At 42.9% G+C, this 144,179-nt stretch overlaps 1 protein-coding gene across 2 annotated transcripts; it reads left to right on the top strand.

Moving 5' to 3' along the window:
- Nucleotides 1-32,443: 32,443 nt before the first annotated feature.
- BARX2 (BARX homeobox 2) lies at nucleotides 32,444-117,101 on the top strand. Of its 2 annotated transcripts, none has more exons than XM_030917266.1 (4): nucleotides 32,444-32,996; nucleotides 95,119-95,419; nucleotides 101,185-101,269; nucleotides 115,971-117,101. In XM_030917266.1, the coding sequence occupies exons 1-4, from the start codon at nucleotides 32,816-32,818 to the stop codon at nucleotides 116,235-116,237; spliced, it is 834 nt and encodes a 277-aa protein (XP_030773126.1). In that variant the 5' UTR covers nucleotides 32,444-32,815; the 3' UTR covers nucleotides 116,238-117,101. The 2 variants fall into 2 exon arrangements, with proteins under 2 accessions (XP_030773126.1, XP_010354647.1); XM_010356345.2 differs by having other exon boundaries at nucleotides 32,444-33,002.
- Nucleotides 117,102-144,179: the final 27,078 nt, after the last annotated feature.

The following is a 144,179-nucleotide window of genomic DNA, read 5'->3' as shown; positions in this document are numbered from 1 at the left end:
CTCTTACATGAAATGATGTAGTATTTGCAAATAACCTATGCACATCCTCCCATATACATTAAGTCATCTCTAAATTACTTGTAATACCCGCCGGGTGTGGTGGCTCACGCATGTAATCTTAGCACTTTGGGAGGCTGAGGCGAGTGGATTACTTGAGGTCGGGAGTTCGAGACCAGCCTGCCCAAAGTGGAGAAACTCTGTCTCTACTAAAAATACAAAAATTAGCCAGGTGTGGTGGCGCGTGCCTGTAGTTCCAGCTACTCTGGAGACTGAGTCAGGAGAATCACTTGAAGCTGGGAGGCAGAGGTTGCAGTGAGCCAAGAACATGCCACTGCACTCCAGCCTGGGTGAAAGAGCGAGACTGTCCCAAATAAATAAATAAATAAATAACTTATAATACCTGATACAATGAAATGCTGCGTAAATAGCTGCTATACTGTATTTTTATTTGTGTTTTAAAAATTGTTGTAGTGTTATTTTTATTGTTGTTTCTGTTTTCTTTTCTTTCTTTCTTTTTTTTTTTTCTTTTTGCAAACTTAAGGGCTAAGACTGATTTTTTTAAACCTTGAATGGTTAACTTTGGTTGATTGTTTCCAGGATGCAAAACCAGAGGATACGAAGGACTGACTGTATTTCTGATCAACCGGCTATAAATCAGGAGTTTCCACAGTCCCCTCCTCAGGTATGTTAATTTGCTAGAATGGCTCGTAGAACTCAGGAAAACATTTACTTACTATAACTGGCTTATTATAAAGGATATTTTAAAGGATACAATGAACAGCCAGATAAAGAGGTACATACAGCGAGGTCCAGAAAGGTCCTGAGCACAGGGGCTCCTGTCCCCATGGAGTTGGAGTGTGCCACCCTCCCGGCTGCACATGGATGCATTCACTAATCCAGAATGCAGAGATTTGTTTTGTCTTGAGATGGAGTTTTGCTCTTGTTGCCCAGGCTAGAGTGCAATGGCGCAATCTTGGCTCACTGCAACCTCCACCTCCTGGGTTCCAGTGATTCTCCTGCCTCAGCCTCCTGAGTAGCTGGGTTTACAGGCATGTGCCAGCACGCCCAGGTAATTTTTGTATTTTTAGTAGAGATGAGGTTTCACCATATTGGACAGGCTGGTCTCGAACTCCTGACCTCAGGTGATCTTCCTGCCTCAGCCTCTCAAAGTGCTGAGATTACAGGCATGAGCCACCGCACCAGGCCAATTCAGGGTTTTTATGGAGGCTTCAGTAAGTGGACATGATTGACTGTGTCATTGGCCATTGGTAGTTAACTCAATCCTCAGTCCCTCACTTCTCGCCAGAGGTCAGGGAGTGGAACTAAAAGTTTCAACACTGGAGTCACGTGGTTGTTTCCTCTGGCAACTAGCTCCACCCTGAAGCTATCAGGTGCTTTAGCCACCAGTCATCATTCTCATCACGCAAAAGATTACAAGAGCCTTGAAGCTTAATATCCAATCCCTTACTATTTTCTAGATATCTGTGTTGTATGCATTGAAAAAATCATGTGGTTCTATTGAGTATAGCACACCTCCTCACGTGTTACACTTTCTACATCTGTCAGGGTCTGCTGGAAGTTGAATCTAGTTATAGATCTAGAGGCAAAGATGGGTGGTGAGGGCAGGAGAATCAGCAGTGTCCCATGGTGGCCATTACAGGTTCTTCAGACAAAGTAGGGTTAACTTTTTTATAGAGAGGTGGGAGGACTGCTTCTATTTGCTAAAAAACAAAAACAAAAGCAAAAACAAAACTCAACAGAATTTAGGAGTTTGATGGCCCCAGCTTCACCAGGATCTGCCCATATGTCCACATTCCAATTTTCGGGATCTCAATTTTTTTTTTTTTTTCTGATCAATGCCTTTGCTTTAACACAGATATCCTGTGAAGTTGAGAATTCAATTCATGTTGTAATTCAGCCACTCACAGGATGAGGCTGATTTTGCTTTTCAGCAATTTCAGCTCTGCAGCTATGGGAGATGATGGTTTCTTCAGGGCAGATATAGAATCTTTCACATCAGTTTTGTGAAGCATGAGGTAGAAATTAGAATCCCTGAGCTCATCATTTTCTTTCCTCATGTTCTCCAGTGCAGTTTTGCATAACTAGTTAGGCAATTATATTATATTCATTAGTTTGACAAAAATATTCTAAGATATCAAATACATGGTCTCCCAGAACTTTGCTTCTTATAAGTACTTTATCAGGAGCATCCAATAGTAATATTTTTTGTATCTCTATTGCCACATCATGCCATGAGCTCAGTGGGAATGAAATCACTAGTGCCTTTAAATCAAATTGTATTAGGAAACCAATTCAGGGAGAGTTTTTAAGGCTCTGTTTTTCTAGAATCATACTCAGTTCCCAAAATCTGTATTTATCAGAGTTCTCCAAAGAAATGGGACTAATAAGAGAGAGATCTACAGATCTCTTTATCATATTTTTTTTTTTTTTTTTTTTTTTTTGAGACGGAGTCTCGCTCTGCCACCCAGTCTGGAGTGCAGTGGCCGGATCTCAGCTCACTGCAAGCTCTGCCTCCCGGGTTTACGCCATTCTCCTGCCTCAGCCTCCCGAGTAGCTGGGACTACAGGCGCCCGCCACGTCGCCCGGCTAGTTTTTTTTTTTTTGTATTTTTTAGTAGAGACGGGGTTTCACCATGTTAGCCAGGATGGTCTCGATCTCCTGACCTCGTGATCCGCCCGTCTCGGCCTCCCAAAGTGCTGGGATTACAGGCTTGAGCCACCGCGCCCGGCCTCTTTATCATTTTTAAAAAAGGAATTGGTTCACACAATTGTGAGTGGTGAGGGACAACTGGCAAATTCAACATTTATGGAGAAGGCCAGTAGGCTGGAAAATCGGAGCAGGAATTGATGCTGTATTCTTGAGGCAGAATTTTGTCTTCTCCTGGAAACCTCAGTGTTTGCTTTTAATGCCTGCAACTGTCCATTTCCCCAGGCCAATAATGTTTAATTATTGCATAGCTTTTGGTCATATGAATGTACCATAATTTACACATTTCACTGCCAGATTATATCACTAATGGTGATGACATGGCTCCGATGACTGGAGGAATACCAGGGTTCTTAGTCTTACACCAATTTTGATAAAACGACACCGACACATGTGAAGTGGTTTTAGAAGCAGAGAGTTTAATAGACAAGAAAGAGGGAAGAAGGGCCCCCATACAGAGACAGAGGGAGGGGGGCTCCAAAGCCAAGAGAGGAAACCCTGAGTGCAGTGGAAATCAACCAGTTATATGAGGAGGCTGGAGGAGGTGGTGTCTGATTTGCACAGGGCTCAGTGGATTGGTTTTTTTTTTTTTTTTTTTTTTGAGACGGAGTCTCACTCTGTGGCCCAGGCTGGAGTGCAGTGGCTGGATCTCGGCTCACTGCAAGCTCGGCCTCCCGGGTTCACGCCATTCTCCTGCCTCAGCCTCCCGAGTAGCTGGGACTACAGGTGCCTGCCACCTCGCCTGGCTAATTTTTTTTGTATTTTTAGTAGAGACACGGTTCCATCGTGTTAGTTAGTTTGAGCTGGTCTCGATCTCCTGACCTCGTGATCTGCCCGTCTCGGCCTCCCAAAGTGCTGGGATTACAGGCGCGAGCCACCGCGCCCAGCCAATATTGTCTCTGAACTGATGCTAATACCGAGGTTTGAAATGCTACTATGATCCACTGGTCTGAAGGGGAACTTATTCAGGACAGATAAATGACAGTGTCTTGCCCTAGTCTGTCTCACTGTGAGTCCAATGGGATTGCAGTCGCATTCTGTGCTTATTTTCTCAGTCCAAGTGCAGTCATTTCTGCATAATGATGTTGATCAACAGTAGACCATATATACGACTATAGTCCAATAAGATTATAGTGAAGCTGCCCTATACAGATGTACCATTAAAAATATTTTATACCCCCCCTTTTTTTATTTACCATACCTTTTCTATGTTTAGGCAAGTTTAGATACACGAGTAGTTACCACTGTGTTACAATTGCCTACAGTGTTCAGTACAGTAATATTCAGTATAGGTTTGTAGCCTGTATTGCTCTACCACATAGCACAGATGTGTAGTAGGCTACTTCATCTAACTGGTGTAAGTACACACAGTGATGATCACACAACAGTGAAATTACGTGATGACACATTTCTCAGAACATATCGCCCTAGTTAAGCCATGCATGACTATGTATAGCATAAGGAACAGGCATACTTAGTAACTGGTAGAATCTCCACACGGGTTCCCTGACCCATAGATTCCTATAGAGTTTCTCTCAATCCAAATTTTGTTGGCTGAATACTCAGGCATAGTTCAAAATATTCCCCTGTTTTCCTAAACATTTACAGCTGGGTACAGAGCTTGATCTCATTCAGGTTTTATCCCTTTGGCAAGAGTACAGGAAGTGTTGTGGTCTTCATGATGAAGTCCATACGGTCTGGTAGTGTCCCGTTTTATAATGTTAGCAGTTGTTGATGTTCAAAGGTCAGGTCTATTAATTCATTGAGTGTGGCTAAATGATGATATTCTTTTTTTAAGTCTTATTTTATTTTTTGAGATGGGGTCTCACTCTATTGCTCGGGCCAGAGTGAAGTGGTGGGATCTTGGCTCACTGCAGCTTCCAGCCTCATGGGCTCAAGCAATCCTCCCGCCTTAGCCTCCCCAGTAGCTGGGGCTACAGATGCACACCACCTTGCCTGGCTAATTTTTGTATTTTTTGTAGAAATGGGGTTTCACCATGTTGCTCAGGCTGGTTTTGAGCTCCTCAGCTCAAGCAATCCTCCCACCTCGGCCTCCCAAAGTGCTGGGATTACAGGTGTGAGGCACTGTGCCCACCCAATAGTGATATTCTATCATTTATTTTTTTGCTTATTAGACTTCTTTTATAAAAAGGTAGTTCCCCTTGTCTACTATCTGTTATCCAGTGACACAGTTGATATATGAAAGGCAGAGCACATTTTTGATTCTTTTCTTTTATTGACCCGTTTTCAGGATAATGGATTTGTTCTTTAACATGCTCCAGAGGTAACCCTTTAGTTTTCTAAAATATCACTTTGACCTTGTAGGGTTGAACATAGTTGAGGAGTTCCAGACACTTGCAATTATGTGTTTTCCTTTCTGAAGCTCTGAATGGACCTTCTTTGGCCAATAAAAGCTTCTTCACTTTGACTCCTGATTCCTTCTTGGCAGGGCCCTAGCAGTACTTGATAGCTTCCTTGCTTTGTAGAAAGACAAGCTGTTTTAGGCCCCTCTTGTGCATTTCCTTCCCTAGATCTGAAATTCAGCGATTTCTCCAAGAAGCCCTAGTTTCTCTTAGTGGGAAATGATGTTTTAAATTGAGGTCTAACGCTCATTGCTACTGGTTTGGTGACTGTTTCTAGGCTTCTTTAATAGGGCTAAGTAAGTTTTATTCCACATTATATACTTTACAGTCATGGAATAACAACACTAAAGTGATCACCACATATATAATGACTGAAAACAAGTTGAAAATGTCTTCATATAGCTGTACTATATTTTCATCCATATGTGATGGTTAGTGTTAGGTGCCAACTTGACCGGATTATGGAGTATCCAGATAGCTGGTAAAACATCGTTTCTGGGTGTGTCTGTGAGGATGCTCTGGAAGAGACTCTCATTTGAATTAGCACACGTAGTGAAGAAGATCTGCCCTCAACAATGTGGGTGACCATCGTCCAATCCGCTTGAGGTCTGGGATGGAAAAAAAGGCAGAGGAAGGACAAATTTGCTCTCTTTTCTGGAGCTGGGCCATTCACTTCTATCTTCCTCTGCCCTTGGACATTACAGCTCTAGGTCCTCAGGCCTTTGGCCTTGGACTGAGAGTCAGACCACTGGCTCCTGTGGTTCTCCTGTCTTCAAACTTAGTTTATTATTATTATTATTATTATTTTTTTTTTTTTTTTTTTTTTGAGACGGAGTCTCTCTCTGTCGCCCAGGCTGGAGTGCAGTGGCCCGATCTCAGCTCACTGTGAGCTCCGCCTCCCGGGTTTACACCATTCTCCCGCCTCAGCCTCCCGAGTAGCTGGGACTACAGGCGCCCGCCACCTCGCCCGGCTAGTTTTTTGTATTTTTTAGTAGAGACAGGGTTTCACCGTGTTGGCCAGGATGGTCTCAATCTCCTGACCTCGTGATCCGCCCGTCTCAGCCTCCCAAAGTGCTGGGATTACAGGCTTGAGCCACCACGCCCGGCCTTTGCACCACTGGCTTTCCTGGTTCTCTAGCTTGTGGAAAAAATATCATGGGAGTTTTCACCTTCCATCATCAAGTGGGTCAATTCTCATGATAAAAACCTCTCTTATCTAGATCTAGATGTAGATTTAGATCTGTCTATTTCTCTCTCTGTATATATCTTATGGGTTCTTTTTCTCTGAAAAACTCTGACTAATATAGCATATAACCATTACATACTATCCTCTTCCACTGAATCTTCATTTAGCCTTCACTCTGCAAGTAAGCATATGTTTAATGTTCACCACCAGTGCTTCTATCAATGCCTCTAGTCATCATGGTTGCCTGAAATTGGTTTTGTTGCAGGGCCTTCAAGCAGGGCTCATGAGAGCGATCCTCCCTGTGTTCTTGGAAGTAAGTGTTAGGAACATCACAGCAGTGATGCTGCGCTCTTCTCTCTGCGTTCCATCAGGTAGTACATGGTATTGACTTGCTCCACCTCTGGTGGTGTTACTTTGACCCCTTGATTGAAGTGATATCTATCAAGTTTCTCCACTGCAAAGTTATACATTTCCCCTCTGTACTTAGTCATTATTTTGTGATGAGATATTTTGAACCTATGTAAATGTCCCCTTCCTCGTTCAATATTAATCCACTAGCTTAGGATGTATTGGTGCTTCTTATCTGAATTAATTGTTACCATGATGATTCCCAAATAGTGATTTTCTTATTCCATCATTCCTTCTCCAGTTACTACTTAGTACTTACCACAGGAAGGGCTTTCTCTTCTCCTCATTTATTTATTAATGTATATGTTTATATCAGTGTTGGCTCAGGTATCTCTGTAATATGCAGTGGGATGTATTATTTGTTACTCTCATTACTTATTTTGATTCTGGATTTGCCTCAAATTTGGCCAGTGGAAGCCCCTTTGTGCTGGTTTCTGTGCCCTTCTGATATGTCCCATCATTCTTTTAATTCTCTTACCTTTTATCACAGTAGGATGCTCCAGGCTCATCCTGTGCTTTCTCTGCCACTGTCCTAGACTTAGCCCCTTCTCCTTTGAGTGGAGAATGGCATTTGTAACCCAATGTCTGGGTATGCTACTGTGCGCTCATTGCAAATTTGTGTGTTGCTGCTCTCACGCAGTCCTAGTGGACAGAGATAGGAATTATATTGACACACACACACACACACACACACACACACACACACACACACACACAGACCTGTGTTTGCCTATTCTCTATATATGGAAAACCAAAAGTTCACACCAATACCTCCAATTCCAGTTCAACAACAGAGTATTCCTTCTAGCTTTCCCTCATTGCACATTTATAACTCCTTTCTCTAATCATCTGAAGCCTGGTTCTCACTGAGGTTACTTGCTCAATTGCCCTATGTTACCAATCTTTGGACCTCACTGGTATGACTTGGCCACCTTCCTCACTCTTCCCAATCCCTGCCAAATAACCTGTCTGCTTAGTCTCCTTTGCTTGGGCCTGATGAATGGTTCTCAGACTCAATTATTTAAGAAGGAGGGAAGTTTGTATTATCTTAAAAACATCTTTTAATGTCTTCTGAAATAGAAGTTTGCAAGTTTTGACCTCTTTTATGGATAAGATGTAGGCATGTTTTATCATCTGTGGGAGGTTTTCTGCTGCTCTTTATTCTTTTTTTTTTCTTCGTAAGAATTTCCAAGGATTCAACTCAATGCTTTCTCTGTTGCTAATTTTTATGTGAAATTAGTTTTCCTGAAATTTTGGAAGGAGGCATAGTTCAGAGTGGCTCTTCTAACTTCATAATAGTGTGAAATACATACATACGTGTGTGTGTGTGTATGTATATATATATATATGCATATATATATATATGGTGGCTTGCTTTGAAAAATTTCCTTTCTCTCTTTCTTTCCCTCCACTTTGTCTGGGATTTTTCTCCCTTTGTCTGTATTATCCCTTCCTGTGGAATGTTGATTTTACTCTTAGGACTTTTTCCTCAGTGTGGGCCCGGTTCTGGGAGGGGGTCTTGGAGAGCCAGTTTTGACAGTGACAGATGTTAGGCTGCTGCAGATTGGCCTTTACCTTGAGCTTCTTGCTCACCTACCACTGGGTTAGGCAGAACCGCTCAGTTTCAGCTGCTGTGCTCAAGTTAGCTCACCACGCTTTCTGGGGGAATACCAGTTGCTATTTTGGGGTTCACCTGTTCTCGGCTTGTCAAATACCATATTGCTTCCATCTGCATTCTCTCACACATGTGCCCATACCATGCGCCCTTGTGCTGTTGGGTTGCCCTCGTCAATTGCATTTTGTAGTTCATGGGGATACCTTGTCAGTTTCCCTGCAAGTGCTGCCCATGAGTTTTTGGCTTTTCTATTAGTTCTCTTTATGTGGTTTTTTGTTTGTTTTTGTTTTTTGAGACAGAGTGTCACTGTTGCCCAGGCTGGAGTGCAGAGGCACAATCATGGCTCACTGCAACCTCTGCCTCCCAGGTTCAAGTGATTCTCCTGCCTCAGCCTCCTGAGTAGCTGGGATTACAGGCGTTAGCCACCACGCCCGGCTAATTTTTGTATTTCTAGTAAAGACTGGGTTTCACCATGTTAGCTAGGATGGTCTCCATCTCTTGACCTCACGATCTGCCCACCTCGGCCTCCCAAAGTGCTGGGATTACAGACGTGAGCCACCGCACCTGGCCTCTTTTCATTTTTATGTAGAGACTCAGACAGAATAAAAACCAGTGGTGTCACTACTTGTAATCTTTTCCAGATTTCCATATCCTTTTCAGGCTTTCCTGTTTGGTTCATGTGAGAGTCAGAGGAGTAGTTGAGAATGATTATGGGTTAGGGCAAACTTAATCAGGTAGTGATGTCAATCACAGCTGTGTTTCTGGATCAGGCATCTTTGCTGGAGCAAGTCAACATAGTCTTTGGCTCCTGGCAGGCAACTATTGACTGCACACATTTCCCCTTTCCACTATTTTCAGAAAAGATAATTAAAAGCAATTTGCCTTCTCATGGAGGTAATAACAGCATTACTTTTACCATCTTAGAACTATGTCTAGTCTTCTGCTTTGTGGCATAAAATAATCTGGAAAAACTTGATCTTCATATTATCCCACGGAACATCATGCTGGCCCTTGACACTGATGACATTTTTTTGAGTTGCATCTGGAAAAAGGAATTAGCAAGCATGCTGAGTGCCTTAGTAAGACACATGCATGTCAGAGAGTGACAGCTCAAAAGTGCTCACTGCCTCAATGAAATTACTAGGAGTCTAATGGTCTGGGGCACATTGGGATATCTTTTTAGGTGAGACATATGTTGCTGCACCTTGCACTACTCACCACAAGAAAAAGGCGCACAGTCTGTGGGCCTCTTTGGATTCTGGAGTGTCCCATATGACATTGGGCTATGCTGCTCCGACTGGAGCCCTGGGTTATCCATACGGTTGCCAATCTTGAATGGCACCCAGCACAAGAAATGTCTTGGCAGAGGTCCAGGCACTGTTTCAAACTGCCCCACCAATTTCCTTATAAAATCCAGCAGATCTAAAATTATGTTAAGCATCTGTGGGAGACAGAGATGCTATATGCATCATCTGGTGAGTTCTAATAGGAGTCCACAGGAAAAGACTGTGCCCTCTCCTTGGGGCAATATTTCCTCTATTTGAAAACAGCACTTGACTTGCTACTGGGCCCTGGCAGAGACTGAATGTCTGACTATGAGACGTGAAGTGATTATACAACCTGAACAACCCACCTTGAACTAACTCTTAACTGCTTGACTAAATTATAACACTGGACCTGCAGAATAGCATGCCACTGTAGGATGGAAATAGTATCTGTAAGGCCAAACCTGAACAGGTCCAGAAGGCACAAGTGTTTTCGTTTTCCATTGCTGTGTGACAAACCACCCCAGAAATTAGTGGTTTAAAATAGTAATGACTTCTTTTCCCTCAGGATTCTGTGGGTCTGGAATTCAGGCAGGCTCAGCTGGGAGGTTCATCTGCGCCTTGTTGTGCCTCTATATCGTGAGGTTACTACCTTGGATAGTCTGGATAGTCCAAAAGGGTTCCATTCACACGCCTGGTGCTCCACCACATGGCCCCTCTCTTGCCACATCTCTGGTCTGGGTCTCCTCCCAACATAGTGGTCTTTGAAGGCAGCTGGACTTCTACATGGTGGCTGGCTTCCAAGAGAAAAAAAGTGGACCTGCCAGTTATCTTAAGTGCTCAGCCCAGAGCTGTGACAGTGTCATTTCTACAGCATTCTACTGGTCAAAGTGAGTTAAGAGGTCAACTCAGACTCATGAGAAAAAGGAAATAAATTCCACTTCTTGACAGAAGAAACAGCAAAGAATTTGTGGCCACCACAGTTAAATTATATGAGCAGGTGGCTCGGATTTCCACAATTCTTTTAGCATCAGCTATTTCCACACTTAGCTTCCCAAAACTTAGTAGCTTAAAACAAGAACCATGTATGCATACAGGCTGGCAGGTTGGCTGAGGGTTGACCAATTTTGGCTGCACTTGGTGGAGTGACTTGGTTCTTCTCTGTGTGCCCCTTCTCCTCCTTCTGGGAACAGTGGCTTAGCCATATTTTTCTCATGGCTATATCAGAGGTGAAAGGTACCAGTAGAAACGGGACAGGTCTCTTGAGTCCAGACAGACATAGAATAGTCACGGCATGACTTCTGCTTCATTTTATTGGCCAAACAAGTTACGTTGCTGAATGGAATAGTACTGAAAAATTACATGACAAATGGCAGGAATACAAGAAGTGGTGAATAATGGAGGCTAATAATGCAACCTACAACAGCACCTGAAAAATACAGTGGAAGAATGTGAGGTGGGAGATGAAAGCACAAACCAGATCGTGTAGTGCCTACGGAGTCTGGATATTATTCTACAGGAAGGATTGAAGCAGGGATGATCTGGACCCTGAAAACCTGACTATATTTATCTCCTACTTTCTGTTCCTTAGCAACACTTTTCATTCCATGCTCTGTGCATATGGGACTTCTCCTTCTCTGAGTCTTAGTGCCAAAGCAGGCTGAGGTAACTGACAAACCTTCACTTGTTCATCCATCTCCACACCAACTCGACTTTCTCAGGGGAACTTTTCATGAATTCCCCGGAAGGACATAGGATTCCCTTCACTTAATGCATTTTGTAGAAACATTGTTATCTCCTTGTCTTGTAACTGTCAGTTTACATGTTGGGAATAGCTACCACTCCTTGAGCACCTTTATTATACTTGGTGTTTTACCTACATAATCTCTAAACCTGTGACCATCTTGCTGCATTCATTTTGTTTTGATGTGTAGCAAATTGCCACAAACTAAACTGCCCCAAGCAGCATCCATGTATTAGTTTACAGTTCTGTAGGTCAGAAGTCAGTACTCTTATGGAACTATAAACTAATATGCAGATACTGTTTTAGGCAGTTAAGTTTGTATCAATTTTCTACACATCAAAAGAAAACTAATGCGGCAAGATGGTCATAGGTTTAAAGATTATATATGTAAAACACCAAATACAATAAAGGTGCTGAACAGGTGGTAGCTATTACCCGCCCCCACCCGCCCCCCCCACCCCCGCAAGTAAATGGACAGATACAAGACAACGAGGTAATAATATTTCTACAAAATGCATTTTGTAGGTATCACAGGGCTGAAGTCAAGGTGGCAACTAAGTTATTGTCTGGAGGGTCTAGTGAAGAACTTGCTTGCAAGCTCAATTCCTGTTGCCAGAACTCAGTTCCTTGCAGCTGTAGGACTGAGGTCTCAGTTTGCTTGCTGATTGTCAGACAGGGGCTACTCTCAGCCTATAGAGGCTGCCTGCATTTCTTGCCACATGGCCCTCTCAATCTTGAAGCTAGCAAAATGCATCAATTTCTTCTCATGCTTCAAATCTCTCTCTCTGACCCCAGGCCCCAAGTTAAAATCTCATGTGATTTGGCCAGGACTACCCAGGCTATCTCCTTATTTTAAGGTCAACAGATTAGGAATTTAATTATACCTGCAGAATTGCATTTGCCATATAATCACAGGAGTAATAGCCCATCATAAGTGCGGTGCCAGGTATACTACAGAGTGTGTATACCAGGGGTCAGGAACCTTGGGGGACATCTTAGAAGTCTGTCTACCACACCTGCCAAGGAATATTTTACTTTTTTTGTGTCATGTAGTAAGTATTCTTGAATTTATATAATATGAGTCAGTTGGTTCTTTTATTTTTGCCCATGCTGTTTTTAGACTTCTCTAAATTGAGAACCTAACACAGAGATCATCAGCAAGGTCAGCAGCAGACAAAATTGAAATTGGCTCTCCTTTTTAGGATATTTTGCTCATTCTATAATTTGCTTAAATAAGCCAATCATTAACTTATAAGGACATTTAAAAACATTAAAAAAAAAAAACTAAATTATAAGACACACAAAGTACACAAATCTCAGGCATATAGCTCCTTGAATTTTTATAAAAGTATAAATTCATTTAATTTCCATCCAAGTCAGGGTATTGAACATTTCCAGCATCTTAGAAGGCTCCTTTATGCACTGCCTGGCAATACCATCTGCCAAAGATAAACATTATTCTACCTTATTGCACTGTAGATTAGTTTAGCCTCTTCTTTCTTTTCTTTTTTTTTTTTTTTTTTTTTTTTGAGACAGAGTTTCACTCTTGTTGCCAGACTGGAATGCAAAGGCATGATCTTGGCTCAATGCAACCTCCACCTCCCAGGTTTAAGCGATTCTCCTGCCTCAGCCTCCTGAGTAGCTGGGATTACAGGCATCTGCCACCACACCCAGCTAACATTTTGTACTTTTAGTAGAGACGGGGTTTCACCATGTTGGCTAGGCTGGTCTCGGACTCCTGACCTTAGGTAATCCACCTGCCTCAGCCTCCCAAAGTGCTGGGATTACAGGCATGAGCCACTGCCCCCAGCCGCCTCTTCTTAAACATAATAGAAATGGAATTATACTTTGTCAATCAGTTGTGTTCAGCTTCTAGCACTCAGAATTCTGTCTGTGGAATTCATACGTGTTGTTTTACCCAACCGTTGTGAATTATCTCTCTTTGTTGTGTAGTGCTCCATTGTATGGATGTTATGCAGTTTACATATCCATTCTCTGGTTGACAAACATTTGGGGTATTTCAATTTTTTTCTATTAAGAATGATGCTGGCCGGGCCTGGTGGCTCACGCCTGTAATCTCAGTACATTGGGAGGCCGAGGCGGGAGGATCACGAGGTCAAGAGATTGAGACCATCCTTGCGAACATGGCGAAACTCCGTCTCTACTAAAAATACAAAAATTATCTAGGTGTTGTGGCACGCACCCAGCTACTTGGGAGGCTGAGGCAGGAGAATCACTTGAACCTGGGAGACAGAGGTTGCAGTGAGCCGAGATCACACCACTGCACTCCCAGCCTGGGCAACAGAGCGAGACTCTGTCTCAAAATAAAAAAAAAACAAAAAATAATAAAAAAAAGAATGATGCTGCTATAGATAAGGCTTGTATCCCCATGGATTTTTAATTTCGAGGGGGTATATACATAACAGTGGAACTGCTGGGTCATACAGTAACTCTGGTAACTCTTACGTTTAACTTTTTGAGGAATTGCTACGCTGTTCTCCACAGTGGCTATGCCGTGTTACATTCCCACTAGCAATGTATGGAGTTCCAATTTCTTCACATCCTCTTGACACTTGTTATTTTCTGTGATTTGTTTTCTTTTAATATTATAGCCATCATAGTGGGTATGAAGTGGTACCTCATTGCTATTTCAACTTACATTTCCCTAATGACTAACAATGTTGAGCATGTTTCTATGTACTTATTAGCCATTTGCATATTTTCTTGGAAAAAAGGTTTACGCAAATCTGTCCATTTAGAAAATAGGGTTATTCATCTTTCTATTATTGAGTTTTATAATTAGATTTAAATATTTTGATTTACTTCTCTTAGTGGTAGAATAAGAAGAAAAAGTGGTAATGATATAGAAGATTCGAAAACACAATTGAAATCTAAGTATCTTGACCTAATTTATCATAGAGAATAGGGATTGACTAAAGTTTTCTCTAAAAGACCACATAGTAATTATTTTATGCCTGACAGGGCACAGATAGTTTCTGTTACATATTTTTCTCAATCATTACTAGAATCTTATGATTTTTAATTCCATTTTCCCCTTTCTTCCTTATGTGCTCTTATCGTCCTATGTTTTTACTTCTGCATGTATTCTTAACCAACGGCAACACATTATTATTGCTATAAGCAGTCTATATTTATTTATATTGATCATTTCTTTTGCTGTTCCATCCTTCTTGAACTTTTGTGTCTCTTCTTTGATCATTTACCTTCCCCTGAGGAACTCACTTTAATATTTATTTTAATATAAGTGGGTCGGGTGCAGTGGCTCACGCCTGTAATCCCAGCACTTTGGGAGGCTGAGGTGGGCAGATCATGAGGTCAGCATATTGAGACCATCCTGGCTAACATGGTGAAACCCCGTCTCTACTAAAAATACAAAAAAATTAGCCAGGCATGGTGGTGGGCGCCTGTAGTCCCAGCTACTCAGTAGGCTGAGGCAGGAGAATGGCGTGAACCCAGGAGATAGAGCTTGCAGTGAGCCGAGATCCCTCCACTGCACTCCAGCCTGGGTGACAGAGTGAGACTCCATCTCAAAAAAAAAAAAGTATACACACACACACACACACACACACACACACACACACACACACACAATGAAGCCTGTTGGCTTTGTTTTATAGACAATGTCTTTCATATTGCTCTCATTTCAAATGTTCTTTTAAAAAGAACATTTTAAAATTATTATTATTATTTTTTGAGATGGAGTCTCACTCTGTCACCCAGGCTGGAGTGCAGTGGCACAATCTCGGCTCACTGCAACCTCTGCCTCTGGGGTTCAAGTGAGTCTCCTGCCTCAGCCTCCAGAGTAGCTGGGACTACAGGTGTGCACTACCACTCCCAGCTAATTTTTTGTATTTTTTAGTAGAGATGGGGTTTCACCATGTTGGCCAGGATGGTCTCGATTTCCTGACCTCGTGATTCACCCCGCTTGGCCTCCCAAAGTGCTGAGATAACAGGCATGAGCCACTGCTCCCAGCCCAAAATTAATTTTTAAGTTTTTATTTTGTTTTTAGTTGACAATAATAATTGTGTATATTTATGGGGGTACAATGTGACATTTTGATGTATGTGTACATTATGGAATGACTAAACTGACTAATTCACATATCCATCACCTCACATATTTTTTGTGTGTGGCACAAACTTTTAAGATCTACTCTTTTAGCAAAATATAGAAATATACATTACATTATTATAGTCACTATGGTGTGCAATAGGTCTAAAAAATGTATTCCTCCTGTCTAACGAAAAATTTTTACCCTTTAACCAACATCTCTACCACACACTCCCCACCCGCCCCAGGTAACCATCATTCTACTTTCTACTTTTATGAGTTCAACTTTTTTTCAGTTCCACATGTAAGTGAGATCATTTGTCTTTCTGTGCCTGGTTTATTTCCCTTAGCATAATGTCCTCCAGAGTCATCCATATTGCTGGAAATGGCCCAAAGCAGATCCTGAAATGTCTCAAGAATATTTTTTGTAGGATAGATCTTTGGTTGATATTTATCTTTTCCCAACATTTTAAAGATGTCATTCCATTGTCTTTTGCCTTTCAGGGTTTCTATTGAAAAGTTAGGCTTGTCTCTTATTATTTGCAAGTTAGCCTTCTCTTTTATAATGGTTCCTTTGAAAGTAATGTGTCTTTTTTATTTGACTGGTTTTGTTTTTTTTTTTTTTTTTTTGAGACGGAGTCTTGCTCTGTCGCCCAGGCTGGAGTGCAGTGGCCGGATCTCAGCTCACTGCAAGCTCCGCCTCCAGGGTTTACGCCATTCTTCTGCCTCAGCCTCCGGAGTAGCTGGGACTACAGGCGGCCGCCACCTCGCACGGCTAGTTTTTTGTATTTTTAGTAGAGACGGGGTTTCACCGTGTTAGCCAGGATGGTCTCGATCTCCTGACCTCGTGATCCGCCCATCTTGGCCTCCCAAAGTGCTGGGATTACAGGCTTGAGCCACCGCACCCAGCCTACTTGACTGTTTTTAAACATTTCTCTTTATCTTTAGCATTTAGGGTGTTATAATGACATGCTTAGTTGTGGTTCTTCGTATTTATATTCCTTTGAGTTAGTTCACTGAACTTCTCGAATCTGTGGTGTCATGTCTTTCATCCATTCTTGGTCAGCATTTCTTCATGTAATATGTCTCCTGATTTGAGTATTTGGTTGTAAGACCTTATTTCTAACTTTAAAATACTTTACCCTCTGTTCTAGGAGTTTCAAACATCAAGGAGCAGAAAAGGAAGATATTTTTAGATTAAAGAACATTTTTTTCTTCTTTTTCTTTAAGTTGCAACTAATAGTGAGATGCCTGCTTTTTTCTCCCGCTGATTCTCTGTCTGTCTCTCTCTGAATAAGCAAACTGATTAGGTTTGTTTGGTACACATTACAAAGTGTTTCTGAAGGTTTATAATCCAAACTTTCTAATTTGAAACAACTTGGACTTTAGGTACAAGGACAAAAAGAGGTAAGAAAGATTTTTCTTCTTATTTAAACCTTTTGTGCAGTTAGTTTTCTTTCATTAAATATAAAGGAAATTATTATTTACAGTAGTAAAAGATATAGAAAAAATGTCCCTTTTCCCCATAGTGTGTTTTTTCTTTAAATGGCTTTTCTTCCTATATTACCCCTCAGACTTCTTTATGGATGTCTCTGCCAGCCCACCCCTTAAATATTAATAAAACTTGAGATTCTCTTCTTGGTTCTTGTATCTTCTCATTTTCATACTCCCCAAATAATTCCATTTACTCTCAGGGCTTTGATTACTGTATACTATATACATACTGATGGCCTCTAAACTGTACCTCTAATTTAGATTTCTCTTCCAAATTTCAGACACACATACTCAACTGTACACTGTGCATCCCCATTTGTATGTCTGATGGACATCTCAAATTTAACATACCCAAAATGACCTTACTGCTTCCTCCTCAAACTGCTTACTTTCTCCCCTTATATTAGTGAATAGTAGCCCCATCAACTTATTTGCCAAGTCAGAAATCTGACTTCTATTCCTTTTTGTTGTTGCTATTTGTTTGTTTTCTAATGACTTCGTTAATCATTGATAATTTAATGACTTTATTGATAATTTATATACAATACTATTCACAGATTGAAGGTGTACAATTCAATGTGAGCTTTTTTTGGTCTATTACATTATTGATTCTTAAAAATTGTGGTAAAATATACACAGTATAAAATTTGCCATTTATGCAATTTTAAAGGGTGTAATTTAATGCCATTAACTACATTCACAATGTTGTACAACCATCACTGCTATCTACTTCCAAAACTTTTGATCACCTCAAACAAAAATTCTATAATCATTAAACAATAACTTGCCACTTTTCCCTCTCTCTGGCTCCTGGTAAGTACAACTCTGCTTTCTGTGTCTATGAATTTACCTATTCCAGGCATTATGTATAAGTTTAATCACATAACACCTGTCGTTCTGTGTCTTTCTTATTTCAGTCAGCATCGTGTTTACCAGATTCATTAATGTTGTAGCATGTGTCAGAGCTTTATTCCTTTTATGGCTAAACATTATTCCATTGTATGTATATACCACCTCTTATTTATCCAATTTTCTCTTGGTAAACACTTGGATTGTTTCTACGTTTAGCTGTTGTAAGTAATGGTGCAATAAGCATTTGCCTGAAAATATGTTTGTTTCTGTTTTTGAATTATTTGGGGCATATACCTAGGAGTCGAATTGCTGGGTACTATGCTAAGTCTATGCTTAGCTTTTTAAGGAAGTGCCCAACTGTTTCCCACAGCACCTGTACCATTTTGCTTTTCTGCTAGCAATATAGAAGGGTTCCAATTTCTCCACATCCATGCCAACGCTTGCTATTTTTTGTCTCCTTTAATTGCAGCTATCCTAGTAGGGGTGAAGTGATGTCTCATCCTGGCTTTGATTTGCGTTCCCCTAATGACTAATAATGTTGAGCATCTCTTCATGTGCTTATAGCCATTTACAAATATATATTTACATATATATATATTTTGGGGAAATTTCTATTCAAGTCCTTTGCCCATTTTTTTAATTGAGTCATTTTTTGTTTTTATTAAGTTGTAGGAGCTTTTATGTTCTGGATATTAAATAGGGTTATTCTTGACTTTGACTTCTTTATTTTCTTACATCGAAATAATTATTGGGTTTCATGGATTCTATTTCCTTAAAACTATTTCAGTCTCTCCTTTTTCTTCATCCTATGGCTTTGGAAGTCAATTACCTCTCCCTTGGATTAACACTGAAATACAATAATTTTTTTTTTTTGAGATGGAGTTTCGCTCTTGTTGCCCAGGCTGGAGTGCAATGGCATGGTCTCAGCTCACTGCAACCTCTGCCTCCCAGGTTCAAGTGATTCTCCTGCCTCAGCCTCCCAAATAGCTGGGATTATAGGCACCTGCCACCAAGCCCAGCTAATGTTTGTATTTTTAGTAGACATGGAGTCTCACCATGTTGGCCAGTCTGGTCACGAACTCCTGGTCTCAGGTGATCCACCCACCTGGGCCTCCCAAAGTGCTGGGATTACAGGTGTGAGCCACTGCGCCTGGCCTACAGTAACTTCTTAACCGGTTTCCTTCCTCTCTATTTTGCTCTCCTTGAATCCACACTCTATAACACTGTGGCCAGGACTTTCAGAAGCACATCTGATTATGTCACTCTCCTGCCACAAATCATTTAGTGCTTCTTGTTGTTTTCAGAATAAAATCTAAATCAGTAACATAGCATGAAAGATGCTTTGTGATCTGGCCCTTCTTTCTCATTTTCTTGGGACACTTTCCTCTTGAAACCCACACTTCAGTCACACTCAAATATTGCAGTTCCTAGGACGCGAGACACTTTCACTTGCCTCTAGGCTTTGGATGTTTTTCTCATCTGCCTTGAATTCCTTTACCCCTTCCTAATTCATATTCTTCCTTCAAATCTCACCTTATATGACAATTCTTTCTGAAATCCTTCCCTTATTTCTTTTCAGACTGGGCTAAGTGCCCCTTCTTTGTGCTCTTAAACCTCCCAGTTCATAACCATGGGTGTAGGCACCTGTTGACTCATCTATCTCCACTACAGGTCTGTTACTGTGAGGAAAGGGAGTGTGTACTGTTCATCACCACATTTCTTTGGACCAATACAGTTCCTGGGACAAAGTAGATGCTCAATAAATATATGTTAGATGAATTATCTCTATATCCAATTTGTATACACTTATCTCCACTACAGATTTACAACACGCTGCTACAAGGAAAACAATTCAATCTAATATAAAGAACAAAATGTTGCTATTCAAGAAGGTGTTATTTAAACATCCAGAAATAGAACAACATCCTGTTATAAGACTCAGCTATCTGATTGGCTAAACAGTCATTAGGAAGCACCTCAGCCAACTTCTTCATCATCCTCCATAGTTTTGTGGTATTTTTAGCCTGTCCCATGAAGTGGAGTTTTATTTTTATTATTTAGGGGGAAGAATGGTTTGTAGTTGTGTATAAACTTGTTTTCCACACCTGGCAAGACTGATTGGCTCTGTGTGTTCTATTGCAGGCAGGGGGGAAATAAGGAAATGTATTTTTATAGGAAAATAGCAAAGTCACTACCAATGACTTTGTATTCGTAATTCATAGAGTCAGGGCAGAAAAATCAATGGCAGGAAAAATTGAATTTTTTCTATTTCTCTTCTTTTATATTCATCCTCTTATTAAGATTTTACCTTTACATTTTCCTTTTTTAGCCAGACCCTCCACTCCCTTTATTCAAGAAGGTTTACAACCTAAGTTAAAAGAGACCAGGTGTCATCTATAAATTCAGGGAACTGTAAGTGTACCTAATCCATAAAAGCCAGAAATATTTAAGCATGATCTAGAGCAGACAAATGTATACTGGAGTTAATGTAAATGTAATATATGAACGTATTGTTGATCATATTCAAGATTTAACACCGTAAACTAATTAGATCCCTGAGACTAACTTAGGGAAGCAGAGCTTTTGCTTACGGTTGAGGTCCACAAAGCTTGGTTGTATTGGAGCTGCCTTTGCTCTTAAATGGTGATGCCAGGGCACAGTCATAGATCTTACAGTTGTATGCTACAGACTTTCTACTGGTATTATGTGCTGCTTTCAGATCCTCCTTGTTCAATACCCTTATTAATCAGAAATAGAGCTAAGTCATTTACAATGATTTTTGGTGGAGAATTCAAGTCCTTGATAGTGAGAATGATCAGGACTAACCCTAGAGTGTAGGACCGGCAAAGAGCCTTCCCTGTCCAGTCTAGAGAGTCCCTTGATCTGTTTTAGGGAAGAATAGCAACAGGTGACACTTCTGACAGTGCGGAGGTCAAGGAGCCCCCCAAGTGGCCTTGCCAAGACAATGTTCTGGGACAGTCATCAGCGCCGACGCAGCACCTCTGGAGTCTGTCTTGCGTAATGTACCTGCTTGGTGCCGATAGAGGGAGACCGGATTCCGCAGCACACACGCCATGCGTCCCTGCTGTCCGGTAGAGGGCAGTAGCGGCCACACTGCAACTCTGAGAAGTGGCGGGTGCCTTAGGGTCCTTTCTGATTGCAGGCGTGGTCCAGAGCCAAACCGGCTTGGCTGGGAGGCTCCGCCAGACGCCGGGGCTTGATTGCTAGGAGGTGAACAACTTTCGAGAACTCAGAGCAATCCAATGGACAGTCCACGTTCTACATAATTACCGATTCATTTTCCCTGCTCATGAAATTTCCGTTAATTTTTAACAAGTGATTGGGACGTCTATATTTAGAGGATTACCTCGTAACCAAAGCTCCTGACACATGAGATGGTTAAGTTTTCCTACCAGACCTTACTGTGATATTTCTTGACTTTAATCTGTTTTTATATCAGCCCTCTTAATATTCAGTTTACCTCAGTTTTATCAAATGCTTAGCATTTTTTATGAGGGGGTGGATAAGTGAAAAATAGAAACTCATCAAACTGGAATTTCATTTCTTTTGACAAATATAACTGAGATCAGTAAAAACACACCGTCCCATAGAGGGTATAGTGAACTTGGACTCAAAACACTCGGGTTTGAGACTTGGCTCTGCAAGTGTAGATGTCGCTGTGTGGGGTAACCTCAAGTAAACCACTTTTCCTCAGTTTCCTTTTTCGTAAAACAGGAATAATAAGACTTGTCTTTTTTCATATATAGGGCTGTATGAAGTTCACATGAAGTACTGCATTTGAAGATTTTCTGTAAATGGAAATGTTATGCAAATGTAAGATATTGAAGTTCACTTTTTATTTTTGAACGTAAAATATTATATTTTTGAACTTAAATATAATTCTTAGGAAAAAAAGATAAATGTCAATTGTAAAACAATGTAAACAATATTCAAAACTACATAGAATAAATTATCACTACATAGAACAAACTACATAGAATAAATTATAAAACTACATAGAATAAATTATCACTACATAGAATAAATAAAACTACATAGACTAAATTATAAAACTACATAGAATATTATGGGCTGAGTGTAGTGGCTCACACCTGTAAACCCAGTACTTTGAGAGGCCAAGGCAGGAGAATTCCTTGAGGCCAAGAGTTCAAGACCAGCCTGGTCAACATAGCAAGACACCTATCTCTAATAATAATAATAATAATAATAATAAATTTTTAAAGTAAATTGACACTGTTAGTATTTGAACATGCTTTTAGACATCTGTATATGCACCTATACACGTGTATATAAACAATGTTTTGAAACTTGAATTGTATTGCACATTCTTTCAGTGACTTTTTCACTCAGCATTGCAGTAATAGTTAACACATAGTGATCTTTACGTGTCAGTCATTGTCTAAGCCATTTACATGTATCTTTAGTGTTACAATAGCACTATTGTGTATGACTTTTATCTCAAAGACAAGGAAACTGAGGCTCAGAGAGGTAAAATGACAGATTTCCTACTTTCCTTAAATTGTAAGAATAGTTGTAAGAATTCTTACAACTAACATTCTTACAACTAACATTTTTACAACTAACATTTTTTTCTTCTTACAGCCTGTCCTACTTTTATCATTTTTATCTCTTTGGCAACCTGTTTGTCAAACAGCAGCTAAATCAATAGGACTACTTGTTTTAAAATGGCAGTTCTCACACCTACACATTTCTGGGGGGAGGAAATCTAGGAATGGGCAGTTTTTAAACAAGCACTCCTAGGAAATTATGTGTACAGTCATATTTGAGAACCACAGCTTTGGTTTCAATTCCTAGGTTGGGACTGCTGGATCGATTTTGTGTTTGAGATAAAATGCCAAACTGCCCTCCAGAAATATCATACCAGTGTACATTCCCACAAACAGCTTGTGACTAATTCAGTCTCTTTTATGTGGGTCTTTGCACTCCAAAATATTACCTTGTAAATGACTTCTTAGTTTGTCATCAGGACAGTAAACTACTTGTTAGCCTACAAGTATGTGGGGTGTGTATATTCCAAAGCTGAATTCAAGACTGGGCACTTTTTTTCATTTGTGTTAATAATTTTGAGGTTCTTTGGAACTAACGAATCTGCATATTTTGTGCGATGTCATACCCTCTCTTTTCTTCATGCTCTGCTCCGTTTCTATTCTCCAAGTCACATCTTCAGGGCGGTCAAACTTACTTTTCCAAAATTATACTGGATAAATAAAAGCATAAACTCTGCATCATTAGTTCTTACAGAGGGAAAACAAATTCTAGTTCTGTCCACAAGAAGTTAACAAAGATCTACCCTCCCTAACCCTGGCTTGACCACCTTGGTTTTATCCTATTCTTAGTGCAGGGTCCTTCTGCTAATTCTCCAAAAAGTCTTGGTCCTATTAACTTCCAATCTATCTGCGTCAAAAATAAAATCTTCTTTCGGCTACCTGAATGTTATTCTTTATTGGACCCGAGATCTTACTCTTCAGTTCAGCTGAGCTATAGTAAAATTTGTTTTCTTTTTTTTTTTCATAAACAAGGGTCTACTCCTACTGAGATTCTAAATAAACCTTTTTCTCTTTTAAAAAAATTACCTTCCTCCTACCTAGAAAACTGAGTTTTAAAAATTTCTTTGTTCTTGAAACAAAGAACTATTTTCTCTCTTAAAGGAAACAGAAAGACTTTCTTGCTAATTCATTAACAAGCAACTCTTAACAATTAAGCTATAGACATTTAACAAGTTACACACAGACATCAGCCTAACAGATCATGTACTCTGGAATATTGAGTAGGAGGGTGAGTCACCTCAGACCTTAATATAAAGTTTATATTATTCAGTTATGACAATAATTGTTCCTAATTATCTCAGGTTTCAAAAAACTTCAAATCTATGTACAGAGAACAAAGTCATATACAATTAGACATGGGTAGGTTATTTGTAGTTAATGTTGCTCCAAATGAATAATAAAACTGTTTACTTCTTCCAATATGTTTAGTCAAGTGCGAGCTTGTACCCTAATACAGATTTCTGAGCTAAATAGTTTTTCAGAATGTTTCATCAAAAATCCTCTGGTCTGAAACATTGAGTGAGTATGTAAATGCGAAAGGAAAAACAGGGTAGTAGGAACAGGAGCCTGGGCCGGGCTCCTGAATCTCTTCCTCCCTGTCTCTGAGCATTTATTTCTCTTTGGGGCTGTCACTATGTAGTCAGTAAAGATAATCATTTGAAATTTCAAATATCCATTGAAGATACCATATAAAAGACTGAAGAAATAATAGGATGTCATTAGTTTGATTTTGTAGAGCAGCATTTATGCAGCAGAGGTGCCAGGGAAACGCTGTATATTTATCTGTATTTTGTAATTCAAATCATGTGTCAGATTTTGTTAAAGTGAGGACATACATCCACAGGAATGCTGGTGGGTTTTAGGGCAAAAGGCACTATTCTGGGATTTCTAGTACTGCTACTTTTCTTTTTCAAAATTTAGCAAAAACCCATTGGCTTAATTCTGACTTGGTGCCAACCTTGAGAACGTAAGATTCAAATGAGTGCAGAATTGTCTCAGAGACGTGGTTAAGTCCTTTTCATATCCATTACATTTTGGACTATAGATCTGTCCGAGCACCTCCCAAACACTGATAAAAATCACAACCTCCTTTAGGAACTATAAACTGTATTCTGCTTTCAGAAGAGAAAACCAAAACCTTTTAAGCTATATCCATGTACTGTCTACCCGGAGAAAACAACCCATTGTTCTGCCTGTACAAATGAGTAATTTGACTAATTTTCCCCCCTGACTTGGCAGAATCTTTTATTGAACTGATTGAAATGACCAGATGTTTTGGCAGCTTCTGTAGACATAATCTAAGCAACTCGATAATTGACTTAAGTAAACGTATCAGGATGTGGACTGGCAATAGAATTGGGGATTCTCTTCTGTGATGACTTCAAATTCCATTTAAAAAGGCAAGCTGCTTGCGTAATTGAAATGCAGAGAAATTGGCACCATATCATTCATTTACTTTAGTAATTTATAGCCCCTTTAGATCCGAGTATCCTTGCAACTTTGGAAAGTAATGAAGGAAATGCCACAGCATTAGAGATCTATAAAAACTGTCCTCGTGGCTGTCTGCTCAAAGTGAGGTAAAATATTTCTCTGCATAAAAATCCCCAAATGGAAAAACTTAAGCAAATATTCACTTGAGTCAGATTATCATTTTCTTGATGACATTTTGCATTTTCTTAAGTTTTTGAGTGTTTGACCTAAGAATATTCAATACCAGAATTTTCTGTATCATTTTTTGTTTCTCTATTTTGCTTCTAGCATATTTGCTGTGTTATTATAATATCTGCTGATATAAAAACATTCTCTATAAATAGCTCACAGAGGTCAATTTTCTCTTAAAAGCCTACAATTGTAAGAAATATTTCAGACTGTGGAATATTTCTTAGAAAGGGAAACAGTCTACATTTCTTTGCACACATGAAAGCCTGTTAGCCATGGCTGAGCACAGGACAGAAAGGCACTACAAATGTGAAACCTCGGGCTGGACGGCTCCCTCAGCTCTCTTTTCTTTTTTTCCACCTATGAGACTGAGGATTCCTCTTTAATTTGTTTAATAAACACGATTTTCAAGTGTCTTCTTTTCCCTTTTTATCACTTCCTTTTGCCTTCTCTTCATTCTTCAAAAAAAAAAGAAAAGAAAAAAGAAAAGTTACAAAGTGTGCACAGGGAGTATATGTGCAGGCACACAGAGACACACAGACACACTCATATACACATGCATGTCTACACTTCGACCTAAGTAGATGATTAGCACCTGTGTCCAGGAGTTTGTACAAACTTCCTCTTTCTTAAGGACTTGGAGTGCAGAGACCATTACAGTTCTCTGATTGGCATATTGCACCCAGTGTTCTTTGTAAATATTGTTTTGTATCAGCATAGTAACAATTATGCCAGCAGCTTTCATTAATCATCCAAAGCTCTCTTTGAGTATTGTTTTTCCTTCGTGTGTTCAGAAGGCAGACTGGCTCCGCAAGTCTTTCCCTGTGCTGCCCGACACGGGAGCCTTCTCGTCCTTGATAACAGGCAATGCTAATGACTGACTGACTGCTTGTTCATTTTGAAATCCCGCCTCGCTGGATGAGGGAAGACTACAGAGACACAAAACCTAACCGAGGACTGCTTGAGGCCAAGGACAGAATGAAAATGTTTTATGAGATGATTTAATGTGCTGTCACCCAGTGGGTGCAGGATCATGGCATTTTTTGGCAGACAGAAACCATCAGAACTACAAATGACCCAGTCCCCTGTGAAGTGCTGGTTAGACTGACACCTGCAGATGTGCTGAGTCTGTGGCTGTGGGGCCAGATGTTAACTAGCACTTAGGGACTCTCATGGCCAGGGCCATTTCCTTCAGTTAATGATAGTCCTACCCTCCTACTCCTGCCCCTCTCACTATTTCTTGGTTGATCCTGGGTTTTGAATGTGGAACAAAACCCAACCTCACACACTTATGTATCAGCAGAAGCTGGCTTTGGTGCTTTTAAAAATGCAGTTTTATTTTGTCATGGTTTCTGATAGCAAATTGCTTATTTTATTGAAAAAGTAAAGGCGATGGGGAGACTGGCATTTCATAAGTTAGTGTCCTGTACACAATCTCCCGTGAAATCCTCCAGCAAACCCTGAGTTGGCTGTCATTATCCACATGACATGGTTGAGGACTACAGGTCAAGGAAGTTACTAAGTAAATGTGCTAGGAATAGAACCCAGGTTTGCCTGACTCAAAAGTTCTTTCCTCTTACCCCAGGCAGCCAGGACGCTGTTCCATTGCATTTTTATAAAAGTGCTGTTTTTCTCTTGTGGCAGCTTTCTCATTAGTGAAAGGATATCAGGTAGAAAAAAAAAAAAAAGTCAAAACCAATGATGCCCCAAACATTCATATTTATTTTCACAATATTATGAGAAACTTAGGAAAGATTAAATTTTATTTTCCTGGCTATATCTGTTGGAATAGTATAAGGGCATGGAGTATTGGCAGAAATATGGCTGTTTGATGTCAGGATAGCACAAATTTAAAAGGGAGATACTCAGCAAATTTTAATCTGTATACCAAGCTTCGAATAATTGGGAAACGTCTGAATGATTTATTGCATTTTTGTTCTTTGTGTAGATGTTTGGTGCTCTGTAGAAACAGCCATTGCCTTTTCTTCCCCCCCAACTTAGACTTTTTGTCCAGAAAGATGTTTTGAGAAAGGATAGAAAGATCTATTCATTCCTTTCTTCGCTGGGCGCGGTGGCTCACGCCTGTAATCCTAGCACTTTGGGAGGCTGAGGCGGGCTGATCATGAGGTCAGGAGTTTGAGACTAGCCTGTCCAACATGGTGAAACCCCATCTCTACTGAAAAGACAAAAATGAGCTAGGCGTGGTGGCACGCACCTATAGTCCCAGCTATTCAGGAGACTGAGGAAGGAGAATCACTTGAACCCAGGAGCCAGAGGTTGCAGTGAGCTGAGATTGTGCCACTGCACTCCAGCTGGGCAACAGAGTGAGACCTGGGTCAAAAAAAGAAAGAAAGAAAGAAAGAAAGAAAGAAAGAAAGAAAGAAAGAAAGAAAGAAAGAAAGAAAGAAAGAAAGAAAGAAAGAGAGAGAAAGAGATCTATTCAGTTCTTTTCACGTCCATTTGTCAAGTGAATCGCATTTGTGCTTTCTCTTAAAAAGATGGTTCATAGTGTATGAGAGCAGATTTTGTAAATTAATATGATCATTAAAAACAAGCTGGCCTCCGCGTACACCTCCCTTACGTTGTTATTTGAGGCTGCCATGCTGAGCTCCACAGACAGCAGTTTTGGCGTAGACCTGGGGCCCAGGGGAATATTAACTTACAAGGCTTTCCCTATTTTGCTTTTACTTGTCTGAAACTATTTCAAAACGTAGCGACTGAAATACAAGTTGTTAAGTACACTTTACTAGAATCTAAGAAGTGTTTTTACCTCCTCTCTACTCTTTGGAGAAAACATGGTTGGGGAGTGAATTAGTGCACTCATAAGACATATCCTGGCTGCTTCTGAATATCTATATCGACACATAGCCCAAAATTACAACAGGAGAGTTAAATTAAAAGTCAAGCCAAGATCATCTACAGTTAGATCCTATAAGCAACTTAAGTGTCACCCTAGGATTTTTAAAACCATTTGTTTTATTAAACTTCATGAGTTCTAACAGAGTGGAGATGCCTTGTGTGAGTTGGCATGATAAAGAGGAATTCTTTGGTTTCCAGTTGACAGAAACCAAAGGAGCCAAATCTAGAGTTTCCAGTCCTAACTTTGCAAAGATGTCCCTGTCCCTTTCTCTCTGGTTGGGCTGTGTCCCTAGGAATCAGGTGCTAGAGTGGGGTGGGAGTGTGAGGGGCTGGGGTTTGGGAATGGGGTGATCCCCTGAAGCTCTGTGGAGGGTGCGAATTTTTATTCTTTCCATGTCTGCCTATGTGTGGCTCAGGGCACACCCGCCTGTTCCTCCGTGTGTGGTGTGTCCCCACTCCTCCACCCCAGGGTGCAGGGTCAGACACTGCCTGGGTACAGTCACAGGAGGCTGGGAAGTGTCTGTGGGTCTCCAGCAGCTGGAAAAGGTTTGAGTCCCATTGGCAGATGTTTGCTGTTCCAGCCACTTCATTAACGTTGGAAACAAAACCCCTTACTATTCTGACCAAAGCCCCACTTCATGATTGACAGCTGGGGTGTGCTTCCTCCCACAGAAGCCCTTTACAGTCTGAAAGCAGGAAAGAGGGAGTGGGAAAAAGAAAAGGGACATGAGGGTGAAAAGGGAATTGGGCTAGATGCCATTGCTAAAAACCCGAAATGAGAGAGGCTCATTTAAAGAGAAAGACAAACTGAAAACGACTGGTTAAGATTTGATGTCCCATCTAACATATTATTTTCCCACTCATTCATTTATTCATGACATATTTACTGAGAACCGACTGTGTGCTATATGGGTATTGGTGATACAGATGAATGATATAACATAGGGAGTAGGCCCACCTGATCATTGTCCAGTGGGTGAAATAAACATGCAAAGGACAATACAGTAAAGGATATGCCACCATAGAAGTAGGAATCGGCAGCCTTGGGGAGTGGGGAGACACTTCACAAAGGAGGTGACATTTGAGAGGAGTCTCTAGGTTTTGGGGCAGAGAAAGCGGGGATAGGGTGCAGAGGGCATTCCAATGAAAGGGAACAAACTTGTATAAACGCATAGATTATGAAAGCTCATCCTTGTGAAGCAGGTTTTGTGGTCACCATTTACAAATGAAAAAACTGAGGCTCAGCTTAGGGAGTAAGTGACAGAGAGCGCAAGGCTCTAGACTCCAAGATCAGGTATCTCTCTCTCTCCACTGCACAGGGGACTTGTGCCCCCAGACCCCTTCTGAGATTTCTTGCCTCTGTAGCGCAAAATAGAAAAGATGGAAAATCCAAAGAGGTGAATTGGAACTTTTACTTCTTCACCTATTAAAACACTGCAGATTTCAAATCAAATAACTCATCTGCGGGAGTGTCTGGATTTTGTGAATTTTGTGCCTGTGGCCGAGTGGAAGCGGAGAGGAGTGAGAGCGCTAGGAGACGCGGTCAGCCAAGGCGAGGCCGGTCCCCCCTGGCCCCTGGTCTTGGGCTCTGTCCCTGCGAGTGAGCCGCCTGCAGCCATCCGCCGGGCAGCACCGCGACCAGGGGCACGCGCAGGCGAGTCCAGACCCGGGTTTGGAAAGAGGGAAGAAGGAGGGAGAGGAGGAGAAGGGAGGTTAAAAAGAGAGAGAGGGAGAGAAAACAAGGATGAACGATGCGGAGAAGAAGGGAGGGCGGAAGAGAGAAAACAGAAGCGGGAAATTCGACAGAGGAGGAGAGGCCCAAAGTGCGGGGAGCAATGCGCGGAAGGGAGAAGTGGGAGGGAAGAAGAGGAGAGGAGTTAATGGCGGTGGAAGGAAGGGGAAGAACCAGAGAGAAGAAAAGAGATTGAGGAAAGCAGAGCAGTGCAAAGTCGGGGCCCGGAGTAGTGCCCCGAGTGCGCGCATTCCGTCGGCACACGCCGGGCAGACAGAAAGTATAAACGCGACGCGGTCGGCCCGTCGCCGGGCGTGGGGTCCTGGTGCTGTCGCTCAGGTGCTGGTCCCCAGCTCCAAGCCCGCCTCGTAGCCGGCGCTGCGGGTGAGATCGCCTGCAAGCACTCAGTTTACTGGCGGCTGCCTACCAGCGGCTCACTTTCCTGGGGGCGCCTAGAGCTCCTTGCCCGGCATTGCCCTGGGAGCGAACGCTGAGCCCCTGGACCCCAGCCCCGACTCAGCGCGGCGGTTTCCCTCTCGGCTTGCGCCGCGGAGAACACCCTCCGTCGTGGCGTCGGACGGCGGCGCTCGGGCTGAGCGGTGAGCTGTCCCGGGTCCCGCGCCTTGACCGAGGACCAGCCTCAGGGTCCCGCAGCGGAAGCAGGGGGCGCGCCTGGGACCAGCCTGGGGACCCCAGGGTCCCGCACAGGACCCCCGGCGCCACCCGGAAACCTGGCAGCAGTTCTTGCCCGCCCTTCAGCCGTCTCTGCATGGAGAAAGAGAAAAAAAGGAAAATAATTCTAGATGGAGAGGAGGGGAGGGGAGGCCAGTTTGCAAATACTTCGGAAATGAAGTTCCTCAAAGACGCGTTGCGGGCCTTCTCTAATGCTAGGCTGTGACTTGGCCTGTTAACACCTATTTTCTCACGCCTGCAATCCCAGCACTTTGGGAGGCCGAGGCGGGTGAATCACGAGGTCAGGAGTTCAAGACCAGCCTGGCCAAGATGGTGAAACCTGGTCTCTACTAAAAAATACAAAAGTTAGTCGGGCGCGGTGGCAGGTGCCTGTAATTCCAGCTACTCAGGAGGCTGAGGCAGGAGAATCACTTGAACCTGGGGAGCAGAGGTTGCAATAAGGCTAGATCAAGCCACTGCACTCCAGCCTGGGCCACAGAGTGAGACTCGGTCTCAAAAAAACAAACCAAAAAAAAAAAAAAAAAAAAAAAAAAAACAAACAAACAAAAAACTATTTTCTCTAACAGCCTAATGATTAGTCCTCCGGGCGTGTCCCTCCCTCCGAGTTTAACCACCGTCCCAGGCCCCCGCACTGACTTGCTTCCGCGGCCACCAGGGCCCCCTGGGCAAGCAGCTCCGCGGAGAGCCCACCGGCACTCGCTGACGCTTCTAGACTGGGAGCCGGGAGGAAATGTCACCGACCCCAAACTCGGCCCTAGGGAAGGCCATCGCGTCTATACTTCTCAGTGTCCCTGTCGTGCGTTTTCCTTCCAACCCCGCACCCACTCATTCCAACATAAAGTTGTGGAAACGGGTGCGCACTGGGCTGTTCCCGCCTAACACCTGGCGCGACTCAGGCTGCCGGAGGCTTCCCGGGCGCGGAGGCTCGGCGGGATCCCCTTTACGCAGTAATTCCAATGAACAACTAAAGTCCGTACAGATCTTGATTGGAACAGACCCTAAGACTAGGAGGCTGGAAAGAAAAAGGCAAATCACCCAATAAACACCTGTCTTCGCGACTCTCTAACCCGGTCGTATCGCGAGGGATCCGGAGATTGAAAGCCCCTTTGCCGGAAGGCTCGGGCGCTGGGAGAAGCCCGAATGGGACAGACTACCCCAGTGCCCGCCTGCTCCCTAGAATCGTGCAGCTCTGGCCCTTTCCAACGAGGAAAAAAATGTTTTTGTAAACAGTGTTTTTTTTTTTTTTTTTTTTTTTTTTTTTTTTTTTAAAGGCACACTTTAAAAAAGTGAGAATCTCGCTCTTGTCGCCCAGGCTGGAGTGCAGTGACGCGATCCCGGCTCACTGCAGCCGCGAACTCCTGCGCTCAAGATTTCCTCCTGCCTAAACCTCTCCAGTAGCTGGGACTACAGGTTTCCTCTTGCGTCAACCTCTCCAGTAGCAGGGACTACAGGCGTGCACCACCATGCCTGATTGTTTTTAATTTTTCTTTTGTAGAGACAGGGTCTCCCTATATTGACCAGGCTGGTCTCGAACCTCTGGCCTCAAGCTATCGTCTCACCTTGGCCTCCCAAATGTTAGGATTACAGGCGTGAGCCACCGCGCCCAGCGATAACTCACACTTTTATTAATTTTTCTTATCTTTTTTTTTTCCTTCTCAGTTTCTTATTAGGGTAACGGACGGGACCAGGGTCATTGGTTTGGGATCTTGGGTCAGTCAAGTTTGCAACTTCAGCGCATAAGTCCTATGCTCCGAGCGTGCAAGCTCAGCGCTAGCTGCAAGGCTGCGAGTGGAGGGCTTGGGAAGCCGCAGTCTTTGGGAAACCGTCCACACAGGGAAGGAGAAAAGCACGGTGGGTCTTCGGGGGCACTGGCGCTGTGGCCCGAAGTCCCGGGAGCCTAGTGAGGACTACACTTCTTTCTAGTAAGAGAACTGAACGTGCCCTCCCGCTGGGTTGCGGGCATTGGGAGCCGGGCCGGCGGGTGGCAGGACAGGCACTAAGGTGAGCATGGGGGACACTGCCCCGGGGAGCTACCGGCCAGGGCCTTGGCCGCGGCGCGCTCTCCCCGCACCGCGCACACACTCGTGCACACACACCTGGAGCGCGTCCCGGCGGGGAGGGGGAGGAGAGCCAAAGGGAGCGTCTTAAAATAGAGAGCCAGGCAGAGGAGCGCGAGACACCAGAGCTGGAGGCAGCGAGTGAGAGCCGCCGGGCACTAGGCGCGCAGGTCGGCGCCGGAGCGGCACGGGCGGGCGGGGGCGGGGTGGGCGCGGACGCCCCTCAGCACACACTCCGCACCCGGCCCTGCAGGAAGCTCGCGCTGATTGACAGCTGCGTTGTCCCAAAAAGGCTTAGCAAAGATGTTGATCTGCGGGTGGGTCTAAACGTGCGGCAGACGCGCCGGCTACCCGCTCTCCTCCGCGCGCCACCCGAGCCCCGCCGCCTCCCCGGCTGCCGGGAGCGGGGCCGAGGCCCCGCCGTCGCGCCAGCCCAGCGGCCCCGGCCGGCCGGGCACTCGCAGCCGCGCTCGGGCCGGCGGACGCTCGCCCCGGCTCACCATGCACTGCCACGCCGAGCTGAGGCTGAGCTCGCCCGGCCAGCTCAAAGCAGCCAGGCGGCGCTACAAGACTTTCATGATCGACGAGATCCTCTCCAAGGAGACCTGCGACTACTTTGAGAAACTTTCCCTCTACTCCGTGTGCCCGTCGCTGGTCGTGCGACCCAAGCCCCTGCATTCCTGTACGGGTAAGACGCTCCGCTAGGGGATAAGTGGGGTTCGGTAGCTTTCACGTCCGTGTGGGTCGCCTGTGCTTTGCAGCCCGAGGTCGAGAGCAAGGGTTAAGGGATTCTTTTCCTGCACCTCAGTAAACGGTGGGCATTGCAAAGGCATCTGCGACGCGGCCGGGAAGGGCCACGCAACGTGTGGATCGCACGAGTGGAAATAAAATAAAGGCGCCGGGGCCTTAGGAGAGGGCTGCTCGCGCAACGCCTGATTGTCCTGCTCGGAGGAGAACGCGTGCTCGTTCCATGCTGAAAGTTAAAACACTTGACCAGGTTCAGCGCCTAAATCATTGTTTCAGGAAGTGGTGGTGTGAATTTCAAACTTGAGCTTGGCGGCCTTACATCTCACCTTGAGTTAACTTGTCCAACCTCTTACAGTCTCCACTGTGAATTTTACAAGTAAATCAGTATCCTGAGGTTCTCAACAAAATCCCAAATTCACTGAGCTTTGCTTAAAATGATCGCGCTCTGGGAAAGTAGTTCTGGAGTACTTTGCTTTTGTGGCACAAGCCGAAAAGGTCACCCTCGTTTGTCTTAAGTGACCAAAACCAACAATGATAACAGTAAAAACATTACTCAGAACTGGTTTTCTCTCTTCACAGGAGCTAAGACCAATAGGAAAGATAAAGAGAACTTAACGCATATATTGAAAATGTAGTAGAGTTTCTTTTGTCTTTTTTTTTTTTTCCTTTTTGTGGAGAACGGGGTCTAGCTATATTACCCAGGCAGGTCTCGAACTCCTGGGCTCAAGCTATCCTCCCGCCTCTGCCTCCCTGAGAACTGGGATTACAGGCGTGAGCCACCGCGCCCGGCTGAAAACGTAGTAGAGTTTCTATCGAAAGTAAAGCCAATGTATTTTTAAAACGTTGAATGCATTAAGAGAAGCTCCAAGTTTCAAAGTATCTTGGCATTGTTAGGATTTAGGTTATGGAATGTGGGTATAATAAAACAAAAAAGAAGTAGGAGCACTGTTTATCAGAAAAAAAGTTATTAAGTGTGCTTTTCATTAAATGTGAACATAAAGTACTTCCAAACCAAAAGAACCTTTGAGGTTATGTTAGTTGCATGGGAGGCATGAGATAAATTAAATTACACTTACAATGAAAAAATGAAGGACCAGCAGTTTGGGAAGATATTTTTTGGAACATTCAGTTGTTAATGCTCAATGCGTGGAATCCTGTATTTTCTCTTGGTTCCACTGATAGTCCCTATATGACAATCAGTAAACATATGATAAATACATTCAGTGGAGTTCTTTTAAAACCGAATTGTTCCTACATGTATTTGGTTGTAAAATGTATACTATATTCAGTTATGTCTTTTTAAAGTTAATTTTTCTGTAAGGTAGAATTAGGCCTGATATCCCATAACAAGCCTTGTAATACTGAATTTTTAAAACCAAGAAATATATGAAACAAGGAACAAATAAGAAATTTTAGAAACAAGATAGATCTCCTGAGAATTGATATTTTTACATTTGTGTGTAGGTGGCTGTGGACCCTTGGACACATATATACTGAATAGGGGTGATAGGTTGAATATTGTTTGGAGTACAAATCATCCTTTGCTATAATAATTCAATTCCCTTTGAGGAAAAAAAGAGGATCTGTTTCAGTCATTAACATTGCTCATGGGACATTTCCAGGACAAAACAGAACAACTTCTAAGCACCTAGGTAGAGCCTAGTGCCGACAGAATTTTCAGTGACTTTGTGCTCTGCGCTGACTTGAAGGCAGCTTTTCCTGGCTTATAGGAGTCACAGAATTGGATCATAGAAGAAAATAAGGCAGAAGAAGAGTAATAAATAGCTGCAGAGAATAGTCATTCAGTCAGAGGTGGCTGAGTAAGTGCTGTGTTTTGTTGAACCTTGTGTGGGAAAGAAATCAGAGGAAAATGAAATGATTGATATGTAGTTTTGTGAGTGTTGTAAGTGAAATGCACGTATGTCACAGACTTCAGTATTGCTCAGTCTTGTGCTTTTCGAAGTTCACTGATGGTTCGTGGCAGAGAGTGGTTGTTGCCAATGGTTTTCTGGCCCCATTATTCCAGTGCTTTCTTCTTTCAGGTTGTTAGTTGAAAATGTGTCGTGATTTTGGTCTAGTTGAGAATTAAAATATAGAAACTGGGATTTGCTGGTGGAATTAAACCCATAAAAACTGGCTACAATAGTTCATACTTTCAAATCATAAGCCTTCATTGGGTTTACAGTTACAGTTAAAGCCTTGCATGTATTAGATCATGGGAATCCCATTAGTGACTTCTCAGGGCTTTTGCAAATACCATACTTTCAAAGCATTTTTCTTTTTTCTTCAGTTAAGGTCAGGATAAAAATCTTTGATTAGATGAATGTAACCTTTTTATTATTAATTGAAAAAAACAACAATAAGTTGCTGGCATCCTGATGGAAACTGTAATTTTTTTCTTTTCTTTTTTTTCTTTTTCTTTTTCTTTCTTTTTTTTGCTAGATAGAACGAAATGTTTAGCACTTGTGGTGGAAGCAAAATTGTAAGAAGTTCAAGTGAAAGGCATATATTGGAATTAATGTTATTGAACTTTCTCAGCCTTTCATTTGGTGGTTTAAGGTTTAAGTAAGTGTAACAGAAGTGAACTGTGTAAGGTAAAATAATGAAAACTAAGAGAAAAAAGTCCTCAAAATTAAAAACTTACCAGCATGTACAATAAGTACATAAAATTGGGATGGAAAGAAAACTACAGCATTGAAAAAAAAAGTGCATAAGGAAACAGTTCATACTGTGTAGATTTAGCAACCTAAAGGTCAATTTATGATACCAAATATCAGGCAGAATGGTATGTATTCCAGCAAACTGAGACATGGAAATAGTTTTCATCTCAGGCAGATAATCACCTGACAGGATTTTATTGTTAGACACTCTAGCCTTGATGGAATCTTCACCTTCCAAAAATTATTGTTTGACAGGCCCTTTCTTATTATAAACACAATAATTTTAGTCCTAGAAAGCTGTCTCTCAATTTCTTTCGGTTTCCTAGTACATCTCGTAAATCACCCTAATAGACACTGCAAAAGGGAGTCCTTGCCCTGTAAGCCCCACCGCAGAAAGGTTTATCATTACATTTAAACTAAAATGTAAACAGCTAAGCCCAAAAGAATGTGTCCATTTGACAACAGTTGTCATTCAGGCCATTGGTGAGGGGTGGAATATGTTTAGAATTAAGTTAGTGTATAACAAGGTGGTTTTATTTTTAAATCTGTAAGCAGTAATCCCTGTTCAGAGGGAAGCGTATTGCCATTTAGAAATCAGCAATGAGCTCCCAAACTTCAGAGCATTGACCGTCATTACAAAGGCCAAAAAAGAGGTGCGTTTTAGGATGTCATAAATATGCTTAACTTTAGGATGCTTTATTTTCTTTTTCTGGTTGTGATTAATATTTCTTGGTGGAAAAGCCCACTTGAAGAAAGCTGGTTTCTTGGGGTCGAATGGTTTGCGGAAGCATCAGCGTGGTCATTTTCGAAGGCTCTGCCTTTCTGTCTGATCTTTAGAATCAGGCTGTTTCTAAATTTGTGGCGTGTTGAGAAAAAATGGATAACTTGCTTCACAAAAATAAGGATTGTTACAATTTAGCCTAAGGGTTTTCACATGAAGATACTGATAAATGAACCTATGGTACTAATTACTTTTATTACAATTTGTGTACTTAGAACCTAGAATTACCTTACATTTGCACATGCACATTTGTGGGGAGGTGAGTGTAGATACTTGGACATTTTACAACCTGAGAACAGGATGAGACTTTTAATTATTCCACTAACTATAATCTAATTCCTTTCCCCTTCTCTGGCAGAATGATTCTGTTGAATCTCTCACCTGTCTCTCATCTTTGGTGGTTAGACCTACAGAGCTGGAGGGGCTCATAAAATCACAGATCAATATCCCCAAGCAGAAGGTATTTTTTGCAAAGTGCCAGGGTCACGTCAGTGCTTCGGTATCGTTTCAGTCCACTGTATGCCACTCTCCTCCTTGTCATAGTACTCAGAAATCAGGAAGACTTTTCCAACTTGGTTACACACCCAGGACTAACCTGTGCAGTCACACCCAGGGGACAGTCAATCAGCCAATTAGAAGGGACATTTGGGGAAGGGTGTTTATCTTTTAGGAGGTGGCATTGAGAACATTTTATCCTTTGGTGGATCCAAGATAAGCAAGTTCTTTGGGGTAGTGTCCTTGGGTGCATTTTTATCACAAACATTGGGTGTCATCCCAGCAAAAAATTAATTGCAGTGCAGGCATGTATAATGTCTCATTTGGGAGTTCAGGAGCTGGCTAGTGCTTCATGGAGTTGGCTCTGGTGACTCTCCCAATCTCAGCCTGGTCTTTTTTAGTCAGAGACCCAAACCCGTAGGATCTTGGGAACCTGAGAGTTGGACACTGGAATGTTAATGGAGAAACATAAACCAGGGTCTGGGAAAAACGATCGTTATCAACAAGCATTTGTATTTCTGCCAGAGGCACATAGGCTTTTATTAGCAATTACTCATAACTGATTATCCTGTTCCCATTGTAAGGGTGAATAAATAGAGGGATGCACCGGGTCCAGGACTCATCCATGGTCACAGTATATTTGGAACCGAGCTCTTTTGGGATCCTTAGCTGTTATCCCACCACTCCTTAAGTTTTATAACTCTTTTGTTAGAGATGCCAAGGGGTTCCTTAGGAGTCAGTTGTTGCTTTTTTTTTTTTTCTTTCAATAGCGAGATCTCGGCTCACTGCAACCTCTGCCTCCTGGGTTCAAATGATTCTCCTGCCTAAGCCTCCCGAGTAGCTGGGATTACAGGCGGTGTTTTTAGTAGAGACGGGGTTTCACCATGTTGACCAGGATGGTCTCGTACGCCTAACCTGGTGATCCACCGCCTCGGCCTCCCAAAGTGCTGGGATTATAGGCGTGAGCCATCGCGCCCGGCTGTGGAGTCAGTTTTAACTCATGAATAGTTCATTAGCAGTGTCTTCTCTGGCTCTGATTTTTCTCATAGCAAACGAGCAAATGATTAGAAATTTTGTTCACGGGTTGAAATGCCCCTCCAAATGTCCACTCTTCACTATCATTTAATTCAATAATTTCATTCAACAAATAGTTGTATTTGCTTGGTGATGGCATTGTCATTGAGTACATTGTTTTGAAACTTAATCTAACTGTTGACTAGCAGTTAGGGTGTTTAAAAAAGTTCCTCTCAACTACTTGTAGAACCATTGCTTAACCCTTCTTTGTTTGTTTTTTGTTTTGTTTATTTTTTTTTTTTCCTAGTGTATGTGAGAGGCAGTTGGGATATGGGAACATTTGGAATATGGAATTGGGATATGGGAACATTTAATACTTTTGCTTACTATGTGGAATTTTCTCTTTGAACTCTACCTACAGGGTGTTATCACCGGTAAAATTGTCAAATCAACTTTGCTAAATACAACTCAAATGGAACTCTATTATTAGGCTGATTTCCTACAGATATGTTTGTTTTTTGCTGGTTGTATTTCTGTATCCAAGACTGAATTTGTGATAGAAACGTGGATAGTATAAAGTTGTTGGTTTTAGCATACTCTAGAAATCAGAGTGAAAAGATTAAATGTAACATATCCCAAAAATCTATATGAAAAGGAGTAAGGCTTGCAAAGGATTATTTCAATTATAAAGAGAGATTAAAAGGAAAAAAAGAAGGGAAGAAGGAAAGAAAGAGTGGGTTTCTTTGAAATTCTTGAGACTGCGCAGATTCAGCGTCATAGCACAGTGTTCCTCCGAAGGGCTGTACAGGCAACACAAAGGTGGCCTGTGAAATTCTGTCACTCCATGGATACTAAATGGCTAAAGTTGATTCTACTTAGACGTGTGCTGGGGCCTCTTCAGGGTTGAGATCCAGAGCCTAAGCTCTGCGCAGCATTTAGCCTTCACTCTGGAAGCCTGAGTAAATGTTAAACCAGAAGCAGTTTTCGGTGTTATTTGCACTTTGTTTTGAGGTCAGGTAGGAGGAGCAACAGAGATGCAAAGGTAGGTACGTCACATGCGCTGAGGCCTCTTCATTTGTTCTTATTTTTGTTTTATTTTTTTTTGAGACAGGATCTTGGTCTGTTGCCCAGGCTGGAGTGCAGTGGGGCGATCTTGGCCCACTGCAACCTCTGCCTCCCGGGTTCAAGTGATCCTCCCACCTCAGCCTCCCTAGTAGCTGGGACTACAGGTGCATGCCACCATGTCTGGCTAATTTTTATATTTTTAGTAGAGATGGGGTTTCATCGTGTTGGACAGACTGGTCTCGAACTCCTGACCTCAGGTAATCTGCCTGCCTTGGCCTCCTGAAGTGCTGGGATTACAGGCGTGAGCCACTGCACCCGGCCAAGGCCTCTTCATTTGTTCTGAGCTTGTGAATGTGCATGCCGTGGAGCCTGAGGGTCCTCCTTGCCACATGTCCTGCCCACGACGGTTGTTAGTGGACTAGAGCTGGTGGGTCTATGGCTAAGCCCATTGACAAGCTCTTAGGTGGGGTATGGTTAGAGGACTGCAACGACTGAGATGGGATGCATAGATTGAAGCCTCATTTTGCATCCTCTGTTCAGGATGCAGTTCAGTTTTACACTCTAGTCTTGTGGAACTGGTGTTTCCAGTGTGGCTCTAGGGATGCACTCACAACTGAAGCAGCCACCTTTTATCCGAGAACTTGCTAAAGCCCACAGATGCTCAAAGGACGGGCAAAAGACCACTGTGCTGCAGGTGGCACGTTCTCTTGGAAGCAGCATGACAAGAAGAAGAGAAAGATTGAGGGCATTCGCATAAAAACTGCACACGTGGAGAAGCACATTGGGCCTGCCTGTCGGTGCCTGCCTCCATTTTACCTGCCTGAGAGGATGGAATGGTAGTTTTCTGTCCACAGCACAGACGACAAAATCAGAATTCGCATTAGGGTTTATTAGTAACGGGATTCAGACTTTGTACAAACTTGGTGGCATTAACAATACTCTCCAGGAAAAGAGGTGTTTGGTTTGTTTGTTTTTTAACCAGAAAACCTTTGCAAACCCTCAGGATTTAATTTATTTTTATTACAGCTTAATAACAGTTAGAAGAAGAAAAGTCTTGTTAAAATAAATGCTCTAAATAAAAACACAGTTAATTTTCCATTACCGTGTCTAATTACTCATCATCACCAGGGCATTTTTATATGGCAATTTAACTTCTTGAAAGTGGAAACTTGGCACACATTTAAGGAAGAAAGCCATGCACCTAGATAGGTATCAGAAGATGGTCTAATTATATTTGGGCTCGAGTTGAATCTTAACATATGATTGCTCTGAGGAAGAGAGAAGAGAGGGACCTCTGTCCCTAGTCACTAAGGAGAGCCTCTGGTTTCTTGAGTGCCAGTTGAAATTGAATACAGAGGGAGAGAATTCTGAATATTAGGTGATGTTCAAGTACCTCTGAAAAGGGCCCCTGCCAGTCACCAGTTGAAGCTGATTTCAGGACTACTTGAGAGGTCTGGAGGGCAGCTCTGTAGGCCTCCTCCTGGCAGAGTGCACACAGATGACACAGCCTTCCTCCATGCACAGGTCGAAAGACGACTGAAGAGAAGCCAGGCTGGGAGGATCTCAGCACCAAATTAACTACGTTCCGTGTACAAGCAGACAGGCTTGCACGATTCCTTTTTATCGCATCTTTCCAGCTTACCAACATATCCTTCGGAACATATTCTTCTGGGTATTGAGGAAAGATGAGTATTTTCTGTTTTTTTTTTTTTTTTTTTTTTTCTTTGAGACAGAGTCTCGCTCTGTCACCCAGGCTGGAATGCAGTGGCGCAATCTCGGCTCACTGCAAGCTCTACCTCCCAGGTTCAAGTGATTCTCCTGCCTCAGCCTACCGAGTAGCTGGGATTACAGACGTCCGCCACCACACCCAGCTAATTTTGGTATTTTTAGTAGAGATGGAGTTTCACCATGTTGGCCAGGTTGGTCTTAAATTCCCAACCTTGTGGTCCACCCGCCTTGGCCTCCCAAAGTGCTGGGATTACAGGTGTGAGCCACCACGCCCTGCCAGATGAGTATTTTCACAATGTGCATTGAATAGGATTGGCTGCTGCCTAGGTGATGTCAGTGCACTTCTGATCATTTTTAAAAAAAACCCAACGTATGCATTTGGTAAGTGATATGATGATTAGCCTTTGGTTTTTCTTATTCAAGGATTACTTACCATGTGGAGAAATGGAGTAATCTTGGGCCTGATGAAATTTCATGAAGTGGTGGCTATATTTCTGTCCTGGGAAATACCTGGTACTGGCAAGTCCTTGATATTGATAACCTGCCAGCCTCCACTGCCCACCTCTTTCTTTCCCAGAGTCCTTTTCATCTGGTGAATTAACCATCCCTGAAACTCAGGATGAGGGGCTTTTCCCAAAAGAGGTCCCAGTCTCGTGTGGATTGAAGGAAGTGTAACTTCCATGCTTAGTTTAACCAGTATCTAGGGGAGCTGACTTTGCACATTTCCTTTTTTTTTTTTTTTTTTTTGAGACGGAGTCTTGCTCTGTTGCCCAGGCTGGAGTGCAGTGGCTGGATCTCAGCTCACTGCAAGCTCCGCCTCCCGGGTTCACGCCATTCTCCTGCCTCAGCCTCCCGAGTAGCTGGGACTACAGGCACCCGCCACCTCACCCGGCTAGTTTTTTTTTGTATTTTTTAGTAGAGACGGGGTTTCACCGTGTTAGCCAGGATGGTCTCGATCTCCTGACCTCGTGATCCACCCGTCTCGGCCTCCCAAAGTGCTGGGATTACAGGCTTGAGCCACCGCGCCCGGCCTGCACATTTCCTTAATGGTAAGTTATAGACAATGGAATGCTGGTATTGTATCTTCTTATCTTGAGGAGATATCATGGGCACGAAGAGTTGCTGAGACTCCTTTTTCTGAGTCTTACAGTACTTATCCAAAGGGATCCACAAACTTGAGAGAAATGCTAGAAATACTTCATACCCTAAACCATATTCATGGCATGGCAATAATAGTAATAGTGACTTTTTAGAAATTACTTAACATGTAAGAGGCACTAGACTCAGTGCTTTTTGATGAGCTTCAAAATATCCCTATGAAATAGGTTTATCATCTCCTTTGGTAATGGCAGAACCCTAGAAGCTAAGTGACTTTCCTAAAGTCACAGGATATAAAGAGAGCTCTTATGAAGCAATAAGAAAAATGGGCAAAGGCTACAATCAGGCAATTCATAGAAAGGACGATCTCAATGCCCAGTAAATGTAAAAGGATGCTCAACCTTGCTGATAAGTGGAAACACCCAAATTAATATGAGATACCATTTCACCCTCACCGGGTAGGCCAAAATGAAAGGACAGTATCGGTTGATGACAAGGAGATGGAGCAACAGACATCCTCCCCACTTCGGCGGGAGTGTTGTGTGGTACGATTACTTTGGAGAGCAGTTTGGCAACACCTGGCAAAGCTGCAGACGCACATACGCTAGAGCTCAGCAGTTCCACTTCTGAGTATGTGCCTGGAGAAACCAGTGTATGAGTGCAAAAGGATACCTGTAAAAATGTTCATCTGTGTGTTATGTTAGTAAAAAATAGAAAACAATTTAGCTGTTCTTTTGGAAGGAAAAGGGTTAAAATAATATATGCTATATCCATGCAGTGAAATTCTATGCAGCAATTAAAATAAATGAACCAGATACACTTGTATTAATATGGATAAATTTTAGGAATACAATGTTGAGAAAAAAAAGTTGTAGATTGATACATACTGTCTGATACCATTTATATAAATAGTTGAAAAGGCACAAACTAATGCTACATATTGTTTAGAGATGCAGGGGCATGGGAGTGGGGAGTGCTAACCACAGGTTTTTATTTTCCTATGTAATTTATTTATTTATTAAGACAAAAAGGCCTAATGCAAATATGGCTAAGTATTATGATGTGATGAAACTTGGGTCGTGGCTACATAGAAGTTACTGACATTATTCTTTGTACTTTTCCATCCATCTGAAATTTTTCATAACATAAACTTTGAAAAGTGGTAGCACACATGTCCACAGAACTCTTAAATCTTGTGGAACTTTTGATCTTTTTCTTAACAGCTTTTCTATCCTGAAACAGTAGCTTTTAAATACAGAGCTTGTTGTACATAGTCTCACTGTGTACAACACTTTATAACTAAACATATGTACAACTCACACTGAAGCAACCACCGTGGCTTCTGAAAGTGGCTTTTGGATCTTACTAACCTTGCCTGGCTGGTTGAGGGTATTATTTATCACCAGGATAACTGCTGTTTCCCCGGTAATGCTCTGACATAGAATAAATAGTCTCTGAATTGGGTACATGCTCTTGAAGGATGACTAATAGAGTATTTGGTCCCCCAATTGTGCAAAAGAGAGTTGTCAGGGTTTTTCTGCTTCTTCTTAATGATGTTTAAAATCATTATAAACTGCCTCTGACTGCACCTTGCTTTTATGAGTATTTGTGGATATGGCAATATCAACAAATTTCACCTTAGCATTTCACCAGTGGTCCTCTGTTCGTGACAGTTTCATTTACAGAAATTATCTAAAGACAGCTGTGATTGAACCAAATCATCTAAAAATGTTGACATGTAGCTTCTTAGCAGGAAAGAATAAAGTTGATATTGGCATATTATCTGTCCAAGTTATCTTTATAGTCCATAATCATGATTTGATTTTAAAACTTTGTTCAATATGTGGTATTGGGGACTGTCAGAAGGGATGAATGTTACCATGGTGATCTCACAGAGATGTCTGTTACCAGTAATCAATGGTCGTCCTGTTGTTTGGAGGAGTTAACCTGGACCACATTTCACTCCCTAATAACAACCGTAGTGGCAGAAATTTTATTCATCCCAACACCAAAGACATTTTTCTTTTCTCTGCAAAATAGTCCCAACTTAGAAATGTTGCTTTTAGACATTTTGGCAAAAATGTGGCCTTTTGGGAGCTCTATCTTTCTGTGTCCTTCCAAAGGAAAAGTATTAGTGTAGAGGAGGAAACAGTTTGTACAATGAAGAGTTTGCCAAAGCATTTCCCCTCCTGCGACCGCTCCTGTCTGCCTAAATAAATACGTAGACAAAGAAACAAATTAAAGCTTTGGAGGGGCCTTATCCCACCCACACGGTCTGTGGCCAGTGTTGCTGTACTTTCTTTGGTGCTAAGAACGAGGACTGTGCCCAAGCTGGACGTGATGGAAAGGATGGTGGCTCTATCAGGTTCGTTATCAGGGTTCAGACTTTCGTGGGTTACAGGACAAAGTCCTTCTGCATTTTATATTACCCAGGTAGTCGCACAGTCTGGCTGGGATCAATTAGACGGACACTTTGCTTGTGCCTCACTCTTTCGACCTCCTGGAACTCTCCAGTGAAACCTTATTCCTCGTAAAATGAACTAGCCAGGCTTGGGGCTGTGAATGTAGGAAACATTATCAAGGAAGATATTCCAAAGAGCTGCCGTGGGACTACATAAGTCAGAAAAAATGTGGAGGACTTCCTCCTGCAACCCAGGAGAGTCTGTTCGCTGGCAACAAATCTGACAGATCCACTTTTGAATCCTCTGTCTGGGACTACTTGGGAAAAGACAAGCAAGGATTTAGGATATTTAGGGTAAATTTTAAACGTGTTTCACTGAAAGAGAGAGAGAGAGGAAGGTGTTTTAATATGGTTCCAATCTAAGTCCTTGCTTTTCCATGACTAAAAATTTTACTGAAATAGTTGGTAAGTCACCGAGAGGAGTTATTTCGGGAAGGTGTTGTTAATTTTGTTATCCCTGGATATCATGATAACTTATTAATGCTCTCAGCACGTTAGACAGCTGTGGCTATTGGAAGCATGTTTTCAATCATCAGTTTAGAGCAAGGCATGAAGGAACATCCTATTGGAGTGCTTGCCTTTTTTTCTACTAGGAGATTGGGCCTTTGCTGGTTAGAACAATCAGCTGCTGAACAGCATGTTTCATTTCTTAGGGAGCTGCTAAATAGGAGTAACAACATTAATAAATGGTGCCCAGCTCTGCACTAGGTGCTTGTGCACATAAATGTGTTCTAGCAAAATAGTTACTATTAAGGCACTACTTTTCAGGCAGGGAAAGTGAATCTCAGGGAGGTTAAGAAATGGGAATGGGGTCACATGAATAAGTGGCAGGGTTGAGATTGGAAGTTTCATCTGTCGCTTTCAATATAGAGTCCAATACTGCATATGATTATATGAAAATGTGTAAATTAGAACATGTCTGTCTCTTTACATATAGGTAACACACTATATATGTTTGTGTGTGTGCGTGTGTGTGTGTTTGTACAGATATTAAAAATATGTATGACAAGGACTAATTAATGCGTCAGCTCTGTTGGAACTTATTTTGAACCTGTCAACTCTTTTACACATATTTATACTAATTTAATGTGTGCCAGTTAGTCTTTCATTTCCTGTGGTGATTGGGGTTTCTGAATGATTCCAGAGGGATTCCAAGAGGCAGTGGGGTTTGGGGAGGAAGCGAGGTGACTGGGAGATTGCAGACCTGTTGCCGTCTGGCTGTGTGACTCTCCGCTCACCTTACTGCCCTGGGGTCTGCGTCTGTATCTGTGTAGCACTCGCTACCACTTTCCGGGTCACGGTGCTTCCATCAGCTGTCACTCTTTGAATAAAGCTTTCCTAGGGGAATCAAGGGTGGAATTCCTTCTCATTCATTCATTATCAACTAGAGAGAAAGTGCTGAACAACTAAAGCCAACCAAATGCCTTGAGAGTTAACACTTGGGATATTTTTCACGGAATACTCATTAGGTTCAGTGAGTAAACATGTCTGGCTGTTGATTGGCATCACTTAAAAGAATGAGATTATTTTTTCACATTATATCTGGCTGAGCTGGGGTAGATTCTGGGAATCTCTACTTTTAAAAAGCTTTCTGTACAATTACAATGAAAAGTCAACTTTGGGAATCACTGTAATGTAGCTAACAGCTTAAAGATGGGATTGATGTAATTTGCACCCCATGACTCAAATGTATGAAACCATTTAGTGGAGTGATCCTACTGTTGGGGTTTTGAGTCAGACGGTCCTGGGTTTTATTGTCTTACTGCCTGTGTGAGCTTAGGTAAATTACTTAACTTCTATGACACTCGGTTTCCTCATCTGTAAAATGAAGATAATAATAATCACATAATGGTGTTAGTTGTGGAGGTTAAATGAGATAATGTGTATAAAGCTCTTAGTATTTTATTGGCCATGTGACCTTAGGTAAGTTACTTAACTTCTATGACACTTAATTTCCTCATCTGTAAAATGAAGATAATAATAATCACATGATAGGGTTAGTTGTGAAGGTTAAATGAGATAATGTATATAAAACTCCTAGTATAGTTTGTGGCAACAAAGTGCTTAGTAATTGATAGCTTCTATTAAAAATAATTATCTTACAATAATAACCTCATCACTAAAGTACAACCCTTTAGGGAAAGATTACCATTATTGGTAAATTAAACTTAAGAAAAACTAAAATCTTTAAAAAACTCCACTTCACTCCAGGGCATTTTTCTGAGTTACAGCGACTCTAGCTGCTTTTAAGGCCCCTTGCAACCTGGGTGGTCTGTGAGTTGTTTGAGTTCAAGTCTTCGTGAATTAGGTATGTTTCATTCCTCCCACCTTTCTGTTTTGTAATATGAATTCAGAATTTTATAAATTCATGAATGAGTGGCACAAACAGGTAAACACTACAACATCACAAGATGTCCTTTGTTACTTTATTTTTTTTACAAGAGTTGCCTAGGATTAATTGCCCCTAGGAAATGTTTCATCAAGCAGCTGTAAGATTCTTGAGAACTGTGCTAGAATAGAGGCAGAATTTCTCAACAGGTTTGATTTCTTTTCTTCTTTCAAGAGTAGAGTTAGGGATAGTCTTTTCTTTTGGAAGAAAATGAAACTATTCTTTTTTTCTTATTTCTGAGCACTGAGAGAGGAAAATAACTCCATTGAGATGTTCTTTTCCAATTAGGTAGTATGGGAAAAGGTGGCAGTTTGACAACTAATCACTTTCCTAGAATATTATTGGGTCTGTGATTCAGAGTGAGTTCCAAATGAAGTGCCTTTGTGACAGCTTTTAAATTCCTGGTAGGGCTAGCTTCTGAATGTTTTCTAAGTGGTAATGATGGATGGCTGTCATGTGGAGGAACTGCCTGAGGAAGAGTTCCACATGGATTTTTTAAGAATTGTGTTTCTCAGCTAATCACTGGTGTTTTATGAAGTTTAGTATCTGCTGATGAAATGCTTTAATTGATGAATCTCCCCCCCGGCCCCCCCACAGTATGAGAAGAATTCTCTTGATGAGGAGTTCTCACCTTCTATGGTGCAAAGGCATCGCCAATGAACAGGGTGGTGCCTCTGTCCAGCCATTTATAATGATGATTCCGACAGGCAATCTCTAGTAGCCTCATCCAGGTTCTGTGGTGGGTGGGGGCCAGGTGGGATAAGACAGGTGGATGTGTCATCACTACTGAGACTGAGTGGCATGTATTTATGAAGAGTGAGAAGGCTGACTTTGTCCCCTAGGTCCTCAGAACCATAGAGTCTGAGTTTTCTGAATTGCTGAAATAGGACTCAGTCAGAGACATGGATCGTTGGCATCTTGTTGAGAATGTTCTGTTCAGCCTATGGATTCAGAAAAACAAAATGCATGTGTTTGTGTTCCAGTAGGAGGGAAGTAGGCAGGAATGGGGTGGGAGTGGAAAAGGAATGTTGGCCAATGGGGAAGGGAGAGTGAGGGGTAGGGAAACAAGTTAGTTCACTAAAACAGGGATCCAAATGCTTGCTCAGCATTTGTTGTCTCCAGGAGAAGAACAAGTTGAAAAATGGGAATGGAAGATTTCATTTGGAAATGGCCCTGTGAGTACGTGCTGTTTTCAGAGGCGTTCCTCATAACTGACAGCAGTCGATGACTTCTGATTGGGCAATGGCCTGCCCAGCCACACAGGTAGCCCAATCATCATATGTGTTAATGGTGCATTCAAAAATTTCATCATCCTGGGTCACAAAAGATCATGACGATTGTATTATAATACAATAATGGTATTCATGCAGTGGCACACAGAAAATTGTGTGTACTTGACGTACAGGCAGCGTGGAAGCAGGGTTTAAAGTAGAACTCCCATCGAAAACCGTACTTCCAGAGCCCTCCACTGCCTCGTTCTGTGGTATTTCAATACCTCAGTTTCTGCTGTTGGTAACACACATCCTACCTCCCCAGGATGTTGAGGAGCAGTGATTGATGAAGGAGTATTAATTTGCTGCTTTTTGAGAGGAATTCCCTGCATTCTCCAGGGAATTACATGTATTACGGTGTTCCCAGAGAAAGCTAGACCAGGGATTGGCCAAATCTGGCCCACTACGAATTGTTCTACTGCCACAAGCTAAGGATGGTTTTCACATTTGTAAACGGAGGAAAAGAAATCCAAAAGCAAAACATTTTGTGACCTGTGCAAATTAAGTGAAATTGAGAGATCAGTGTCCGTACATAAAAATGTTATTGGAACACAGCACATGCACCAGTCTGCGTGTTGTCTGTGACAGCTTTCATGCTGTCACAGCAGAGGGAGAGGTTGTGACAGACACAGCATGGCCCATAAAGCCTAAAATATTGACTCAACGACTCTTTACAAGAAAGGTTTGCCAACCCTTCAACTAGACTGTTGGAAGCAAAGCTCCTCAGTTATGAAATAAGGTTTTTACTGATCCACAAACTATGATGTCATTCCAGGGCACAAAAATACCTCCTTTGATCCAGGGTTCTGTTGTCATCCTGTGACACGAGAAAGACCCGACAGTGGGAGTTTAGTGGGGAGTTTTGCAAGGACTCTCTTAAAGTGAGATCAGGCTCTGGGCTCTGGGCTCTAAGGATAAATTTCCAGACCTTTCTAGAAGTAACACGGGATTTTCTGCACTGAGAGATGGGTCGAAAATATTTATAGTAAAGTGGTAGAATTCAATAAAGTGCTTTTGGGACTTTCTCTTTGCTGCTGCAGCCCTGACCGGTTTTCCCAGGGGGAATATGAGGATGGCCCCTGCGGAGAGGCTGGGCGTGTCAGCATCACTGGCATTTTTCAGTTTGAGATTTGGGTGACAGTTTATATGCTTCTTAATTGACTTTAACTTGTTGCCCATCCCTAGAAGTAATAGTAATGGTCATAAAAGTTACACAATCACATCGCCACAGCTCTGTTCTGAAGGGCTTGCATAGCTGGATGGAGCACTTAATCAGGGTGGTCCACTCTGCTGGGGAAGTGCACGAGACTATGTGCCTTTGGAATTTTCAACTCTTCAGGGTCAGGAGCTGCCAGACCTCTCAGGAAGGATGAAGCCCGACTCGCTAGTTGCTCTCTTATTTACATCCAGGCCCTTGGGTCAGGGTGAGGCTTTGCGTCTCCAAGGTAGCCTTCGAGCCAATGAAACCCACTGGGGAGTGAGAGATGTGAAATTAACCTGATTTGCTGCACCTTCCTGTGCACTGTCGGGCTTACCAGCCAGTAAGCTGAAGAACCCTTGAGATCTGGCCCTTACCATAAAATGGAGAGGAGTGTGCACAAGTGCAAGGTCGACTACTGTCAGAGGAGATGACTGATGTTGGTAGGTAAAATTCCACCTCCAAGAAGAATATGTGTGGTACAGGTGACACCTGATTTTCTTACTCCAAATCACAAATGATGTTGAAAAAACAATAATAACGACAATACGCACACATAACACACATAAGTATTAAACACTGGTATAATACTACGTGCCGGGAACTGCTCTAAATGCCTTATATGAATGAACTTTTTTTGTTGTTGCTTCTTATTTTTTGAGACAGGGTCTCGCTGTATTGCCCAGTCTGGAATGCAGTGGCATGATCTTGGCCCACTGCAGCCTGTGCTTCCCGGGTTCAAGCAATTCTTGTGTCTCAGCCTCCTGAGTAGCTGGGATTACAGACACATGCCACCATGTCCAGCTAATTTTTTATATTTTAGTAGAGACGGGGGTCTTGTCATGTTGCCCAGGCTGGTCTTGAACTCCTGGCCTCAAGCAATCCACTTGCCTCAGCCTCCCAAAGTGCTGAGATTACAGGTGTGAGCCACTGCACCCAGATAACTTATTTAGTTACACCACAGTCGTATGAGGAGATACTATTATTATTCTCATCTGACAGGTAAAGAAACAGATAGAAGGCTGGATATGGTGGTTCATGCATGTGATCCTAGGACTTTGAGAGGCCAAGACAGGAGGATCATTTGAGCCCAGGAATTTGAGACCAGCCTGGGCAACATGGAGAGCTCTTGTCTCTACTGAAAATAAAATAAAATGAAAAAAAATAGCTGAGACCAGAGGATTGCTTGAGCCCAGGAGTTGAAGGCTGCAGTGAGCTATGATTGCATCACTGCATTCCAGCCTAGGCAACAGAGGAAAACCCTGTATCTACAAACAACAACAACAAAAAGAGTGGAGGAACAGAAGACAAATCCAGGCCTGATCACACTTCGGGAATTCTGTTGTCTAATGTGGCTTAGACTCAATAATTTCTTATTTTGAAAAGTATGGTGCTGGGTACAGAGTAGATAGAGCCTCAGTAATGCTTTCTAAAAATATTAAATATTTAATATTTAATTTAAATATTTTCTGATTTTCTTTCCATTGTTACTGATTTGATTTTTCTTATCTAGTTCTTTCTTTGTAGGCCATTAAAACTATCCCTAGAATGATTAGAACATCTTTTTTTTTTTTTTTTTTTTTCCTGGAGTAGTAACATTTTTACATAGCTGAAGTTCTAGGGAATGTATTAGTGTCCAAATTTGCAAAGTAATTTAATGACAGGGACACAGTTCAATATTTTATCCACAGCCTTAAACTATTCCAGAATGGCTGTGATTTAAGTTAATTTTATCTTACTGGTAGTATTTTTAAAAATTAAATATTAAGTAAGGAAAATGTTTATAAAATATGTGTATAATAAAAACAACAGTAATACAATGAACATTTGTATCTACCCACCACCCAGTTTAAGAGTAAGATTTCAGCCAGGCAGGGTGGCTCGTGCCTATAATTTCAATACTTTGGGAGGCTGAGGACGGACGATTACTTGCAGCCAGGATTGAGACCAGCCTGGGCAGCATAGTTAGACTCATCTCTATAAATAAATACATTTAAACAAAAGAAAAAGCCCATTTCTTCTGGGTTGCCTGGGTTCCCCTCCCCGATGCTGTCCGTATCTCTCCCCCATTAGAGGTCACCAGTATCTCAGTTCTCAGCTTTTCTCTGTAGTTTTGCCATGTATTATCCCTAAATCATATATTATTGAGCTTTGCTCGTTCTTAAACTCTGTATAGATGGAGTCACACTGTACTTTTTGTGATTTGCTTTTTCACATAGCTTTGCATTTCCCAGATTCTGATCTGCTGCTGTGTGTAGCTACGGTTCACTCATTTTCGTTGATAGAGTGTCCAGTGTGTGCATAAACCACACTGTTTATCTGTTCTGTTGATGGGCGTTGTTGTGGTTTTTGCTGCTTTGAACATGCCTGTTAAATTCCTTTTTAGAAAACTAATGATCAGGAGGACTTATTTAAGTGAAATAGTTTTTCTATGAGAAAAGTAGTTCTACAGTTTAATGAAAATTGTAATATCTGTTACAATTTTGAACAAACAAATGTAGTTTTTATTTTGGGACACATGCTACCTACCTATTAAGTGGGTTTATTTTTAGTGGCTTTTTTGTTGTTGTTAATTTTTTCCCCCAGAGTTGAACAACGATTTATTTTAATTTCTAAACCAAATCAAGGCATTTGTTGTAAAACCGCTAGAAAATAAGTCTTCCCAATTTAACAGTATATGTTTTATAAATATTTTAATAAAATGAATTTTAAAATATTAAATAATTTTAGTTAGAATGGGAAGTACTTCTCTAAATTAAACATTAAAAAGCTTCTTCATCCACAGCAACAAAAGAATTGCATTATATAGGTAAAATGGCTTCTGCCCTACTCACATTTATTTGCAGACTGGAAAAGAAATGTTTATTTCTAACATTTTTTAGCTTCAAAGGACCTTAGAAACCTTTTGAAATAATCCACAGAGCTGTGCAAAGGCACTGAGGTTTAGGACAGGCAGGAAGCCATAGTCCACTCAGCATTTTTTTTTTTTTTGTTTTTTGACTGGAAAGAAAACCAAAGCCCAGAGTAATTAAATTGCTCAACCAAGATCACTCTGAGGCTTGCAATGCCTTTGAAATATAATGACTCTAAAATAGCTGTATGAATCTGTAGTGCCATTTCTAAATTAGAAGCCACAAGTTGCTTTTTATAATAGTGTATCTTTTGCTTCTATGCATCTTAATTTATTTTATATAATTTAAAAAGCAAAGTCACTAATCAAATCCATAACGACAGTTTGGGGTTTGATTTTCAAAATGCTTTTCTCCACCCTGTTGACTGTGCCGAGCCTAGAGAGTCTATTTAGTTCCCATAGGCTGGTTTCTGGGATCGACAATATTTCCATTGTCTTGCAACTGGGCTGTCGCCAGTGATGTTCGAGGACCAGCACTACCCTTGAAGGATCCTGCTGTTGTGTCAACAAATAATGGCACAGGCCTCTCTGATAGCTTGTCCACAAACTGTCCTGAGGCTTTCCGTCTGAAGGAAGCAGCAGCTTTGCGAGAGTGATTTTAACGAGGTCGTTTGGATTAGATTGGATTAGTGGGCAGTGAGTTCCATGCATTTAGGGTTGGGTGTGAGGCTTTTCATGTTCTTGGAATCTCCTCTGGCCCTCCCGGTCACACCCCTCCAGTGCCACATTCAGCCCTCTCTCTATGCACCCATCCTGAAATAGCCATGGTTCAGCATGGAAGAAATTCACTCCTCTAATCCCTCAGTGCTAGTCAGCTCTGCGTTTGCCTAGGGGTGGGTTTTGACTGATTCTCCTTAAAGAGAATCTCTGCACGCATGAAATCTGTTTCAGGAGAGTACTAGGAAGGCAGCAGGACTTGGAGCCTGACGGTGTGGATTCAGCTTCCGGTTCTGCCTCTCATTGGGTGACCTGGGCGGGCTGCTGATGGTGAAATGGGTATAATAACACCCATGCTCAGGGTTTGCTATAGAGATTGAATGAGCTCAGTCTCCTGAATCTCGTATGGACAAAAGATTTCACCTCTGAATAATATAGAATCCTAGATGTTTCTGTCTGTTTCTACAGCAGAAAGCCAGGAAACGCAGTCTGCAAGAAGCTAGGGGTGTAATAAGAACCACCAGGTTCATCCATCAGCCGCCCTCTGTGTGCTCTGGTAGCACTGGCTTATTTAAGGCATGAGATTGACTGTCTCTCTCATGGGGCTCTGAGCTTCCTTCCACCAAAGATTGTTCCTTCATCTTGGGGCCCCTCACACCAGCATATAGTTTTGCATTTAGTAGGTGGTCAAAATAGTATGGTTTTGAACCTTGCTAAACTGCCTCGTGTTTCTTTACAGCACTTTCTTCCTGTAGGTAATATGTTTTCTCTTACTTGACGTCTCCCTGCTTTCTCCTCACAGTTGAACTTTCTCCTATTTAAAGATCGCCCTAGCCCCACACCTGTGGTTTTCAGATATTGCCACTCCTCCCCTACTCACCTTTTCGTTTTTGTCTAAGTATTTATAATATGCAGTTTGTCACACGTAGCTGGTAGACGATATTTTCTGCAGTGATCTCTTCCAGCTTGGGAATTCTTAAAGGATTTATTTGTAGGTACTAAACAGTCTACTTTTTAAAAAAAATTATCTAAGTTCATATTGTCTGTACTTCATCATGAGGGATAATGGTTCATTTCAAGTTAATCTACACAACTAAAGTGTAACCCATGTGGTGGGTGGGGGGATGGGGTGAGGTGGCAGCTGTTAAACAGTGCATAGCAACTCTTCACAACAGTTTAAACATGAAAAAGGAATTGGAGTAATAGAATATGCTGGAATTTGATGAGGACACTGAGAGCTACAGGACGTGGGATTTGAACTTGCAGCTGTAGACAATGACTGTGTCTCCTAGAACCCCCGAATTCTTTGCCCCAAGATGCCCCAGAAGAAAGACTGGTGGAGTTACCAGCTCATGGATTTTACATCCTGTTTATTCTCACACACAAATGAACTCCCATAAAGTACAGGCAGAGTAGTTCTTGTCACCTTAGTGTCCCATAAAGCTGATGATAATAATTAGAAAACCTTTAAAAACTTACAAGGCTGGGCACGGTGGCTCACACCTGTAATTCCAACAGTTTGGGAGGCTGAAGCAGCAGGATTGCTTGAGCCTGGGAATTCAACACCAGCCTGGGCAATATAGTAAGACATCATCTCTACAAAAAATCAAAAGTTAGCCAGGCGTGGTATGTGCCTGTAGTCCCAGCTCCTTGGGAGGCTAAGAGGAGAGGATCTCTTGAGCCTGGGAGTTCCAGGCTGCAGTGAGCTGTGTTCATGCCATTGCACTCAGCTTGGGTGACAGAGATCCTGTCTCAAAAAAAAAAAAAAAAAAAAAAAAAAAAAAAAAAAAAAAATTCAGGGATGAAAAGTGCTAAGAAACTGAAGTAATTAAGTTATCTAATGCATATAACTAGTATTAAGCATCTTTTCATGAAAGAACCTGGCTTGTGCTAGTAGATATTGGAATATGCCCTAAGAATGTTTAGAGTATCATTTAACAGTGCTGACCCATTTGAAATAAAATTGTTCATGAGCTCACTTGCCTCTTTTTGTGCACAGGAAATTGTATAGGTGGCTATGATTATTTTTATAAAAAATTGGATTCTAAACAAATTTATCAAATACTTAGTATCTACCTTAAAAGCTTTCATGAATTAAATTTAACCCTTAAATGATGCAGTGATCCACATTGAACTTTCTGGTTAAAATAAAGGAAAGCTAACAGCACTTACCATTTCAACTAGAGTTCATTAAAAAAATTTTGTGGAGCATTTACCTACCAGGCGCTATGCGAGGACTGCACAGATGATGGTGATGTGAGCGTCAGAGCCCCTGCCCTCGTTCTTGTGGGAGACACAGATGAGTAAATACGCAGTTACCAGAATCATATGACCAATTCCATGCTGAGACTGAGACTTGGCTGAGCAGTTGGCGAGGGAAGGGCAGCCTCTAAGTTGAGACCTGTAGGATGAAAGGAAGGCCGAGAGGACGACCTGGCAGAGACAGCACATTTCTAAAATGAGTTATTTTCCTGAACACTATGTTGAATACAGCTGAACATTTTCTGATGGTTGAGGATCCCATGACCTTCAGGGTAATTGTTTTTATCACCAATCTTTAGATATCTAGTGCTGTGAATGTCATTGTATAAGATGTAGTAGGCTATTAATGATAACATGATCTCAACTACATCTTTAGAAGTTGTGTTTTTAAAATGAACCTGTGTAAACTCAACCTAATACTTGTATAATGGAAGCATGATGCAGACTGTGATGGTGACTTGGGTGTTTTTGTAGTTACGTGGTTTTGGACTTATTGTTGCTCCATACATTTATAGCTGTTTTGTTTTCTTCTCTTCATCATTGCTGCCTTGGAGGGTCAGAGTATGATCCATGTCCTTGATGAAGTTAGGTAGGGCTTTGTGTTTTACCAGGAAAAGAGGCTCACTCCATTAGGCTGGGTTTACTTCTAGTTTTGTAATGTGCCCCTGGAGTGGCATGGATGAGTTGTTTCGCTTCTTTTGAACTCTGTTTCTCTTTTTGGACAGAGATATTATGCTCACTGGTGAAGTGCCTGAAGATTCTTAAGTATCAAAGAAGACACTTAGGAAAACACCAGATATGATTATGTATGAATATTTGCCTATTCCAAGCACATGCTCAATAAATATTTGCTGAAGTAATTCTAATTGAGAGTTTAAACATTCACAGTTCATGGCAATGCATTGGAAGAGTTGCAACAGGTGAACTAAAAAAAAATATTATTGCTGTTCCCATTGGAAATTTAGAACCCCATATTTGAGTATTTTTGATTCTAGTTCATCCATCATTTGGTTAGCTAGGTTTATCAAAATTCTGCATGGGAGATCAGGAAATGTGTTAGCTCACTTTGTGTAGAACACAGTTCAGCATTGTTAGTAAAAGCTGAGTTTGATTTAGTTCCAATAGTTGGCTTAATAGAACCTTAGGAGAACCAACTAGCTAAGCAGGGCAATGAGAGAAGGGATCTGTGTGGCTGTGAGTTTACTTGACCTCAAAAGCCTGGGGATAACTGTGTTTTGTTCCTTTATAATACAGTTGCTCAGAGAAAGTCATGCTGTACTCTTTACCTCCGTGAGCACCATTCTGGAATTGCAGTTCGACCTAGGGATATTTTCAGCAAGGGAAAAAGCATAAACACTTTTCTCAATGTTCAAGGAACATCATGACAGACTACCTATATGATGGTCCCCTGGGTCAGCTCAGATCAGCCCAATGGATTAGCCTGTCAGTGGAATATTGAATTCATAGTATATAGAGCTTCAGTATTGTAGGCTCTCTGGGCGTGCAGTTAATTAGACAGCTTCCTATTTGGATTGCTGTTCTTATGGGAAGACCTTCATATTGAGCAGAGAGGCAAAGTGGGATGACAAGTCGTCCAGAGTGTCAACAGAGCAAGTTTCACTTTAGGTTGGCTGCTGCTTTCTGCTTCTCTTGAATCTAGAGACCTTCTCTCTCTCTCTACCTCTCTGTCTCTCTCTCTCTCTTTTTAAACAAGATGAGGTCTCACTATGTTATCCAGGCTGTTCTTGAACTCTGTGGCCCAAGCAGTCCTCCTGCCTCAGCCTCTCCAGCAGCCAGGATTGATGCAGGACAGGTGAGCCCCAGAACTGGGGCTTAGTCTGGGCGGGTTCTTGGCTTTGCCCAGAAAAGAATTCAAGGGTGAGCTGGTGGTGGTAGCAACTTTTATTGAAGTAGCAGGGTACAGCAGCAGCAGAGGTACTGCTCCTTGCAGAGCAAGGCTACCCCATGAGCAGTGTGCCCAGAATAGCAGCTCAGAGGCAGTTCTACAGTCACTAATACTCCCTTTTAATTATATGCAAATTTAGGGTGATTTATGCAGAAATTTCTAGGAAAAGCGTGGTAACTTATAGGTCGTTGGGTCATTGCCATGGAAAGGGGTGGTAACTTCTGAGTGCTGCCATGGCAATGGTAAACTGACTGGCACACTAGTGGGCATGTCTTATGGGAAGGTGCCTCCCACCCCAGACCTGTTTTAGCTAGTCCTCAATTTGGTCTGGTGTCCAACTTCCACCTGTGGTGTCTGAGCCCTGCCTCTGGCCTCAAGTCCCACCTCCTACCTCAGGATTCCAGGTTTGCATCACCATGTCCAGCTGAGACTTGGTCTTTGATTAGAACCATAGACCTTTAGAGCCAAAGGGTACTTATGACTGCTCATCTAGTGAGCACCTTCATTTGGGAGAGAAGTAGAAGTTTAAGTCAGCTCTGAAAACATTCATTGTTTTGCCAGGTTGAAGGAGCAGCTATAATGATGCATTATCCTCTCAAAGAGTTACTGAGTAGTAACAGGATACAAACATATTAGAGTCGATTTAAACACCCTGGGCAGTGCTGTGAAAAAGGTAATAAGCATGGAGGCACCATGGGAGCACGAAGGAAGTGGGACTTAGCCCCGTCGGTGGGGGAGGCTGGGGAAGATCTTCTGGATGAGAAAACCTAAGCTGAATCTTAAAGGATGAGTGAGAGTTAACCAGGGGAAGAGACTTCAGGAGTGAGGCTTTGGACATTCTGAGAAGAGGGGAAAATGTGACCAAAGATAAAGTGGTTGGAAACAGATAGTATGTGTCTGGGAACTAAGGGTAGGCCGATATTAATAGAATGAAACGTGTACATTCTATACTCAAGAAGGCTTGTGCCATGGAGATTTTATTCTGTAGGCTCTGGGGAATCACTGAATGGGTTTAAGCAAGAGAATAGCATAATTGGATTTGGGTTTGGGGAGAATCATTGTGGAGAATGACTTTGACAGGGATAAGACTGAAGACAGGAGAGCCTGTTGGGAGGCTCCTGCCATCATCCAGTCTAGAGATGACCCAGCGGAGTGGCAGGAGTGGGTCAAGGATGGCGCAGAGGGACTCCCAGCATGTAATGGGCAGGAGAGAATTAGGTGTCTAAGCAAAAGCCTACCCAGAGAGATAAAGACATATTAGGAAAGAGTCAAGAAGAGAATTTCCAGAGGAACAAGTGATCAGCTGTGTTAAAGACAGCTGAAGGATCCGATGGGATAAAGACTGAAAAGTGGTCAGAGCCATGCTCCTTAAAATGTGGTTCATGGGCCAGCAGCACCAGTGACATCTGGGAACTTGTTAGAAGTGCAAGCTCCTGCTCTGCACTAAGAAACATATTCTGGATATAAAAAGGGTTGTTGATGACCTTGACATTATCATCTTCATTGGAATGGTTGAGACAGAATCAATGTTGCAGTAAATTTAGGAGTTAATGGGAAATGAGAAGGTGGAAATAATATAGTCTCTCAAGAAACTTGGCTGAGGTAGGAAAGAAAGAAATTGTTAGAGATGGATATAAGTTAAGACATAGTTTTAGTGTGGCAGAGACTTAAGCGCCTGTTTTTTTGCTTAAAGCAAAGTATAGACAGTTTGAGGTTTATGAGGAAGTTGAATAATGGATGATAGTCCTGGAGGAAACCAGAGGGGTTGGAAAATAGGTAAAGTGGCTTTATTTCTTTAAATTATTTTTTTTTAATTTTAGACTTCAATAATTTAATCATGCAATTTTGTGGTTAGAAAGAGGTTGCAATGACTATAAATTAACAGAGGATATGTAGAGACAAGATCAGAAAGAGCAACTAACTGCAGCCTACAGTTTATACACAGTGGTTTCTGCAAGGTTGATCCATTTGCCCAAAATTGTCCATAGCACCTTGTAGGTAAAGACTTGTGATAAGTGAATCAAGCATTCAAAGAAGCCGGGCACGGTGGCTTACATCTGTAATTCCAACTCTTTGGGAGGCCGAGGCGGGCAGATCATTTGAAGTCAGGAGTTGGAGAACAGCCTGGCCAACATGGTGAAACCCCATCTTTACTAAAAATACAAAAATTAGCCGGGTGTGGTGGTGGGCGCCTGTAATTCCAGCTACTTCAGAGGCTGAGGTGAGAGAATCGCTTGAACCCAGAAGGCAGAGGTTGTCGTGAGCCAAGATCGCACCATTGCACTACAGCCTGGGCAACAGAGCAAGACTCCGTTTCAAAAAAAAAAAAAAAAGGCATTCAAAGAAATGAAGGCCAACTTCCAGAACATGTGTTTGACAGTGTTTTGTGTTTTTTTCAGATAAAATAAATAAGAAAAAGACATAAATATCCTTATATAGAAGTGTATGAACAAACATCAATCATCATAGTGTGTGGGATGAGGTGAAATGACTGCTGTTTCAGAGGTGTGAAGCTTGGCTTTCCATCCAGCTGTGTGTCTCAGGATTTCTTTGAGGGGCATTGCTGTATACCAGTAGAACCCTACAGCTTTGGGGGCACAGACCTGGCTTGAATTCTCAGTCCCTTACTTCTTAGCGTGTTAGCTTGGGCACGTTGCTTAGACACTCTGAACATTTGTTTCCTCATTCCAAAAACAAGGCGTACTCACTACACAGGATTGTTACAGTGATTAAAAGACAAAGTGTGCATGTAAACTGTCAGGGGTACCATACTATTATAGACCTGATAAGCATCCAACAGCTGTTTTAATGCATAAATGAGTGAGTGGATGTAAAAATCAGCGCATGACTAGGAAGGCCATTTAATATTGAAATGTCACTGTTTCCCCATCTGTAAAAAAAAAAAAAAAAGGGGGGGCCAATAATGGTGCCCTTTCATTTATAGGATTTTATAAAGAGAAAATGAGCTATTCATGAAAACACTGTTAATGAAATTTAATGTTTCAGAAATTAAAGCAATCAGTTTACTATTTTGTAAATACTGGGGAGACTTCAGTGGTCAGAGGATTAACTGGTTGGTTAAATCCCTTTGTCTCAGGTTCCCAGCAGATCCTCTAAAGGAGAAATCAGTGAATTAATCACTCAGTCAACAACTGCTAATTGAATGCTTAAACTATGGAAGGTGCCATTGCAGACACAGAGGGAGATCCAAACCAAACAGACAACAACAAGAGTCCTTGTCCTCACGGAGCTTACAGTCTATCAGAATATAAGACAGTCCAGGAAGGAAGTGATTCAGGCCAAGTGAGGAGCCAAACAGCACACAGTGAAGAAAGTATTCAGAGGAGGAGAATGGTATTTGCAAATCAACTCTATATGCAAATGCATATTTGGAGAAGTAGGCATGTAATAAGACCAGGTGGAATGCTAATGGTGTCTTTGAAAGAAGGCACAGCTGTCCTTGTGTTGCAATGGCCTCACCTGCAGCTTTGCTGCTTTACAGAGCTCCCAGCTCAAATGGGTTTTTCCAGCCTCTTTGTGTTTCCCAGTCAGGTGGCCACTGTCAGTCATTTACTTAGAATGTATTCCACTCCTTCTTGCTTACAAAATAGGTGGTGGGAGACACTGAAGTGGATATATTAGGGCAGGGTTGCAAACTTAATTTTTATCATGGGAGTGAGATGGCCTTGCACTGGATCATATTTAAAGGCTTGTGTGAAATCCAGATGTCTCTGGATGTTATTCCTAGTTCCTCCAGGAGGCTGCTATTGGTTTCTCAGCCTTCAGGAGAGGCAACCTTTACTCTTACACCACCACTTCCCAACATGCCGTGGGCCACAGTCCCCACTCGACACTCTGGGAGTGTTTCCCCAGCTAGAGGTGGTGATGCCCCGCTTCCCCACATGACTGTCCATTTTATGTTTGCCATACCACTGGCTGGCATTTCCTACTATAGATTTTGTGTGGAATTGCTAGTGCCTGGATGGGAAAACAGTAACTTAGCCCTCACCCTGCTTCCGGCTGAGATAATTGTTGGTTGCTTTCATTACAGTTGGAGTTTGGATCACATGGCAAATTACATTTAAAAAATACTTTTTAGAGACAGGATCTCATTCTGTTGCCCAGGCTGGAGTACAGTGGTATAATCATAGCTTACTGCAGTCTTGAACTCCTGGGCTCAAGTGATCCTCCTGCCTTAGCCTCCTGAATAGATAAGACTATAGATGTGTGCTGCCATGCCTAGCTATTTTTTAAAATTTATCTCAGAGACAGGGTCTTGCTATGTTGCCCAGACTAACTAGTACTTTTCTGAAAGGCACAGAAAGGTCCATAGTTCTAAAGACACCACCAGAACAGGGGTTTGGAGTCCTGCACTGGAAACCCACTCTAATGAATGATTATATCAAATATTCCATGAAAACGAATCCAGTATCTATGTTGCCCTGAAATTTTCAACAAGGAGCACTGTGGAGACCCATACGTACACACATTGCTGCACAACCATTTTGGTCACGGTTCTGAATGACGTTGCCACGTCCTAAAGTAAACCCCAGTCAGCTTGGAGAGGGCAGCGAGGGAGGCTGCAGGCTGAGGGGGTGAACACTGCACCATTCACAGGTTACAAGGTCATGCCGGCCTCATGCACCAAGCAAAATGATGGTGGGAATCAGTGTCACTCCATGTGACACTTTTCACCTTGCTTCGGGTGATTAGAGGCAATTAAGAGGGTGACACATAGCAGAGATGGAGAAAGAAAACACAGGGGCATCGGTTTTTTCCCATTTGCCCAAGAGAGAAAGCAAGTGTCTGCCATCTGCCCACTTCCTAAGTCCACTTTCAAATTGCTGGATAACCTTTGGTTTGTCAGTTGACCTTTCCGGGCTTTTCCCTGCCTCCCACTTGGTTCATAAAACAGCAGTGATGTTACCTGTTCGGTGAGAGTCATGTTGTCTTCATGAGCCTGGTGGGGATGCTTTTCTCTCCTGAGGGTCTTGCTGTTATTTCATGCCTCATTCCCAGGAAGACACAAAGCCTGTCCATTTGGTGTGAGCAGTGAATGGAGGATTCCGACAGGTGCCCTTGCAAGCTTCCTGGTGGAGGAACCATTCCGAGGGCATCAGTCTTGTTTTGATCTTTGCTCAGATGCAAGGCTTGAATGGAGCCCTCTCAGCCTGGTTAGGGGGCTCTTTGATCTTGCTGTGCCTAATAGGCAGAACTCTCTTCTCTTTTTCCTCTGAGGACAAAAATAAACAGAGACGCTGAGTTTGTGAACAGCTGCATAAACAATGCAATTTGGAAGTATGCAAAAAATATGTGGGTTATATATACATCCGTACGTATAGCCTCTTGATCTGACTTTTGTATCCTTGTGACCACCACTTGATCTGAGAGACATTTCCATCTGATGCAATGAAATCCAGTCCCTTTTAATGCTCCGAGGGATTTAAGGCCTCAGAGCATTTGGGCAGAAGCATTTCTTTCCTCTGGATGTGGCTCAATTCTGGGATATCCCAACTACAGTACAATAAAATAACTCTCCTTCATGTGCCAGGAGTAGACTGCTCACTCTTGAGGGTAGGCGACTTGGGTTGATTTTCTTGAGGGTAGGCAATGATAGAGTTAGCAAGTCTGAAACCAAACTCATCACCTTTCTGCTACCGCTGCCTCCTGGGGAACCCTTTCTTTTGACATCCATCCCTATTTATTTAATGCAATCCCCATTTGTCCCCTCACATAGGAGGCATGGGGCTCCAAGTACCCTTTATTTATCTCCTTCGCTCCTTACCTCTGATTAGTCTTTATAAACTGTATAGTTCTTTTTTGTCTATTTCGTCATTGACACTCTTAGTTCAGGCCATTATTACCAGCACTAGTATTGTGGCAATTCCATAACTGATAATATAACTTTGCGCTTTAAGATGATAGATAAAATGTGATTGTTTGGGGAATACAGATGACAAAACAGAGAATGCCGACATATCCTTTAGGCTCTCAGGAGAACATAGAAGAAATGATGACTTTCAATAGGCAAAAATGGTTTAAAGTTTAGAAATTCTATTTTGCATTCTGACCCTAGTCTCCACGTCATGCATGGTTTTGTATTTGTGCCTCTATTGTGGTGTCCCCTCTGCCTAGAATGCTTGCAAATCTTCCTTCTACCAATCAGAGTTCTCTCTGTTACTCAGAGTCCAGATCATGTACCGTCTCCTTCCCTGACCACTCCAGGCAGAAGTATTTGCTCTCACTGCTAATTTCTAGGACCCTTGTATTCTTTAGTCCACATTTAAGTGATTGTCTTGCTTTATAGGTACCTATGTATGTTACTTATCTATCTCGTTACTAGATTATGAATTCCTGGACAAAGAGGTTTTTTTCTTAAACATATTTGTTACCTGCCGAGCATAGCACAGTGCCTTGCCTGTGGTAGCTCTAAATCAATATTTAAAAAATAATAAATGGATGGTACTAAATCATGATAAACATACATTCATCTGAAATTCCTTGTGCCCATTATTTTAAACAAACGTTTAAGGAGCTCTTCATTCACAAAAGTCACACAAATCTCATTTAATTCTTACAGCAATCCTACGGCAAGGTTATTACTTTTGTCTTCATTTCACAGTTTAGAAAAATGGCTCAGAAAGACTAATTCCTTTAGGGCTACCCAACTTGGTAGTGGCAGAGTCTAAATGCAAATTCAGGTCTGTCTGACACCAGAGTGCACACTCATTCCCAGGTTGTATTGTTCCTTGGGTGACCTATGTAGAGATACAAGGTGAGTAAGGCACAGTTCCAGCTTCTAAGGAGCCTCCAGCTAGTGGGGAGACAGATGTGCAAGCAACAGTTGCATTGCAGTAACGTAGCTAGCGTAGGAGAGGTGGCTGCTGTGACAGTGCTTGGGGAGGTGGGGAGGGAGGTCATTGCAGGCACCTCCCAAGACTCTGCTATCTGAGAAGGGACCCTGAAGGAGGTGGACCCCCAGTCCTGGGCTAACCAGCCTCAACAGTGATTGAGTCCATAACTGCCTCTTTAGTTCAGTTGAGCCCGCATTTATGACAAACTAGGACATCGACCCTCAGTTTTTTGATTCACATAAAATAATTGTTGTTGTTGATGATGATGATGATGATGATGATGATGAGAGAATGGGAGCAAAGGGACCACTGGAGTAATTAAAGAACCAGTTTTATAGGAATATTTTTAAAATCAGGTTAAAAAAATGCAACTGTGACTTTCTTTTGTTTTCAAGTATCCAACCCATGGAGTTGGAAGCACTCAGTGGGCAGCTAATTAACAAAGCTGACATTGGTCTACAGGAAGGATGTTCTAGGATTTGTTGGGCAAACACCTCTGCTCTTGCATATATTCCAGTATAGACTCAAGTCCTACAGCTTGCTGGATGGGACCTCAGAAGTCACTTGTTCAACCTCCGGCATGCTGCAGAGCCTTCACCCACAGAGCCTACACAACCTCCATGGTGTTCTCAGCCTCTGCTTGAATACGGCTGGTGGAGAGGACAGCTTCCTCTAACCCTGCTCAGTCACATCAGACCAAACTCCTACCTCTTCATGTAACACATTCAAGAAACCTAAGTTGAGCACCTGTTTTGTGTATGATGCCATTTACTAGGGATACAAGTTGAAGAAGACACAGCTTTCCCCGCCTAGGGGCTCATTTAGTTCTATTAGCACTTCCTTAGATGACATTGTTCCAAACCCATCCCTGTTCTCAATACCCTCTTCTGCAGAGTTACATGTCATTCAAAACCTGACTTCAAAATTGGGCACAACACGTTATGCACAGCCTATGTTTTGCACTTCTGTTGGGACTTGAGCTAGGATCAGCCCAAATCCCATGTTTTACTCATCCCCACTTCACAGACAGCCGTGAAATCAGTTGTTTTTCATATCATACTTATTAGTGGATAATAAAGGTCAGTAAACGTTGAATACCTACTAAATATTCAGCACTCTACTAAATGTTGTTTCGAAAATATGTTTCTGGACTAAGATGCAGTTTTTGGGATTAAGTTCAGTCCAGTAGGAAAGACATGCATAAACAGAAATCATCCATACAGTGTGGTAGGGGTGTGATAAAAATGCATGCAAGATGCTCGTCAAACACGGAGGAAAGGCTCTTACCCCTCACTTGCAGTGGAGGAGGGTGTGGAGGGGGTCAGAGAAGCACCCTGGAGTATTTGGTACCTGTGTTAAAGGTTGGAGCACAGGCTGGGTGCGGTGGCTCATGCCTGTAATCCCAGCACTTTGGAAGACCAAGATGGGCCAATCACCAGGTCAGGAGATTGAGACCAACCTGGCTAACATGGTGAAACCCCGTCTCTACAAAAAATACAAAAAACTAGCTGGGCGTGGTGGCAGGTACCCGTAGTCCCAGCTACTCAGGAGGCTGAGGCAGGAGAATGGCTTGAACCCGGGAGGTGGAGCTTTCAGTGAGCCGAGATCACACCACTGTACTCCAGCCTGGGTGACCGAGCGAGACTCTGTCTCAAAAAAAAAAAAAAAAGGTTGGAGCACAAATGAAAGCTAACCAAGTGAAGAAGGAGAAGTGGGTAAACAGAACAACCTTTGCAGGAGTGTGGCATGAAAAGGTCTGGGGCATTTAGGGGACTGACAGAAGGACTAGAACAATACATTCAGTGATAAGAGAAGAAGCTAAAGAGATTGGATTCCTGGAAACCACTGGAAGATATATTTGGTTCTGTTGATGTTAGTCCATTTTAAGCTTTAAAAATCCTGGTTATGTCATGCAATACATGACTTGTTTTGTGACATGAGATTTGATAGAATACCTTTTTTGTTTCTAGACACATTTTAGTAAAAACATTGAAAAAGGAATAATAAAGCAAGGACCGCAGCCCCTCCCAGGCCCTGAAGACAGCCATTATCAACCCTCCCAGGCCCTGAAGACAGCCATTATCAACCCGCACAGGCCCTGAAGACAGCCATTAATCAACCCGCACAGGGGTGTTTAGCTCACGGTGTGTCAGTTTTGTTCCTGTATGACCTGGCCCTGCCTGTCTCTTCACCGTGCTTCATCCACATCCTCTTTGCTGTTCCTAGAACATACTAAGCTTTTCCGTGTTTCTGGTTCTTAACCTATGTTGTTCCACTATCTGGAACAGTTTTTCGCTGGCTGGTACTTTTCAGCCTTTTGATTTCTTCTGAAATGTCTCCTCTTTGGAGACTATCTTGGCCTCCCCACCCTCAGCCTCACCCAGACATGCTCCATCACTGAACCCTGTTTATGTCTTTCATGGTAGGGTGTTTACTCCAAGTCATGATTAAATATCTGTTTATATACTTCTTTATTGGATTATTTGTTTATTTTTCTCTCTCTAGACTGCAGGTTCCTTGAGCAGACCATGTTTATTTTGTCTACCACAGGTGCTCAATAAATATTTTTGACCATTTATTACATGAGAAGGTTTCCATGCAAACACCCATTGAATATGGTTGAACCTGAACCCTAAGAGATGGGCTGTGATCTTTGCTGCCCTCAAACTAATCAAAGGGGAGTGGGATTCACCACCCAGAATCTGGAATAACTTAGACCTCGTGGGCCAGGAGATACCCATATGATAATACCAGAGCTGTCAGAGAAATCATGGAAGTTTTGAGCAATCTGTCTCTCCCTTTGCTAATTTACTTTTCAAAACTGAAGTATAATGGAATAACCTCCCCACCTCTCAAATGTCAGCATTCTTTGAAATTTCATGTTCTCTCAGGGGAGAGATTCATGTTTTCCATCCCACCCACCATTCTCTGCCTTGTGTTTAAGGATGTGAGAGATAGTCTATCTACTAGGATGCTACTAAAAAGTAAAGCAACTAAGTACTTCCTTTTAGTGAATTCTTCAGTCTGTTTTTTTTTTTAAGGGCTCAAGCACAATTTTTACATGGTCTGTTCTAGGATCTCTACCATCCCGCACCACATACACATTCCCCCCACCCTCCAGGGGCTTGGTAACCCAGCTGACTAAACCATAGACTTGTTTCTCTTTTATGAAACAGGAACATCTTTTAGATGACGTGGTGAAAAGTGAATATATTTGATGGGATAATTGCTGCCCATTCACCATTTTTAGGATTGATAACTTTGGAAGAGCTGGTAAAGGTTAAGTTCTGCCTTAGAGAAACTTTTACCAGTAACTGTTCTTGTATTGTGCTTTCATTATGATATCAAAAGTGCATGTGGTCTGGTTTGATTTTTTCCCCTCTTTGGAAACTTTTAGGACTTGATTTCCATCCTGTTTTCTGAAACTTTAAAATGATCTGCATTTTGGTGAGTCTTTTTTCATTCATTGTTAAGATGGCCGATTCATCTTATTCACCTTCAGTTAAGAAATATTCTATTTTAGTCTTTCATTTATAATTTCCTCCATTATTTTTTCCTGGAATTTCTACCAATTGGATATTGCAAGTCCTAGGTTGACCCACTAATTTTCTTATCTTTCTCTTCCCATTTCTCTACTTTGTATTCTGGCTCTATGTCCTATCTTAGAACCTTGACTTAACTTATATGGGCCTTAATAACGTCATCTATAAAATGAAATTATTGATGGTACCTTTTTACAAAAATCAAATGTCAATGTACGTTTACAAATGAATAGAAAATGTTTATGGAACAATACCTAGTATTGTTGTCAATATTACTTCCTACAGATTTGTCTTTGCTCTGCTATTGTTAATATTATATTCGATATCCATGTGTTTTCATCTATTTTTTACTTTTTCCTCAATTTGATCTTTCAGCTGCCTTCTACTTTGAAAATTCAGCTATCATATTTTTATTTTCCAAAAGTTCTTTCTTGTTCTTGAATTGTTTCCTTTTTGAAATCACATACTATTTCCTGGATACAGTATTTTTTTCTCACCTCTCTGAGGATGTTAATGATAGCTTTCTTTATGTTTTTCTTCTACTCCCTGAATTACCTCTGATTATGCCAGTTTCCTTTTTTCCACCTGTTTGTTTGATTTCTATCTTTCATGTTTGAGGCTTTCCTCAGATGTTTAGTGACTTGGGCTGTCTCTTTATCTGCAGGAATGAAGCTCTGAGACACTGAGTGGGAGGGGTGTGTGGGGCTGTGTGTGTGCATGAATGAAGATGTGCACACCCTGTGGACCAGCAGGCCTCCCTGTAGGGTCCAGGCAGGGAGCAAGCTGTTAGTTGGGGGCCTATGAACACCAGGGCCAGTAGGTCATTTGCGGTGGCCATTTGGTTTCACTGAAGAATCCCCCAGTTTTCTGCCAGCAGGTAGGGTGAAGATACATGTCTGCTTCTGGGATTCAGAGGGCTGAGTCACAGCAGGGTTCACCCCAAAGTTCTGCACACAGCCATCCATTAAACTCTCCACCCTTTGCTGTGCCTGACTCTGCCTGGTCCAGAGCCTCTTCAGATCCCAAACTATTGAAATCATGTTCTCCTCACAATATACACTGTGCAGCCACAGTATAGCCAAGCCCTAATTATAATGAGATTCTTTCCAAGTACATTCTTAGACAGTCTTGAAATAGGTCTGTAATACACAGATGTCCCAGTCTCTCTGTTGGTGCTATGGTGACACTCTATGTGGAGCGGAGTGTCTAAAGAATAGCAGAGTGGGCCAGGCGTGGTGGGTAACACCTGTAATTCCAGTACTTTGGGAGGCCAAGGCAGGCAGATCACGAGGTCAGGAGATTGAGACCATCCTGGCTAACACGGTGAAACCCCGTCTCTGCTAAAAATACAAAAAATGAGCTGCATGGTGGCGGGCACCTGTAGTCCCAGCTGCTCGGGAGGCTGAGGCAGGAGAATGGCGTGAACCCGCGAGGCGGAGCTTGCAGTGAGCCGAGATGGCACCACCACACTCCAGCCTGGATGACAGAGCGAGACTCCATCTCAAAAAAAAAAAAAAAAAAAAAAAAACATTAACAGAATAGCAGAGTGGGTATTACTGAGAATAACATGGACATGAAGAAGTTTTGCTCAGCAAGTAGCACTTTCAGGGAGCTTTGCTTACATGGCAATTCTGTAAGTGAATTGTGGGCTCATGGGCCGGATGATATCAGGAAGAAAATAGTAAGAATCGGGATGAAGCCCATGTAAAGGAAAGCTTAGAGAAAAAGGGTTTACATACCCAAAGACAGAAGCACTGAGAGACTTCATTATAGTTTGCAACTTGCCAATTAGCAAGTCAACAAGAATTTGTTGACTTTTGATATGTGCTGGGTGCTGAGTTACTTCTCAGCTCTGGCTACACACTAGAATCACCAGGCCCTGCCACAGGCCAATTAAATTAGAATCTCTGGGGGTGGAGCCTCAGCATTAATATTTTTTAAAAGCTCACAAGGTCTTTTGATTGCAGCTGGGATTGAGACTCATAGGAATGGCGCCTCTCTGGAAGAGCATCAGATATAAGATAGGACTCCTGTCCTTTTGAGGGACTTGGTTGGAGCTTGAAATTTAACACGCAAAATTTAAGCAACATATAAAGTGTTTATAAGTGCCAAAGAAGTAGTTTATGGCCGGGTGGGGCGGCTCACACCTGTAATCCCAGCACTTTGGGAGGCCGAGGCAGGCGGATCATGTGGTCAGGAGATCGAGACTATCCTGGCTGAAACGCCGTCTCTACTAAAAACACAAAAAATTAGCTGGGCGTGGTGGTGGGTGCCTGTAGTCCCAGCTTCTCGGGAGGCTGAGGCAGGAGAATGGTGTGAACTGGGGAGGCGGAGCTTGCAGTGAGCCAAGATCATGTCACTGCACCCCAGCCTGGGCTACAGGGCAAGACTCCATCTCAAAAAGAAAAAAAAGAAAGGGAAAGAAAAAAAGAAGTAGTTTATAAAATATAGGTAGATGATTTTGGATAGGGAGTTACTTTGGTACTTGGAATGTTTATGATTCAGGACAGGCAAGACCCCAAATTGGGACTTAGCCTGGAAGGGTTCTTGGCTTTGCCTAGGAAAGAATTCAAGGGCAAGCCAGTGGTATTAAACAGCAATGATTATTGAAACATCAGTGTACAGCAGTAACGGAGGTCCTGCTCCTTGCAGAGCAGGCAGTGTGCCCAGAGCAGCAGCTCAAAGGCAGTCTGCACTCACATTGATACCCACTTTTAATTATATGCAAATTAAGGGGCAATTTATGCAGAAATTTCTGGGAAAAGGGTGGTAACTTCCAGGTCATCTGGTCATTGCTGTGGAAAGGGGTGGTAACTTCTAGGTGTTGCCATAGCAATGGAGAACTGACGTGGCACACACTGGTGGGTGTGTCTTATGGAAAACTGACGTGGCACACGCTGGTGGGTGTGTCTTATGGAAAACTGACGTGGCACACGCTGGTGGGTGTGTCTTATGGAGAACTGACGTGGCACACGCTGGTGGGTGTGTCTTATGGAGAACTGACGTGGCACACGCTGGTGGGTGTGTCTTATGGAGAACTGACGTGGCACACGCTGGTGGGTGTGTCTTATGGAGAACTGACGTGGCACACGCTGGTGGGTGTGTCTTATGGAGAACTGACGTGGCACACGCTGGTGGGTGTGTCTTATGGAGAACTGACGTGGCACACGCTGGTGGGTGTGTCTTATGGAGAACTGACGTGGCACACGCTGGTGGGTGTGTCTTATGGAGAACTGACGTGGCACACGCTGGTGGGTGTGTCTTATGGAAAACTGCTTCTGTCTCGGCCCTTTTGCAGCCCTGTTGTCACTTCGGTCCGGTGTCCGTGTCCTACCTCTTACCTCAGTTAGGGACTATTAATTATGTGTCTGGCCCTAAAGTAAGTTCTGAAGAGGTTCAGAGGAGAATAATGCAGAGTATATGTTCTCAAGAAACTTCTATTTTAGGTAGAGGAAAACCAAAATATAAAGCTTAAAAAGAACCAGAGAGCTATTTGATGCTAAATTATGTTTGGAAACTTAAGTGCAGTATGAGTTTGAAGATAAATTCTTAGATATGTTTGGAAAAAGTTTCTAGTTGTAGGTAGAATTTGAGTTTTGCCTTAAAAAACTGCAAAGAATTCATTTAATTTCGTAATTTAAAAAGTGGATAATGAGTACATGCTACTTCCCAGGCACCGTGCTAAGCATTTACATGGATTATCATATTCTCACAATATATTTTTGAGCTATGCATTATTATTTTCTCTGTTCTACAGGTAGAAAAACCAAGGCTTATCAAACTTAAAGAAATGTGTCAAATGCCGCACAAGTTATTAAGTGGTGGAGCCAAACTCAAAAGCAGGGCTGTATGGCTCTTGAGCTGGGCTTGTAACCACTACCTGTAGGACCAGAGTCGGCAGCAGAGAGAGGCCAGACGTGGCAAATGTATTTCTTGAATATTGAATAAGTGGCAGGTTATGCTGAGTAGATATTTGGTTGGAAAGGTGAACTGGGGCCCAGTTCAATTTGTCAGGGGTTTCGACTACCATTTCACGGAATTTAACTTTATTTTCTGGACACTGGAGAGTCCAGAAGGTTTTTGAGGCAGGGAATACAGTGTTGGAAAGCATTTGCTAGGAAACCGTCAAGACCAGAGACAGGGGAACCAGGTAAAAAGATATCTCAGTGGTCAAGGCATGAAGCTTAGGGGCCTGAGAGAGGTGGGTGGCACGGAAAATGGTGGGAAAGGTGTCGTCGGCACCTTGAAGAATGTTTCTAGAGACAGTAGGAATATGAGAATGGACAGTAATAGCTCAGGGGTTATTTAGGTTTGATACCATTTTGAACTTCCTTATGTTACAGTGAGGAAGGGAGGTTTGAGAATATATTAATACGTTCTTCAGAGACTTTTAAGGAAAAGGCAAATTGTGATTTTTTTCTGACATGGTTTAAGTTCTATCTACATTAGTTCTAGGCTTATAAGTATTGTATGAGCTTTGATTCAATTCACTTCTGGATATAATTGAGTTTAGGCCCTGTGACTAAGCTGTTTTATATGGCTTATCTAAGAGCTACTGAGATAAAGGAATTACATAAGTACAGTCTTTCATTCTAATGTTGGACTCTGGTAATACTCAGAATGCCAATACACCTTTTTTCCCGTTCCCCTGCCTTCTTTTCTTTAGTACTAGTGATAGCCACTAGGTTGGGTGTAGATCTCAAGGCCTTTCTCTGCTGGGTGAGATTCTCTCCAAGTCTTAGATGAGAAACTTCCATAAATCCTTTCCCTAGGCTTCCATAACACTATGGTTACACCTAACCCATGTCCTCAAATCCCATATTGGCATGACATGCAAATGACGACAGTGGGGAGCAGCAGGGAGTGAATCAGAGCCTGTTGATGGCTCTGTTGTGATTGTAGCCATAGGTTTACTTAAGAAAGATATTGTGCCTTCATTGTGCCTGGCATCAAAGGTATGTGAAGATGCTACCTCAGCTAGGTGTGAGAAGCCCACATACATTATTACTAATGATTTTCATAAGGGCTAAAGAGTTTAGGCCAAAAATAATTAAAGGGAACAACAGTGCTGCCAATAAAACTCCTAAGTAATGAGATAGTAATTAATGGATGAATGGCCTCATTGTTCTTTTTGGCTCTAGGCATTAAGCATCTCATTTTAAAAGTTGTGATAAGTAGTGCAATATTGCTCATTTATATTTTTTAGTACTGTTAATTTAATTTTAATTTATTTCACTTTTTATTTAATCTTAAATCTTCTATTTTAGTATAAAAATTGGAATGATCCTCTCCTTTCCCTCCCATTATAAACTTTACCAGCACGATTTCTTTCGGTGCTTCGGAACTTTCTCAGTTCACTCCCGATGATAGATCCTATAATCAGGCTCTGACTGCATGTTTTGATGGTGTTATTGATGATAATGATGAGTTACAGGTGTGGTTTTTTTGCCTAATAATACAGATTCTTTGGTGTTTTCTGTGACTCCATTGTACGGGGTCAGCCTGGCCAGTTCTCCTCTTGGTCCTTTCCCCCTTTAAGCCCCAGAAGCCATCAGAAAAGCCTTTCACCTTATTTTTTCAGCAAAGCCTGCAGGATGCCATGGGGGATACTCTTACAGGACTATTCCAGGCAGCAAGCTTTCTTCATACAGTGGTTCAGAGATTTTGGATAAGCAATAAAGATTGTTCTGCTGGGCCCACTGGTCATAACTTGTCTATTAAATGCATCTCCCATTACTTTTGGTATGTCTCCCTTCTCCCCAGGAAACATCAGATGCTTGCAAACCATTTTCCAAATCACAGAGCACTGGGCCCTGGAAGCTTTCTTGGGCCCCTTCTTGAGACTAGATTGCCCAAAGAGTTGTAGGCCAAGGAATGAATGTATCCTGTGTTACATAAAATACATTTAAATATTTACCAAGACTTAATTTAATAAACTTTTCTGCCCTTGCTCCAACTTTCCTTTGTATCCCTCCTCCTGAAGAAAAGGTGCCAACATTCCACTTTAAGTCTAAGCTGAAGTCATAGACGATCCTAAGTGTTTTAGAAGTAAATTAGTGACTTCAGTCCCACTAATTTTCCTCTGTCTTCCGAATGACACTGTTTCCTGAGGCTTCTGATAGGATCTGACATGACTGGGGCTTTTAGCCCCCTTCTTAGGCTCCTCAGAGTCCATGCGGAGAATGACTCAGCCAATTTCAGAGATATGGATTCCTTTTGAAGACTGCTGTTTCATCTTTGACTTTTATAGGAAAGACTGGATTGGATGGGCTGGCTGTTCTCTGTGTGGGCACTTGAAAGGCAAGGCCTTCGAACTTGGCCTTCAGGTGTGCTCAGGGCCAAGGGCTCGTACACGGAGGAAGTATGGATGTGCTTTTTAAATCTTGGCACTGTGACTTGAGTTTTGCCATTTCATCTTGTAGTGTTTGGGAATTGTGTCATAGATTGTTTACCTAGCCTTGACGCTCAGTGGTTGTTGAGGAGTGAGTAGGGTGTGGTTAGGGGGTGGAGGCGGGAATGTTGGTTGAGAAAGACTACAAAAATGTTAGTGTGCTGAGAAGTAAGAGGAGCAGTGCTTGGGCATGGAAAAGTTCGGCATGACAACCTCTTCCTACAGACACTTTCCCAGAAATTTCTCAGGAGGAAGGAGTTGTTTCCAGTGGATTATCTTTGACTATGGTGCCCAAAGAATCTTGACACTAAGGATTTATAGCTTTTACTAGTTCAGAATATTAAGAAATAGTAGAGTCCATTAAAAATGCTTGGAGTTTGTTGATCTGTTAGGGGCTGGTCATTTCCTCCTTGAACTCTGACCTGCTAGAAGTTCTAATGAGTAATGAATGGGCTAATGAGTTGTCATCTTTAGTTTATATTTGAATACTACCTTACAGATGTGAAAACTTGAACCTGACTCTGATAGCTTCATTATGGACCCACAAATGTAACCAACTGGATGGATGGTTTCCACTGAGATTTTGGCTTGGTGTAATTCGGCTGCTGCTTGAGGCTATTTTTGGAGGCTTTTGGAGTATCGTAGGAGTACATCTATCCAGTGTCTTTATTTTTATTTTAAAAGACATTACAGCACTCTTGCCTTCTGCCAGTGCTTTGCTAAGTTGTGGGATAAGCAAATGGACACAGCTAGATGGGAAGGGTCACTGCTCTGCCCTGACTAAACTCCATTCCCCAGGACAGAGAGGCCCCGTCCCCTGAATATTTCTTATCTCCTGCTCTCAGCTGCGTGGTGAGGAGGGAAGGCAGATCTTTCCTGAAAGGATCAGGTGGCAGCTGGATGGAGAGTGGTGGGCTTGGGTCACTGGAAGAGAGCCGGGGCCCAGTGAAAGGAACACGTGCCTGCAGGGCAAACTGCACTTTAAACTCTTCTCTTTCAGGGCCTAAAAGTTGCTTTTGTCAAAAATCCTCTTTTCTGTGCCAAACCTGAATAGCAGAGATGAAAGCACGCTGCAGCTGTTGGAGGGGTGTAGGTCTGCTGCAGAATCAGGGTCTGTGTTGGTTGTTATACTTGGTGTGGGAATTGGGTTCTCTGATGTTGACTGCAAAAGAGGAGATGTTTGGCGAAGGATTGTGCTAGCCCAGAGTTCCTCTGTCAGATAATAACAGTAGCCTCCATTTGTATGGCCTTTACAGTTTACAGTAGTGCCTATAAAATAAAATATGTCAAATATTACATTGTCATTTTCGTAAGTTTTTATTTTCTGATACAATTTCAAAACCTTGTCCTGATATCCATCTTATTAAGTAGGCAGAAGAGAGCCTACATTTTAAAATTAAGATACTTTGAAACTCTGTGCTTCGAAATAATCCTGGTAAAATTGGACGCTGCAGTTTATTGACCTTGTTTGCCTTTCTGTAGAGAGAATGATGATTTTTGACCCTGTCACCCTGAGCTTAGAATCTAGGGAGAAAAGGAAGCATTTATTTGTTTTTGCATTTTGTTTTGTTCCACATTTGGTAGCTTGTTACCAGCTGAGGAAGTAAACTGACTAATTAGGGGAAACCCAAAGCACTATTGATGTCTATCTCTAGGCGTAATGGTTGCAAGTTCTATAAAAAGGCCTCTCTACTTCTCATGTGGTCAATAAGGAAATGGCTCATGGAAAATGAGAAAATACCTGAACAGCTGGCTGCCAATCTGAGTTCTCTGCCCATGGGTGTGGCTTGGCTCAGTTCTTTGGACTTGGTAATGGGGTCATTAGTTCTGTGTTCGATGGATTTCAGAATGTCCTGTTATTTCAGCCCAAGCGGTTCCCCAGGAGACACAACTGTTTGCCCTCTTCTTCCCGGCACTGAAACTAGAGTGCCTTCTTTCTTCCAGACAGGGAGAAACCTCTCCAAATAGGGCTTCCTTTATCTTGTAGAAGTCACTTAGTTTTTCTGTATGTGGGAACATACATAGCTTTTTTTGGTGTATACATTTCTACAGTTTGAAAATTTCTACATTGAAACATATTGTTTCCTATTGAGAAAAAGTTGATGTGATCCCTATCACAGAAATGAAAACATATCCTTTATACTGCCTTTTTCGTTTGGGAATTGGACACCCTGTCACGAGAATTATGGGGGCCTATTCTCATGTAGTGTAACCAACACCTGGCATAGCTCATTAACACACCTTACCAGGTTTTAACTATGTTGGAACGCACATCAGCTGCCTGGAAGACAGTGTCAGAAAGGAAAGCCTCTAGTAAGTTGTATAGAAAGTCCCCAAACAACATCGTTTCATTCAATGTTGTTTCATTACAATGTTGATGAAAAAAATGAATCTTGGCCTGGCCACTGTCCGTGTGGAGTTTGCATGTTCTCTCCGCGTCTGCGTGGGTCTTCTCTGGGTCCTTCAGCTTCCTCCCACATCCCAAAGCTGCGCACATGAGGTGAACAGGCGTGCCTACATGGTTCCAGTGTGAGTGAGCGTGGGTGTACATGTGAGTGCGCCCTGCGATGGGGGGTGTCCTGTCCAGGGCCGGCCCCCGCCTGGCACCCTGAGCTGCTGAGACAGCCTCTAGCCACCTGCACCCCTGAACTGGAATAACTGGGTAAATACTTACCCTACTTGATTTTATTAATCATTCTTCAATGTTTCTATAGTTCATATTTATTTCAGTGTTTAATATTAGAAATGTCTTTGTCTCTGTTTAGAAGTTTGATATTTTTTGTCGCTAGAAACGTACTGTAGGAACTTCACTCTTGTTTATGTCAATTAGCCTGTGGGAAAATTGGTTTCTTATATGTCGTTTCACTTAAAGCCGAAGTTTCCGAGAACCTTTCTATAATATTAAGTGAGGACTTACTTTAGTTTAGAATTTTGGGAGGTAGCATGATATATACTTAAAGGAGGATGGCCATGAATCAAACAGACTTCTGTTCAAATCCCAGATATGTGACCTCCTCGTTGGATAATTTTTGTGTGGAGTGAAAGATGTATGTGCAAAGTCCAGCCCGTAGTGGTGCCCAGTGAACTTCCCTTCCTTTTGTCCCTCTGTCCTTGGCCTTGAGGCTTGTGGGGAAATCTAAGAGACAACAGGCTGATTTAGCGGCTTGTCGAGCCTCTCAGCTTGCGGGCAGTTGACCCTTCTGAGGCCCTCACCACGGGTGCAGCATCACTAGCAATATTATTATTGTTGCTGTTTTTGAGATGGAGTCTCGCTCTGTTGTGCAGGCTGGAATGCAGTGGCAGGATCTCTGCTCACTGCAGCCTCCACCTCCTGGGTTCAAGCGATTCTCATGCCTCGGCCTCCCAAGTAGCTGGGATTACATGCATGAGCCATCACGCCTGGCTAATTTTTGCATTTTTAGTAGAAATGAGGTCTCGCCATGTTGGCCAGGTTGGTCTCTATAACTTCTGATCTCAGGTGATCCATCCACCTCGGCCTCCCAAAGTGCTGGGATTACAGGCATAAGCCACTGTGCCCGGCCTATCAGTATCATTTTTTAGTGAACAAGTCAGTGTCAGTGTTGTGGGCCTTTGGGTTGTAATGCAATCCAAGGTCTACTGTTCCTTTCCCCCTCTCCTCCTAAACACATATTAGCCAAATTTGGGGAAATTTTCCAAGCAGAAGCTTTTTGGATTGGGTGTTAATACATCAGACCATTAGCTGTGAAACTCGGATACACTCAAGCTCTCCCCAAAATAGACCACATGAAGGAGGAAAAGAAGAGCCCGAGGCCATGCACACACTCAGTATTTGGTGGCTCTTGCCCAGAAAGGCAATACAGTGATGTGAACAGAACACTCGTTCTCTCCTCTGGAGGCCTGAGCTCTGTTTCTATTTCAGACCTCAGCTTTCTTCTGTGTAACTTTGTTTAATGCCCTCTGCCTCATCCATCAAAGACTGGATGAGAAAAAAATAATCTCTGTTCTGTTATTTAGTGTGTTATTAGGTATAAATCACCTAATCTCAAAGCCTTAATTGTGTATGGTGCACCCATGGGAATATCAGGTAAGTAAATAGTTTCTAGTTTATTACCTCACTTCCTTGTGAACTGAGATGATTGAGCAGAGCTGGAGCAGTTTATACGCATGCATTAATATTTTGTTCTTTGCACACGTATTCAGCTAATATTTGCTCAGTTGATATCCTGTACGAAGTACAGGAAGAACACTGTGGTAGACAGAAGTAAAAGGCAAAGACTTTAAATGCGGTTGAGAAATATTAGAGAGACACATTGTTTCCTAGTGTGATATTATTCATAAAATCATTGTACCTTGGTACCAAAAAGGGACCTTCAAAATCATCTCATTCCTTCATTTACAGATGAGGAATATTCAGAGCAACAAAGACCTCACTGTGGCCCAGAGGCTGAGCAAGTTTAATGGGGTTGTCAAGGCCAGAGTTCAACCTTCATAGACAGAATTTGGCTCCGTGCAGGGAAAGAGAAAGGCCTTCTTGCTGGGAGGGGAGCCACTGTCTTTGGTCCTGGTAGCCAGTTGGACACCATGGTCTGCGAACTGATGTGCATTGTGTTGCAAAATCTTATTGCTGTTATTCCTATGGTTACCCCTTATTATAGTAGTGTCTTCAAGAGGAAGACTCAAACATGAGTAAATATTGATGTCTCATGTAAAAATTTTCCCTCAACTGTTTGGGGATACACTGGCTGCCATTTGTTCTTAACAGCATAAATAAAAGAGAAAGGGAGAGGAACTCTCATTCTGTCCAGCAAGATCCTTCCATCAAACACAGAGCTTCCCTTTCCTCCTTACTTCAACAGGTAGATGCCTTCAAAGTTGGAATCCTTTTTGCAGCATAGTTTTATGACCCCTGTGTGCATTAGCTGCATAACCACTAAGGATACACATCTATTAGAAATTAATAGAACACGAAAAAGAGAAAATCAACGGGATTCCATAGAAGTCATACAACTGACTGTGTGACATGGAAATGTCCTGATGGAAATGCCTGTATGATGCTAGTCATCACAGCCATGGGAAATCTTCCGATCACTGACTAGATTTTGGGGTCCTTGCCAGACACTGGTGTGTTTGCAGGTGCTCCGGTTTGACGACTTGCCTTCATGTTCCAGCAGAGAGCTCTTCCTGCTTGTCCTTACTCTGCAGAACCAATTCCAACATCAGAAGGTGAAATGAGGCACAAATGCCTTTTCCTCTGTTTTCTCTACTCCTGAGGTTTTTGGTTTTACTTTTTTTTGGACAGTTATAATTCGGCAAATTTGTCTACTTTTATACCGTCATATCTTAAACTTTTACCTGTTGCTTTTTATCATTCAGTTTGTCTCAGATTGGAATCTCAGCTAACCTCATTCCTAGAATGTCAGTTAAATGCCACTCTTTCAGGAGAATCCTGACAGCCTATACGTGGTTAGATCTTTCTGAATATTCTTTCTCTTCCCCATAGAGATGGGGTCTTGCTATGTTGGCCAGGCTGGTCTCGAATGCCTGGCCTCAAATGATCTCCAGCCTCATATTTCCCAAGTGCTAGCATTACAGGCATGAGCCACTGTGCCCAGCCCCTAAATACTCTTTATAGCACCTGAACTACTACTTTTTAAATCATCTGCCATCCCGGCTAGACCCTAAGCTGGGCAAGGACCTGGTCTGTCTTTTATGCATTTATTTAGTTAAATTTCCTTCCTTTTCTTTTTTTTAGAGATAGAGTCACTCTTGACACCCAGGCTGGAGTGCAATGGTGCAATCATAGCTCATTGCCACCTCCAACTCCTGGGTTCGAGTGATCCTCCTGCCTCAGCCCCCCAAGTAGCTAGGACTGCAGGCACACACTACCACACCTGGCTAATTTTTAAATTTTTCATTGAGATGTGGTCTCATTATGTTGCCTAGGTTGGTCTCGAACTCCTGGCTTCAGACGATCCTCCTGTCTCAGCCTCCCAAAGTGCTGGGATTACCTGCGTGAGCCATCGTGCCCAGCCAGGACATGGTCTTCTCGTGTATTGTTTTATCTCCAGTTAGTGTGTAGATCTCTTGTATCTACACTAGGGATTCCACAATTTATTTAATTGGATTTTATTCTTTTTTTTTTTTTTTTTTTTGAGATGGAGTTTCGCTGTTTTTGCACAAACTAGAGTGCAATGGCATCATCTCGGCTCACTGCAACCTCTACCTCCGACGTTCAAGTGATTCTCCTGCCTCAGCCTCGCAAGTCGCTGGGATTACAGGTGCCCACCACCACGCCTAGCTAATTTTGTATTTTTAATAGAGGTGGGGTTTCACCATATTGGCCAGGCTGGTGTCGAACTCCTCACCTCAGGTGATCCACATGCCTTGGCCTCCCAAAGTGCTGGGATTACAGGCATGAGCCACTGCGCCTGGCCAGATTTTATTCTCTTTTATCTCCCTTTGTTTTTAATTCTTTGCAACTAAGGCAAGCCATAAAGAGATTTAAGTCAGGATTAGAATGTGTAGGGAGAAGAATGAAATCAGATTGGATTTTTTTTTTTTCCTTTTTCAAGACGAAATCTTGCTCTGTTGCCCTGGCTGGAGTGCAGTGGCGTGATCTCGGCTCACTGCAACCTCCGCCTTCCAGATTCAAGCAGTTCTCCTTCCTCAGCCTCCCAAGTAGCTGGGATTACAGGCACCTGCCACCATGCCGGGCTAATTTTTGTATTTTTGGTAGAGACGGGATTTCACCATGTTGGCCAAGCTGGTCTTGAACTCTTGACCTTGTGAGCCACCCATCTCGGCCTCCCAAAGTGCTGGGATTACAGGTGTGAGCCACCGTACCCGGCCCAGACTGGATTTTTTAAATTACATTTTTTTTCATAAAATATTCTGAGTTTGGCAGGTGAATTCTCCTTCTGGGTAATCAGGAACTTGCCTGTGGACCCAGGGGGCCATGTGCAGAAAGGTAATCTCCAGTGGCTTTTTCTGGTAACTGGGTCTAGTGCCCTGACATTAGCACATCTCCCCAGCATGCCTGGTGGAGATTCCTAAACCAGGACTATAGTCCACTTCCAGGTCCATAGAGAAGGGGAGAAAGTTTCAAAACTTATGTGAAAAGGTTAATGAGTAACCTTGTTGAATGTTTATCATTCTTGAAATTCTCTTTGGCCATTTTCATTGGTCCTGTACTCTCTGGCTTCTGCTACTGCCTCTTAGGCTATATAATGTCTGTCTCTTCTATTGATGATTTCCTTTTCCAGCCCTGTTGATGAAGACGTACTCCAATGTCTAGTCCTTCATCCTCTGTTTCTTCCTCTCTCTCTTTTTTTTTTTGTTGCTGTTGAGATGGAGTTTTGCTCTGTTGCCCAGGCTAGAGTGCAGCTGGCTCACTGCAACCTCCACCTCCCGGGTTCACGCCATTCTCCTCCCTCAGCCTCCCGAGTAGCTGGGACTACAGGCACCCGCCACCACGCCCGGCTAATTTTTGTATTTTTGGTAGAGATGGGGCTTCACCATATTGGCGAGGCTGGTCTCGAACTCCTGACCTTGTGATCCTCCCACCTTGGCCTCCCAAAGTGTTGGGATTACAGGCATGAGCCACCGCGCCTGGCCCATCCTCTGTTTCTTTTTTTTTTTTTTTTTTTTTTTTGAGACGGAGTCTTGCTCTGCCTCCCAGGCTGGAGTGCAGTGGCCGGCTCTCAGCTCACTGCAAGCTCCGCCTCCCCGGGTTCACGCCATTCTCCTGTCTCAGCCTCCCGAGTAGCTGGGACTACAGGCGCCCGCCTCGTCGCCCGGCTAGTTTTTTGTATTTTTTAGTAGAGACGGGGTTTCACCGTATTAGCCAGGATGGTCTCGATCTCCTGACCTCGTGATCCGCACGTCTCGGCCTCCCAAAGTGCTGGGATTACAGGCTTGAGCCACCGCGCCCGGCCATCCTCTGTTTCTTAAATCTTTCTTCTTGGGAGATGAATTCTGCTTTCAACCCTTCAAATTTGGTTTTCTGTGAATGTATACATTCATCTCAGAGCCCTTCTGGGGAGCATCAGCTTGTGACTGTCTGACTGTCTTTGATACTTGGGTGTGTGATTGTCACTTCAAACTGTAAGCCTCATGTTTTCTCCCAAAACATTCCCACATTGCAGACATCAGATTTCTCTCAATGGCCCAAAATCCAGCTGTCACCGCGAGGGTCTTGAGTCTTCCTCCTCCTGTGTGTCTGCCTGTCTTCTCCCCACCCTGCAGGTGGTTTCCAGATACTGTTGGGGTTGCCTTGACAGTGCCTCTGGACTCCATCCCTTCCTTCTCCTCTTGTAACCCAGCTCCTGCTCTTTTCACAGCTCACTCCATCGCCAGGCACTGTACTCTAGAACCCAGCAGTCTGCCTCAAATTCCTACAGTTCCTACACCACTCAGTCTTTGCCATGTGTTTCTTAATTTCCCTCTTTACCTTTAAATAATTAGGTTTTTGAGGGCAGAGATCAGAAATTGCTTCTCTTCCTGTCTCTACCAGTTGGCACAGAGCAGAGTAGCTGTTCAACAGAGTTCCCTAATGATGATGACAGTGAACCAGAGGATTCCTCCCAGGAAACTTTCTGTGTAGACTTTGCCTCCGTGAATGCCGGGATGTCAGCTAGAAATGATTGAGCACAGGGTATGATGCAGAGGGATGGATGAGGTTAGCAGCAGTGTTGTGACTTCTTAGTGAATAGAGACATCTTTACAATATGGAACATTCATTGGGTCTGCTAAGTTGGGTGTTTGAAAAAAATCAGTGCCTTTTTTGGAATAGTTCTTCATTGTCTTTCATACTCATTTCCAATGTTATCCTCGAACAAGCTTGTAGAGAAGTGTTAGTATTGCCACTTTATAGAAGAGAAACCAGAAGCTTCGAAATATGACCAAGGTCATAGAGCCCAAAGGTGTCAGAACCACATCTCCAGCCCTGATACCCTGATTCCAGGTAAAATCAATGCAACAAAGCATGGAGTTAAGCACCAGGAAGATGGAGTTCAAATTTTTTTTTTTCCTAAAGAAGGTTTCAATCTCGTGAGAAACAGATGGGTAAACAACTTAAATCCTAATTCAAGGTTTTAATTAAGTAAGAGTGAATAAGGACACAAACAAAATGTGTGGGTGCATGAAGGTAGGAGTGATTAATTCTGTCTTTGTACTAAACAGCAGCTGTCCTGGCAGCTTTCCATCAGGGAGTGCTTGTGAAGCATGGATGAAAGCAGGTGTGGGTGTATATGGAAAGCAGCATGGCCGGGAGGAGAACGACCACGCCATGTCCATGTGCTCATTGACCAATGGAGGTGAAGGGTGGTGGAGGCTGCGGGCTGGATGATGACCGAATTAGGTGATGTGACATTTTAGGCAGCATGAGAAAGTCTAGAAACCTACCTGTTGGGTTAGCTTAATTGATCTCACTTAGCTCCCAGCATTGCTGAGTGGTTTTGTGGGTGTCTACAGTTCTAGTGATATTGCGGGGATAAGGTGATAAGACGTGGCTTGTCTCTGCAAAATGAAGAATCTGAAAAGAAGGTGTGAAGCAATCAGCCTTCCAAGGTCCCTCTCATGTCCTTTGCTTATTTCCCAAACTTCCTTCATTTTTCTGAATCTCCCTAATCTTTTCTCCCCACGCCACCTCTCTGCCCTTTCTTTTTAAACCTCTGTAACCTTCTTAAGTTTTTATTTAACTAGAGGGTTATTCCAGAGTCTCTATCATGGTAGTCTAATGTGGATTTTAGAATACATTTATTCCGTGTTTCTCATTCATTTACATTTAACTCACAAAATACCCTTCCTCCTCTTTTTTCTTTTTTCTTTTTTTTTTAAGAGGTAGTTAATGGCTAAGGCATTTTGTCAGCCTTTGCGTTGGCCTCTTAAAACATTTCTGTTTTCTTCAGTCACACAAAGCTGGAATCTGTAGAGAGTGTATCTGTTTCATTCACTCTTGCTGGACTAGAAACTTGGTGAATCACAGTTAAAAGTCTACTCAGAATCTTTGTATTTCCTCCCTCCCTCTGATCTCCTTTCTCCTGGGCTTACAGATAATGTGTATGGGAACACGGTCATGGAACTTTCATGTCTGGTGACCACCAACCCTCAGCTCTGCCTTAACGCAGCTCGCTCTCAGCATAACACAGGGCAAAGTAACTTACTTTGACCACTCTGTATCTGTTTTCCCTGCAGGTTTTGTTTGTTTGTTTGTTTGAGACAGAGTCTCACTCTGTTGCCTAGGCTGGAGTGCAGTGGCACGATCTCAGCTCACTGCAACCTCCGTCTCCCGGTTTGAAGCAATTCACCTGCCTCCGCCTCACAAGTAGCTGGGATTACAGGCGTGCACCACCACGCTTGGCTAATTTTTGTATTTTTAGTAGAGATGGTGTTTCGCTATGTTGGTTGGCCAGGCTGGTCTTGAACTCCTGACCTCAGGCGATCCACCTGCCTTGACCTCCCAAAGTGCTAGGATTATAGGCATGAGCCACTACACCTGGCCCCTCCCTGCAGTTTTTAAAAATTGACTTTGGTTCTGTCTTGTGACCCCAACTCCATCCTTCCTTGCCTGTTACCAACCTTGAGAAGGGCTGTGCCTTGGTACTCTCAAACTGTTCTGTGGAGTTTTTTTTTTTTTTTTTTTTTTTTTTAACAGATCTACTAAACCAAAGTAATTATTTGGGGAGTATTGGTAGTTTTAGGAAGATGTCCGGCCAGGTGAGCTTTTCTGCTGACTTCTCCGAGCTCCCTGGTTGCTGTCAGGCTTGGTACATGGCTGCAAGGGCATTGGAAGACTTCCATTGAGCAAAGAGAAACTGGCCGACTCTGCTATTGCTGAATCTCGCTTTGCATGTGAATGCACAGAGGATAAGAAGATGTGTATGCATGCTTCACAAGTAGGTGTGCTTTCTTGATAAGAAAATTAATCTAATTTGGCTCAATCACTGAGCATCATGAAACTAAGTGAAGGGAGGGAAAGAAAGGGAACCAAGTGCCCCCTGGCTACTTCAGATACATTAATACCTTTAATCCTCACAATAATCTAGGAGGGAGAACTGTTATTGGCCTGACTTTATGGGACATTGAAACTAAAAAAGTTTTGGTAACCTGCTCAGGGTCACTGCATGAGTCAGGAATAGAGGCCCTATTTTTTCCACTACCCCAAATTACCAGCCAGTTGGTAGGAATGGGAGCTTAGGGGAATACTTCGGTGTGAGTGATTTTATGGTTTTTTTTCTAGGAAACTCAGCTATAGCTGCCCAGTTGTCCATGGCGCCCGTCTTCCAGTTTATCTGCACACTTCAGAACCTGTGTCTGTGTGTGTGTGTATGTCCCTCTGAAGCTTTCTGTGTATATATAGGTCACACATTCCTGCAATGTAAATCAGTCAAACAGGCAGCTTAGAAATTCTTATCCATTCAGACCTTTGGCCCTTGCTTGTGTAAACTGGAAATGTGGGTGGGGAGAGTCAATCTGGGGACTGGAATGTTGGAGGAATGGAAGAGAAGCCCACTGGAGGTGTGTGAGGGCAGAAACTGTACTTGGGGGATTTTGCTCTGAGGTTCAAGTATGGCTGTAGCTGCAGGCACCTGGCTTCTACCATGAAGGAGGGCTTAGATGGAGGAGCTGTGCCAGGAACCAGCAACCCTGGAGTGGGTACATGCCTGGCCCAAGCATGTTCACATGCACAAGTTCACTGACTGCTTTCAGAACCAGCATGACTGAAAATACTCTGTTTAGCCTACCAAATGTTCCGCATCTCCCCAAGCTCCCTGGATGTCCCCAGCGTTCGCCAACCACTCGTGTACTCAGGTTTTCCAGAATCCAAAAACAAATTCTCAAAAAGGCTGAACATTTGGCAGGGAAGTATTTGTAGGTAAATGATACACACAGTTATGTGATCTCCATCCTAGAGGAAAACATTGGTTAAGGGGATTCGTTGAAGAAAAACAAGGCCGGGCGCGGTGGCTCAAGCCTGTAATCCCAGCACTTTGGGAGGCCGAGACGGGCGGATCACGAGGTCAGGAGATCGAGACCATCCTGGCTAAGACGGCAAAACCCCGTCTCTACTAAAAAATACAACAAACTAGCCGGGCGAGGTGGCGGGCGCTTGTAGTCCCAGCTACTTGGGTGCCTGAGGCAGGAGAATGGCGTAAACCCGGGAGGCGGAGCTTGCAGTGAGCTGAGATCCGGTCACTGCACTCCAGCCTGGGCGACAGAGCGAGACTCCGTCTCAAAAAAAAAAAAAAAAAAGAAAAGAAAAGAAAATGTGTTCAATGGGGTCATGTTTACGCCCCTTTCGTCAACTAAAACTGTGTGTGTTTAAACAATGTCTTTGGTTTATTACAGTCATCACACTCTCAGTAGCAGATAATGTGCTTGAATTTCACAAGTGTATGTGAACGATCTAGGGTAGCAGAGCAGCTGTCCCCAGTCAACGTTTTCACATTGTGATAATTCTCAGGAAAGAGAAAGACATACTTAGAGTTGTACGTTATCTGTCTTCTCAGTAACTGAAGTGTCTCCTAATGTATGCATTAATTTATAATTTTGCACTGTTTTTAAAACTTGGGTTTGATTTTTAGTCAAAATACAGATTTATGGTGGAACTCATTTCACAGTACTTTTTTGCAAGAGTAGGAAATGTTGGAATGCAAGCGCTTTGTGAAATTAAAGCTCTGGGTCAATGCTACTTTGTTGGAAATCAAGTCATATATTAAAATTAGAAAAGACAGCAAGCAGCTGGCTCAAGTATATTTTGTCTCAGTTTTCTGCTCCCCATGGGTTTGCTTTTCAGGAGATCCAGTGGTTTGTAGCATACACATTACCCACCAACTCCCATTCCAGCCGTGCCTGTTCTTCTGAACTTTAGAGACACATATCAAATACCAAGAGCTCAAGACAGTGCCTCATTGCGATTCCATTTACTGACAATGGTGGTCCTTTTAAGATCCTGAAATGTTTCTCAGCATCACAGCAGCTTTGTGTGTGCACCTCCAACTTCAGGAGGGTGCTCTCAGCCAGTAGGGGAGAGTACACTCTTAGAGCAGAATTTGCATCAGAACATTGGGTCAAAATTGCTGAAACAATGGGTGATTAGGATGTTGCTTCAAGTCACTATTATTTATCAGAAGTTGTTTTTTTTTCCCATGAAGATTTTTCATTAGGTTTAAGCTTTATGGAACCAAATTGCCCAAATCTCTAGAAGTCATTTTTAAATAACCAGCAATTGCTTTTCAGCCTGCTAAAGGACAGAATCACCAGTAGAGTCATTTCTATAAATTAATCTATAAGATGAGTGTAACTCTAATCAAGTTTTTAATGGGACTTGTTTTCTTTAGAGTCTAACACACTGATTTCTAAAATTCAACTGGAGGCCGGGCACGGTGGCTCACACTTGTAATCCCAGCACTTTGGGAGGCTGAGGTGGAAGGATCATTTGAGGTCAAGAGTTTGAGACAAGCCTGGACCACACAGTGAGAGCCCGCCTCTAAAAAAAAATGGAGTATGGTAGCGTGTGCCTGTAGTCCCAGCTACTCGGGAGGCTGAGGCAGGAGAATGGCGTAAACCCGGGAGGCGGAGCTTGCAGTGAGCCGAGATCGCGCCACTGCACTCCAGCCTGGGCGACAGAGCTAGACTCCGTCTCAAAAAAAAAAAAAAAAAAAAAAAAACCACAATCATTAAAGTGGAGTGATCCTATAATAGGATCATCTATTAGTTCAGTAGAACAGAACAGAATCTGGGAATAGACCCATGTATACATAATATAACCCAACTATTTCTAGGCCCCATATGGCCTAGTGGATGTAAAACAGAAATCTGACTATGGAAGCCTTGAACATGAAGATCTTTATTTTACTTGTTCTTAAAGGAGTATATTCATGGATTTCACAAAGTATACTCCCTAAAATATTTTCCAGAAATCTTCTCTAAATAGCCTTCACTCTCCCGCAAGGTGCAAACTCATGGCAGCCTCTATAAATGTGTCCCCATCTCTCTGGTCCTTGTGGTTTTCTAACTTTTTCTTCCCCCACCCATTCCCTGCCCCCCATACATTGTGTTCCCAGTCTGGGACCACTTCCACAGAGGGCAGCCCTTGGGAAAGGTAGTTTTTCCCCCAGTTTGGCTGCTTTTCTGGAGAGCAGGAGATTCTCAGAATTCCGTGGATGGAAATTCCCCAGTGGACTCCCAGAATTCTGATGAGCAAAAATTCCCAACTTCATTTATTTGGGAATTTACTGTATCTCAACCCTGCCATTTTAAGTCACTGAACTAGTCAATATATGGTGTTAGGGTTTTTGGCTGTCCATTCGGAAAAAATAATGTGACACATTTATATTTTATAAAATAAGCATTTTGTAAGCATATATTTCAATAGATTAACATACATATGACTGGATTTAGGTCATATATAGATGTACATAGGAACAATTCTGTAAGTTTATCTCTAAGATTTGGGGTTGAAAGCAGCGAGGGGAGTCTTCTACTTTATGTAGTTTTGAATTGTTTTAAATTTATTTTGTAGCAAATATGTGTAACATTTAAATTTCTTTTAAAATTTCCTTTTAATTTATATTTAGTAAAAATTCACTATTTTGGTAGAAGAACAAGTTTTGACAAATGCAAAAAATGATATAACCAACTCTGTGGTTAAGATCCAAAACAATCTTAGCACCTCCCCTCACATCTCGTCCAGCCCCAACCAGTTCTCCTGTGCTTCCCCTTTGTGGTTAAGCTCTTCCCCGACCCCTAACCTCTGGCAGTCTATTCTCTATTCCTAGTTATGCCTTTCCCTTAATGTCCTATAATAGAATCATATAGCCTTTTGAGTCTGGCCTCTTTCACTTAAGCATAGTCATTTGAGATTCATCCACTATTCAATAGTTTTTTGTTTTGTTTTGTTTTTTGAGACAGAGTCTCACTCTGTCACCCAGACTAGAGTGCAGTGGCATGATCTCAGCTCACTGCAACCTTCACCTCCTGGGTTCCAGCGATTCTCATGCTTCAGCCTCCTGAATAGCTGGTATTACACGCATGCACCACCACTCCTGGCTAACTTCCGTATTTTAGTAGAGACAGGGTTTCCCCATGTTGGCCAGGCTGGTCTCAAACTCCTGGCCTCAAGAGATCTACCTGCCTCAGCCTCCCAGTGTGAGCCAATAGTTTTATCTATATATTTCTGAGTAGTATTTCATTGTGTGTCTGTACCTGTTTTTGTTTATCCATCCCCAAATGAGGGACATTTGGATTGATTCCAGTTTTTGGTAATTAATAATAATTCTGCTATAAACATCAGTATACAGGGTTCTGTGTTTTCTTTTCACTTGGGTTAATAGCTAGTGGGGGTTTTGCTAGGTCACATGGTAACTGTTTAACTTTATAAGAAACCACTAATTCTCTTTCCAAAGAGGCTGTAACATTTTGCATTCTCACCAGCAATGAAGGAGAGTTCCAGTTGCTCCACATCCTCACCAGCGCTTGATATTGTCAGTTCATTAAAAACGTCAACCATTCTAGCAGATGTGTAACAGTATCTCTCTGTGGTTTTTAATTTGCATTTCCCTCATGACTAATCATCTTAAGCATCTTTTCATGTGCTAATTTGCCATATATAGAACCTCTTTGGTAAAGTGTCTTTTCAAAACTTTTGCACATTGTTATGGGGTTATTTTTTAATTGTCAAACTGTGAGAGTTCTTTATGTATTCTGGGTAAAAACTCATTTGTCAGGTGTGAGATTTGTCAGGTCTCGCAGTGTGCAGCTTTTTTCATTTTCTTTACATTATCTTTTACAGAGCAAAAATTGTTAATTTTGATGAAGACCAGCTTTTTGCCTTTTTATTTTATGCATCATGCTTTTGGTGTCATGGCTTAGAATTCTCTGCCTAACCCAATGTCACAGAGATTTTCCTCTAATGTTTCTTTCTAAAAATTTTATACGTTTGTGTTAATACTGAAGGTCTATGATCCATTTTGAGTGAATTTTTAAAATAATTTATGAGGTCAAGGCTTTTATTATTATTAATATTATTATTATTATTGTTTTATCTGGATGTCCAATTGCTCCAGCACCATTTTTTTAAAGCAATTTTTAAAATTTTATTTATTTATTTATTTATTTATTTATTTATTTATTGTGGAGATGGAGTCTTATGAGTGCAGTGGCATGATCTTGCCTCACTGCAACCTCTGCCTCCCAGGTTCAAGGGATTCTTACGCCTCAGCCTCCCAAGTAGTTGGGATTACAGGCGCGTGCCACCACACCCAGCTAATTTTTGTATTTCTAGTAGAGACGGGATTTCGTCATATTGGCCAGGCTGGTCTTGAACTCCTGACCTCAAGTGATCTGCCCACCTCGGCCTCCCAAAGTGCTGGGATTACAGGTATGAGCCACCACACCCAGCCTCATTTGTTGAAAAGACTATTATTTCTCCACATTAAATGATGTTTCTTTTAAAAGAATGAATATGGTTCAAGAACCCAAACATCTTTTGACATAAAGGGAGAAAATTGACATAAAAGGAGAAAATTCTCTAGACCTTTGGATTCTGAATGGGCTAAAGAGCCCCCCTTTCCCAGGAGAACACCCGCAATGTTTGTTTTACTAGAAGTGTCATAAAACTAAACATATTTTATACTCAATTTCTGGGATTTCTAGACTGATTTTCTTTGCCTAGCTTTTAGAAGAAGTTTTAACCACTCCTTGGGATCAAGGGTCAACGAATGATTATTCTTTTTGACACACTGAACATAAAACTTTAGAATGAGAATGAAACTTGTAACTCATTTAATGTAACTTTCCTTTTTAAAAAATTTTTAAAAAGATACACACCTGTGCAAAATGTGAACAATGCAGAAGTATCATCTAGATTTGGGGATGCCAAGGGACATGGCTTTCCTACTGCTTCTCTGTCCCCTCCTCAGTGTCTTTGGCCGGCTCTTCTTCCTCTCTATGACCTCAGATATTGATGTGCCCCAGAGTTCAACCCTTGTATTTCTTCATTTTTTGATTCTACTCACTCCCTTGGTGATCTCATGCAATTCCGTGGCCCAAAATGCCACATAGACTCCCAGGAGCTGTGTCTCTAACCCAACCTGTATCTGACTGACTCCTCAACACATGCAAGATGTCTCATAGCAACTTATCTAACACAGAAATCATGGTTTTCTCATTCAGTCCTGCTCTTTGCCCAGTCTTTTCCATCTTGGTAAAGGGCACCATCCTTCCTCCAGTTGCTAAGACCAAAACATCAGGCCTCTCCCGGCATCTGTCTCTCTCATACCTGACATTCAGTCCTTCAACAAGTCCTCTCAACCTTAACTGTAAAATACACCCCCTCTCGCTGCTGTAGCTGCTGCCTCTGGTTTGGAAGAATACAGCCTGGCCTCCTCACTGGTTTCTCTGCTCCCACCCTGGCCCCTGCAGCCCAACCTCCTTAGGGATCATTGAAGACATAACTCAGATCATGTCCTCCCTCAGCTCACATCTTGCCAATGGCTTTTTAAAAAATCACATTTTGAATAAAATCCAAGTGATTTGCCCTGACCTACAAGGCCCTGCGTAATGTGGCTCCAACAGATCTCTGCCTATTTTTCTCTCCTGTGACTTCTGCCCTTGCTTACTCTGCCTTTCTGCTGTTCTTTCAACCCATGCTCATTCTGCCTTTAGGGCTTTGCCTTTGCTGCTTCTGGGGCTGGGGTGCTTGTCCTGTGCCTTCTCCAGGCTGTCCACTGCGTGGGGGCACTTACCTGCAGAAGGGTCATCTTCCCACCATGGCCTTCCCTGACTCCTCATCCCCAATACCTGCCCTCTGCGCCACCTGCCCCATCTTCATACTTTGCTGTATTTTTTATTATAGTTTATCACTACCTGGTATTATTTATGTATTTACTTGTTTGTTTGCTGTCTGCCTCCCCAAATGAATGTAAGCTCCATGAAGGCGGGACTTTATAGTATTCATTGCTATCTCCTCAGCTTCCAGAGCAGAGTGTTCCCCATAGTAGATGCTCAGTAAATATTCATGGCTGGATTGAATGCAGGATTACATGCAGATGTATAGATTCCTTTGCACCCTGTTTTATTCCAAGCCTTTCCTCAGAGGTTATCACTGTCAATAGTTTGATAAGTAGCTTTCTAGACTTTTAAAAATGCATTTATAAATGCAGACCAAAAAAAAAATCTTAGTTTTAAAGAATAATACAATTTTTTTTTTTTTTTTTTGAGATGGAGACTTGCTCTGTTGCCCAGGCTGGAGTGCAGTGGCGTGATCTCCGCTCACTGCAAGCTCCGCCTCCCGGGTTCTCCGCCTCCCAAGTAGCTGGGACTACAGGTGCCCGCCACCACGCCCAGCTAAGTTTTTGTATTTTTAGTAGAGCTGGGGTTTCACCATGTTAGCCAGGATGGTCTCGATCTCTTGACCTCGTGATCTGCCTGCCTCAGCCTCCCAAAGTGCTGGGATTACATCCAAATGATTTTACATCGTGTTTTTCTCAATAATACATCCTTAGGTATTTTCTCGTATTAGTTTATATAGAAAGTATCCATCTATTCATCTTTCTTTCTCATCAGTTTATATCTTGTTTTTTTCTTTTTAAGAGACAGAATCTCTGGCTTGGCATGGTGGCTCACACCTACAATCCCAATATTTTGGGAGGCTGAAATGGGAGGATTGCTTGAGGCCAAGAGTTCAGAACCAGCCTGGGCAACAGAGACCCTGTCTCTACTTTAAAAAAAAAAAAAAAAAAAAAAAAGGCCGGGCGCGGTGACTCAAGCCTGTAATCCCAGCACTTTGAGAGGCCGAGGCGGGCGGATCACTAGGTCAGGAGATCGAGACCATCCTGGCTAACACAGTGAAACCCCGTCTCTACTAAAAAATACAAAAAACTAGCCGGGCGAGGTGGCGGGCGCCTGTAGTCCCAGCTACTCGGGAGGCTGAGGCAGGAGAATGGCATAAACCCGGGAGGCGGAGCTTGCAGTGAGCTAGGATCCGGCCACTGCACTCCAGCCTGGGCGACAGAGCCAGACTCTGTCTCAAAAAAAAAAAAAAGAAAAAAAAAGGAAAAAAAAAAAAAAAAAAGAAAATAGAGACAGGGTCTCACTCTGTTGCCCAGGCTGATCTTGAACTGCTGGCTTCAAGCAGTCCTCCAGCCTCAGCCTGCCAAAGTGCTGGGATTATAGGCATGAGCCACCACACCTGACCTAGATAGTCCTTTTCAATGGTTACATTGTAGTTCATACTATAGATGTACCACAATGTATTTAATTATTTTTCTGTTGAGAGATATTAATATATAGGTTATTTCCCCCATTCATGATTATAAGCAAGACTGCAGTGAATATACTTGTACATAAATCGTTGTACACGTAGACCTCAAATTGCAAAATTCCTGTCAGTGACTTGGTAGATACTGCTTAATTTTTCCTCAAAGATTATACTATTTTACACTCCCACCAACAATATATGAATGCCTGTTTCCCCATCTGGTTGCCAATGCTAGATATTACCACACTTTCAAAATATTATTCCATGTTGGGCAAAAAAAGGTTTAACTCTTACAAAAGAGGAAGGTGATACAAAGCCTTACTTACAGGTGGATTGTTAGTCATATCCTATAATGATAAGCTTCTTAGTTTCTAGATTACACATTAGCCTGCTAAAGAAAGATAGTCTCTTGTGAAAGAAGTGACAGACTTAAAGGAGTAAGGTGATTTGAGATGAGAAACATCTTATGCCTTTTTAAGAAGCTTCCAACTTCTTTTTCAAGAAGTATCATTTCAGAATGTGTGCTGTGAGATCCAAACCACAAGCCCACATATCCTCATTTTCTTGCTATAAAATATCATTCCCAAGTGATTTTTTTTTTCTTAAAAAGAATCCATAGCACAAAACGTCAAGTGTTGGAGTTGGCTGGAGAGTTAATGGAAGTTGTAGCAAGTGGTGATTTATTGTTATTTAACCACTTTGTGGTTTCTGTTGGGCCTTGCTAGAAGTGTACTCAAAGAACAACAGAAGTTATTTGTTTTAATAACTGTGACTGGGGTCCAAACAAAGGCATGGGAAGGAATAAGAGAAATGCCAACCCGGAGAAAAGAGCTGGAACACAGGTAGTACCTGGGTGCTTCCGTGATGTTAGTCGGTTTCAACTCAGAGCTAGTGTGAATGTTGGTTGGCTCAGATGCTGGCCGTGGCCTTGAAGTCACTTTTCAGGGCTGGACTGAGTCCCAAAGGGCAGCCCCTGGGTCTTCTCCATTTTCATCAGATGTCAAATGGGAAGGATGAGAGGTCCTTTTGTAGCATCAGTATATTAGAGTTTGAAGGATTCTTTGCAATCAGCTACTTTTCTTACCTTATAGATGATGAAACTGAGAGATACAATGATTTACACAGGTAATGATCCAGACATTTTAAGCTCTATGTTGAATAATCAAAGGAAAAAGTTTTTCACTTGAACTTTACAGATTTAACAGATTGTTGGACAGAAAAGGACTTTTGCCTTGAAATTCCTAATGCAGGAGTGGCATATAACTGCTATGTATGCCACCATACCCTGCCCTGGCCACCTGCCCATAGCAGACATTGTTAATCGACCCCAGCACCTTTTCCTCAGCCAAGCTCTGGCCAGCCTGAGAATCCTCCTTAACATAGTGCTGGAGGCGCCAGTCATACCGATCTGACCTTTCATGTTATTTAAAATCTGTTTGTCTCCCTCTTCTAAATGATGTAGCCACGTGATTCATGATGTGCTGATAGCATGGGACTTCAAGCCAGAAGAACTTGGTTTGAGTCCTCCATCTGCTTCTTCCTCGTTACATTATCTTAGGCAACTCACTTAACCTTTCTGGGGCAATTCACTCCCTCTGAGATGAGAGAGTTGAATTAAATAATCCTAAAGCATCCTGTCAAGCTCTGAAAAATGCTATGATTCAAGGTACACAGACTTCTCAGGAGGAATTCATAGCCACAAGCATGTCTTTTTATAAAGACCACAGGTGGTTCTCAGGAAGTTTGCATATTACAAATCTATTTCGGGTTTCTGAAATATGTGTTTCTAGCTTTTCCTGACTACTTCTTTTCATCTGCCTGGTCCCGTGGACCAAAAATTTAGGGATTCCGAAGGGAGAGAGAGGGGAAAGATCCGCTTAAAACCAGAGGACTTGCAGGAGCCTCTTCTTGGCGGTGGGCTTCATCCTCCCACACCAAGCTGAGCAGATCGCTGTGCCTGCCCCGCAGCTGTAGGTCTTCAGTTACTTCTCCTTCCCCTTCCTCCATCTGTACCTCCTTAGGAGCAGGGTCCTCCCTGTCAGACAGACCTCAGCCAGTGGCCCTCCGCAGGTCCTGGCCTGCTTCCCCACACCGTTCCCTGTGGTGACATGCCTCCCCGCTTGTTTTCCAGGCTCCCCTTCCCTGCGGGCATATCCACTCCTCTCGGTGATCACCCGCCAGCCCACCGTCATCTCCCAGCTGGTCCCTGCCACCCCGGGAATCGCCCAGGCACTGTCCTGCCACCCAGTCACTGAGGCGGTCTCTGCTGAGGCCCCAGGGGGTGAGGCCCTAGCCAGCAGCGAGTCAGAGACGGAACAGCCCACGCCCCGACAGAAGAAGCCCCGCCGGAGTCGCACCATCTTTACCGAGCTGCAGCTCATGGGCCTGGAGAAGAAATTCCAGAAGCAGAAGTACTTGTCTACCCCGGACAGGTGAGGACACAGGGAAGGGACTCTCCGCAGCTCTCTGCAGTGAAGGCCCTTGAGGACGGGAGGCTTGCTCCCATTGTGGGCCATGGAGCCAGAGCACTGCTGCAGTAAGGCAGGACGCTGTGGCAGGAATCCACTCCTGGGTTCAAGGCATCTCAACCTTGGTTAACAGAACCCAACCTATGTGAATCCACCACATAGTCCCTGGAGCCTGCCTGTGGCTGAACTTACACTCATTACTCTTATCTCCATATTTGAACTTAACTATTTCACTATCATAAACAAGGTTAAGTTTAGCAAATTGTTGCTCAGGTGGTCAGCTGGGAAACAGGCTTGGTTTTTAAGCCACTCACTCTTAGGATTGGAGGCAGCAGGACTAGATCTGGAATTAGGATTCATGATCTTCTCAATCTTCTCCACAGCCGCCAGCTGATTCCCCACTGACTCAGCTTGCTGGCCTGGCTATTGCTTGGGAAGGGCTGGAGTGATCCAGTTGAGGAGGTCAGACATGTTGGTGAATTTGATGGATGTCAAGTCAGAACCATTTGACTGAGACCCAGGAGGACCTGGCTGAGAGCCCCTTCTTTGAACTCCTCTGAGATCCATGTTGGGGAGGCTGTGACCCTTGCTTTCTTGGAGGCCTCAATGCCTCACCTCCTTTTCTTTAATTTACTATTTTAACTGGAACATATGCCAGAGTGTGTGTCTGGGCCGGGTATTGTGGCCCACACCTGTAATCTCAGCAGTTTGGGAGGCTGAGGCAGTAGGATTATTTGAGGCTTGGAGCTTGAGACCAGCCTGGGCAACGTTGAGAGACCCTGTCTCTACAAAAATTGAAATACGAGCCAGGTGTGATGGCAGGCACCTGTAGTCCCAGCCACTCAAGAAGCTAAGATGGGAGGATCACTTGAACTCAGGAGTTTGAGACTGCAGTGAGGTATGATTGCATCAGATTGCATCACTGCACTCTAGGTGAGACCCTGTCTCCAAAAAACAGAAACAAAAACAAAAACAAACAATAGCCGGGTGTGGTGGCTCACGCCTGTAATCCCAGCACTTTGGGAGGCTGAGGCAGGTGGATCATGAGGTCAGGAGTTCAGGACGAGCCTGGCCAAGATGGTGAAACCCCATCTCTGCTAAAAATACAAAAATTAGCCGGGCATGATGGCACGCACCTGTAATCCCAGCTATTTGGGAGGCTGAGACAGAGAATTGCTTGAACCAGGAGGCGGAGGTTGCAGTGGGCTAAAATCATACCACTACACTCCAGCCTGGGCAACAGAGCGAGACTCGGTCTCAAAAAACAAATTGTGTATCTCAGTGTCTCATCTTGTTCTTTCAAACTGACTCTGGAGATGACCGAGCTAATAATGTGTGATCCTATTTACTGGGGAGATTTTTCAGGTCCTTTTTCCTCTTCTTTTGCCTACTGCCTTAGCCATATCAGGTTGGACACTAGTCCTATCAAAAAGTAAAGGAAGGAACCTCAAATGAATCTCTTAAGCTATGTAGTAGCTCTTTGATACAAATTTAAGTGACAGAGGAGTCTGCATATCACCGACTAAAAGGGGATTTAACTTCTGATTCCGTTGACGAGGCACCATCGGCTGTTTGGTAAGGGTCTTCTGGGTGCCACTAGGGCACTGTGGCAGGGATTATGGTTCCAGAAACAGTCGAGATAGTCCTGTTGTGACAGAAAGGGATCATGGGGAAGGAACGACTACAGGAACAAAGACACAGCAAGCCAGGCGCTGGTGCCTGTGAGGTGCTGAGTGCAGTAGGAACACAGGGTATTGCTGAGTGTGGGAGACGGGGTTAGGGAAGGCTTCTCAGAGGAGGTAACATTTAAGAAGAGCTTTGATCCCAGGAGGGACAGGGCGTCCCGCACTGAGGGGTTGGCACACACAAGGCAAAGAAGCGTGTCTCGTCGGGTATGTGGAGGAAACTGCAAGTAGCCAGGACATCTCCAGCTTAAGGTGTGAACAGGGAAATGGTAGAGGTGAACTGAAGGGTGGGAAGGACCTCGTATGCCTGGCTGAAATGTGAACTTGGTTGTTTAAGCAGTTGGCACCGCCTTTATGAGCTGGAAGTGACATGACCAGACTTACATTTTAGAACTCTCTGTGGTGGCAACATAAATGATGGATGAGAGAGGCCAGAGATGGAGCAGGGACCAGTTAGGAGAGAATCCAGTGATCATCACTGAAGACTTGAATTAAAGGGTGGCAGTGGGAATGGAGAGGCAAGAATAGAGTGGAGGACAATTTATTATTATTATAATACTTCAAGTTCTGGGATACATGTGCAGAACGTGCAGGTTTGTTACATAGGTATACATGTGCCATGGTGGTTTGCTGCACCCATCAACCCATCATCTACATTAGGTATTTCTCCTAATGCTATCCCTCCCCTATCCCCCCACCCCCCGACAGGCCCTGGTGTGTGAGGTTCCCCTCCCTGTGTCCATGTGTGAGAGGAGGACAATTTTGAAGACAGAATTGGCAGAATCAACATTGCGGGAGGAAGCAAAAAGGGAGTTGAGAATTCTGTGGTTTCTGGACTGGGCTAGCAGGGGGATAGGGGCACCATGACCTGAAGCTGGAAGACAGAGGACAGAGTAGACTTAGGTGGCGAAAGGTTGAGTTCTGTTCTAGACCTGTGCATTTGGGGTGTCTTTGGGCAGATGATGGAGACCAGAGGTTAATAGATGGGATCTCCAGGTATGACATGGCTGTTTTCACTTCCCTAGCATATCCCCTGGGTGCATGAACGTGTGCACCCAGGGGAGTGGGCACCATTGTCTATGGTAGCATGGTGGTGTGTCAAATCGGCTTCAGCACTCATGGCTAACATTTTAGACTGATTTTTCAGAAGTCAGATAATTGTTTTTTATAGAAATACTGGTTTTTCATAAATCTCCTGGGGCTCCCTGGTACTTGCCCAGGCATCTCAGGTCACCTACACAGGCTTGATTCACTTGTCTGGGAGGACACCATCGGCTGGCATGGAAGCTGCCATCTTCACCCGCCCTCTCAGAGGTTCCTCGCCTCCCTACGTGACCAGAGCCATGAGCACTCCCTCCTCCCGCAGCTCTAGCCCTCCTCCTCTGTGTTTGTTTCTCCAGTTTCTAGGTGACCCCATTTAAGCAAATATGCAGGGAAGTGAGAATTTGTAACGGTGGCAGGTAATGAGAGAAAGCTGATGACAGTGAAGCATGTTTCTGTAGCCAGAGTGAGTCAGGGCTGCATTTTTCCCAAGTGAGCTAACACTGTTTGCTAATGCAGTGGCAGAGCTGTGAACTGAGCCTTCCATTGACTAATGCACCTGATGGCCTCAGGTGAACTGGGCTCGGGAAGTCGCCGCCAGAACCGTGGAGGACCCTTTTCCAGGGAGGCCTGGGAGACCAGAAGTCTGTGGGGTGGCCCCCTGGGTTCTTGGTTCTCAATGAGTGGCTGCTTGGGCAGCAGTGCTGCATTTGTGGGGACAGCCAAGTGCTGTTGGCACTGGGAATTTATTGGCTTTAGCTTGTTAATCACTTTCAATAAAACTGCCAGCTTCTAGTAGTCCTTCTACAGGGATAATCAGATGGATGTGAGTGCTGATTTAAGACCAGTTCCAGGGTCCCCTGAAGGAAGACTCTGTATTATTGGGGCTTTAAATTATGCAGCCTGATCAGAGCAGGGCGACTGGGCAGCTGCACCTGAGACCGTCAGGGCCGGTCCCTGTGGGCCTCCCTGATGGTTAGAGCGCCCCAGGTGGAGAGCTGCAGCTGAAAACCCACACCTGAGACTCCCCATGAAGCAGGCAAATGAGACTGACTGTGGGCCCGAGATTCACAGTCGGCAATCCTCAGAAACCTAGGGCCTTTCAACAAGTGGGGGTTGCTGCCCAAGCTCTGTCAAGGGCAGTTGTCCCAAGTTGCTGCATTCGAAGTCCACACTGCTTTGCTGAGCAGGGCTGGCGTGGCAGTGAGGCAGCTGACGTTGGCTTAAGGAGGTGGCTCTCCAGTGGTGCTGAGGTAGACCTGGGGTTCTTATCCTGTCGGGTCAATGGTTGTTGTCTCAAGGACTGATGTTGGAAGCCTGGCTACAGACTTCCCTTTCTCATTCCACTTGTCCCACCTGGTTGTTCGCTGCTGCTTGGGATGAAGCATCCCTGTGATTCCCTTTGACAGGTTCAACTTGTGCAGATACATCGTGGGTGGGGGTGAGCCCCAAGGCGGGAGCTGGTGGACGGGTCAGACATCGTGGGTTTGAATCCTGCCCCACTTCCTAACTCTACGATCATCTGCCAGAGGTCGGTAAAGGTTTTCTGGGCAGAGGCAGACAGTAAATACTTTACACTTTGTGTGCCATATGGCCTGTGATGTGATATTGTAGCACAGAAGTAGTTTATTTTTTATTTATTAATTTTTTACAGAGTCTCACTCCATTGCCTAGGCTGCAGTGCAGTGGCGCGCAATCTCGGCTCACTGCAACCTCCGCCTCCCAGCTTCAAGCATTTCTCCTGCCTCAGCCTCCTGAGTAGCTAGGATTACAGGTGCCTGCCACCACACCCACCTAATTTTTGTAGTTTTACTAGAGACGGGGTCTCACCATGTTAGCCAGGCTGGTCTCCAACTCCTGAACTCAGGTGATCCGCCCGCCTCGGCCTCCCAAAGTGCTGGGATTACAGGCATGAGCCACTGTGCCTGGCCTGTTACGATAAAACTTTATTTACACAACCAGGTAGCAGACAGGGTTTGGCCACAGTTGCTGAGAGAGTCTAATTTCTCCAGGCCTCAAATCTCTTATCTGTAAAATGGGAATAGTTATACCTACTTCACTGTGTTGTGAAGGCATAGATAAGACAGCAAGTCAGGGGCTTAGCATGTCGCCTGGGATGCCGTGGTGCTCAGGAAATGGTGGCTGTGTTGTTAGACTTAGCCCCAGAAATGGATTTGACTTTTAGGACTTCACAGAAGACTACAGAGAAGTACACAGTCATGATTAGCAGTAGAATGGAAAACAGGAAGGGCTGTGGATTTAATGTTTGTTTTGGAATCTTTATGATATTTATAACATTTTAATTGTTATAACAATTTAGGGCAGCTACAGCGATTGAATCAATCCATCAAGAAATATTTTTTGAGCACCGGTTCTGGATTTAGCAGTGTGATGGGCACTTTCATGGGCAGAAAAGAAGTAGAAGACATAAGCTGCTCTGACTGCTGAGTTAGGGGGGCAAAAATAACACGGTGGGAGTGATTAGAGAACAGTGGGAACCGTGGCACCATCTGCGTGACTGCTGGCCTGTGGGAGGGTGCAGAGATCAGCTGTGGGAGCCAGGAGACTCACCTGCCGGAGGTGGGACCGGGGCTGGGTCTGGAGTGATGAGTGGATTCCCATCAGCAACATCCGGCTTTGCCTTTTGTTTCCAGTTTGGATGTTGGGCCAGAGGGTCAGAATGAATAATCTTGTCAAGCCAGGAAAAGGACTGTGTGATGAAGGCCCAGGCATCCTTCTCAGGTCCCTTGCAGACCATGAATGTTTCAGAATGGGGACTGGCCCAGGTGTCCTCACCCATGGTCATCTATTTCTTAGTTTCTCAGCTTCCCAGAGTTTCCTCTGTTGGATTCTTGGAAGGAAAGAAAAGCGCTTTGGGGAAGACCTCGTTTAATGAGGGAGGTCAGAGCCTTGAGAGCCAGTGCTGGAGCCTGTCAGCAGGATCCCATCTCTCCCGCTCCTCCCCATCCTGCTCACCCTTCCTTTGTATCTTGTGCCTTCTAGGTTGGACTTGGCCCAGTCTCTGGGACTCACTCAGCTGCAGGTGAAGACCTGGTATCAGAATCGCAGGATGAAATGGAAGAAAATGGTAAGAAATGATCCCATCCTGATGGAAGAGGACTTTTACTCCAGGGCTGTTGGCTGGACCATGTGGCAGTTTGGGCTGCAGAGATTGGAAGGCCTTCTATGCTGCTGGCTTGCAGGGAAGCTGTTGGATCTGTAGGTCAAGCTATTCCTCTTGACCTGGATTTCTTTTTCTGTTTCGTTAAAAATCAAAGGGAAAAAAAGCTTACAGGCTTTTAACTTGCTAGTTTTTGTTTTTTGTTTTTTTATTATACTTTTAAGTTCTAGGGTACATGTGCAGAACGTGCAGTTCTGTTACATAGGTATACATATGCCATGGTGGTTTGCTGCACCCATCAACCCGTCATCTACATTAGGTATTTCTCCTAACTTGCTAGTTTTAACCCTACCTGCTAGCCTTTTCAAATAACTCCCTTATTCCTCCCACCAAGAGCTAAAAATAGAAGTCAGTATTCTTTGTTTATATTGACGTAGAGGGTGCATCTGTTCTTTTGGCTGTGCATCCTCTAACGCAGTGATCCTCAAACTTTGGTGGGCATCAGAGTCCCCTGGGTAGCAAGTTAAATGCAGAACTCTAGGCTCTCTCTCAGGATTCTGGCCCCAGAGGTCTGGGCCAGGGCTGGGAATGTGCATGTGAACAAGCCCTCTGGTTATTCTGAAGTGCCTGGTATCATGACCACAGTTTCCATCATCCTGCTCTAGTGCCTAGCTAATGAATGTTTCCATCTTTGATTTTTAAGTATTAGAATATATACATCCCTACATTTTCAGGAACTCAATTTCATTATCATTTATTCTTTTCATTTAAGAAAAGCACTATTAAATCAAAATTTTCCAAAGTAGTCGAGTGTTGCCTTTCTCAGCTTTGTAAACCATTGAGAAAGGTCAAAACCCAGAGCAAAAGAAAAAGAGAAGGGGTGGCGATAAGGGAAGAAGCGCTGGTATTCTCTGGAGCCCAGGTGCCACCATGTCACCTGCCGTGGGCTTCTTACCCCTCACCAAATCTTAGTGGCTCTTTCTCCTCTCGTCCATTCCATGCCTTCATGATGACATTCTAATTTGCTAACCCATCTGGTCACAAGCCCTATTTCTTGGTGTTTCAGGACTGAAATATGATGTTTTTCACAATAATCAAGTAACTAAGGTGTTCTCCCGACCCCAGTTTTCAGGGGAAAAAAAAGAAAAGGTCAGCGGACAGATGTTTTCTCAGTGCTGTGGTTTTGTCCCATACTGTTCTTTCTTAACCTTTTAGTTCTTGCTATTCCTTGCTATTTTCTGCTAACAAGGAGGGGGAAAAAAACAAAATAAGTAAATTGCAAATGAATATCAATGGGAAAAATTAGGAAAAAAGTTAACAAGCAGCAATTATTATATTCCCATAAAAGAATTTCCTGGGCAAATCTTGTAATTTCCTCTGGGGGACTTGACCCTGAAATGAAAGGGTTTTCAAATGGAGGCAACTTGGCTCATGAAGTGCTCACCAATTAAGACAGAGATGCCAGTTACGTGTTCAAACACATGGATATTGCATGAGTCAGCACATATGTATTTTGTGTCTCTTGTGAGCCATTCCTTGTCCTAGGCACTATAAGAAATAATAAAATAAAATATCACCCTTGCTTTCATGGAATTTATGATCTAGTCAGAGAAACAAGGCCCAGGAGGTAGCTGCCGAGCATGTTATAATTAAATGCTGGTTAATGTGGATTTATAAGCCTCTCAGAGTTCAGAAGAGAGGTAGTGGAGAAAGTTGCCGGGAGAAGTTGAAATTGAAGGAAGCGGCCGGGCACGGTGGCTCACGCCTGTAATCCCATCACTTTGGGAGGCTGAGGTGGGTGGATCACATGAGGACAGGAGTTTGAAACCAGCCTGGCAAACATGGTGAAATCCCGCCTCTACTAAAAATACAAAATTAGCTGGGCGTGGTGGCGGGCGCCTGTAATCCCAGCCACTCGGAAAGCTGAGGCCAGAGAATCACTTGAATCCAGGAGGTGGAGGTTGCAGTGAGTCGAGATCACACCATTGCACTCCAGTCTGGGTGACCGAGCGAGACTCCATCTCAAAAATAAATAAATAAGTCATAAAAATAAAATAAAATAAAAACAAGAAATTGAAGGAAGAGTGGATTCGGTTAAAGAGATAGTCTTGCAAACACTCTACAGTGCTAAGTACACATGGACACCTTTTAGGGGATTAGTTTCTAAAGAACTAGACTTGGGAGTGAGAAGCACCAGGCCATGTTCCCAAGCTTGCCCTTCCCTGGTTGATTTTGGGCAAGTCCCTTCACTGCTTTCTGTGCAAGATCCACCACCCACCTTCTTCCTCGTCAATCATCAGCCTTGAAATCAATGCCTCCTGAGTAGCAGAGGCATTGTTTAAATTGGTTATCAGCAATCTTTTCATGAGTCGGATGATTAAGGAATTGACAGTCAGCCTCCTCTGCCAGCACCGCCCAGTGCCTGTGGGACAATGCGTGTGCCTTCGCCTGTGATGTCACTTGTTTTTCACCAGCAACAGTGTTGCTGGCATGATTGTAGGCCAGTTATTAATGGGTATCAATGTCGTGTAAACCAAAATGGAAGTAACTTAGCAGATCTAACCTCAGAGAACATTCTGCAAGCCAGTCACCTTCAGGTCCCTTTAGGAGCCAAGAGGCCCAAACTGTCAGTTCACTTTTGGGTTAATTCATTGAACATTTAACATTCATCAGGCCCTGGAGATGGAAAGGTAAGACATGAGCCTGTCCACTAGAAAATAAAATTGTCAAAAGGTACTCAGTCAAGTGCGGGAGACAGACCTGCAAACTGGCATTATTATTACACGGAGTGGTCAGGGCAGCGGCAGGGAGATTTATAGGATCAGCGCAGAGAGTGGAATAGCAAGGCTGTGGTGTGATCCTGATTACTTCATCTAGTTTCCCAGTAAAACTCTTTCAAGGCTATCTCTTTAGGTCCTGGGGAGGAAAAGAAAAAAATAATTGGGTAATAAAGATGTCTCAAGGCTAGTAACCTAATTGGAACTGGAAAAAGATTAGCAGTTGATTCTCAGACTTATTCACACAGCTGCCAAGGGTAACCTTGCCAGAACCAAGATAGCATCTCTGACGAGTTCTGACCAGTCAGCACTGGTAACCTATAGCGGGTTGGGTCAATTTAATCTTGCACCTTAAGATGGGATGTGCACCCTCTATTCCATGTCTGTTGGCTTTAGTTCCAGCAGGACCCACAGTGTTTTGCAATAGGCTGAAAGAGCCTCATTATTCGGTGGTGTCTTTGAGCTCTAAAATGCAATTCTGTTCCGTGAGAGCACCCAAACAGACACCTCCTTTCTCTCCTAGTCACAGAGTCAGGTGGGCCCCACACTATGCATGGTCGTTATCTTTCTCGTGAATAGTCCCCAGGTAGTTAACAACTCCATGAATTGTTACCAGTCGCTCTCTGTGTGATCTTGGGCAGGTTACTTAACCTCTGTGTGCCTGTTTCCTCTGCAGTAAAAGGCCTAACACGTACCTTGTAGGGTTGTATTATTAACTGAGCTAATCTCTGTGAAACACGTAAATAGGACCTGCCATATAGGATACAGCCAAGAGACACTTTTGCCATTATTGTTATCATTATTAGTATTTTCATTACCTATTCACAAAATCCATGTCTTCAGAGAATCCAAATATTTGGAGGCCAGGCTACATAAGCCAAATTCTGTGAGTCTCAGGGTCTCCACGCAGCCCTGAGTGTTTCTCCTTTCTCAGTCCCTGCTTCCCAGTCATCTCCAAGTCAGCGCCTTGGCATTTGGGGCCCTGCTTGAGGTCCAGTGGAACATCACATCTTCAGGCTGAGAACGTCAGCTACTGTGAGCAGCAGTGTCTGGGAGGAGATTCATGCTGGGGAATCCAAACTTGTTTCTCAGCTTCATGGAAACAGTCGTCAGTTATGTGGCCCTTGCTGCCCTGTGAAGTTGCAGAGAGAGACAGAGAAGAAGGAGGAAAGTTCGCCCCCACTACTAAGTCTACTGCCTGGAGTCTGCTGGGAGGTTGGGTAATTGCAAATAAATACCAGACATAGAACAGTGGCCCATTTTACATATCCCTTGCACGTTATGCTGAATGCAGTACTGCTAAGACTGTTAGATTCAAATGGTCAGGAGGTTTGTGTTCAAATCCCAGCTCTGCCCTTGGCTTGCTCTTTGATACTGACAAACTCTGTCAGCTCAGTTTCCTATCTGCAAAGTAGAGGGAAGGAGAGAGTTCCTTCCTGCACTGACATTCCCTGCACCCTACTCAGGCTGCTTGGAGGGAAGCAAAAGGCCCGGTCTTAACACCCTCAGCAACAGAACATCTGAATACCTCGTTTCAGAGTTTGGAGGGCTGTCACCAGGCACGGCTAATAAAAGTGGATGGTGTGCTAGGTGTTCTTCTGAGAGGCAGAAGGAGGCATGCGGCCTCTTAGACATGGCTTCTCTGGACCAACGGGACTAAACTGGCTCTAAGAATAAATGGGGAGAGGGCTCCTGGGAGGAGGGCCACAGGGTGCATGTGAACGGGCAGCTCCTGATGGAGAGTGGTTCTGAGATAATTGCATGTCTCAGGTGCGCTGGAAGGCAAGGGGCCAGAGGTTGAGTGCAGAGAGCAGCCAAGAGGGTAGTTATCTCCTAGTTATTGCTTGTGCTGGAATGTTTTATTCCATTTAGAAAATGGTCTAATTGTTTTGGGGATTTTTTTTTTTTTTTTTCCTGCAGTAGGAAAACAGCCAGGTGGGGTCCGTCCAAACCGTGTGGGTGGTGTTCTCTAATTGCTGGGCTGGACTTTCTTTTGCCAATTAGGTGGCTTCCATAGACCTGCCCTTTTCTAGTTTGATTACTACATGGGGCAGCTTACTTTTGTATAACCTCTTTCATACTGAGTGGATCTGCTTTCAACATGTAAATTCCATCTTGGCACAATTGGGTGCTTTCAAAAGCCTGCACTCAGACTGAAATCAAAATCAGATAATGCACTTCCGTGAAAAGAAATACAGGGAACGTCTTCTCCCCAAGGGTGGTTTCCGTCAGCATCTCTACCTCGTTAAAGATCCCCTTAATATCTGTGTGTTAGCTGTTCATGTGGAAAGGACAGTGGCTGAGCAGATTTTTAGCTAAAAGGAGGTGTTTACTGAGAACTTCTTGGTTTTCTCACTTTATACACAAAAATTAATGCAAAATGAATCATCATCTAAATGGTAAGAGTGAAAACTATGAAACTTAGAATAAGAGTGAGTATTCATGACCTTGGATTAGACAAAGTGTTCTTCGTTATGACAGCAAAAGCACAAGCAACAGAAGCAAACATAAATTGGGTTTCATTGAAATTTAAAAATTTTGTGCTGTGAAGGACATCATTAGAAAAATGAGAAGACAGCCCACAGAATGGGAGAAGCTTACATCTGATAAGGGACATGTATCCAGAATATTTAAAGAACTCTTACAACTCAATAATAAAAAGACAACCAAATTTAGAAATGGGCAAAAGATTTGAATAGACATTTCTTCAATGAAGATATACAGCTAGCCAATAAGCACGATGAAAAGATGCTAAACTTCATTAGTCATCAGGGAAATGCAAAGCAGAACCACAGTGAGATACCACTTCCCACCCTCTGGGATGACCATGGTCAAACAGACATCAACAAGTGTTGGTGAGGATGTGGCGAACTGGAACCCTCATATGCAGCTGGCTGGAACGTAAAATAGTGCAACTGCTTTGGAAAACAGTCCTTAAAGTGTGAAGCATAGAGTTGCCGAAAGATCCAGCAATTCAATTTCACTTCTTTCCCACGTTCCTAGCAGCTTCATTCACAGTAGCAAGCAACCCACCTGTCCATCAATTGATGAGTGAATGAACAAAATATAGTATATCCATAAAATGGAATATTATTTAGTGACAAATGCTACAACATGGATGAACATTGAGAAAATTATGCTAAATGAAAGAAGCCAGTCACAAAAGTGCACATACTGTATGATTCTGTTTATATAAAATGTCCAAAAATAGTCACATCTGTAGAGACAGAAAGCAGACTAGCGGTTGCCTAGGGCTGTGAGCAGATCGGTTAGGGTTGGGGGAAAATAGGGACTGACCACTAATACTATGGGGTTTCTTTTTGGGGTGATAGAAGTGTTTGAAAATTGCATTGTGGTGATAGTTGTACAATTCTGTGACCATCCTAAAAATCACTGAATAGTGCGCTTTAAATGGATTTGGTATGTGAATTATATCTCAAAGCTGTATAAAAAATAAGTTATGGTTTCATCCTTAAAATTCAGCACCTGGAGGTCCTCTGCTGCTCTTGAAGGAAAGAGGAGCAGTCAATAAATATTTAGGGACTGCATAGAAGTTAGCGGGAAGTTTGATTCTTGGAGCATGGAGTAATGGAGAGAAGCAGGGTTTGTCTTCAAGGAGCTTATATACAAATATAGAAGATAAGATTAAGCTAGGTTTATAAATAGCAAAAATATCTCCCACCCCTAATCATCTGTGCTAATCCAGGTTCTCTTGAAGCCCTTCTCACTAGCTGCCCAGAAAATCAAGGACTATACCAAGCCAATGGAGGAAGGACTGTCTGTTACATTCCAAAGTAAAATATAAATTTTTTTTTTATTATACTTTAAGTTCTAGGGTACATGTGCATAACGTGCAGGTTTGTTACATATGTATACTTGTGCCATGTTGGTGTGCTGCACCCATCAACTCGTCAGCACCCATCAATTCATCATTTATATCATGTATAACTCCCAATGCAATCCCTCCCCACTCCCCGCTCCCCATGATACACCCCAGTGTGTGATGTTCCCCTTCCCAAGTCCAAGTGATCTCATTGTTCAGTTCCCACCTATGAGTGAGAACATGCGGTGTTTGGTTTTCTGTTCTTGTGGTAGTTTGCTAAGAATGATGGTTTCCAGCTGCATCCATGTCCCTACAAAGGACGCAAACTCATCCTTTTTTATGGCTGCATAGTATTCCATGTGTATATGTGCCACATTTTCTTAATCCAGTCTGTCACAGATGGACATTTGGGTTGATTCCAAGTCTTTGCTCTTGTGAATAGTGCCGCAATAAACATACATGTGCATGTGTCTTTATAGCAGCATGATTTATAATCCTTTGGGTATATACCCAGTAGTGGGATGGCTGGGTCATATGGTACATCTAGTTCTAGATCCTTGAGGAATTGCCATACTGTTTTCCATAATGGTTGAACTAGTTTACAATCCCACCAACAGTGTAAAAGTGTTCCTATTTCTCCACATCCTCTCCAGCACCTGTTGTTTCCTGACTTTTTAATGATTGCCATTCTAACTGGTATGAGATGGTATCTCACTGTGGTTTTGATTTGCATTTCTCTGATGGCGAGTGATGATGAGCATTTTTTCATGTGTCTGTTGGCTGTATGAATGTCTTCTTTTGAGAGATGTCTGTTCATATCCTTTGCCCACTTTTTAATGGGGTTGTTTTTTTCTTGTATATTTGTTTGAGTTCTTTGTAGATTCTGGATATTAGCCCTTTGTCAGATGAGTAGATTGCAAAAATTTTCTCCCATTCTGTAGGTTGCCTGTTCACTCTGATGGTAGTTTCTTTTGCTGTGCAGAAGCTCTTTAGTTTAATTAGATCCCATTTGTCAATTTTGGCTTTTGCTGCCGTTGCTTTTGGTGTTTTACACATGAAGTCCTTGCCCATGCCTATGTCCTGAATGGTACTACCTAGGTTTTCTTCTAGGGTTTTTATGGTATTAGGTCTAACATTTAAGTCTCTAATCCATCTTCAATTAATCTTCGTATAAGGAGTAAGGAAAGGATCCAGTTTCAGCTATCTACTTATGGCTAGCCAATTTTCCCAGCACCATTTATTAAATAGGGAATCCTTTCCCCATTTCTTGTTTCTCTCAGGTTTGTCAAAGATCAGATGGCTGTAGATGTGTGGTATTATTTCTGAGGACTCTGTTCTGTTCCATTGGTCTATATCTCTGTTTTGGTACCAGTACCATGCTGTTTTGGTTACTGTAGCCTTTTAGTATAGTTTGAAGTCAGGTAGTGTGATGCCTCCAGCTTTGTTCTTTTGACTTAGGATTGTCTTCGCAATGCGGGCTCTTTTTTGGTTCCATGTGAACTTTTAAAGCAGTTTTTTCCAATTCTGTGAAGAAAGTCATTGGTAGCTTGATGGGGATGGCATTGAATCTATAAATAACCTTGGGCAGTATGGCCATTTTCACGATATTGATTCTTCCTCTCCATGAGCATGGTATGTTCTTCCATTTGTTTGTGTCCTCTTTGATTTCACTGAGCAGTGGTTTGTAGTTCTCCTTGAAGAGGTCCTTTACATCCCTTGTAAGTTGGATTCCTAGGTATTTTATTCTCTTTGAAGCAATTGTGAATGGAAGTTCATTCATGATTTGGCTCTCTGTTTGTCTGTTACTGGTGTATAAGAATGCTTGTGATTTTTGCACATTAATTTTGTATCCTGAGACTTTGCTGAAGTTGCTTATCAGCTTAAGGAGATTTTGGGCTGAGACAATGGGGTTTTCTAAATATACAATCACGTCATCTGCAAACAGGGACAATTTGACTTCTTCTTTTCCTAACTGAATACCCTTGATTTCATTCTCTTGCCTGATTGCCCTAGCCAGAACTTCCAACACTATGTTGAATAGGAGTGGTGAGAGAGGGCATCCCTGTCTTGTGCCAGTTTTCAAAGGGAATTTTTCCAGTTTTTGCCCATTCAGTATGATATTGGCTGTGGGTTTGTCATAAATAGCTCTTATTATTTTGAGGTACGTTCCATCAATACCGAATTTATTGAGCGTTTTTAGCATGAAGGGCTGTTGAATTTTGTCAAAAGCCTTTTCTGCATCTATTGAGATAATCATGTGGGTCTTGTCTTTGGTTCTGTTTATATGCTGGATTACGTTTATTGATTTGTGAATGTTAAACTAGCCTTGCATCCCAGGGATGAAGCCCACTTGATCATGGTGGATAAGCTTTTTGATGTGCTGCTGAATCCGGTTTGCCAGTATTTAATTGAGGATTTTTGCATCGATGTTCATCAGGGATATTGGTCTAAAATTCTCTTTTTTTGTTGTGTCTCTGCCAGGCTTTGGTATCAGGATGATGTTGGCCTCATAAAATGAGTTAGGGAGGATTCCCTCTTTTTCTATTGATTGGAATAGTTTCAGAAGGAATGGTACCAGCTCCTCCTTGTACCTCTGGTAGAATTCAGCTGTGAATCCATCTGGTCCTGGACTTTTTTTGGTGGGTAGGCTATTAATTGTTGCCTCAATTTCAGAGCCTGCTATTGGTCTATTCAGGGATTCAACTTCTTCCTGGTTTAGTCTTGGAAGGGTGTAAGTGTCCAGGAAATTATCCATTTCTTCTAGATTTTCTAGTTTATTTGCATAGAGGTGTTTATAGCATTCTCTGATGGTAGTTTGTATTTCTGTGGGGTTGGTGGTGATATCCCCTTTATCATTTTTTATTGCATCTATTTGATTCTTCTCTCTTTTCTTTATTAGTCTTGCTAGCAGTCTGTCAATTTTGTTGACCTTTTCAAAAAACCAACTCCTGGATTCATTGATTTTTTGGAGGGTTTTTTGTGTCTCTATCTCCTTCAGTTCTGCTCTGATCTTAGTTATTTCTTGCCTTCTGCTAGCTTTTGAATGTGTTTGCTCTTGCCTCTCTAGTTCTTTTAATTGTGATGTTAGAGTGTCAATTTTAGATCTTTCCTGCTTTCTCTTGTGGGCATTTAGTGCTATAAATTTCCCTCTACACACTGCTTTAAATGTGTCCCAGAGATTCTGGTATGTTGTATCTTTGTTCTCATTGGTTTCAAAGAACATCTTTATTTCTGCCTTCATTTCATTATGTACCCAGTAGTCATTCAGGAGCAGGTTGTTCAGTTTCCATGTAGTTGAGCGGTTTTGATTGAGTTTCTTAGTCCTGAGTTCTAGTTTGATTGCACTGTGGTCTGAGAAACAGTTTGTTATAATTTCTGTTCTTTTACATTTGCTGAGGAGTGCTTTACTTCCAATTATGTGGTCAATTTTGGAATAAGTGTGATGTGGTGCTGAGAAGAATGTATATTCTGTTGATTTGGGGTGGAGAGTTCTATAGATGTCTATTAGGTCCACTTGGTGCAGAGATGAGTTCAATTCCTGGATATCCTTGTTAACTTTCTGTCTCGTTGATCTGTCTAATGTTGACAGTGGAGTGTTGAAGTCTCCCATTATTATTGTATGGGAATCTAAGTCTCTTTGTAAGTCTCTAAGGACTTGCTTTATGAATCTGGGTGCTCCTGTATTGGGTGCATATATATTTAGGATAGTTAGCTCTTCCTGTTGAATTGATCCCTTTACCATTATGTAATGGCCTTGTCTCTTTTGATCTTTGATGGTTTAAAGTCTGTTTTATCAGAGACTAGGATTGCAACCCCTGCTTTTTTTTGTTCTCCATTTGCTTGGTAGATCTTCCTCCATCCCTTTATTTTGAGCCTATGTATGTCTCTGCATGTGAGATGGGTCTCCTGAATACAGCATACTGATGGGTCTTGACTCTTTATCCAGTTTGCCAGTCTGTGTCTTTTAATTGGAGCATTTAGTCCATTGACATTTAAGGTTAATATTGTTATGTGTGAACTTGATCCTGCCATTATGATATTAACTGGTTATTTTGCTCGTTAGTTGATGCAGTTTCTTCCTAGCCTCGATGGTCTTTACATTTTGGCATGTTTTTGCAATGGCTGGTACCGGTTGTTCCTTTCCATGTTTAGGGCTTCCTTCAGGGTCTCTTGTAAGGCAGACCTGGTGGTGACAAAATCTCTAAGCATCTGCTTATCTGTAAAGGATTTTATTTCTCCTTCACTTATGAAACTTAGTTTGGCTGGATATGAAATTCTGGGTTGAAAATTCTTTTCTTTAAGAACGTTGAATATTGGCCCCCACTCTCTTCTGGCTTGTAGAGTTTCTGCCGAGAGATCTGCTGTTAGTCTGATGGGCTTCCCTTTGTGGGTAACCCGACCTTTCTCTCTGGCTGCCCTTAAGATTTTTTCCTTCATTTCAAGTTTGGTGAATCTGGCAATTATGTGTCTTGGAGTTGCTCTTCTCGAGGAGTATCTTTGTGGCGTTCTCTGTATTTCCTGAATTTGAATGCTGGCCTGCCCTACTAGATTGGGGAAGTTCTCCTGGATGATATCCTGAAGAGTGTTTTCCAACTTGGTTCCATTTTCCCCCTCACTTTCAGGCACCCCAATCAGACATAGATTTGGTCTTTTTACATAATCCCATACTTCTTGCAGGCTTTGTTCATTTCTTTTTCTTCTTTTTTCTTTTGGTTACTCTTCTCGCTTCATTTCATTCATTTGATCCTCAATCGCTGGTACTCTTTCTTCCAGTTGATCGAGTCGGTTACTGAAGCTTGTGCATTTGTCACGTATTTCTCGTGTCATGGTTTTCATCTCTGTCATTTCGTTTATGACCTTCTCTGCATTAATTATTCTAGCTATCAATTCTTCCACTCTTTTTTCAAGATTGTTAGTTTCTTTGCGCTGGGTATGTAATTCCTCCTTTAGCTCTGAGAAGTTTGATAGACTGAAGCCTTCTTCTCTCATCTCGTCAAAGTCATTCTCTGACCAGCTTTGATCCGTGGCTGGCGATGAGCTGCGCTCCTTTGCAGGGGGAGATGCGCTCTTATTTTTTGAATTTCCAGCTTTTCTGCCCTGCTTTTTCCCCATCTTTGTGGTTTTATCTGCCTCTGGTCCTTGATGATGGTGACGTACGGATGGGGTTTTGGTATAGGTGTCCTTCCTGTTTGATAGTTTTCCTTCTAATAGTCAGGACCCTCAGCTGTAGGTCTGCTGGAGATTGCTTGAGGTCCACTCCAGACCCTGTTTGCCTGAGTATCAGCAGCAGAGGTTGCAGAAGATAGAATATTGCTGAACAGCGAGTGTACCTGTCTGATTCTTACTTTGGGAGCTTCCTCTCAGGGGTGTACTCCACCCTGTGAGGTGTGGGGTGTCAGACTGCCCCTAGTGGGGGATGTCTCCCAGTTAGGCTACTCAGGGGTCAGGGACCCACTTGAGCAGGCAGCCTGTCCCTTCTCAGATCTCAACCTCTGTGTTGGGAGATCCACTGCTCTCTTCAAAGCTGTCAGACAGAGTCGTTTGCATCTGCAGAGGTTTCTGCTGCTTTTTTTGTTGTTGTTTAGCTGTGCCCTGTCCCCAGAGGTGGAGTCTACAGAGACAGGCAGGTTTCCTTGAGCTGCTGTGAGCTCCACCCAGTTCGAGCTTCTCAGCAGCTTTGTTTACCTACTTAAGCCTCAGCAATGGCAGGCGCCCCTCCCCCAGCCTCGCTGCTGCCTTGCGGTTAGATTGCAGACTGCTGTGTTAGCAATGAGGGAGGCTCCGTGGGCGTGGGACCCTCCCAGCCAGGTGTGGGATATAATCTCCTGGTGTGCCCGTTTGCTTAAAGCGTAGTATTGGGGTGGGAGTTACCCGATTTTCCAGGTGTTGTGTGTCTCAGTTCCCCTGGCTAGGAAAAGGGATTCCCTTCCCCCTTGTGCTTCCCAGGTGAGGCGATGCCTCGCCCTGCTTTAGCTCTCGCTGGTCGGGCTGCAGCAGCTGACCAGCACCGATTGTCCGGCACTCCCTAGTGAGATGACCCCAGTACCTCAGTTGAAAATGCAGACATCACTGGTCTTCTGTGTCGCTCACGCTGGGAGTTGGAGACTGGAGCTGTTCCTATTCGGCCATCTTGCTCATATAAATATATATATATGTGTATATATATATATAATATATATGTGTGTGTGTATACATATATATATTATATATATATATATATATATTTTTGAGACGGAGTCTGGCTCTGTCGCCCAGGCTGGAGTACAGTGGCCGGATCTCAGGTCACTGCAAGCTCCGCCTTCCGGGTTTACACCATTCTCCTGCCTCAGCCTCCGGAGTAGCTGGGACTACAGGTGCCCGCCACCTCGCCCGGCTAGTTTTTTGTATTTTTAGTAGAGACGGGGTTTCACTGTGTTAGCCAGGATGGTCTCGATCTGCTGACCTCGTGATCTGCCCGTCTCGGCCTCCCAAAGTGCTGGGATTACAGGCTTGAGCCACCATGCCTGGCCTCATATAAATATTTTTAAACTTATCCCTGTCTACCTCCTGGGACTCTTGTGTGGGTCACAAATTGGGGTAATAAGGGTGCCAGGCCTTTGAAGTCAGCCAAGGCCATTCAGGGTCCAGTTATTTGGCTTGCTTTACATCTTTCCTCGACTCCAGGGAAAGGTTTGTTGAGAAAGCCTAGTTCATTTGGTAACAGTTGTCCAACACCTGCTACGTGCAGGGACTGAGTGAGAGGGGCAGCAGGTAAACATGCAGTGACCATAGTTTCTGAAAAGTGCTCTGGTCGGGACAGTAGAAGCTGCTCCGAGGGCACATGGCAGAGGACCTTTAACGTAGACCTGGGGGATCTGGAAGGCTTCCAGGAGAAGTTAGCCAGGAGAAGGTGGGTGGATGGTGTATATATTCTGGGCAAAGGAAACCTACCATTCAGGTGCCGTTCTAGTCCTTTCACACACATTATCCGTTGGTCACCCTCACTGTCACCCTGTAATACAAGGTATTATTACTCCCATTTTACAGATTAGAAAACAGACACTCAGGGCCTTCACAGGACTTCCCAAAGACAAAGATGATAAGTGGCAGAGTTGGAATTTATCCCCGTTTTTCTACTATCAAAGCCAAAATGCTTTTTAAACTCTGCTGTACAACTTCTTCAAACACTACAAGACTACATGCTTTATAACATTTTTTCTGATTACAGAAATACTTATGTTTGATCATTGTTGAAAGTTTAGAAAATATAGAAAAAACATAAAGATTAAAAATGATCCATGATCCTGCAAACAAGGTGGTGTACAGATCACTGCAGACAAGGTGGTGTATAGGCTGTCTAGCCTCCAAACTGGATTATGCTAAGAATCTGTTTGTTACAAAACTGTATTAATAATATTTTCCATGTTATTAAACATTCTTCTATATAGTAATTGTAATGGTTGTCACGTGTTCCGTCTTTGGGATTTACTGTAATTCTACCCAATTTACATGGCCAAACCTTTAGGATATCACCCCCGCTCCAACTTTTGCTGTTATCACCAATATTGTGATGAGTATTTTTGCAGATCAGTCTTTGTCTCAGTCTTAGATAATTTTTTAGAATTTAGCCTAAGGAATTTCTGTGTCAAAGAGCTCTGCGTATTTTAAGGCTTTTGATTTGAACTCTTAGGTTGTGTTGAAAAGGGTGTAACAATCACACTTCCACACAGTGTGTTTTTTTCCTGCTTGCTACAAATATTGTCTTTTTAGCTTGTCAACCTGATAGTTATTGCATTAACATTTTAATTTTCATTTATTGCCTTATTGTTGAAGTTGAATTCTGAAGCTGCTTATGATTACTGTATTAAATGCCAAAATATATAATATTGACCAAAAGTGCATTGAGCATTTAAAGAATAGAGGTGTCTTTATAGACCAGAGGTGATGGATTGAGAATATATTTTGCCAAATCCTGCAATTTCACTGCCAGAACAGATAGTTTAGATGCAATGTGAGGTTATACTGGGAGTGGAAAGGCGGAGGGCAGGAGTTATTTCTTAGATTTAATAACAATTTTTTACTCACGTAGGTTCTTAAAGGTGGACAGGAAGCACCCACAAAACCCAAAGGTCGCCCCAAGAAGAACTCCATCCCCACGTCAGAAGAGATTGAAGCGGAAGAGAAGATGAACAGCCAGGCCCAGGGTCAGGAGCGACTGGAGCCCTCCCAGGGGCAGGAGGAGCTCTGTGAAGCACAGGAACCGAAAGCACATGATGTCCCCTTAGAGATGGCAGAGCCACCAGACCCGCCCCAGGAGTTGCCAATACCCTCTTTGGAACCCCCACCTTTAAGCTAAAGTAAAACCCTTTTGAGGGAAGAGGGAGACTGGGGAGAAGGGAAAAGAGGGAAGGCAGGGAGAACAGGGAGAGAAAACTTTCCAGCAGCCCAGTAAACTGGGGGAGAAGAGATCTAGCCATCTCCCTCCCTCCCACAGTTCCCAGTGGCCTTGTCATTGCAAGCATTTGACAAAGACTTGCTTGTCTTGAGCCTTTCTCTTCCTGAAAGGCTGCTTTAGCCGTGGATGCCCTTGATTAAGGGAGAGAGCACCTAGGAGTTGCCTGCCCCAGCTGGGGTGACAGCCGTGGGGCTGGGGCTGGGTCTGTGTTGCAAGCCCTCTCCCAGCATGCAGTGGAGAGTGCTTAGCTCTCTCCCTCCCGATCTCTGGGCAGCCAGTCATCAAAGCAGAGAGACGTGGCGGCATGTGGGCAGCGTGCCCAGGTTCCTTGCTGACTCAGCACTTACTTATGTAGTTTTTAAGAAGAATTTAATGTTTTTGGTTGTATTTTTTTGTGGGGGTGAGGGTGGGCAAAAACATGGGGGGAGTTCTGAGTTGTTAGAAATGTTTCTGAATCAAGTTTGTTTGAAGACACGTGTGCCTTTGTACCCATTATAAGATGGTCATGAGACCCAAGAACTGATAAGCTTTGGTTTTTTTTTTGCTTTATTTACCCATTTATGCCTAGTGTTCCATTATTGGAACGCTAAGCTTGTGGGAGTTATTTCTATCCTACTGCTCAAGGTCATCGTCAAGGTCTGATTTTTCATAAAAAACATTTGTGACCTTCAGCATAAATGGTTTGAGGTGCCATCCCTGAAGGTGCAATGCAGATATGTTCAGATAACTTTTATTTTTTAATTAAAAATAAATCTTTCAAAAGGATTGTTTTGTCTCTTCTGAGGAGTGTTATCTAACCCTTCCTGAATGTGTCCTATGGGAAGGGAGACCCAGAGAGTGAACCAGACTCGGGGGACTGCCTTTTCCTCATCTATAAAGCAAAGGATTGGACCAGGCCATTGGTGTCCAAGTGCTGAGAGCTGTGGGAGTGGAACCAAGCCTCCGGGATGAGGACAGGGCAGAGAACCTGGGCTGTCCCCTCCACCTCTCCCACTGCCTTCTGCCAGAGCAGCTCCCTTCTCAGCCACTTCACATTTGGGGCGTCCAATGGTCTTACTTTTTTAAAGAGGTAAGAAATGTATATGCTTCAAAAGTCAAAACCAAAAAAGACTTGGGCTGGGTGCAGTGGCTTACGCCTGTAATCCCAGCACTTTGGGAGGCCCAGGCAGGGGGATCACCTGAGGTCAGCAGCTCGAGACCAGCCTGACCAACATGGAGAAACCCTGTTTCTACTAAAAATACAAAATTAGCCGGGTATGGTGGTACGTGCCTGTAATCCCAGCTACTCGGGAGGCTGAGGCAGGAGAATCGCTTGAACCTGGGAGGCGGAGGTTGCAGTGAGCCAAGATCGTGCCACTGCACTCTAGCCTGGGCAACAAGAGCGGAACTCCATCTCAAAAAAAAAAATTCTTGCTTCCACCCTGCCCTCTCCTCCCCTGAATCCCCTGTAGGTAATTATTTTTATTGGTTTCTTGTTCATCTTTCCAGGGTTTCTTGACTAAGTATTCATTTGGATGATGGGCTCTGCAACTGTTAACAAAAGAAGACCTGAGAACTACTTGACTAGATGTGCTGGGTGATTTTAAATTTAAAAATGGTATTCCACGTTAATTTAAGACGAAAAAGGAGGACTCTGCCTCCGTTTATTTGTCTGATTCTCATGCATTCTGGCCCAGAGCCTGATCTCACAGAGGTCACCTTTATGATCACCGCTCTGGCATGCTCACCTGTGATGCCTTACAGGGCCGAGTGCCCGTTTAGTGGACTCTCAATTATTAATTACACAGTAACTCTGCCCAGTTGCAGGCTTGGAGAATACCAGCTGACTTTCAACAGTGGCCTCAACAAGGAAGCCAAACCTGTTACTAGTTCTGTAAAACAATCACGTAATTCATTTCAAAGTTAAACAGGAAAGATCCGCGTGTTTTCCATCACCTGGCAGGCCGCCTGCTTTTCTCCATTAACAGTCAGAAAGTGACTGCAGTTTTGACTTTGCCAAGGCAGTGCCTCATCCCCTTTGTTATTGAGATCAACAGAGAAAGCAGTCTTTTTCTTAACTCTTGTCAATAGACAAAGGAGGGGAGGATTTGGCTTCTGAGAACCAGTCTGAGCAGACCACACCTAGCTGCCTGTGCGAGGTTGCTTGTACCAAGCGGGCAGAACGCTGTCTCCTCCACGTCTAGCCCGCTCCATGGTACAGTTTTATGATCTGCCTACCAGGTGGTGTCACAATGAGTCAAAGAATGTGCACAATGGCCAGAGTAAGCTGGTGGGTCAGTGCTAGTTCTGTCTCAATCCTAAGGAAGTGTTCTGTCCCATTCGTGCTACCCCAGAGAGGCCTCCTGTCTGGATGCTGGCTTTCCAGGATGGTGTTCTATCTCTTGTCCTGGGCTCCCATGATGTCCTTTTTTTTAAGTTCAGGAGTACATCTGCAGGTTTGTTACATTGGTAAGTTTGTGTCATGGGGGTTTGTTGTATAGATGATTTCATCACCCAGGTATTTCAGCCTAGTACCCATTAGTTATTTTTCCTGATCCTCTGCCTCCTCCCACCCTTCTCCCTCTGGTAGTCCCCAGTGTATTTCTCCCCCCTCTATGTGTCCATGTGTTTTCATGATGTCCTCTTCTGAGGTGCCTGACAGTGACTGTCACCGCACAACACACGTGTCTGTACGCAGTGGTATTCCTGAGCGCTGGGCTCTGCGTGCCATTTCCGACCTCCGACTCTCACTCCTTGCCATGTGGCCTGTGCTTCTGTGTCTTGCCCTTAGGGGTTGAATTCACTGGTGAATGTAAGACCTCTGATGATCTTTCCTTGTGTTTTGGAGGATCCAAGCTCAAACCCTTGGCTCGTCTTCCGGCCTCAGTTATGCATGGTGTTGCCTGGTGACCCAGAGAGGCCAGGCCGGGCCTTTTAAAATGTTATTTTTTTAATTGACAAACAAAAATTGTGTATATTTATGGTGTATAACATGATGTTTTGAAACATGCATGCATTGTGGAATGCCTAAATCAAGCTAATTAACATATGCATGACCTCACATATTTCTCTGTGGTGAGAGCACTTAAACTCTACTCTCAGCAGTTTTCATGTATACAATACATAATTAACAATAGTCACCATGTTGTACAATACGCCTCTTGAACTTATTTCTCTTAACTGAAATTTTGTACCCCTTTGACCAACATTTCTCCAACCTCTCCCTACCCCCACCGCTGGCGATCACCATTTTACTCTTTGCTTCTATGAGTTCAACTTTTTTAGATTCCACATGAAAGTAACCTAAATGCCCATCAATGATAGACTGGATGAAGAAAATGTGTTACATACACACCATAGAATACTATGCAGCCATAAAAAAGAACGAGATCATGTCCATTGCAGGGACATGGATGGAGCTGGAGTCCATTATCCTCAGCAAACACACAGGAACAGAAAACCAGTTACCACATGTTCTCACTTACAAGTGGGAGCCGAATGATGAGAACACATGGACATATGGCGGAGAACACCACACACTGGGGCCTTTCAGAGAGTGGAGGGTGGGAGGAGGGAGATCAGAAAAAACAACTAATGAGCACTAGGCATAATACCTGGGTGATGAAATAATCTGTACAACAAACCCCCATGACGCAAGTTTACCTATGTAACAAACCCACGCTTCTACCCGGAACTTAAAAGTTAAAAATAAAAAAAGAAAGTGACATTATGTGATCTTTGTCTTCCTGTATCTGGCTTATTTTCCTTAACATAATGTCCTCCAGGTCATCATGTCACCACAAATGACAGGATTCCCTTCTCTTTAAAGGCTGAGTCGTATTCCACTGTGTATATAGACCACATTTTTTCTCTCCATTCATCTTGCACCCCATGTTTGCTGTTTCCATAGCTTGGCTATTGTGAATGTGGCTGCAGCAAACATGGGGTGCAAGTATCTCTAACACGTTGATTTAATTTCCCTTGGTGTACACCCAGGAGTGGGATTGCTGCGTCATATGGTAGTTCCACTTTTAATTTTTTGAGGAAAGGGCTGGCCTTTTGAATGTGAATAGGGACCCTGCTGTCTGTGCCCTGCTTAAGAGCCAAGCCCGGCTCCTCCAACTTCATCCTTCCCCTTTTTTCCCCAGTTCCCAAGGCTTGTGACTGGCATCCAGAAACCAGCTTCACAGCTTTGCTCTGAAGCGTATTGAGTTGGAGGCAGTCTTGTGTGGGTCTGGAGCAGGGCTACGCAGTGATCTCCAGCATGGAGCACACTTTCCTCTCTCAGCTTCTTTCTCTGGGTGTCTCAATTTTTGCTTTCCCACAGCCATTTACCTTTCCAGGCCTTGCCAAACAAAAACATCCTCTCCCTTTTCTGGCATCGAGGATGGTGGTCCCCACAAGTTCAGGGTGTTACGCAAGGGTCCGATAATCTGCCGTTTTGAAGTTTTCTGGAAAAAGGAGAGAGCCATGACAAGTCCTCAGGAATCTGACTTGGAGAAGCTGACCTCTTAGGGACTTTAGCTCTCTCCTCTAGAAGTGCCTTTCCTCTAGGAGGCTTGGCGTGCACTTTCGCAAGCACACTGCCCTTCTGCTGCCCCCTTGGGCTTTGAAATGGGCTGTAATCACAGAGAGCTTAATGTCTTTCCTGGGGTCTGAGGGTTACTCAGGAACCTTATGGTTCCCTTGCTGGGAACCAAGGTCCCAGGCCAGACTCCCTGCAGTGGGTCTTTGCCATTAGCACGCCTTCCCTCCTCCTGGAAACGCTGCAGTGGAAAAGCTCCCTGCACTCAGATTTCTCCCCAGTGCAGGGATTTGGAGGTGGGGGTTTCCTGCCTCTGCCTCCGCGGTGTGCATCTTAACTGCTAAAGAGCGAAGAATTTCTGGAGCAGGTCCCAGGTCCCAGACTCCAAGTCTGCGTGTCTGAGTTCCTGTTCTGGATCACTGTGCCCTCAGTTTGCTTACACAGGGTAGGCAAAGGTTTGCTAAGACACAACAGCGGCCCTATCTTTTTTTTTTTTTTTTTTTTTTTGAGACAGTCTCACTGTTGCCCAGGCTGGAATGCAGTGGCATGATCTTGGCTCGCTGCAACCTCTGCCTCCCGGGTTCAAGTGGTTCTCCTGCCTCTGCCTCCTGAGTAGCTGGACTTAACAGGTGCATGCCACCACACTCGGCTAATTTTTGCATTTTTAGTAGAGATAGGGTTTCACCATATTGGCCAGGCCAGTCTTTAACTCATGACCTCAAGTGATCTGCCCGCCTCAGCCTCCCAAAGTGCTGAGATTACAGGCGTGAGCCACTGCACCCAACCCCAGCAGCCCTACCTTGACAGCCAGTAACCACATGGGTTTCATGCTATGAGCCATGAGTCCTCAAACTCGTCTGAACAGATCTATCCGAAACCAGCCTTACTGAGGCTGGTTTAAGGTTTCTCTGAGTCTGGCCCGTTCTAGAACTGTCTTGAAGTGGGGGTATGAGGGCACTGTGAACCTTTTCTCCCATCCACAGAGTGCTTAGAGTTCAGCTGCCCTTCTCACGACCGTTGAACTTTATTCCACCTCAGCCTTGCCCCACGCCCCTGGGCTGGGTCTGGCTTAGAACTGGACTGGAGGCTATGAAGCTCTGTCCTCCTCAGAAATACTGTTTTGTTAGCCTGTTCTAGTGTCATCTGCTCAGCAGAAAGTGAGCAGGGACTTAGCAGTCACCTGGCTGACAGTCTGCATTAAAGACGGTCCCAAGGGCTTCCCCCCATTCTCTCTCCCACCCGGATCAATGCTAGCTGGTAGCTGGATCCTCTGGCAGTTTTCCGTAGGTGCCACCTAAATCTTCCCCCACATTATATTTGAAAGGAACCTTTGAGGGGCAGGTAGTGTTGGGGTTAAAGAGCTAAAATGCGCTTTGCACAAAAACTTGTTTCTCAGGATTTCTACTCACTTAATTGCCTGTGTTTGCCTAAAGCCCTGCGTGGCTACTGCTGCTCTTTGTGTAAATGTCTCCTCTTCCAGTCCCGACCGCTCTCCACGTGGTAGCCCTCCTTAGTGCTGCGTCCCTTCCAGGCACAGCGGTCTCTCTCCTCCTCTTTTGACTCTTCCAGTGCGGCTGAAAGAGGCTCTGCCCTAGTGTGCCTTGCGGCCAAGGGTCCTTTCTTCTGGCCGCCTGGCTCTCCTCTTTCTTAGGCTTCTCAGCATCATGGTTTGAAATCACCTTTCCCTGCAAGTGTTCTTAATTAACCTGACCTTTTCTCCAGTCTATTCTGTTAACTCCTGCCTCATCTCTTCCTCTTAATGCACCTTTGTAATTATCACTGTGGTCCTGACATATTTCCAGGGGACATGGACTAGTTTTGTTTCCCTACTAGAGTGTAAATTCCTCGAGGCATTTTTTTCAGTTTGTTTGTTCTGAGTTCCTTTGGCTGTGCTGAAGTCTCCAAAGCCCAAAGACAGGACTTAAAGGATCTGGATTCTCATGGTCTCCAGCTGACTTCTGTCTTGGAGGCTTCTCCAGGAACTCAGCTTTCAGGATTGGAGCCAAAATCTCAGAATGAGCAGCAGCCAGAGACATCCTTTCTGTTTTGCAGAGGGGTAAACTGGAAGAGATGGCAATGACTTGAGGGACGGCCTCAAGGTCAACCAGGGCTGGAGCCAGTGCAGCCCTGCCCTTAGAAAGCAGTGCTGGGACTTCCGACTACCAGAAGCACGTTAGCCACCATCCATGCCAACAAGTATTTCTTCAACATTTATTTTGTGCCTAGCCCTGTGCTGATACTATGGGAGGAAGGTGGGTGGGAGGGGGAGAAGGGGGCAAAGTAACCTGTCCCTGCCCTCAAATACACTAAAATCTTGTTGGAGAAACTTATAATCTAGTGAGTTTGGGGGCGGGGCCAGGGATTCCAGCCAAGGTTTTGTAATATTTACGCCTCCCCTTATGCTGCACGATGGCGTTCTTTCTGGGCAAGAAAGGTGATTCATGGAAGATGCATTCCTAAGCACGTCCTCACCAGGCTGAGACACTAAGACAGGGTTCATGCCTTAGGTAGGGCCTCTTGTGCCCCTGGAAGGGTGATGAACACTGGAATAACAGGTGTTGGCTAAATTCACCTGAATATGCCTCTAATCCCAGATTGTCAACCAAATCCTGGGTGGAGAATGGTTTGGGACAAGCAGGCAGATCTAGGTAATACTGTCTGTAATCTGGGCATGGATCCTGAGGAAAGTGGCTGCCACCAGCCTGGTTTTTGTACTTTGCCTTTGTACTTTGCCTTTGCCTTACCAAAGGGCAGTGGATGGGACGCCCTTCCTGCTTCCTTTCCCACTCACTGCTTGCACTCCATCCAGGTGTGCTCTGGCGGTGGCCTCCACCTGCTGCTCTGTGCTGTCAGCCTCTGGCATCTGCAGGTCAGCCATGGCCAGGAGGGGCTGGGGCGGAAACCGCCTGCCGAGGGGGCTGTGTAAATCACCGTGACAGGCTCCTTTCATGCCTGCCGGCCTGGCCTCCTTTCTTTCCTAAACCCTCTTCCTTTCTGTTTATTTTTGTTGCGGATTTATTAGACACACAGTTAAGTGCCCATTTAGCTCTGCAAACTGTCATCATGCCTGCTTCATGAATAAGATCATTCACTGACAAAAGCCTTTAAACATTTTTTTAAGAGGGTTGGGGAGGCACAGGGGACAGGAGAGGAGGAGGAAATAGTGCCCCAGGTTAGTGAGGAGGCCAAGAACAACCGAAACCCAAGCAGCGGCCTCTCCTGTAGCTCAAGAATGTAACAAGGGCTCTCACAGTTGCCCTGAATTTACCCTGATTGTCAAGACGTGTGTCATCACTCCTGTAGGATTCTGAGGTCTAGAGTTCTTCTTTGGGCTGCCAGAGAGGTGTGGGGTGGCCTCAGTGGCTGCTGTGCACCTGCTCAAAATGGTTCCCAAGAACCTCGGGGCATGTCAGGCTGAATCTGTGCCCCTTTGGGATCCTCAGTCAATTTCCTCAATCCAAAGTCTCTTGGTTTTCCCAGGGCTTCCCTCCTTCTGGCGGCATCTCTTCCCAAGCGCCTGGCTCCTTAAACACACAGATTGCTCAGCTGAAAATAGCCTAAGTGTGGTGGCTCATGCCTGTAATGCCAACACTTCAGGAGGCTGAGGTGGGAGGATTGCTTGAGCCCAGGAGGTTGAGACTGCAGTGAGCTGTGATCACGTCACTGCCCTCCAACCTGGGCAACAGTGCAGCCTTGCCACACACACACAAAAGGTAGCAAGAGCCTGGTCCAGTGTCTTTTTAATGCATGCAGACTATACTTCAGGCACCAGAACAAGGATGTTCTTTACATCATCACATTTCATCACCTCAGCAGCCCTATGCAGTAGGTCCTATTACTGTCTCCATTTCAGAAGTGGGGAGACTGAGGCTTAATGTGGCTAGGTAACTTGCAGAGCTATCAACATCGCTGGGAGGTCTCTTATCCCCAGATTGGGCCTGTGCTTACTTCTAAGGAGTCTGAGTTGGCCACGCCTGATCTCAGAGCAGAGGGTCGAGGCAGGCTGACCCTGCACCCCCCAGCATGGGTGGGCGCCCCTGCCCCTACACAGCTATAATGGGGTCATCTCTCACAGCCTGCTCTCACGGTTTAGGGTGCAGTCCTCCTCTCGAGTGTGAATGATCAAGCCCTCCACCCACTCACCTGTACTAGCAATAAGTCCGGGTCCCCCGCCACCTCTTTGGTTGTGTACCAGGGGCTCAGGAACGTTTGAGGGCATTGAAGTGTGTTGGCATGTGCACTGACCTTGGGAGGGGTGCTAGCCTCTGGAGGAACTTGGAGGGCGAGCTCCTATTTGAAGCACAGTCACAGGACAGCGTCCTCACTGGAGCAGCAAGCCTCGTTAGGGGACATGGCCTCCCACATCAGAGCAGGAGGGGCACAGGTGGAAGTGTGAACCTCGGTTGATGCTCCTGGAATGCCGAGTCCTCTCTCCAAGCTGCAGATGCGGATGCTGCCCCTTCTCAGCCATTCTCGCAGTGACCTCTGAGGTCTCAGCAGCCTTGAGGCCCTGGCTCTGGCCCCAGCATCACTTGGCTTCTGCTCCTTAAAGGCCCGGAGCTACTCTTCCTTTCGCTGCTCCCCCATCTCCTTTTCTTCTCTGGTTTCTCTTTTGGCATTTCTTTTTATTTGCAGTGTGTTTTCAATGCAAATAAAGTCCATAATATGAAAAAGTTACTATGAACAGAATGTAATGACACACACACAATGAACATTCAAAACAGATGTTCCACATGCAAATATGAAGTAAGAAGGGGTGTTCATTCACCCCTACAAAAGCTTGGGATGTGTTGGAGCTGGTTGTTTTGTATTGCTTTCTAAGGATGGCAAATATTTGCTTTTGTTATCAAAGCTACTATGCTTGCTGGGCCCTGGAATACCAGTGTGTGGTCATGGGAATCAGAGACTTCAATAGGTGCGTATTTCTAAAGGCTTCTGCCCTCGGAAGCAGCTGCAAAAAACTTTCCAGAATTGAGCCAATTCTAGACTTAGTGGCAGGATCTGACTATTTCAAGCACCAGCTGATACGGAGTGCTCCAAAGACAGCTAACTTTATCCATAAAGGTGAAAAAAAGTATTTATAGACATAGCATACCAGAATTTTTGTGAGGTGAGTTTCCAATGTTCAATTTACTTTATTTTTGACTTTTTGAAAATTAAATAAATCTGTCACAATTTTACATATATTTTACATATGTTGAAATAAAAAGCACTAATTTAAGGTTATTTGGGGTCATATCCCTGTAGTTAAAAGAATCCAGCTCTCTTTTGGTGAATGGGGATGTGTGAAAGGAAATATCTAACTTTTGACCTTTTTAACATATAAGCAAGACTTAATAACTAGCCTTAGACTTTGAGTAGCTTCCAATCCATCATTGCCCTCGCACATGTCAATTACTTATAGCAAGTTAAATGCAAAACCCTAGAAAAGACAATTTAGTTCTCAAGAGAACAGTAAAGACTTAGCAATGGAAAACTTGAGAGTACATAAGTACTAAATTAGCGTTGCTGAAACAATATGAAACATGGAAACTTTTCATATTATCTAAGACTTTTATAAAGCCTTATAAATTTCATAAGCCAAAGTGAAAACTGAATCTCCATTCCACATCCTATTCTTTTACTCTAGATTAAAGCAAGACTTCTTATTTTTATTCCCAAGGCAGAGCATTTAGATGTCCCAATTTCCTGAGCCATATTTAATACATTTACATCTCCTTTCAGTCTTGTGTGAAAAATTCCATTTTCCTGATTTATCATTGGCATCCACCATCCAATTAAATCCCTTTGATATTCTTCAAACCAATCACATTTGGGATTCTCAATATTTTCTTAATCATATTTATGTCAATAAAATTAAAGAGTGTGACGCCTCCATCTTTGTTCTTTTTGCTCAGGATTCCTTTGGCTACTCAGACTCTTTTTCAGTAGCAAACAACTATTAGGATTATTTTTTCCATTTCTGTGAAAAACTTCATCAGTATTTTGAGGGAGAATCTGTATATTGCTTTGGGTACTGTGGTCATTGTAATGACGGTAATTCTTCTGATCCATGAGCCTGGGATGTCTTTCCATTTGTGTCCTCCTCAGTTTCTTTCATCAATGTCGTGTAGTTTTCCTTATAGAGGTTTCTTGTTTTTTTTTTTTCGCCTCCTTAAATTTATTCCAAGATATTTTATTTTATTTTTTGAAAGCGATTATACGTATTTTAAGTGGGATTGCCTTCCTGATTTCTTTTTCAGCTAGCTCACTATCAGTGTATGGAAAACTACAGATTTTTTATAAGTGAATTTTATATCCTGCAACTTTACTGAATCTGTTTATCAGCTATAAGAGGTTTTTTTTTTTTTTGAGATGGAGTTTCACTCTGTCGCCCGGGCTGGAGTGCAGTGGCCGGATCTCGGCTCACTGCAAGCTCCACCTCCCAGGTTCACGCCATTCTCCTGCCTCAGCCTCCCGAGTAGCTGGGACTACAGGCGCCCGCCACCTCCCCCGGCTAGTTTTTTGTATTTTTTAGTAGAGACGGGGTTTCACTGTGCTAGCCAGGACGGTCTCAATCTGACCTCGTGATCCGCCCATCTCGGCCTCCCAAAGTGCTGGGATTACAGGCTTGAGCCACCGCACCTGGCCAGCTATAAGAGGTTTTTGTTGAAGTCTTTAGGTTTTTCTAAATGTAAGAGCATGTCATCTGCAAAGACGGACAGTTGCCTTTTATTTCTTTCTCTCATCTGATTGCTCTGGCTAAGATTTCAAGTACTCTGTTAAATAGTAGTGGTGAAAGTAGGCATCCCTGTCTTGTACCAGTTCTGAGAGGAAAGGCTTTCAGCTTTTCCCATTCAGTATGTTGTTTGCTATGGGTTTGTCATATATGGCCTTTGTTATGTTAAGGTATATTCCTTCTATGCCTAGTTCATTGAGCTTTTCTCATAAAGGGAAGTTTAATTTTATCCAGTGTTTTTCTGCATATATTGAGGTGATCACAGAGTTTTTGCCCTTCATTCTATTGGTGTGATGTATAACATTTATTGATTTATATATGTTAAGGCATCCAAGCATTCCTGGTATAAATCACAGTTCATCATGGTGTATTATCTTTGGATGTGCTGTTGGATTTGGTTTGCTAGTACTTTGTTGAGAATTTTTGTATCTGTTTTCAACAGGGATACTGACCTGTAGTTTTTCTTTTGTTTTGTTTTGTTTTTTTTTTCTTGTGTCTCATCTGGTTTTGGTATCAGGGTAATACTGGCCTTATAGGATGAATTGGGGAGAATTTCCTGCTCTTTAATTTTTTGGAATAGTTTGAAGAGAATTGGTGTTCTTTATGTGTTTGGTAATTTGGCATTAAATTCATCTGGTCCTGGGCTTTTCTTTAGAGGGAGGCTTTTTTATTACTGATTCAATCATTACTCATTTGTTCAGGTTTTCTATTTCTCTCTGATTCAATCTTGGTAGGTTGTATGTGTCCAGGAATTTATTCATTTCCTCTAGGTTTCCCACACTAACAAGTGTGTAGTTGTTCATAATAGTCTTTGATGATCTTTTGTATTTCTGTAGAATCAGTTGTAATGTCTCCTTTTTCATTTCTAATTTTGTTTATTTGAGTCTTCTCTCTTGGTTAACCTACCTAGTGGTTTGTTGATTTTGTTTATCTTTTCAAAAAGCAATCCTGAGCAAAAAGAATAAAGCTGAACACATCACACTACCTAACTTCAAAATATGTTACCAGACTATGTTACAAAATGTGTTACAGCATGGTATTGGTATAATAACAGACACATAAACCAATGGAACAGAATAAAGAACTCATAAATAAATCCACACATTTGCCACCAACTGATGTTTTATAAGGGCACCAAGAACATGCACTGAGGAAAGGACATCCTCTTCAATAAATAAATGGTGCTGGGAATACTAGATATCCATACACAGAAGAATGAAACTAGACCCCTATCTCCCATAATATACAAAAAGTAATTCAAAATGGATTAAAGACTTAAATTTAAGATCTGAAACTATAACTCTACTAGAAGAAAGCATAGGGGAAACACTCCAGGGCATTGGTCTAGGCAAAGATTTTATGACTAAGATCTAAAAGCACAGGCAACAAAAATAAAAATAGACAAATTCGACTATATTAAACTAAAATCTTCTACACAGCAAAGGAAACAATCAACAGATTGAAGAAGCAGCCTATTGAATGAGAAAAAATGTTTGCAAACTATTCATCCAACAAGGGACTAATATCCAGAATATACAAGGAACTCAAGAAACTCAAGAGCCAAAACCAAATAATCCCATTTAAAAGTGGGCAGAGGGCCGGGCGCGGTGGCTCACGCTTGTAATCCCAGCACTTTGGGAGGCCAAGGCGGGCGGATCACAAGGTCAGGAGATCGAGACCATCTTCGCTAACACAGTGAAACCCCGTCTCTACTAAAAAATACAAAAAACTAGCCAGGTGAGGTGGCGGGCGCCTGTAGTCCCAGCTACTCGGAAGGCTGAGGTAGGAGAATGGTGTAAACCCGGGAGGCGGAGCTTGCAGTGAGCTGAGATCTGGCCACTGCACTCCAGCCTGGGCGACAGAGCGAGACTCCGTCTCAAAAAAAAAAAAAAAGTGGGCAGAGTAGCTAAATCGATATTTCTCAAAAGAAACAAATGGCTAATAGGTACATGAAAAAATGCTCAACATCACTAATCATTAGGGAAATGCAAATCAGAACCACAATAAGATATCATTTTAATCCAGTTAGAATAATTATTATCAAAAAGACAAAAACGAACAGATGTTGACAAAGATGCAAGAAAAGGGAACTCTTTTACACTATTGGTGGGAATGAAAATGAGTATAGCTCTTACGGAAAATAGTACAGATATTTCTCAAGAAACAAAAAAGTAGAACTACCATATGATCCAGCAATTCCACTACCAGGTATCTATCAAAAAGAAAAGAAATCAGTATATCAAAGTGAAGCCAGCACTCCCATGTTTATTGCAGCAGTATACACAATAGCAAAGATGTGGAATCAACCTAAGTGCCCATGGATGGATGAATAGATAAAGAAAATGTGGTACATATATGCAATGGAATACATTTGGCTACAAAAAGGAATAAAATCCTGTCATTTGCAGCAACATGGATGGAACTGGAGGTCCTTATGTTAAGCGAAATAAACCAGGAACAAAAGGACAAACATTCATGTTCTCACTCATTTGTGAGAACTAAAAGAATTGATCTCATAAACGTAGAAAGTAGAATGATTGTTACCAGAGGTGGGGATAGGTGTGTGTGGGCAGGATGGATGAGAGAGGTTGGGTAATCAGAACTAGCATATACTTAGAAGGAATAATTTCTAATGCTCAGTAGCAACGTAGGATGACTATAGTTAACAAAATTGTATTCTATATTTCAAAATAGCTAGAAGAGAGGACTTAAAGTGTTCTCAACACATAGAAATGATAAATACACAAGGTGATAGGTATCCTAAAATACCCTGACTTGATCATTACACATCATGTACTCCAGAAATACATACAAATACTATGTAATAATTTAAAAAAATTGTAAAAAGGTAAAATTTTTTAAAAATTAAGGAGTAAAATTTAATAGATTTGGTAAGAACATTTTGAGTCTTGATTTCTTGTATTGCCATTCTGGACTTCAAGAAGTAGCCTTCCCAATTTTAGAAGATGGGTTAGTGAAGCGTGGTGGCGTTTGGCCAGGGCCAAGGACTTATGAGCTGCTATTTCCCTTAAGTCTCTTTTTATCCACAGGTTTCTCTTCCATCTCTTTCCCCCACCTTGAACTTTTTTTGGAAATTGAATACATCATTCCCATGAAATTTAAAGTCACTGATATCAGAATGAACTCATGATGTATTTTATATTTTTAAAAAGTGTTTTCTAGCATGGTTCACTCAGTGGCAAGGAAAACTCCTAGCACTTAGATGATAGTCTCTAAATTCTACTTCCCACTAAAAAGAACCAAGACTTCTTACAGGAATGGATCATCCAGATCTGGGGCAGGCCTTGTGTAAGTTTCACTTGGAATATCTTATCATGCCAGAAAGCGGTGAAGCTGTCAAACGCTACTAGGTCATGTCAAAAGGATGTAGGGGACACAGGAACTAACTTGAAGAGGCTTCCATCAACTTAAAGTGGAACAATGCAAGTATCAGTAAGAATAATAACTGTAATGGGTTGTAGCACATCAAATATGTAAAAATCCATGTGTTCAGAATTTTAAAAATAAAACTTCAGAGGGAAGCTAAGAAACCAACTCACGGTTTTGAAAACTAGTAAATAAAGGTGGGAAAGTTGTCAGAAGCAAAACAGAGTCACTTACATCAAACCACAACACAACGAAGCCAAGAGGCCATGAAGAAGGGGGAGGGCTCACACACAATCGCCTGATAATAGCAACTATCCCAGGAGACTTTGCTGAATGGCAATCCTCTTGCTGAAGCCCACTTAGAAAAAGATACCAGCCCAGCAACTGCCTGTTCAACCTTGGACAGATGCCACCCTTGTTATTAATCATTGTAGCCAAGGAAAATTGTTTCAAAACAATGTACGTAACCCTCCTCACTTTGCCTTTAAAAGTCTACCCTACCCAGCCTCTCCAGATATGCCTATGATCCATTATGACTTGTGTATCCAAACTGTAATCCTCGTCACTCCCAAATAAACTTGTACGTTTTTGGAGAGCCTGTCTCTCTGTCATTAATTTAGGTTGACAAAGGGAAAGCATCAAGCATATATTCTATATAACCTATGCCTGCAGGTAACTAAATAATTGATGAGGGGAAGTTTCTCTTTATAGAAGATAATAAATGAACAAGAAATGACTAATTTAGAATGTTACCATTAGGAACCTTATTGAATTAATGAGTCTAGGTGATGTCAGCATCTTCAGGCATTATGTACATCCCAATAAAAGTACACACCACTAACCACAAAGGAATCTTGCACAAAAACAAACAGACAAACAAACAAACCAACAAACATCAAACCTGGGGGTTTCCCAGGCAAGATGGCCTAATAGGAACAACTCTGGTCTGCAGCTCCCAGCGAGATCAATGGAGAAGGCAGGTGATTTCTGCATTTCCAACAGAGGTACCTGATTCATCTCACTGGGACTGGTTAGACAGTGGGTGCAGCCCACAGAGGGCAAGGAGAAGCAGGGTGGGGCGTTGTCTAACCTGAGAAGTGCAAGGGGTCGGGGAACTCCCTCCCCTAACCAAGAGAACCCATGAGGGACCCTGCTGTGAGGGATGGTGCTATCTGGCCCAGATACTAAGCTTTTCCCATGGTATTCGCAACCCACAAACCAGGAGATTCCCTTGGGTGCCTATACCACCAGGGCCCTGAGTTTCAAGCACAAAACTGGGCGGCCATTTGGGCAGACACTAAGCTAGCTGTAGCAGGTTTTTTTTGTACCCCAGTGGCGCCTGGAACACTAGCAAGACAGAACCATTCACTCCCCTGGACAGGGGGCTGAAGCCAGGGAGCCAAGTGGTCTTGCTCAGTGGATCCCACCCCCATGGAGCCCACAAAGCTAAGACCCACTGGCTTGAAATTCTCACTGCCAGCACAGCAGTCTGAAGTCGACCTGGGACTCTCGAGCTTGGTGGGGGAAGGGGCATCTGCCATTACTGAGGCTTGAGTAGGCAGTTTTCCCCTCACAGTGTAAACAAAGCCCCACCAAGTTCAGACTGAGTGGAACCCAATACAGTGTGGTAAAGCCACTGTAGTCAGATTGCCTCTCTAGATTTCTTCTCTCTGGACAGGGTATCTCTGAAAGAAAGACAGCAGTCCCAGTCATGGGCTTATAGATAAAACTCCCATCTTCCTGAGACAGAGCACCTGGGGGAAGGGGCAGCTGTGGGCCCAGCTTCAACAGACTTAAATGTTCCTGCCTGCCAGCTCTGAAGAGAGCAGTGGATCTCTCAGGACAGTGCTGGAGCTTTGTTAAGGGACAGACTGCCTCCTCAAGTGGGTCCCTGACCCTGTGCCTCCTGACCTACCAGCAGGGGTCAACAGACACCCTACAGGAGAGCTCCAGCTGGCATCTGGCAGGTACCCCTTTGGGACAAATCTTCCAGAGGAAGGGGCAGGCAGCAATCTTTGCTGTTCTGCAGCCTCTGCTGGTGATATCCATGCAAACAGGGTCTGCAGTGGACCCCCAGAAAACTCCAGCAGACCTGCAGAAGAGAGGCCTGTCAGAAGGAAAACTAACAAACAGAAAGCAATAGCATCAACATCAACAAAAAGGATGACCATGCAAAAACTCCATCAGAAGGTCACCAACAGCAAAGACCAAAGGTAGATAAATCCACGAACGTGAGGAAAAACTAGCACAAAAAGGCTGAAAATTCCAAAAACCAGAATGCCTCTTCTCATCCAAAGGATCACAACTCCTTGCCAGCAAAAGAACAAAACTGAATGGAGAAAAAGTTTGACAAACTGACGTAAGTAGGCTTCAGAAGGTAGGTAATAACAAACTCCTTCAAGCTAAAGGAGCATGTTGTAACCTGATGCAAGGAAAATAAGAACTTTAATAAAAGGGTAGAGGAATTGCTAACTAGAATAACCATTTCAGAGAAGAACATAAATGACCTGATGGAGCTGAATAACACACAACAAGAACTTCGTGAAGCATACACAAGTATCAATAGCCAAATGGATCAAGCAGAAGAAAAAATATCAGAGATTGAAGATCAACTTAATGCAATAAAGTGTGAAGACAAGATTAGAGAAAAAAGAATAAAAAGGAACAAACAAAGCCTCCAAGAAATATGGGGCTATGTAAAAAGACCACACCTGCGTTTGATTGGTGTACCTGAAAGTGACAGGAAGAATGGAACCAAGTTGGAAAACACACCTCAGAATATTATCCAGGAGAACTTCCCCGACTTAACAAGAAAGGCCAACATTCAAATTTAAGAAATACAGAGAACACTACAAAGATACTCCTCGAAAAGAGCAACCCCAATGTTGCGGGAAGTCAGGGACCTCGAACGGAGGGACCAGCTGAAGCTGTGGCAGAAGAACATAAATTGTGAAGATTTCATGGACATTTATTAGTTCCCCAAATTAATACTTTCATAATTTCTTATGCCTGTCTTTACTGCAATCTCTGAACATAAATTGTGAAGATTTCATGGACACTTATCACTTCCCCAGTCAATACCCTATGCCTGTCTTTAGTCTCTTAATCCTGTCATCTTCGTAAGCTGAGGAGGATGTATGTCACCTCAGGATCCTGTGATGATTGCATTAACTGCACAAATTGTTTGTAGAGCATGTGTGTTTGAACAATATGAAATATGGACACCTTGAAAAAAGAACAGGATATCAGCAATGTTCAGGGAACAAGGGAGATAACCTTAAACTCTGACTGCCAGTGAGTCAGACGGAACAGAGCCATATTTCTCTTCTTTCAAAAGCAAATAGGAGAACTATTGCTGAATTATTTTTCTCAGGAAGGAACATCCCTGAGAAAGAGAATGCGCACCTGAGGGTAGGCCTCTAAATGGCCCCCTTGGGGGCAGCTGTCTTTTACGGTTGAAGCCAAACGGACGAAATAAGCCCCGGTCTCCTGTAGTGCTACCAGGCTTATTAGGATGAGGAAACTCCTGCCTAATAAATTTTGGTCAGACAGGTTGTCTGCTCTCTAACCCTGTCTCCTGATAAGATGTTATCAATGATAATGCGTGCTCGAAACTTTATTAGCAATTTTAATTTCACCCCATCCAATGATCCTGTGATCTTGCCCTGCCTCCATTTGCTTTGTGATATTTTATTACGCTGGTGAAGCATGTGATCTCTGTGACCCATACCCCATTCATACACTCTCTCCCCTTTTGAAAATTGCTATTAAAAACTTGCTGGTTTTACAGCTCAGGAGCGTCATGGAACCTGCCGACATATGATGTCTCCCCCAGACACCCAGCTTTAAAATTTCCCTCTCTTTTACTCTTTCCCTTTATTTCTCAGACCAGCCAACACTTAGGGAAATAGAAAAGAACCCACGTTGAATATTGGGGGTGGGGTTTTCCCTGATACCCCAAGACACAAAATCATCAGATACACCAAGGTTGAAATGAAGAAAAAAATGTTAAGGACAGCCAGAGAGAAAGGTCAGGTTACCCACAAAGGGAAGCCCATCAGACTAATAGTAGATTTCTCAGCAGAAACCCTATAAGCCAGAAGAGAGTGGGGGCCAATATTCAACATTCTTAAAGAAAAGAATTTTCAACCCACAATTTCATATCTAGCTAAACTAAGCTTTATAAGTAAAGGAGACATAAAATCCTTTACAGATAAGCAAATGCTGAGGGATTTTGTCACCAACAAGCCTGCCTTACAAGAGCTCCTGAAGGAAGCATTACATATGGAAAGGAAAAACTGATACCAGCCACTGCAAAAGCAAACCAAAAGATAAAGGCCATTGACACTATGAAGAAACTGCATCAACTAATGGGCAAAATAACCAGTTAGCATCATAATGACAGGATCAGTTTCACACATAACAATATTAACCTTAAATGTAAATGGGCTAAATGACCCAATTAAAAGCCAAAGACTTACAAACTGGATAAAGAGTCAAGACCCATTGGTGTGCTGTATTCAGGAGACTCATCTCATGTGCAAAGATACACATAGGCTTAAAAAGGAGGGATGGAGGAAGATTTGCCAAGCAAATGGAAAGCAAAAAAAAAGGCAGGGGTTGCAATCCTAGTCTTTTTTTTTTTTTTTTTTTTTTTTTTTTTTTGAGACAGAGTCTCGCTCTGTCGCCCGGGCTGGAGTGCAGTGGCCGGATCTCAGCTCACTGCAAGCTCTGCCTTTCAGGTTCACGCCATTCTCCTGCCTCAGCCTCCCGAGTAGCTGGGACCACAGGCTGCCCACCACCTCGCCCGGCTAGTTTTTTGTATTTTTTAGTAGAGACGGGGTTTCACCGTGTTAGCCAGGATGGTCTCGATCTCCTGACCTCGTGATCCGCCCATCTCGGCCTCCCAAAGTGCTGGGATTACAGGCTTGAGCCACCGCGCCCGGCCAAAACAGACTTTAAACTAACAAAGATCAAAAAAGACAAACAAGGGCATTATGTAGGGGTAAAGGGATCAATGCAACAAGAAAAGCTAACTATCCTAAATATATATGCACCAAATACAGGAGCACCCAGATTCATAAAGCAAGTTCTTAGAGACATACAAAGAGACTTAGACTCCCACACAATAATAGTGAGAGACTTTAACACCCCATTGTCAATATTAGACAGATCAATGAGACAGAAAATTAACAAGGATATTCAAAACTTGAACTCAGATCTGGACCAAGAAGACCTAATAGACATCTACAGAACTCTCCACCCCAATTCAACAGAATATACATTCTTCTCAGCACCACATAGCACTTATCCCACAATTACCAACATAATTGGAAGGAAAACACTTCTCCGCAAATGCAAAAGAATGGAAATCATAACAAACAGTCTCTCAGACCACAGTGCAATCATATTATAACTCAGGATTAAAAAATTCACTCAAAATTGCACAATTACATGGTAACTGAACAACCTGCTCCTGAGTGACTACTGGGTAAATAATAAAATTAAGGCAAAAATAAATAAGTTCTTTGAAACCAACGAGAACAAAGACACAATGTGCCAGGATCTCTGGGACACAGCTAAAGCACTGTATAGAGGGAAATTTATAGCACTAAATGCCCACAGGAGAAAGCAGGAAAGATCTAAAATCGACACCCTAACATCACAATTAAAAGAACTAGAGAAGCAAGAGCAAACAATTTCAAAGGTAGCAGAAGACAAGAAATAGCTAAGATCAGAGCAAAACTGAAGGAGATAGAGACACAAAAAACCCTTCAAAAAAATCAGTGAATCCAGGAGCTGGTTTTTTGAAAAGATTAACAAAATAGATAGATAATTAGCCAGACAAAGAATAAGAAAGAGAAGAATCAAATAGACGCAATAAAAAATGATGAAGAGGCGATCACCACGGATTCCACAGAAATACAAATTACCATCAGAGAATACTATAAACATCTCTACGCAAATAAACTGGAAATCTAGAAGAAATGGATAAATTCCTGGACACATACACTCTCCCAAGACTAAACCAGGAAGAAGCTGAATCCCTGAATAGACTAATAACAAGTTCTGAAATTGAGGCAGTAATTAATAGCCTACCAACTAAAAAAAGACCCAGGACCAGATGGATTCATGGCCGAATTCTACCAGAGGTACAAAGAGGAGCTGGTACCATTCCTTCTGAAACCATTCCAAACAACAGAAAAAGAGGGACTCGCTAGTCCTACCAGGGGAGTGGTTCCAAGATGGCCAAATAGGAACAGCTCCAGGCTACAGCTCCCAGCATGAGCAACACAGAAGACAGGTAATTTCTGCATTTCCAGCTGAGGTATCAGGTTCATCTCACTGGGGCGTGTTGGACAGTGGGTGCAGCCCACCAAGTGAGAGCTGAAGCAGGGTGAGGCACCGCCTCACCTGGGATGTGCAAGGGATAAGGGAATTCCCTTTCCTAGCCAAGGGAAACTGTGACACACAGCACCTGGAAAATTGGGTCACTCTCACCCTAATACTGCACTTTTCCAAAGGTCTTAGCAAACAGCACACCAGGAGATTATATCCCGTGCCTGGCCCGGAGGGTCCCACGCCCACAGGGCTTCCCTCATTGCTAGCACAGCAGTCTGAGATCTAACTGCAAGGCGGCAGTGAGGCTGGGGGAGGGGTGCCTGCCATTGCTAAGGCTTGAGTAGGTAAACAAAGCAGCTGGGAAGTTTGAACTGGGTGGAGCCCACCGTAGCTCAAGGAGGCCTCCCTGCCTCTGTAGACTCCATCTCTGGGGACGGGGCATAGCCAAATAAAAGGCAGCAGAAACCTCTGCAGATTTAAATGTCCCTGTCTCAGTTTTGAAGAGAGTAGTGGTTCTCCCAGCATGGGGTCTGAGATCTGAGAATGGACAGACTGCCTCCTCAATTGGGTCCCTAACCTCCGAGTAGCCTAACTGGAAGGCAACCCCTAGTAGGGACAGACTGACACCTAACACAGCCGGGTACCCCTCTGAGACGAAGCTTCCAGAGGAATGATCAGGCAGCAGCATTTTCTGTTCAGCAATATTCACTCTTCTGCAGCCTGCATTGCTAATGCCCAGGCAAACAGGGTCTGGAGCGGACCTCGAGCAAACTCCAACAGACCTGCAGCTGAGGGTCCTGACTGTTAGAAGGAAAACTAACAAACAGACAGGACAGCCACACCAAAACCCTATCTGTACGTCACCATCATCAAAGACCAAAGGTAGATAAAATCACAAAGATGGGAAAAAAACAGAGCAGAAAAGCTAAAAATTCTAAAAATTAGAGTGCCTCTCTCCCTCCAAAGGAACACAGCTCCTCGCCAGCAACAGAACAAAGCTGGACGGAGAATGACTTTGACGAGTTGAGAGAAGAAGGCTTCAGACAATCAAACTTCTCCGAGCTAAAGGAGGAAGTCGAACCCATCACAAAGAAGCTAAAATCTTGGAAAAAGATTAGACAAATGGCTAACTAGAATAACCAATGTAGAGAAGTCCTCAAATGACCTGATAGAGCTGAAGACCATGGCAGGAGAACTACGTGACAAATGCACAAGCTTCAGTAACGGATTCGATCAACTGGAAGAAAGGGTATCAGCAATTGAAGATCAAATGAATGAAATGAAGAGAGAAGAGAAGTTTAGAGAAAAAAGACTAAAAAGAAACGAACAAAGCCTCCAAGAAATATAGGACTATGTGAAAAGACCAAATCTACATCTGATGGGTGTATCTGAAAGTGACAGGGAGAATGGAACCAAGTTGGAAAACACTGTGCAGGATATTGTGCAGGAGAACTTCCCTAACCTAGCAAGGCAGGCCAACATTCAAATTCAGGAAATACAGAGAACGCCACAAAGATACTCCTCGAGAAGAGCAACTCCAAGACGCACAATTGTCAGATTCATCAAAGTTGAAATGAAGGAAAAAATCTTAAGGGCAGCCAGAGAGAAAGGTCGGGTTACCCACAAAGGAAAGCCCATCAGACTAACAGCAGATCTCTCAGCAGAAACTCTACAAGCCAGAAGAGAGTGGGGGCCAATATTCAACATTCTTAAAGAAAGGAATTTTCAACCCAGAATTTCATATCCAGCCAAACTAAGTTTCATAAGTGAAGGAGAAATAAAATCCTTTTCAGACAAGCAAATGCTAAGAGATTTTGTCACCACCAGGCCTGCCCTACAAGAGCTCCTGAAGGAAGCACTAAACATGGAAAGGAAAACTGGTACCAGCCACTGCAAAAACATGCCAAAATGTAAACACCATCAATGCTAGGAAGAAACTGCATCAACTAACGAGCAAAATAACCAGCTAACATCATAATGACAGGATCAAATTCACACATAACAATATTAACCTTAAATGTAAATGGGCTAAATGCTCCAATTAAAAGACACAGGCTGGCAAATTAGATAAAGAGTCAAGACCCATCAGTATGCTGTATTCAGGAGACCCATCTCACACACAGAGATACACATAGGCTCAAAATAAAGGGATGGAGGAAGGTCTACCAAGCAAATGGAAAACGAAAAAAAGTAGGGGTTGCAATCCTAGTCTCTAGTAAAACAGACTTTAAACCAACAAAGATCAAAAGAGACAAAGAAGGCCATTACATAATGGTAAAGGGATCAATTCAACAAGAAGAGCTAACTATCCTAAATATATATGCAAACAATACAGGAGCACCCAGATTCATAAAGTCCTTAGAGACTTACAAAGAGACTTAGACTCCCACACAATAATAATGGGAGACTTTAACACCCCACTGTCAACATTAGACAGATCAATGAGACAGAAACTTAACAAGGATATCCAGGAATTGAACTCATCTCTGCACCAAGCAGACCTAATAGACATCTATAGAACTCTCTACCCCAAATCAACAGAATATACATTCTTCTCAGCACCACATCACACTTATTCCAAAATTGACCACATAATTGGAAGTAAAGCACTCCTCAGCAAATGTAAAAGAACAGAAATTATAACAAACTGTCTCTCAAACCACCGTGCAATCAAACTAGAACTCAGGATTAAGAAACTCACTCAAAACCACTCAACTACATGGAAACTGAACAACCAGCTCCTGAATGACTACTGGGTACATAATGAAATGAAGGCAGAAATAAAGATGCTCTTTGAAACCAATGAGAACAAAGATACAAATACCAGAATCTCTGGGACACATTTAAAGCAGTGTGTAGAGGGAAATTTATAGCACTAAATGCCCACAAGAGAAAGCAGGAAAGATCTAAAATTGACACCCTAACATCACAATTAAAAAAACTAGAGAGGCAAGAGCAAGCATATTCCAAAGCTAGCAGAAGGCAAGAAATAATTAAGATCAGAGCAGAACTGAAGGAGATAGAGACACAAAAAACCCTCCAAAAATCCATGAATCCAGGAGCTGGTTTTTTGAAAAGATCAACAAAATTGACAGACCGCTAGCAAGACTAATAAATAAGAAAAGAGAGAATCAAATAGATGCAATAAAAAATGATAAAGGGGATATCACCACCAACCCCACAGAAATACAAACTACCATCAGAGAATACTATAAACACCTCTACGCAAATAAACTAGAAAACCTAGAAGAAATGGATGAATTCCTGGACACATACACCCTCCCAAGACTAAACCAGGAAGAAGTTGAAACCCTGAATAGACCAATAAGAGGCTCTGAAATTGAGGCAATAATTAACAGCCTACCAACCAAAAAAAGTCCAGGACCAGATGGATTCACAGCTGAATTCTACCAGAGGTACAAGGAGGAGCTGGTACCATTCCTTCTGAAACTATTCCAATCAGTAGAAAAAGAGGGAATCCTCCTTAACTCATTTTATGAGGCCAACATCATCCTGATACCAAAGCCTGGCAGAGACACAACAAAAAGAATTTTAGACCAATATCCCTGATGAACATCAATGCAAAAATCCTCAATACAATACTGGCAAACCGAATCCCGGAGCACATCAAAAAGCTTATCCACCATGATCAAGTGGGCTTCATCCCTGGGATGCAAGGCTGGTTCAACATACACAAATCAATAAACTTAATACAGCAAATAAACAGATCCAAAGACAAAAACCACATGATTATCTTAATAGATGCAGAAAAGGCCTTTAACAAAATTCAACAGCCCTTCATGCTAAAAACTCTCAATAAATTCGGTATTGATGGAACGTATCTCAAAATAATAAGAGCTATTTATGACAAACCCTCAGCCAGTGTCATACTGAATGGGCAAAAACTTGAAGCATTCCCTTTGAAAACTGGCACAAGACATGGATGCCCTCTCTCACTACTCCTATTCAACACAGTGTTGGAAGTTCTGGCCAGGGCAATCAGGCAGGAGAAAGAAATAAAGGGTATTCAATTAGGAAAAGAGGAAGTCACATTGTCCCTGTTTGCAGATGACATGATCGTATATTTAGAAAACCCCATCATCTCAGCCCAAAATCTCCTTAAGCTGATAAGCAACTTCAGCAAAGTCTCAGGATACAAAATCAATGTGCAAAAATCACAAGCATTCTTATACACCAGTAACAGACAAACAGAGAGCCAAATCATGAGTGAACTCCCATTCATACTTGCTTTAAATAGAATAAAATACCTAGGAATCCAACTTACAAGGCATGTGAAGGACCTCTTCAAGGAGAACTATAAACCACTGCTCAATAAAATAAAAGAGGACACAAACAAATGGAAGAACATTCCACGCTCATGGATAGGAAGAATGAATATCGTGAAAATGGCCATACTGCCCAAGGTAATTTATAGATTCAATGCCATCCCCATAAGCTACCAATGACTTTCTTCACAGAATTGGGAAAAAAACTACTTTAAAGCTCATATGGAACCATAAAAGAACCCGCATTGCCAAGACTACCCTAAGCCAAAAGAACAAAGCTGGAGGCATCACGCTACCTGACTTCAAACTATATTACAAGGCTACAGTAACCAAAACAGCATGGTACTGGTACCAAAACAGAGATATAGACCAATGGAACAGAACAGAGCCCTCAGAAATAGTACCACACATCTACAACCATCTGATCTTTGACAAACCTGACAAAAACAAGAAATGGGGAAAGGATTCCCTATGTAATAAATAGTGCTGGGAAAACTGGCTAGCCATATGTAGAAAGCTGAAACTGGATCCCTTCCTTACACCTTATATGAAAATTAAATCAAGATGGATTAGAGACTTAAATGTTAGACCTAACACCATAAAAACCCTAGAAGAAAACCTAGGCAATACCATTCAGGACATAGGCATGGGGAAGGACTTCATGTCTAAAACACCGAAAGCAATGGCAACAAAAGCGAAAATTGACAAATGGGATCTAATTAAACTAAAAAGCTTCTGCACAGCAAAAGAAACTACCATCAGAGTGAACAGGCAACCTACAGAATGGGAGAAAATTTTGGCGATCTACTCATCTGACAAAGGACTAATATCCAGAACCTACAAAGAACTCAAACAAATTTATAAGAAAAAAACAAACAACCCCATCAAAAAGTGGGCAAAGGATATGAACAGACACTTCTCAAAAGAAGACATTTATGCAGCCAACAGACATATGAAAAAAAGCTCCTCATCACTGGCCCTCAGAGAAATGCAAATCAAAACCACAATGAGAAACCGTTTCACACCCGTTAGAATGGCGATCATTAAAAAGTCAGGAAACAACAGGTGCTGGAGAGGATGTGGAGAAATAGGAATACTTTTACACTGTTGGTGGGACTGTAAACTAGTTCAACCATTGTGGAAAACAGTGTGGCGATTCCTCAAGGATCTGGAACTAGAAATATCATTTGACCCAGTCATCCCATTACTGGGTATATACCCAAAGGATTATAAATAAGGCTGCTATAAAGACACATGCGCATGTATGTTTATTGTGGCACTATTCACAATAGCAAAGACTTGGAACCAACCCAAATGTCCATCAACGACATACTGGATTAAGAAAATGTGGCACATATACACCATGGAATACTATGCAGCCATAAAAAAAGATGAGTTTGCGTCCTTTGTAGGGACATGGATGCAGCTGGAAACCATCATTCTCAGCAAACTAGCACAGGAACAGAAAACCAAACACTGCATGTTCTCACTCATAGGTGGGAACTGAACAATGAGAACACTTGGACACAAGAAGAGGAACATCACACACCAGGGCCTGTCATGAGGTGGGGGGAGCGGGGAGGGATAGCATTAGGAGATATACCTAACGTAAACGACTAGTTAAGGGGTGCAGCAAACCAACATGGCACATGTATACATATGTAACAAACCTGCACGTTGTTCACATGTACCCTAGAACTTAATGTATAATAAAAAATAATAAATAAATCTAGTCCTACATCTTACAAAAAAAAAAAAAAAAAAAGAAAGAAAGAAAGAAAGAAAGAAAAAGAAAAAGAGGGACTCCTCCCTAGCTCATTTTATGAGGCCAGCATCATCCTGATACCAAAACCTGGCAGAGACACAACAAAAAAAAAGAAAATTACAGGCCAATATCCCTGATGAACATCAATGTAAAAACCCTCAATAAAATACTGGCAAACTGAATCCAGCAGCACATTAAAAGCTTATCTACCATGATCAAGTCAGCTTCCTCCCTGGGATGCAAGGCTGGTTCAACATAGGCAAATCAATAAGCATAATCCATCACATAAACAGAACTAATGACAAAAAACACATGATTATCTTAATAGATGCAGGAAAAACTTACAATAAAATTCAACACCCCTTCATGCTAAAAACAGTTAATCAGGTATTGATGGAACGTATCTCAAAATAATAAGAGCTATTTATGACAAACCCATAGCCAATATCATATTGAATGGGCAAAAGCTGGAAGCATTCCCTTTGAAAACCAGCACAAGACATGGATGCCCTCTCTCACCACTCCTATTCAACACAGTATTGGAAGTTCCGGCCAGGGCAATCAGGCAAGGGAAAGAAATAAAGGGTATTCAAATAGGAAGAGAGAAAGTCAAATTGTGTGTTTGCAGAGGACATGATTGTACATTTAGAAAACTCCATCGTCTTAGCCCCAAAACTCCTTAAGCTGATAAGCAGCTTCAGCAAAGTCTCAGGATACAAAATTAATGTGCAAAAATCACAAGCATTCTTATACACCAGTAACAGACAAACAGAGAGCCAAATCATGAGTGAACTCCCATTCACGATTGCTACAAAGAGAATAAAATACCTAGGAATCCATC

Source organism: Rhinopithecus roxellana, chromosome 15, assembly GCF_007565055.1.
Source record: "Rhinopithecus roxellana isolate Shanxi Qingling chromosome 15, ASM756505v1, whole genome shotgun sequence".
Classification (NCBI taxonomy): Eukaryota; Metazoa; Chordata; class Mammalia; order Primates; family Cercopithecidae; genus Rhinopithecus; species Rhinopithecus roxellana.
This window is presented reverse-complemented; position numbering and strand designations above follow the sequence as displayed.

Excerpts from the sequence above, each read along its gene's own strand:
- BARX2 (XM_010356345.2), top strand. The coding sequence starts at position 32,816 with ATGCACTGCCACGCCGAGCTGAGGCTGAGCTCGCCCGGCCAGCTCAAA. Across the intron at positions 33,003-95,118 it reads GCCCCTGCATTCCTGTACGG|GCTCCCCTTCCCTGCGGGCA; the intron begins GTAAGACGCTCC and ends CTTGTTTTCCAG. Across the intron at positions 101,270-115,970 it reads GGATGAAATGGAAGAAAATG|GTTCTTAAAGGTGGACAGGA; the intron begins GTAAGAAATGAT and ends TTACTCACGTAG.